This window comes from Papaver somniferum, chromosome 8 (assembly GCF_003573695.1).
Source record: "Papaver somniferum cultivar HN1 chromosome 8, ASM357369v1, whole genome shotgun sequence".
Lineage (NCBI taxonomy): Eukaryota > Viridiplantae > Streptophyta > Magnoliopsida > Ranunculales > Papaveraceae > Papaver > Papaver somniferum.
In genome coordinates, this window is record NC_039365.1 from 153,114,080 (window position 1) to 153,258,258 (window position 144,179).

General features: G+C 36.9%; 4 protein-coding genes and 5 long non-coding RNA genes across 23 annotated transcripts; 2 read left to right on the plus strand and 7 right to left on the minus strand.

The window, feature by feature from the left end:
• Nucleotides 1-11,833: 11,833 nt before the first annotated feature.
• On the minus strand, nucleotides 11,834-14,306 carry LOC113301718. 2 transcript variants are annotated; one of them, XR_003336445.1, is made up of 4 exons: nucleotides 13,952-14,306; nucleotides 13,259-13,361; nucleotides 12,986-13,038; nucleotides 11,834-12,055 (listed from the first exon to the last, which is right to left on the minus strand). It is a non-coding gene; the product is annotated as an uncharacterized LOC113301718 (long non-coding RNA). The 2 variants fall into 2 exon arrangements; XR_003336444.1 differs by lacking the exon at nucleotides 11,834-12,055 and adding an exon at nucleotides 12,405-12,491.
• A 17-nt stretch (nucleotides 14,307-14,323) lies between these two features.
• On the minus strand, nucleotides 14,324-15,246 carry LOC113301719. Of its 2 annotated transcripts, none has more exons than XR_003336446.1 (5): nucleotides 15,135-15,246; nucleotides 14,998-15,044; nucleotides 14,834-14,904; nucleotides 14,609-14,722; nucleotides 14,324-14,435 (listed from the first exon to the last, which is right to left on the minus strand). It is a non-coding gene; the product is annotated as an uncharacterized LOC113301719 (long non-coding RNA). The 2 variants fall into 2 exon arrangements; XR_003336447.1 differs by having other exon boundaries at nucleotides 14,829-14,904.
• A 9,573-nt stretch (nucleotides 15,247-24,819) lies between these two features.
• Nucleotides 24,820-30,173, plus strand: LOC113303560 (protein MLN51 homolog). The gene is made up of 12 exons (XM_026552599.1): nucleotides 24,820-25,522; nucleotides 26,456-26,558; nucleotides 26,675-26,877; nucleotides 26,964-27,733; nucleotides 28,046-28,160; nucleotides 28,448-28,567; nucleotides 28,798-28,853; nucleotides 28,971-29,016; nucleotides 29,138-29,208; nucleotides 29,324-29,400; nucleotides 29,677-29,765; nucleotides 29,854-30,173. The coding sequence occupies exons 1-9, from the start codon at nucleotides 25,023-25,025 to the stop codon at nucleotides 29,163-29,165; spliced, it is 1,941 nt and encodes a 646-aa protein (XP_026408384.1). The 5' UTR covers nucleotides 24,820-25,022; the 3' UTR covers nucleotides 29,166-29,208; nucleotides 29,324-29,400; nucleotides 29,677-29,765; nucleotides 29,854-30,173.
• A 1,454-nt stretch (nucleotides 30,174-31,627) lies between these two features.
• LOC113303561 (protein SODIUM POTASSIUM ROOT DEFECTIVE 2-like) lies at nucleotides 31,628-33,223 on the plus strand. The gene is made up of 3 exons (XM_026552600.1): nucleotides 31,628-32,547; nucleotides 32,637-32,712; nucleotides 32,832-33,223. The coding sequence occupies exons 1-3, from the start codon at nucleotides 32,335-32,337 to the stop codon at nucleotides 32,963-32,965; spliced, it is 423 nt and encodes a 140-aa protein (XP_026408385.1). The 5' UTR covers nucleotides 31,628-32,334; the 3' UTR covers nucleotides 32,966-33,223.
• A 16,993-nt stretch (nucleotides 33,224-50,216) lies between these two features.
• LOC113306232 lies at nucleotides 50,217-51,066 on the minus strand. Its single transcript, XM_026555192.1, has 3 exons — nucleotides 50,833-51,066; nucleotides 50,487-50,719; nucleotides 50,217-50,247 (listed from the first exon to the last, which is right to left on the minus strand). Exons 1-3 carry the CDS (start codon nucleotides 51,064-51,066, stop codon nucleotides 50,217-50,219), a joined length of 498 nt encoding a protein of 165 aa, XP_026410977.1.
• A 1,574-nt stretch (nucleotides 51,067-52,640) lies between these two features.
• Nucleotides 52,641-54,072, minus strand: LOC113304645 (probable E3 ubiquitin-protein ligase RNF217). Its single transcript, XM_026553786.1, has 3 exons — nucleotides 53,844-54,072; nucleotides 53,080-53,760; nucleotides 52,641-52,975 (listed from the first exon to the last, which is right to left on the minus strand). The coding sequence occupies exons 2-3, from the start codon at nucleotides 53,739-53,741 to the stop codon at nucleotides 52,843-52,845; spliced, it is 795 nt and encodes a 264-aa protein (XP_026409571.1). The 5' UTR covers nucleotides 53,742-53,760; nucleotides 53,844-54,072; the 3' UTR covers nucleotides 52,641-52,842.
• A 10,811-nt stretch (nucleotides 54,073-64,883) lies between these two features.
• Nucleotides 64,884-66,640, minus strand: LOC113303901. Its single transcript, XR_003337876.1, has 4 exons — nucleotides 66,572-66,640; nucleotides 66,231-66,329; nucleotides 65,952-66,134; nucleotides 64,884-65,100 (listed from the first exon to the last, which is right to left on the minus strand). It is a non-coding gene; the product is annotated as an uncharacterized LOC113303901 (long non-coding RNA).
• A 4,425-nt stretch (nucleotides 66,641-71,065) lies between these two features.
• LOC113304758 lies at nucleotides 71,066-74,221 on the minus strand. Of its 7 annotated transcripts, none has more exons than XR_003338365.1 (11): nucleotides 74,113-74,200; nucleotides 73,947-73,991; nucleotides 73,505-73,586; nucleotides 73,358-73,405; nucleotides 73,081-73,236; nucleotides 72,784-73,001; nucleotides 72,590-72,691; nucleotides 72,403-72,500; nucleotides 71,773-71,867; nucleotides 71,600-71,695; nucleotides 71,066-71,333 (listed from the first exon to the last, which is right to left on the minus strand). It is a non-coding gene; the product is annotated as an uncharacterized LOC113304758 (long non-coding RNA). The 7 variants fall into 7 exon arrangements; XR_003338364.1 differs by having other exon boundaries at nucleotides 71,773-72,317; XR_003338361.1 differs by having other exon boundaries at nucleotides 71,773-72,500; nucleotides 74,133-74,221.
• A 24,752-nt stretch (nucleotides 74,222-98,973) lies between these two features.
• On the minus strand, nucleotides 98,974-102,449 carry LOC113304806. 7 transcript variants are annotated; one of them, XR_003338419.1, is made up of 9 exons: nucleotides 102,341-102,374; nucleotides 102,188-102,260; nucleotides 101,469-101,574; nucleotides 100,971-101,142; nucleotides 100,345-100,850; nucleotides 99,727-100,012; nucleotides 99,437-99,556; nucleotides 99,302-99,337; nucleotides 98,974-99,207 (listed from the first exon to the last, which is right to left on the minus strand). It is a non-coding gene; the product is annotated as an uncharacterized LOC113304806 (long non-coding RNA). The 7 variants fall into 7 exon arrangements; XR_003338421.1 differs by having other exon boundaries at nucleotides 100,345-100,537; nucleotides 100,774-100,850; nucleotides 100,971-101,574; XR_003338422.1 differs by lacking the exon at nucleotides 100,971-101,142 and having other exon boundaries at nucleotides 100,345-100,537.
• Between the last annotated feature and the right edge of the window lie 41,730 nt (nucleotides 102,450-144,179).

The window sequence follows — 144,179 nt, forward strand, 5'->3', positions numbered from 1 at the left end:
TTTCAAAGTGTTTCAAGTACAAACACAAAATAAGATACGTCAACAAACTTCAACAAAGAGCAAATCGAATAGCAAACAAGCTCAAACTTGTTCAAATATCATCAGAGGTATGTAAACTCATCTCTTCTTCGAAGAAGTTAGTTTCTAAAGAAAAGACTAGATCATTAGAGAAAAAATTATGGTCTAAACATTCTGTGAAACAGAGTTCTATGAATTCCTTTCAAAAGGGTTATGGTGGACAGATTATTGTTCACCCTAACACAACTTGATTGTGTTGGTTGGTGCATCTTATCTCATGTGCCTGATCAAAAGAGACAAGATTATGCACACCTCAGGATTTAAGTAAAGAGAATTGGTTTAGTTTGTTTTTCTCTTGGTAGTTTTGTTGTGCTTTGCAAGTCTCAAATTCGTTCTTCTTATCATATTTAATTGATATTGGAAGGGACTTCCCTGTTTAATCAATATTAGAGGGTTATTCTCGACAATTCTACCTCTTTAGGGTTGAGAGTTGTGCGTGCGTGAACATGTGTGCTTAAAGGTTCCGTAACCCTACGTTCATTTTTCCTCCCCTTGAAACTCTTTTTATCATAAGACTGCTTATTGAGATTATATTGTGATTTCCTCTCACAATTCTGTACGTATGGATACTCCAAGCATTATGTCTTCTGATGGAAAAAATGCTAATATGATTGTTAAGCCATCAATCATGAAGGAAAAAGATAAATCTCTGTTACCTCCAACTTTGAAAAGAAAAAGAAGGAATGTGAGGAAGTCAAGAGTTGTTCATTCAAATTCTCAGAAGTTTTCTGGTGTTCTTGAAGAGTTGAAGGAAACAAGGAATGAGATTCAACAAATAAAGGTTATTGTTTTGAGAACTCTTGAAATTCAGAAGACCCTGGTTCGGCATCAGTTCAAAAGGTTTGTTGGAATTGACTCTTTTCTTCATGAACCTTATGTTCCAGTGGTTGTTGACGACAAGGAGTTCGGGGACGATAAAGAATTTTCCAGAGGTCTCAATCAATTTCTAGGAAACTTCTTATGAGAATTTATTCTTATGTTTTTAAGAAGGATACCTAGGGTTTAGAATATACATTATTGTGAGTACACATAGCTATTGCCAACGTTTTCATCTTGCAATGTTTTTAGATTTATTTACTTAAATTCTAAGTTATTTGAAAGATGATTTTTGCAGTATTAATCTTTATGGTTTTATATATTGTAAATTTTATGGGATATGTTGTTTACGTCCGTGAACCTTGACTGTCCCATATTTGTTCAAAAGTTAACTCTATTATATGTCGGTATGAAAATATTAATAAAAGATAGAATGAACTTTTGACTACAAAGATTAAGTCTATTATATGTCATTGTGTAAATAGTGATGAAAAATAGAATTAATATTTGATTATTCCGCAGTATTGGGCTTTCCCTGATCCACATCTTTGTGTATCTACTGTGTTGCTCCGTAAGTTCTCTTATGTTGAGCATGGACAATTGAATTGATCATTTTCCTTATGGTTAATTCAATTGAGATTTTTGGATACAAATTCATGTTCTCATGTGATTTGATTATGTCCAAAGAAATCCTTATTTTCTTGTAAAAGTAAGGTCGCTCTTGTTGTTCTTTCGGGAATGAAATTTTATGGAGGAGAGTTCTTAATTGAACTTGTGCCTGATTGCCAAATCTTTGTGAGAGGTGCGGGTTTGGAATATTGTAGGAGTTATCTTGTATCTTTATAAACTCCTTGATGAATGCATTTAGTTTCGGCTATATGATTGCATCTAAACAAGTTGGTATGTTGTTCTCTTTTGGTCATGAAGTATCTCTATGAAAATTTCATGAGGATCGCACTATTTTTCATAACTTTGCCAATTTATATTGACAAAAATAGGGAGAATTAATGTGTAGTTCACACTACAAATACATAAGGTTTACGGATCATTATGTAAGGGGGAGTGGTTTTCAGTGTGAGATGAAGTATTGACTAGGGGGAGTGATACATATCACCATAGTATTGTTGTCAAAGTTGTGATACAATTGGATTGTGATGCTGTGTAATAATACTATGACGCTGTATAACAATGATTGAGAGAAACTTTTTTCTCATTGTTATAGCTACGGATCTTCAACAACTATGATGCTGAGTTGAACACATTTAGAATCATTGGAGTACTTGGAAGTGACGAAGATTTCGAGTAATGTTGAAGAACCAAGGAGATCAATCATTTGGACGAGAAGCTACAAAGTTTATTTATTGGGAACATTATTTAAGTACCCCTCAAAATTCGCCTCTTAAATTATACCCTTATTAAAATTTTAAAAATACCCATACCTTCTGAAAAGTGGAAGTAACTAACAAAAGTTTCTTTCAGAAGTGGACGCAACTAACACAAGTTGTTTCCAGAAGTGGACGCAACTTTAAACAAATTTCTTCAAAAAAGTGGAAGCAACTTTCTCAAGTTCACTCTAAAAAAAATATTTTTTACCCCTCGGGGGTATTTGTGCAAGGTCAATAAAAATGGAGGGTATTTATAACATTCACACTTAATTATTTTGTAATCCATATGTATTGATAGTTTTGTCACTAAAATTAACAAAGGGGGAGATTGTCAGAGCACTGCTCGGTCGAACTCGCAAGCGTTGGTATCTCAAGCTTGTTTGTCAATATTAGTGATCAAAACTATAAGTCTTGATTTCTAGTCTACTTATAGTGATGTCTTGGACTAGGATAGATTGTGTAATTGAGCATTAGACTTCACGGCGTTCATCAATTGAAGAAGAAGAACTACTAAGGAGAGCTTGTGGAACTTCATCAACAAAAGGTATGTGGAGACTGAAACTCATCTATCACTTGGAAAGTCTATTTCTACTCTATCTCCTATATTGAGACAAAAGTCGTATTACTATATAGTATCAGATTATACACATTTGAGATTTCGAGCTGAGTTTAACTCTCTTACATATTTCTCGAAATATGTTTTGGTAAACTTTCGTTTCAAACAAGTTCATCTTATATTCTTGACGAAAGTCAAAAAATGATCATGTGAAAATCGCCGGGTAACATCTTACATGGTTTGTGTGGTACAATCATTTGTTGTAGACTTGGAATGTTTCGTTATGATTATTTCAATAACTTGAAAATTTCTTTGATGCTAATAGTGTGTGAAAACGGCTATTGTCATCCTCTAAGAAAGTTTCAATGATTGAAATAGAGTTTAGAACACTTAACCAACATTGGACTATAAACATGTTATGCACTCTTGCATATATATAATCCATGTCCGGGAACCATAGTATGCATACCCATATGTGTACTTGTTGGTTTATGAAGCCCGGGAACCTAAGTACCCGTACGCGTACTGGCGTAAGGTTTAGGTCCGGGAATTTCTGCTGGGTTTGGAGGTATGCGTACCCATTCGCATACTGGCGAAAACCAAACTTGGTCCAGCTACTTAAGTATGCGTACCCATTTGCACACTTGAGTGGTTAAATTTCTAAAATCGATTGTGACATGAACTAATACATTTATATAATAAGGAATATATTATTTGCAAACCGTGGCTATAATTCATGAATTGATTCGAGTGAATCAAACCGATTTTGCTTCAATTGTGTTCTTGTACACTTGTATGAGAAGAACAACTCTATAACTAGTTTCATTGAGTCATTTGAACTAGTTGTGGTTAAGATGAATAAGGTTGATATGAGAGTGTTCATATAGCTAACTTCGGTTAACTACTGTTGAGCCAACATAGTGTACACGTTTATGTACGGTTACTCAAACCTAAATGAAGGTACATTTCATTATGTATAACAAGCTAAGTTCGATCTAACATTTGAAAAATATTAGCTTGAATCTAATCAGGTTTTCATCTAACGGTGAATATTGAATGCTTTGTTACCAAGGTAACTTAGATTGCAAACCCTGATTTGAAAACTATTTAAAGGAGAACTCTAGCAACTGGGAAACCTAATCACCACACCTTCTATGTGATATTAGTTGCGACTAGAGTTGATTCTGCTTTAACCTTAGGTTTTTCATGAAACCTTGTAGGTTAACGACTTGAAGACTTCATTGGGATTGTGAAGCCAGACCCAACTATTTTATCTGTAGTTGTGTGTTCTGATCTTACTTTTACTATCGTGATTAAGTATTATATTTGCTAAGATTTGCTTGAGATTTATCTCCGATAGGTAAGATTAAACGTCGTCACAAACATCCTCGTCTCATCGTTTGTGATTCCACAATATCTTGTTTCGCTACCATACGATTAAGATTATTGTGAGGTGATTGATAATACTAGGCTGTTCTTCCGGAATATAAGTCAGGGTTATCAATTGGTTCTTGTGCACCTTGATTTATCAAAAGACGGAACAAAACTCGTAGGTATTTCTGTGGGAGACAGATTTATTTATTCCAATAGACTTTTCTGTTTGAGACATATTTGTTTATCAAGTCTTCGACTTTGGGTCGTAGCAACTCTTGGTTGTGGGTGAGATCATCTAAGGGAATCAAGTGCGTAGAATCCTGCTAGGGTTCAGAGACATCAGGAGCGCAACTGTACCTTGATCAGTGTGAGATTGATTAGGGCTCAACTACATTCAAGTCCGAAGTTCATTGGTATTAGGCTAGTGTCTTTAGCGGATTAATACAGTGTGGTGTTCAAAGATGGACTAGGTCCCGAGGTTTTTCTGCATTTGCGGTTTTCCTCGTTAACAAAATTCTGGTGTTTGTGTTATTTCTTTTCCGCATTATATTTTTTTATATAATAGAAATATCACAGGCTATGCGTTAAGATCAATCGATTAGATAATCCAACCTTTGGTTGTTGATATAAATTGATGGAGACTTGAACATTGGTCTTTGGTACCGTTCAAGTTATTCCTCTTATTCAATCGGGCTCGCAAATTCCTATTTGCTGATTGCAGATTGAATTGAGGTATTGAGATATAATCTCTTTGATATATTTTTCTCTAGATTGAGTCTGGATGTCTAGTTGATCTCTTGAAAGTATATTGGAGTTTGTCTATTCAGATTTCCGAAAGAAATATTGGGTGTGGTTGTTAGACCCCCGCTTTTTCAAGGCTAAAAGATGAAATGATGATAATTTTGTGATTAATTCAGACGAGATTAATATGTAGATAAAGATAGTTAATGCATATGAGCAGAAATTATATTTTAAAGCAAGACTCTGAGATCAAGATTATCATATATTAATACAATTTTGATTGGTAAATTCGTTTTTCTCCCCAAGAAAGGATAATTATGTATTAGGATTATGATTTTAAAAAGCGACTCAAGATTAGAATCAAAACCTTGATGCATCCTTCATCGGAGCCAATGAAGATGCATATTTTTGTATATTGTCAATATTAATGAAATATGTACCTACTCAAGATATCGATTGGTTTGCTGGATTAATTATATCTCCTGACTTGATTTGATTACTGATACGTGACGTATTGGATGAAGGGTGTCTTTGTTTTCGCTTATTATCTTAAGACTCTTTTATTTCCTGTTTATTAGGTCGTGAGGGTTTTTATAAATCCCTAGACTTCGTCATTTTCTTTTAGCTTGGTTTTAGCTTAACTCATTTAAACATAAAGTTGTCGGCTAACTCTTTCAGAGTGTTAATCATAGATTGGATTATCTATTTTTAGTTTGTTCATCTCCTAGATTGGAGAACTTATCAGTTTTACCGGAGTAGATTCTCTGTGTGGTCAGTTTTTTTTTTCAATTGCTTCCGCTATGCCTTATCAGGTGGTATTCAGAGTAGGCTTTTCCTACGCTATTACTCTGAGGGTTTTTGTTGAAAGTTCGTGAAAGCATAGATCAGAATTTGATAGATGTGAAGACAATCGAGTTTGAGGATCATTGTTGACCCATGCCAGAACCGGCTAAGATTTTTGTTGTTCATCGTTCTTATTTAATTGACAATACTGATGGTGATAAAAGGAAGAAATTGTTTAGAATCCCAGGAGTAGTCAATGAAAAATTATGTCGTATTATTATCGACAGTGTTAGTGAAGAAAATCTAATAACCAAAGGTTTATCGAAAACCCTAGATTTGGAAGAAAAAGAACACCCTAATCCGTATAAGGTCAGATATATCAAATGGGGTGGAGAGATGTGGGTCACCAAAACATGCAAGGTACCTATTTCTATTGGAAACTAAAAATATATTTTCATACAGTGGGTGGTCGCGAGCTACAAGAAAATTTGGGTGAAGTAAACGAAGGCCTTGCGTTGATTCTCAAAGAAAAAGTGGGAGAAAATTCATAATCAACCCATGAAAAGGTGAGACCCTTACTAGATGAATTCCCAGACTTGGCACCAGCTGAATTACCAAGTGGTGTTCCACCTTTGCGAGACGTTCAACATCATATTTATCTTATACCAGGTGCAAGCCTACCCAACCTTGCTCATCACAGGATGAGTCCACAAGAGCATGAAATACTTCATAAACAGGTCGAAGAATTATTGCAGAAAGGGGTTATTAGAGACAACATGAGTCCTTGTGCAGTACCGTCTCTATTAGTTCCTAAAAAGGATAGAAGTTGGAGAGTGTGTATTGATAGCCGAGCCATTAATAAAATTACTATTAAATATGGCTTCCCTATTCATCGACTTTAGAATCTACTAGATCAATTAGCCTAAGCGACGGTGTTTTCTAAAATTGATTTGAAGAACGGTTACCACCAAATTCGAATACGAGAAGGGATGAATGAAAAACTGTGTTTAAGACAAATGAGGGGTTGTATGAATGACTGGTGATGGCATTTGGGATGTCAAATGTGTTAGAAAATCATCCTCTAAACATGCTTACATACGCTTTATTACTTACTAAGCATGCTTTGTCCTTCATACTAGTCACAACATATGCTGATATATATAGATAACTTTATGCTTAGGATTACATGTGCTACATATAGAAACAACTACATGATCATTAAATAGAAAGAACATGTTTTATGCTTAACTTTAACATGTTCAGGTATAACTACTTGATGTAAGACTTGTTGTATGCTTAGTATGAGATATTCTTCAAGGATTACCTGATACAATAGGAGATTATAGGGTAAAGATATACCTAACTTTTCTATGATAACAATAGACAATCAATAACAGTTGGTACCTTAGATAAAATCCTTAAGAGGAAGGTTTTTCATCCACTTCTATGTCCTTAAACTTCTAATGGCAGAAATTACTTTAAATAAGGCTAGAAGGGAGTCCACCTCCAACTGCATAGACATGTATCACCTACTCAGCCATCATGAGATGGAGACACATCCATTAACTTTAAATAAAAAACTTGCATGCCACTTAGTGGATTAACTTGATGTACTTTAGCCTTATGTACAATCCCCACAAAATAATAAAAGTCTTGCCTTTAGTACATGATCTAAACATTAAACAAACACTTGATTAAGATTAGACTAATCCCGATTTATCAAACTAAACATGATTAGTTGCTAAACCATAAAAAAATCTAACAAAATGCACCTAGTACTTTTATGCGGATGATGAACCAGGTTCTCAAGCCATTTCGAGACAAATTTTTTGTTGTCTATTTTGACGACATCCTAGTTTATAGCAAGTCAGAAGTTGAGCACCTAAACATTTGAAGTCCGTCATGGAAGCGTTGCGAGAAAATAAATTATATATGAATAAGAAGTACAGTTTTATGATGAATAGCATCTAAGTTCTGGGGTTTATAGTGGGAGCTGATGGAATACGAGTTGATGAAGAAAAGGTGTGTGCAATCCGTGAGTGGCATACTCCAAAGACACCAACTGATGTCCGTAGCTTTCAAGGTTTAGCAACATTCCATAGAAGGTTCGTTCGCAATTTTAGTGCTATTATGGCTCCTATCACATACTGTCTCAAAAAGGGACGGGTTATTTGGGGTGGGGGGTGGGGAGGGGGGAGTAAGAAAAAAAATTCCAGCTGATCAAAGAAAAACTATGTATCGCATCTGTATTGACGTTACCGGATTTTTCAAAGTTGTTTAAGGTTGACTGTGATGCGTCTATGAGGGGAATTCGTGCAGTACTGTCATAAGAAGGGAGACCAGTAGACAACATGAGTGAGAAGCTGGGGGAGTCACGACAACGGTGGACTGTATACAAATTAGAATTTTATGCAATGGTGAGAGCTTTGAAGCATTGGGAGCATTATTTGATGCATAAAGAGTTTATAGTCTACAGTGATCATCAAGCTCTTAAATATCTAAGCACCCAAAAGATTTTAAATTCCATGCATGCTAGGTGGGTTACTTTTATCCAAAAAATCACCTTCAATTTGAAGCACAAGTCAGGCACTCAAAATAAAGTAGCTGACGCATTGACCAGAAGAGCTACCTTATTAACTGAGCTTAAAATTGAACTAGTTGGGTTTGCAGCGGTTAAGGGGTGTTATGAAGGTGACCCTGACTTTGGAGAAATTTGGGAAGCTTGTGAACAAGGACGTCCAAAACTGGACTAACATATACAAGATGGATATCTATTAAAAGGAAACCAGTTGTGCTTGGCACGGAAATCCCTCCGTGAAGCGGTTATACGAGAGTTACATGGTGGAAATCTTAGTGATCACTTGGGCAGGGAAAACACCATAGATTTGGCCTCTGATCGTTATTCTCCGACGTGATGTGGACAAAAATATACAGAGGTGCTACATATGCCAAACAAGCAAAGGTCGTGCTCAAAATACTGGGTTATATATACCGCTGTCTATTCCAGAAAATATTTGGGAAGATTTACCAATGGATTTCGTTTTGGGACTGTCGCATACACAGCAAAGTAAGGATTTCATACTGGTCGTAGTCGATAGATTTTCCAAGATGTCGCATTTTATTGCTTGTAGGAAAACCGACGATGCTTCGGGCGTAGCCGGATTGTTTTTTTGAGAATTAATTCGTCTACACGGTATGTCAAAGACCATCGTTTCTGATAGGGATACGAAATTTGCCAGCCACTTGGAACAAATCTAAATTTCAGTAGTACATGCACCCACAAACCGACGGTCAGATTGAAGTAAATAACCGAACGTTGGGTAATATGCTAAGGTGTATTGGCAGCCGAAACTATGGGATGTCAATCTTCCTCAAATGGAGTTCGCTTATAATAGCATGAAAAACTAATCTGCTGGAAAGTCACCATTTGAAGTAGTTTATATCCAAGTACCCAAGCTCTCCTTGGACTTAGGCTCCCTTCCTGATGTGCCTAACAAAAATGTTGTTGCTGAACACTTGGCTAAGGGGGTATCGCAGATTCATAAATAGGTGACTGAACATTTACAAAAGGCTAATGAAGTTTATAAATCTAGAGTGGATAAACACCCTAGAATTCAGGAATTTGAAGTGGGTGATCTAGTGATGGTGCACCTTCGAAGGAACCGTTTTCCTGTAGGGACTTATGGCAAGCTCAAGCATAAGAAGTATGGACCAGTTCGCATCACACGAAAGTTCAATATCAATGCATACGTGGTAGAATTGTCGGGTGACATGAACATCTCTAGTACTTATAACGTGTCGGATATTTATCGATAATTTCCAGAGGTACCTGTATACGCTGATACTGACTCGAGGTCGAGTCTTCTAGCAGTCGGGGAGCCTGATATGGGACGTATTGGATGAAAGGCGTGTTTGTTTTAGCTTATTATCTTAAGACTATTTTGTTTCCTTTTTATTAGATCGTGAGGGTTTTATACAGCCCTAGACTTCGTCATTCTCTTTTAGCTTGGTTTTAGCTCGTCTCGTTTAAACAAATATTACAGAAAGTTGTCGCCTAACTCTTTCAGAATGTTATCATAGATTGGATTTTCTATTTTTAGTTTTTTCATCTCCTGGATTGGAGATCTTATCAGTTACTTCCCGGAGGGGATTCTCCTCGTGGTCAGTTGTTTTTCAATTGCTTCCGATGTGCCTTGCCAATTATCGATCTTCATCTGTCGATTATTTAGTTCTAGGTCCAATTGGTGATTATCGAGTTATCTTTAGGTCAGCAATCACAATTGAGTATAAGAGAGAACATAAAAAAGATAATTCTTATTGACCAAGTTAGACTGAAACATACGTCTTAGTTTACAAGGTGAGCCTCAGTGGGCTTATATACAGTTGGTTTAGCGTGTGACTCACGCTAAACACGTTTCTACATAGGGGATACTTATGTCTAAACGCCATGATCCACTTAGAATTTACTTCATTATTAATTTAATCTCTCAACTTGTGATCTTCAGTATTTCTCGATCTTCAAGTCTTGAACTAACATCCTTGGTCTTATCTTCGCTTTTTGCTTCAGAACTCGTGTCTTCCACGGGTCGTGATATTATTTGTCTCATACTGTCCTCTATTAAGTCATTATCTTCAGATTGTGCTTGAGGTGAGGAATTATTACTCGATCTCGATGTGAGTTCATTCTTAGCTCCGAGCTCCATGACACCCTAATTGCCAGTTATTGGTAGATGTTATATTTTGTCATCTACATTACATTCTCCATACATCTACAATTCGGTCTAACTTGCATTTCTAAACGCATCATGCATCCTACCGATGCCTAAATCCCATTTCGCGCATGCTACTGTTGCATATTTGCCATGCTAGTTAACACCTGAATTTTGTCACGATCTTGTGCACCTTTTGAACAACTGGATTAGACTACTTGGTGATTCTGAGCATCACCTTAGATCACATTAAGTCATATTAATCAATAACTATTGTGGATAAATTTCCTCACTTAGATAGTTATAAACAAGGTTAGCAATCCTTGTAAATGAGGCAAAATTGCCTCTGTTCCATGAAGTAAGAATACTACATTCTTCTTCAAACTTAGAATTGACTTTAATGTCCATGCACATCTGGTTTCTTTTGTCTTTCTCCTTCTCCAAAATCAGCTTAGTCGTAATACTGATTTGCAGTCAACAAGAACACCCGCTTGTGATTATGATCGAATGCAGGTCTTTGGATACCCTTGTCCAACCATATAGATCTCACTCTTATAAACCAGCACTACACCATTTCCAGGATTTTGTCACAGGCTATACCTGTTACTTATTTAATTTGTAAAGGTTATAACTGTACTGAATAGGCCGTTATTAATAATTGTGATGGTGTTTTGTAACGGTTTTATCTGTGACAAAAGGCAGATACAGTCACATATGAAAAGAATTACAATAATTAATAGCCACAATTGACCTAATTTTATGAGAGCGACACGTGTCATATTTGTCACATTTATCTTAACGGTTTTAACTGTTACTCTCTATTAACCACAATTCAGAGTATGACACGTGTCTTAAAGAGTCACCTTTACAACAACACTTATAACTGTTACTAAACCTTGCAATGATTGCACCCGAGACCTGTCCTTTTTTGTTACGGTTAAAGTAACACATATTAGTGTTGCCATTAATTTGTAACAGACACGTGTCGTCTCTTTGTCACGGCTTTATAACGATTAAAGTGTCACTCTCAATTGTAACAACAGTAAGATGATGACGCGTGTTATTTTTTCTTCACAATTTGTGTCACAGTTATAACCGTGACAATTCTTTCTGTTACAATCAAAAAAAATGGGTGGCCCAGATCATTTTGATGGACCTGGACTTCCAGCTTACATGCCTGTAATACAGGTCATTATCGTAGACCTGCACTTTCAGTTTACAGGCCTGAAATACAACCACAATTGCAGTTTCTTCTTTTCAATCTGCAACCTATCCACCATCATTCCATCCATACATTCATTACGAAAACAAAAATACAAAGGAATACTTCTATTCATTATCATTATGAAATCTACCCAATTTTTTTTTAATCTTATTCAAGTACTCTCGGACAAAAACAAAATCCTCTCCAGCTGCTTAGCTGGTACAAGAATATAGGTTACAGGCATGACAAATGTATCTATCAACTTAAGCAGCTGGATGCTCAACTCCAAAGCTCAAACACTTAAGATTTGGAGTGGAAATACCCGAAGAGCACAACCAAGATCAAGAACAAAAGCACTTAGTTCTCTTTGGATGCACCAGTTTCAGCATTGGCATCTAGTACTCCTGACCTGTCCAACAATAAAAATTGAGCATAGATATTAGTTAATGACGCAAACAATAGACAGATGTGCTCATGCTGCTTCACTACTACTAGATGTGAAGCAGAATGACCACCACTAGATGTGAAGCTCATATCAGCTACTTCTAATAAATGAATATCAAGAACAATAATATGCTATAGCACCACCAAGAATAAATAATAGGGGTATGTAGATGAACATGATTGGTGTTCATTATTTCTATCCTACATTATGAGTTCAGTAGTCAAGAGTCAAAAAAAAATTATATATATATATATTGCAGGCCGTTTTGAACCTGAATTCCTGTTGCAGGCCGGCACTACAATTGATTCATAAGCAAATGGAAACTCATTCGATTAATATCCAGAGGAAAAGGGGCAAAGAGGTAGGCTCTCGTAGGTATTTCCAAGTGACTGATCCAATACTGAAATCAAATAGATGCGAATTAGCAAAAGGAACAAGGATTACTGCAACTTCTTGTACTTTACAATAACATGAAAAGAGGTCCCTTAAAACTCAAACACACATGGTAACACCTACTTATATATGTACTTGTAAAATTTAATCTTTACTTCTCAAGTATTGTTTCAGCTAACACGAAAAAATATTGGACTCTCAAAACCTTAAATACGACATTCTTGGCAAAAAGTAAACCACAAGGTTTTTGGAAGACATTTACAATTACTCTCTATTATGTATGGCTGCATGCTATGGCACCTTACTTCAACTATGAATTGGGAAAAAATATAAATTAAACTATATTGAACTTTGAAAAGAATAAGTTATGTAACCTAATGAAGCAACCAAACTAATCCTCATATATTCAGTGAATAAACTTAAACAAGAAAACACGTGAGCCATAAAACAACTTCCCTCATAGAATGCATTGTATTCAAAATGAGTAATCTATGTACTTACTATAATTCCTGCCTGCCAAAGTCTCTCATACAAATAAGAGTATCCACTACTTCCTGCAAATAACAATCAATGCATTTAGTTTTAGAGATAACTTATACAAGAAAGAGTAAATAAATTAGTTTCAGAGATAACTTATACAAGCAAGAGTAAATAATATCGAACAATGTCTGACACAATGGAAATCGATACAAGCAACCAAGTTTATCAAGGTTTTTCTGAAAAGATAATTATATAATTTTAAGCGACCAATTACCAAGTCCATGAAATGTTTACCTTCTCAACTGGAGGAGGATCTAATTAACTAGGGCCTCCTATGCTCAAGATCAGAACATCCATCTTGGTCAAAATTGCATACTTGAAGGTGTAGGCAAGATACCTGCAATAGACACAATACATACTTCTCAGTTCTATCAATCTTGCACAATAATAACATACGAAAGCGATAATCTAGGATACCTACTTAACATATTAACTCTATACATTAATATTATGTGAGCGAAAGATAATAATTCTAACACATTCCAGGGTTAACAAGAGATTGCTAGCATCATTCACTAGAGCCATTACCCATCAACTGCCCTACAATTACTAAATTATACCAAGTATCACTATGAAAACCATAAGAACATATTCAGTGTCTCCAATAAATAACGTATCTAACTTTCAAGTATATTCATGATTGACAAATCCAATACCTCAAAAAATAAAGGATGCAGAATGAAGAATTACATGAGCAAAAGAGAATTACAGAACATAAGCAAGAATAATGGTTAACTGCAGACACATGTTAATGCTCTACTCCTCTTACATACTCTCTTACAGACACACAACAGCAGATCCATTGCACTAAACCACAGCATGCCACTGCAAGAGTGCACTATTAGCATATCATTGCACTAAACCACTCTGGGCATTTCTGGTCACCTTGTAAGCACACAAATACGAAGTGAAAGAAAACAAACTTACTTAGTAACATTTATGGTGCAACATCATGTCCTGTTTCATCCACACCCGATTCAAATTACAGAAGCACAAGACGTTAGTTAACATATGCATATTTACAATCCAGATGGACAATAACGATTGGTGTTATCTTTCAAAGGAGACCCGGTAATCATAAACCAAATAAGCGCTCTATCTGTTCTTTCTTTCTTCAACTTACCATCCAGATATTCCCCAAAGTTATGTTCTAACAGTGCAAACTACTCCTTCAGATAAAAGAGTTCATCTACAGTCAATTTCTTGGACAATGCCAAAAAAGCAAGGGTAGTGGACAAACCAAATTATGAGACATGATCAATAATAAATCAAATTTAGAGAATATTAAAGTACTCACTCTTAATGTAACTTTATATAGATATGATGAGCGCATACATGATTTCATGAGCCTGAATATTAGAATATCAGTAGGTACTGTTATATCATTGTAGTTCTGAAATCCAAGGATGACCTGCCAAAAAAAATATAATTAGGAATGCAACTTCTTTCTTAAAACAAATAACCTAATCAAGTTAAAACCAACAAGTCCCAAGACTAAACCACAGCCTGCAAGATTATCATGCAACACCAACATCGCAGCCCTACCATTACTGAAGTAAATAAAGAATGCAATAAGAATTTTACCTTTTTTTCTGTACTTTCAGGCTTTTTCTCTACTTAATGTGCAGTTCTGTTGGTCTTCTGTTCAAGATTGTCTTTTGTTTCCACACCTCAATTTCCTTAAAGTACGAGTCCAAACTGCAGAAGAGAAAACTAACACACAATTAAACCAATCAACAAATAAAAACAATTTTTCAATTGAAAACTAAAACCCAGAAAAATAAAACCCACTTATTAAACTAACCTCACCTCAGATCTTTCAATTAAAACAGATTACTTTTTTTTCTCATCAGCACCACCACACCATCATCACCAGAACCCTGAATGGAATTCAATCACAGTTATCTTAACATGATCTGGTAGCATATATTTTGAGAAAATAAAACGCTAATTAATCAAATGTACCATATCACCTCAAAACCCAAGAGTCATTAGCAGCATTTACTGCCGATTCCAAGAGCTGGATCACCCAAAACAAAAACAAAAAACAAACATTTCATAGGCCAAATACAAATAAATTAGACAGACTTATGCAATAAAAGAAATAAACCTCTAATTGTTCCTGCTTCTCAGCTTTCAACTAATCTACTCAATATCTGAAAAAATCACAAACCAAAATCATTATAAATCCCATAAAGTTCAGATCTGAATGATGAAATACTGTTAAGACAAACACAAATATAATAACCTAACTCAAAACTGAGATTAAAACCAAACCCATGATTTAAACTCCATGAAATCAAATGAAGAAACATAAAAATTGTGAATCCTTGATTTGTTTTCTCAACAAATATGAGAAGATCCAACAAACCTCAGAAGAGATCCTCAGAAGAGATATAGAGAAGAAATTTATCTTGATGGGAGAATCAAACGGAAAATTGAGATACTCTCTGATGACAAAACCAATTACCAGATCCACTCATAAACGCATCGAAATCACTAAATAAAACCTCATCAATAAAGTGATCAGGGACGAAGAAGCGAGAGGAAAGGGAGGTGAGAGGGTGAGATGCAGAGGAGAAAAGAATGAAAAAGAGATAAGGTTGATTGATATTCTCTTTCTTCTAGAGATATGTGGAGTATAAGAAAACCTACCTCGAGTAACTAATCAAGGAGATGTAAGGACGCAATTTCTTATTTGTGCGTTTCGCACAAGTACCTTAACTCAATTATTGTGTGATATAGCCAGACGATAATTCCCTATAACACCGATGTAATTGGTCCAAGAATATCTAATGGTTATCTTCTTGCCATGTGTCAAAAGCAAAATTTATGAACGGTTCTCTGGTTTCAATAATAAGTGGAGCACCATGTGATATCGTTTAAAGCTTTGGGAAGTATAAGAAATGAGTAGTAAGAATGAAAAATATATTTGGAAATCATTAAGACAAACACGAGTTCCGAAATATACAAAAATATATTTAGAAATCATTAGACCTGAGTTTCTCGTTCGGATGAACTGAAGACGAAATATATCAGATTGGAAAATCACAGGTTCAAAGATTGCTAGATTTAGACCTGAGTTTCTCGTTCGGATGAACTGAAGACGAAATATATCAGATTGGAAAATCACAGGTTCTAAGATTGCTAGAGTTAGACCTGAGTTTCTCGTTCGGATGAACTGAAGACGAAATATATCAGATTACTAGAGTTAGACCTGAGTTTCTAGTTCAAATGAACTGAAGACGAAATATATCAGATTGGAAAATCACAGGTTCAAAGATTGATAGAGTTAGACCTGAGTTTCTCGTTCGAAGAACTGAAGACGAAATATATCAAGTTACTAGAGTTAGACCTGAGTTTCTCGTTCGGATGAACTAGAGACGAAATATATCAGAATTGAACATCACAGGTTCAAAGATTACTAGAGTTAGACCTAAGTTTCTCGTTCGGATGAACTGAAGACGAAATATATCAGATTGGAAAATCACAAGTTCAAAGATTGCTAGAGTTAGTCATGAGTTTCTCGTTCGGATGAACTGAAGACGAAATATATCAGATTACTAGAGTTAGACCTGAGTTTCTCGTTCACATGAACTGAAGACAGAATATATCAGATTCGAATATCACAAGTTCAAAGATTAATAGAATTAGACTTGAGTTTCCCGTTCGGATGAACTGAAGACGAAATATATCAGATTACTAGAGTTAGACCTGAGTTTCTCGTTCGGATGAACGGAAGACGAAATATATCAGAAGAAATGACCATATTACCCTTATCAGAAATAAGTAAAGTAAATAGTACGAACAGTGAAAACGACCATATTACCCTTACTAGAAATTAGTGCAATAAATATCATTGAGATAGTGACAATGACCATACTACCCTTATTGGAAATAAGTGCAATAAATATCGCACAGACGGTGAAATTGACTATACTACCCTTACTGGAAATTAGTGAAATAAATATTATGGAGACTGTGAAAATGACCAGACTACCCTTATCAAAAATAAGTAAAGTAAATATTACAGACTGTGAAAATGACTATTTTATCCTTACTAGAAATAAGTGCAATAAATATTATGGAGAGTGTCAAAATGACCAGACTATCCTTATCGGAAATAAGTAAAGTGAATATTATACACAGTGAAAATGACCATACTACCCTTATTGGAAATAAGTGCAACAAATATTATGGAGACTGTGAAAATGCCCAGACCACCCTTATTGGAAATAAGTGCAATAAATATCACACAGACGGTGAAAATGACCATACTACCCTTGTTGGAAATTAATCAAATAAATATTATGGAGACTGTGAAAATGACCGTACTACCCTTGTTGGAAATTAATCAAATAAATATTATGGAGACTGTGAAAATGACCAGACTACCCTTATCAAAAATAAGTAAAGTAAATATTACAGACTGTGAAAATGACTATTTTACCCTTTACTGGAAATAAGTGCAATAGATATTATGGAGACTGTCAAAATGACCAGAGTATTCTTATCGGAAATAAGTAAAGTGAATATTACAGACAGTGAAAATGACCATACTACCCTTACTGGAAATAAGTTCAATAAATATTATGGAGACTGGGAAAATGACCAGACCACCGTTATCGGGTATGAGTAAAGTAAATATTACAGTCTGCTAAAATGACCATTTTACCTGAGGGGAAAGAAATGCAATAAATGTTATGGAGACTGTCAAAATGACCAAACTACCCTTATTGGAAATAAGTGCAATAAATATGACACAGACAGTGAAAATGACCATACTGCCCTTATTGGAAATTAGTGAAATAAATATTATGGAGACTGTGAAAATGACCAGACTACCCTTATCAAAAATAAGTAAAGTAAATATTACAGACTTTGAAAATGACTATTTTACCCTTACTGGAAATAAGTGCAATAAATATTATGGAGACTGTCAAAATGACCAGACTATCCTTATCGGAAATAAGTAAAGTGAATAATATATACAGTGAAAATGACCCTACTACCCTTACTGGAAATAACTGAATAAATATTATGGAGACTGTGAAAATGACCAGACCACCCTTTTCGGATATGAGTAAAGTAAATATTATAGTCTGTGAAAATGGCCATTTTACCCTTAGGGGAAATAAGTGCAATTAATGTCATGGAGAATGTGAAAATGACCAGACTACACTTATCGGAAATAAGTAAAGTAAATATCACTGACGGTGAAAATGACCAAATTATCCTTACTAGAAATTAGTGCAATAAATATCATAGTGACAAAGAAAATGACCAGACTACCCTTATGGGAAATAAGCTAAGTAAATATTATAGACTGTGCAAATGACCATTTTACCCTTACTGGAAAATGACCATTATATCCTTACGGCCGTAAGGGTAAAATGGTCATTTTCACAGTCTCCGTAATATTTACTGCACTAATTTCCAATAAGGGTAATATGGTCATTTTCATAATCTGTAATATTTACTTTACCTATTTACGATAAGGATAGTCTAGTCATTTTCACAGTCTCCATAATATTTATTGCACTAATTTCTATTAAGGGTAATATGGTCATTTTCACAGTTTGTAATATTTACTTTACGTATTTCCGACAAGGGTTGTCTAGTCATTTTCACAGTCTTCATAAAATTTATTGCACTTATTTCCACTAAGGTAAAATAGTCATTTTCACAGACTATAATATTTACTTTATTTATTTTTGATAAGGGGCAGTTCAGTCATTCTTATAGTCTCCATGATATTTGTTGCAATAATTTATAGTAAGGGTAATATGGTCATTTTCACAGTCTGAAATATTAACTTTACTTATTTTTAACAAGGGTAGTCTAGTCATTTTCACAGTTTACACTAATTTCCATTAAGGGTAATATGGTCATTTTCATAGTTTGTAATATTTACTTTACTTATTTCCGATAAGGATAGTCTTGTCATTTCCCCGTCTCCATAATATTTATTTCACTAATTTCTAATAAGGGCAGTATGGTCATTTTCACCGTCTGTGTGATATTTATTGCACTTATTTCCAATAAGGGTAGTTTAGTCATTTTGACAGTCTCCATAACATTTATTGCACTTATTTCCCCAAGGGTAAAATGGTTATTTTAGCAGACTGTAATATTTACTTTACTCATATCTGATAACGGTGGTCTGGTCATTTTCATAGTTTGTAATATTTACTTTACTTATTTTCGATAAGGGTAGTTTGGTCATTTTCACAGTCTCCATAACATTTATTACCTTATTTCCAGTAAGCGTAAAATGGTCATTTTCACAGGCTATAATATTTACTTGACTTATTTTTGATAATGGCAGTTTGGTCATTTTATAGTCTCCATGATGTTTATTGCATTAATTTCTAGTAAGGGTAATATGGTCATTTTCACAGTTTGAAATATTAACTTTACTTAATTTTAACATGGGTAGTCTGGTCATTTTCACACCCCCAATAATATTTATTGCACTAATTTCCAGTAAGGATAATATGGTCATTTTCACAGTATGTAATATTTATTTTATTTATTTCCAATAAGGGTAGTCTGGTCATTTTCACAATCTCCATAATATTATTGCATATGTTTCCAATAAGGGTAAAGTGGTCATTTTCATAGTATATAATATTTACTTTACTTAATTTTGATAAGGGTAGTTTGGTAATTTTTATAGTCTCCATGATATTTATTGCGCTTATTTCCAGTAAGAGTAATATGGTCATTTTCAGTCTGTAATATTTACTTTACTTATTTTTGATAAGGGTAGTTTGGTCATTTTCATAGTCCCCATGATATTTATTGCATTTATTTCCAGTAAGGGTAATATGGTCATTTTCACAGTCTGTAATATTTAGTTTACTTATTTCTGATAAGGGTAGTCTGGTCATTTTCATAGTCTGCAGAATATTTATGACACTTATTTCCAGTAAGGGTAAAATAGTCATTTTCATAGTATGTAATATTTACTTTACTTATTTCCGATAAGGGTAGTTTGGTCATTTTCACAGTCTCCAAGATATTTAATGCACTTATTGCTAGTAAGGGTAATATAGTCATTTTCATAGTCTGCATGATATTTATTACACTTATTTCTAGTAAAGGTAATATGGTTATTTTCACGGTAAGGGTAATATGGTTGTTTTCAAATGTGTAATATTTCCTTTACTTATTTCCAGTAAGGGTACAATGGTCATTTTCACAGACTGTAATATTTTCTTTACTTATTTCTTATATGCGTTGTATGGTTATTTTCACAGTCTGTAATATTTACTTTACTTATATCCGATAAGGATAGTCTGGTCATTTTCACAGTTTCCATAATATTTTTCACACTAATTTCCATTAAGGGTAATATGGTCATTTTCACAGACTGTAATATTTACTTCACTTATTTCTGATAAGGGTAGTCATGCATAATATTTTGTTGCTCTTTTTTTCCTTTAAGGGTAATATGGTCATTTTAACAGTCTGTAATATTTACTTTACTTATTTCCGATAAGGGTAGTCTGGTCATTTTCACAATCTTCAGAATTTTTATTGCATTTATTCTGATAAGGGTAGTCTGGTAATTTTCACCGTCTTCGGAAGAAGCAGATATGTCAAAGTCAAATTTCTATAAAGTCATGACTTGTTGACTTGGTCTTGATCCCGTTTTCTAATATTAAGAAAATTAAAAAGAAAAAGAAAAATGTATTTTGACTTATAAAAATGAAATATAATTGTTAGTTTGTACAAATGTGGGAAAACTAGTGACAAGTAAAATTCAAAGTGTTATAATTTTGGGGCTGTTTTAGATGTGGTGAAATATTTAGGTGGAATCATCACTTTGAATTATAATTGTGATTGTCTGTAAAATTGTCAACAAATATTATTGTGACTAATAAAAGAATTTAATATTCCTAATTATTATCACGAATACAAAATTTAATAACAGTTATAACTGTTGCAGGACTTATCACAAGTGTATCTGTGACTGAAAAATAAACTGTGACAGGTTGCACTGTTACAAAATCCTGGTTTTGGTGTAGTGCAGGTGCAAGCACACTCCTTGTGCACATCTAGCATCAATCGGAAAACATTATGCGAACTTACGTTTTTACCTAACTTACATTTATTTGTTCAACCTTTCCATAAGCTTTATGCTAGACAAGAATCGGCCATCCAATTATTCTTTCATGGTATCACATTTCCACGAAAATGTTGGTTCACAACCAGACTTTGCATTACCGTCAACGTACATGTATTCGAGATAGTTACTTAAATCTTCCACCAAACTGGCTATGATGAGTCATCCTTATTTTATCTCGCATATAAGGTTCTCCATATTCTTTGCCACTACAAATATCAATAACATCTTTGAATTCATGAATTTTCCCAAAATTCCCATTACAACTTGTAATGCACTTGGTACCTGATAACATTATGATGACGTATTTGGTTGGAGAGAATGAAGTCAGTTTTCTGGTAATACAATTCCATTCCCCTGTTTGGTAAATTTGAATATACGACTGCTAGGAATATGATTCCAAAAAGTTAGGAAATCCAAAACCATGGGTGGTGGTGGGTTTAAGATTCCCCCTCTTTAGAAAATAGGATTCCTGGGGATAGATTTCCCTTCCCACTATCCAAACACGCATGAAGATCATCATTCCAAACGCTTAATCTTCACATACTTGTCAGAAATATGGACTTAAACATCTGACTTGCACCATAGAATTCAACATACACTTGAGTTTTGTCGTGCAATCACTTGAAAAACCAGTTTCCAATGATTTTCGCATGTTCATATAACACTTTCGGCAGAAATCCCGACACCTTTGTCAAGAAATTTCATAGCATGTTGCTACCTCAAGCTTCAAAGTCATCCCAATTGATCATCTCACACAAAACCAACTTCTTATAGTCTCCATACTAACCACATCCAAACAATTCTTTACTGAACTCGAAAAATAAATGAAACCAACATGAGTAAAAAAGAGAAAAATCAAGAACCGTGACCCCAAACACAGTTCTGATAACAGCTGTCACACGCCCGATTCGTGGATTTCATTTTCCTTGGGAAACAGACAATACTTTATGGTTCAGTGAATCAACTTCACCCACAAATACTTAGTCTTGCATGCTTGCACCAAAGCATGGGGATGCCTTCACTCTTAAGGCCTTACACAATAAAGATCGTTCTTCTTTTCTCTCTAACTCTTTATGCTCCATAAGCATATGAGGTTTGCCATGCATGAATGTGCTTAAACAAACTCACACAAATCAGCAACTTAATGAACACAAACATATAATGCAACATATTTGTTTTATTTCATTAAAGGAAGATTACAAAAAAAAGTCCCACATGGACTAAACATGTCACTCAACCTCTTTAGTGAATGCCTAACTTTCTTTACAATCAATGATTCTTCTCCAATCGAACAACACCAAACTTATTAATCTGTAGACAATTTATATTGCTAAAGATTAAACTAAAATATTGCGCAACCGTTTGTACAACCAATGTATAGACATTTGCATATAGGTAGTTTCCCTAACCGCCGAAGTGCTTTTCAACTGCTACCTTTTGTGTTGTCATGCCAATTGATGCCACACCCGTACTTGATGGTTAGGCTTTTCCAAACAAGGTTATAAAGCCACTTTATAACCTTTCCAAGCCATTCCCTTATATTGGCATGCGTGTGATGCATGTAACCAACTTGTAACCGCTTGTATAAGTCAATATGGCGCCACCTTGCACCATAACCGTCTTGGCCATGCCTTTTACTCATTTGGAGGTTAACACTTAAGTAAAATCACACCACTGATCACATCCACTGGTGCTTAGCTGTGTTGCATCTTTTATATGCATCACTTGCATTTTTTTGGCCGAGTAACTAACTATAATGGTACGTTTGGCACTGCTGCAGCTGCATTGGTCAGGCCTTAGGCCAATGCATAAGCCATCTCTATCTTGCATTCTTAATACATTCCTTGAGCTGGCTAACTCTGGATTAGAGCTGGCAAACGGGCGGGTCGGGGCTGGCTTGTTACGGGTTACACAGGTTCGGGTTAACACGGGTCAAAACCCGCGGGTTGATATTCTTCACGGGTGGTCATTTCATCAACCCGCACCCGTAACGGGTTAACCTGCGGGTTCACGGGTTAACCCGTTCATGGTGAGTCAACTCACCAGAAGCCGATTTGAGAGAGTTTCCTCTGATTTATGAATCAATTAACAATGCCAAGTTCCTCTCAGGTTTCTTGTTTGATTGAACGCTTAGAACAAAACTGTTGTTTCAGGTGTTCTCTGTAGTAAAACGAAGACCATAGCAAGGTATGCTATTGGTAGGCTCTATTCTTCAAACCCAGAGCACAATCTTTCTGAAGGAAATGGAGATCGTAGTGGTGATGGAATTGGAAGTGCATGCCTAGAAAATAAATTGATAGTCAAAGTTGCTAGATTGGGGCCTATGAACTTATAACTGTTGCAGCACCACATCTTGGTTCAAGAGGGCATATACAGGTAATTAGCATATACCATTTTCTGAAACAGCATTATTTCACTGATCTTAAAAATTTCAGATTGCTTGAAATAACAGATGATATACTAAACCAAACTCATTGATATATTAAAGATAAAAACCACCAACATAGAAACCAACAGAATATTAGCAAACTCCTAGCTCCAACTAAAAACCCATACCACACCAGAAATAGACTTCAATTTCTTAAACTCAGACAACAAACTAAGAAAACAGAAAATGAAATAGAAGTAAAAACATAACAGATCACCGTCAGATGCAGCAAACAGAAGTCCCTAGTTTGAACCTTCACCATCGCCTAAATATCAACGACGAGAAACAAAACTAGGGTTATTTTTTACATAATTTCTAAGCTTGAATCTATAACTTTGAAGTGTCAAATGCAAAATTAAGGTAAAACCAAACAAAATTGGGGTTCTTACCGCACATTTTTTTTCTACTACAGCTAAATAATATTTAGTAAATATGAACTAATCAGGAATGAAACTTCTTCATTTCAATCTTGCTGCCTTAGATATATTCTTCGTGGAGATCGGTATCTTCACTTGAATCTTGAGATCGTGAAAATAAGAAGATGGATCTTAAGATTAAAAGTGTTTATGCTGCAGCCGGAGAAACAATCTAAGAGAGGATAGAAGAGGAGATCCAGAGGTTTTTCTTTTTCCTCTCAACAGGTAAAAGAAAGTCGAAGGAGTGAAAAGAGGGGAGGGGACAGTGGGACACGTAACTGATGGGAGTGGAACACGTGGTGGAGAATGGAACTGCGGGTTAGCGGGTGAACCTGCGGGTTTCACGGTCCGGGGCGGATTAACCCGTTTACTCACAAGCCGACATTTCTCCAACCCTAACCAGGCTTGTTTAGACACCAGCCGAACCGGGTGCGGGTTTTTTACGGACCGGTCCGGATAAACCCGCGGATTTTGGCTTGTTTGCCAGCTCTACTCTGGATCACTGATATACACACTATCAAATAACCTTGTTTGACTTAGCTTCATGCCTGCTTCATGGGAGAATAATGTAGCTTCGTTTGCTAGGCCACCGGCTGCAATGTTGCACCATCACGTCCCGTCACTGACTAGGGAACTTCTGATTTTTGATAAGTCCCGTACCTTAAGGCCTAAATTAAAACCGTTTGTTTTTCTCGCGAGTCACATAAAACTAATCCAAGGGTCAAGATCTGTGAAGGATATGGGTGCAGAAATTCTCAACCGCCCCCAAAATTTAGGGATAAAACTCTTTCCCAAAGGAGCCAGTGACCAACTTCGACTCCACGTCGATTCTGAAACTCGTCTCTCTCTCTCTCTTTCCGTCTTTCTGACTCCCTCTTGTTTGAAAACTAGGGTTTTGAACTCAAAATCGAGAAGAGATCGAGAGATTAAGATTTAATATATTTAGGTTTTTGATTTCATTGGTTGTGATTATTCGATTTGGATTTTGAGAATTTAGGGTTTTATTTAGAAGAAGAAGAGATGGTGGAAAAGGGAGATGAAGAAGAACAAGAGTATGAAAGTGATCCAGAAGAAGCACCGTTACCATTAACGATGAGAAGAAGAGAAGCAAGTGATGATGAAGAAGGAGAAGAAGAAGATTCGAGAATGGATCGAAGAAGAGGAGGAGGAGTTGTTGGTGTTTCAGATGGTGAATCAGATGGTCAAGGAGGTGTTGATGATTATGAGTCTGAGGAAGAGGAATCGGAAATCGAGGAGGAGGAGGAAGAGGAAGAGTATGTAGCTGAGAGGGAAAGAGTTACCAGTGGTAATGATGGGAATGAGGTTTCTGGTGGTGTTTTGGAATCTGGTGGTGGTGGTGGTGGTGATAATGGTGATGGGGAGGGTGAAGAATCAGTGGATAAAGTTGAAGGAGAAGGTGAGAAGAAAGAGAATGAACCATTTGCTGTTCCTACTGCTGGTGCTTTTTATATGCACGATGATCGTTTTCGAGAAAGTAGTGGTGGTGGTGGTCGTCACAGGTAATTATCTGATTTCAGTGTATTTTACTGTCAATTTGAATATTTGCATATTTATTTACTTGAGAAATCGTGAAATTGCTGTTTGTATATGTTTCTAATTGAGTATGTTTTGTAGTTGCTTAATAGGCATGCCACATTTCATGAATGTAGAGTTTCAAAGTATTCTTATAGACATGTTTGTGAAACTGAATGATTTTTTGCTCAAGCTATGGTAAGCACTAGGGGGTAAGCCTGATAACAGGTGGTTGCCACTATAATTACCCTGTTTGCTAGTTTCCCCTCAATACATGAAAACCTAGCACATTCGGAATCTCAACAGTGCCTTTGTAGAAACAAATTGTGTAACCAATCTAATGCCCACTGTACTTTGAGTGTAAGAATTTTGAAACTTGTGATCTGTATCTTTAAACGATACCAATAACGTTAGTATTTTAATTTTCTTCATTGTATTAATTAAGGAATAAATAGGAAACTTAGTTGTTGCAAGCTTTGACAGTTAACTCTTTACCTGGCTGGGAAATATCATGCCATTCTCTTTTTGCTAACACCGCATCATTTATTTACTAAATGTTATATATCTTTCAGTCACATGTGTTGCATTTAAGAAACCATGTCTCTTAAATGACTCTGAAAGGTATACAATACAGACAGTTGCAATTCTTCATCTGGATGAGCCTTTATCTGGGCATTGACAAGTAAATAAGTGGTGTAGGAGTGGTAGATTGTAGGCCTAGTTCCTGGATTTTAGTTGCTTGCTTATTTTCTGAAACTCCTGGTTATGCCACCTGTTCAGTCCCTCAGCGTTTCAGTCTCAATGCTGTCACCATCATCCTTGCATTGTCCCCTGTGATACTTCAGATTTCACAGCCTTTTGTTTTGTTTTGTTTTGTAATAGTACTACCACTTTGCAGTAACTGTTTGAATTTCATTCAGGCGTACTCTTGGTGGGAGGAAATTGTGGGAATCCAAAGATGACAGGAAATGGGGGCATGATAAATTTGAAGAACTGAGTTTGCAAGAACCAAAAAATGACAAGGTAAAACTCAATTGATGCTTGTATATTTAATTGTTAAATTTGCTCATTCGCATCTGTTTGCCAATCAGTGACAGTATACACAGAATCATTCTTACATTTATCTATGTATCTATCAGGAAAGGAAAAGAGGTGCTTATAGGGGGGGTCGTGGAAAGAAACGAGGTACTGATCGTGGGTATGTTAGAACAAACAGGATCAGAAACTATGATGACAATAATGATCAAAATAGTGTCCCGAAGAGTGTGAAAGGAAGAGGTCCCAGAAAATATGAACCTTCTGCGAGGAATAATGGTGATGCTCCACCAAATCAGAACAAACAGTGAGTAGATATTTTGAGTTTATGGATAATTTCCTTTCTTGCTTTTTTAATGTGCCCGTTTGACAAAATTGCATTCTTCCATCCAGTTCTGGAAGGACTTATGAGACAACAATGAGTAATAGTAATTCAGGGAGGACATCCAACCACACACACCAAAATGCTCAGTCTAATCCTGCTGCTCCGCGTAAACATGTTTTTGCGTCAAGCTTAAGCTCTGCTTCTCCTCCATTTTATCCTTCTGGTTCTTCCAATCAAGATGTGATAGTAGCACAGAAAAGAGATGTGCAAGCTGGACCTTCTGAGAAGTTCTCAGTGCCTCATGCCAATTCTTTGGCCAGAGGAAAATCTGTTGTGGATCCTATTGTGAAGGGCAGGCAGTATATCAACGAGCCTGTTCGACCACTTGTTGGGAAATTTTCCAATATGCAGTTACAGTCATCTGGATCTTCGAGAGTGAGTTCAAATCAAACTCCACAATATAGGCCTAAAGTAAAGAGTCCAGAGGTTGTGGCACAACATAACTATCAATCAACCTCTTCTCCCAACCATGGCAACATAGGTTCTATGCAGTATGCTGTTGTTCAACAGAAGCCTGTAAACCCAGTTCAGCCTGGTTCTCAAGCATCCTCTCCACCTAAAGGGTCGTCGACGAACTCATCTGAACCTGGAGAGACAGAATCTCCAACAGGATCCAGTAAATCCAAGACTGCGCTTGTTAGTAAAGGAAAAGGTAGCGCTCAAGGAAGTGGGAGGGGTACTTTTCTCTACAATGGAGCGCAGGTTGTTGGAGCAGCTGGGAACATGGGTGTTGCACATAGTGATCAAAAATATCCTGGCACTCCAGCGCTTTTGCCAGGTAAAGTTATTAGAAACCATGTCAGGATTTTTGACTTACCCAACCAGACATGCTTCTGAGAATTTTTCACCTTAGAAGATAAAAGTGAACTTCTTGGACTTTTTTTTTTCTTTCAATTGTGCTGTTATTTCCTGGTCAATGGGTAACCATAAAATTTGGTTTTTGCCCGTTTTGTTTTGCTAAGAAGGAATTTCTTCTGTTGCATTTTCTTACCATTGTTTTCTCTTAGAGCTGGTTCTCTATAGATTGCATCTACATCAGGGTTTAGAATATAAAACTCTTTTAGACTCATATGTATCAATTGATCTGCAGTTATGCAATTTGCGGGACAGCACAATGGTGGCCTTGGAGTCCCTGCTGTTGGTATGGCACTTCCTGGATATGTTGCCCAACCACAACTCGGATTTGGGAATTCTGAGATGACTTGGTAATTTTCTCTTCCTTCACATGCCATGCTGATGTACTGGCTACTCATTAGTGAAAATAATAAGATATGCAGAACCCTGTTTTGTTTGCTGCCAAAATGTCGATTTGGAAATCTTGGCAACTTATGAATGGTGATTGTTGTCAGATTAGTTGATTTCACTGTATAATATTAGTTTAAGTTTATGGTCTTAAACTGCTTATGCATTGTATGTATACTAGTACGACTTTGTTTTCTTTGTTTTTCTGTTTTTTTATATTCTATTTAATTAATTACAAGTTTATCTACAGGGTACCAGTCCTGGCAAATGCTGCTGGTGCTTTAGGGGCACCGTACTGTTCGCCCTATTTACCTGTTGATGGTACTTATTATGCTCAGCCATCAGGACAAACATCTTCATCTGCCTCAAGGTTAGTAACCATCCTCTTTATGTTGAGCAGTTGTAGTGTTTACTGTCTTAGTTTCTTTTACACTCACTGCTGCCTGGGTAACCATCACTATGCTTTTCTTGCTGGTCTCTTTATATGTTCCGCACCTCCCTGAATATATATAATGCTTATTCTGAAGGACCATTTCTGGGTTTCTCTTGATGCCAAGAAACCGAATAATTGAATAACATTTTGTGTGTTTTCTACTGTAGAGATGTGAGTACGAATAAACAAAATATTGACTGGAAGCCTCCAGCAGAAAGACCTGGTAATAATCTCAACTTTGTTTGCTAATCATAGATTACCTATTTTCAAAGCCTAATATCAAACAATTGCCATATATGGTATTTATTTCACAATAGTTACGAAATTACTTCTTCCACAGAGCTCGCGAACGATGAATTTGGGCAGCGACAGAACAAGTCTCGCAGGCAAGTCTTTAACTCTTTACATTAGTTTCACTGGAGCTGATTTGTGTAACTTTTGTACGAGGAAGACATTCTTAATTACTTTTTATTTTTTTCATACCAAGTCATTACTTGTTCTTTACAGATATTCGGAGATGAGCTTTGGCCAGTGAAGTACATAGTGGTTTGAGTGTATTTCTAATAAGCAGCTAAAAGGTTAGTGTCCTAGTATGCGGCCAATAGTTATTTCTAGCTATGAGAGCAAATTTTTGCTGTGGCACTCTTGCTGGGATTTTTTTTTTAAGAACTGTGTTGTTTGTTGCTGCTGCAGGCCTTTCTCATGGCCCTTCGTGACTCCAGGTTTTGTTCTGAAGCACTTTGGGCAGCTTAAATCCCAAATTATGTTAGGTGAATTCTCCTTTCTTCATCTATTATAATGTCTTGGAGTTTTAGATAGCTCATTCGTCTCACTTTCGCCTTAGAACCTAAGTACTTGTTGTTAGCCCTTCTGGAGACATTTCTCTACGTTTCTTCAAGAATTAAAGGTTCTCCTTGAAAAATAAGGGAGAATGGCTCTCGTATGATACGTGGTACGCTTTTGATGCGTGACCTGACGTGTTGGTCTTATGGTTGCTCAACCTTCTTTTCTTGTAGCTGGAATTTAACCATATTATCATCTTGCAGCTATATATAAGAAACGCCTGGTCATGCTGCAGTTGACGTGAGAAGTTTGTTGCAGTTTGATGGGTAGCAGTTCCTTGTTGAGGTGTACGGTAAGATAGCAGAGAACTCATTAATAGTATGTAATTCCAATGTTCAACAGGGTTTTCAGCATATTTTTATGTTCACTTTCCTTTCCAGGGTTTTCTTTGGCTTGTTGTTCTTTTGTGAAGCTTATGAGAAATGGAAGTAGGCTTCTTCATAAACAAAGAAAAAAAAAGAAAATTTTGAAAACAGAAAAAAGGGGCAGTAAATCAGTTAGTGAAGTTCTGAAGTGGTTTCCTCCATCGGTTTTAGATGAAAAGATGACGGTGTCTCTGTGTACCGACATTTGATCATTATGTTTGTGATATTTGGGTTTCTTTTCGATACATCAGTAATATGTGTTTGGTTCTTTTTAAGGGAATTTGCTAGAATCCCTGAGACAACTATTTATTTAATATATGTGATTATGTTTCATATGGGGTTTTCTCGTCTCTGAACTCTTATGTTAGATGTGCCAAACTGCCCAACAGCTTAGATCCCTTGACTCTATATTAGATTTCCCTCTTTTCTTTTCTGGTTATTTTATGCTGTTTTTCTTAACCAACTCTCATGGCTACATTTTTCTTTAAATCTTTTTGGCTTGATCGTATCACGTGCATTTTGTTTTATTGTATTGGGAAATTCTGTTTCTTCATATTTTGTATTGAGACGAATCTCTATGCTGGTGTAGTTACTGCGGTTCATGTTCATTGTTGCATACAGTGTATGCACCGAATTACTTCATAAAAAATGTTATGAAAGGTGCTTACTGAGCCGTCCGTCATGTGAAATGCTTGAAATGCACACATAAAATCATTTCTGATTGATGATTTGTTTATCTGCTAGATCTTAGATATATATCAAGAAAGCTTGATTGGACTTTGATAAGGAAGAATCACCTTCTTTTAACTACCAATACACTAGATATAGGGTGACCATAAGTTAACCAATGAGTTCAAAACATAGATTAACAAATTAACAGACACATGTATCTAGTAGTTCACAAATTAAATCATGGATTTGCTGTTTTTTCCTTCTCTATAAGCTTACTTGGCACTTGGCAGGTGTTAAAATCTCTTGTAGCCGCTACGTGTGCACTGAACATTTGATGTGTGTAAAGTTCTTCTGACCTTTTTTAGTTCAACAATTCAACCACTTGGGGAGGGAGTGAATATTTCCCACCACTCGCGGACGTAGGGATGTTCCCAAACAAAACTGTTTGGGTGGAAGCAGATATATTTTCTCAAACGTTAATAAAACGTCTAGGTTTGCATAACCATTGTCCATAAGAGCTGGAATCATCCTTTCTGGTTGAGCTAATAATGTCTTGTCTTCCGGTGCAAACTCCAATCCTAAGCAATTTTGACGTACACACATCTATGTTACTGCTAGTTGCCACTCAAGCAACATGAAAAGTTTTAAAACAACCTTTGAGCAAGAAACATGTGATTGACACATCACATGGTATCAACATTTTAGAAAATTGACCCCTCCGACCCCTTCCACAAAAATCCAAAACAAAATGAGGTGTTTTTTCTAATAATTTTCTCAATTAGTGCTCTTCTGTCCAGCTCACTTTGAATGGTAGAATTTCATTATCTTCTCAAACAGTATCAATCATTTTCAACAAGAATACAGTTTCGGCGATCATATAAATTAAAGGGCGTTAACATACTAACATTAACACCTTTTGATTTTTGGAAATTTGTGGTGCACAGTGCATTTGGATTTGGCTAAAAAAATATCACTCAAAAACTATTGATGCTTTTCAAATTTTCGACCTCTTGCAATTTTTTTGTTTCTTTGTTACAGACCGTAGTCAACTTCAAGTCCCAAAGTTAAGCTTTATCTAAAAGGGAAGAGAATTTCTTAAACAACGTCTATCCTACTACAATTTTATCACAGTGGCACATAAAAGAGAGCATAAATTAGACCAGAATGGACAAATAGGAAGCAACTGTGGTTGGACTGTCATTCGACTACCAGAAAGAAACATTTAGTGGCAAAACTGGATTATGGTTATTATTAAAGAGAATCTTACAAGAGTCCGTAGAAATGCCAATAATTTCAGGTTCTATGGTTGTTGTTCCTTGCTACTTACTTTTTCTTACAACCTGTTCATGAACTCCATGAGTTGTACTGGTCACTCTCTCTTTGCTAATATACCTTACCTTTTTGTTTTGTCTCTTTACAGTACTACTGCTTCTATTCCCCTTTTCATTCATTGATCTCCCAGAATATATGGGTCTCTGACTACTTTATTTTCTTCCTTCTTACTGTAACTCTCACAGTGTTTACAAGTAGCTAGTAGTTGCAAGTAGTACTCTCTTGCAAGTTTCATTTGTTTCTTGCCTTCGCTTTAAATCCTTCCCATCTCTCTAGAGTACTACACTTCAGAAGATGTTGTCATTAAGATTTTCTTTTTATAGAGTTGGGTATTAGAAATTTCTTGTCCTTTAAATTTTCTTTTTTTAGATTTTGGGTCTCTATAAAATATTTCATGAGAGGATTGTGGAGTCTAGTCAGAAAGTAGGGTTTTCATTTCTTTTATTTCTCTCGACAAGTCTGAAGTTTTTTTTTTTTGTGGGTGAAGATACAATGGGGAAGCTAACATTTGGCAAAGTGTTGGATTGTTTTTGTGTGTCACCTAAAGGTTCAAGCTCTTGTTTTTGTATAAACTCTTTAGAAGCACTGGAAGATGATGATTTTGATAGAAAGCCGTTGATTGGGAAAGAAAGAAGTCACCAGTTGATGAAATTGGGAGATCTTGTTAATGGAACACAAACTTTAGCTTCTCAACTAAAACCAAAGGTGAGAATAGTTAAGATTCTAACTTCAATTTTTTTTTTCAGTTTGTACTTAAATATTTTTATCCTGAATGTTTGTTGATCATTTTGTAGATGGTGGAGCTAAGGGTTTCAATGCATTGTAATGGTTGTGCAAAAAAAGTTGAAAAACACATCTCAAAGATGGATGGTGAGAATTTTTTATGCTAGTCATATTTTGACTTCAATGTGCACTTGTGTCAGTGATGCTTGAATTGTGGGTGTTTGTTTTTGTTTTCAACTCTTACACCATCTCTCTATACATGACAGGAGTGATATCTTATCAAGTGGACTTGGAAAACAAGAAGGTGGTGGTGATAGGGCATGTTTTTCCATATGAAGTGTTGGAGAGTGTATCCAAGGTGAAGAATGCAAAGATATGGACATCTCCTTATGTCAATTGATTAAGAATTTGGAAAAATTCAGACGAAAAATAAGATAAAACAAGACTACGAGGAGTATAATATTGGGATGGTCATACCATGTCCAAGATGTATGTTTAAGTTGTTTTTCTCTTCTTTTTAGTTAAGCTTAATCAAATATGTGTGCATTAAGATCTCTGTAAGAGCAATATATATGCGTGGAGAAAGAAGCAAATTTATTAGTCTTCTTCTAGGATGTAATCTCTGTACATAGTGCATTTTCATAAAAAACATAATGCATCTTCATTCAAAACATAAAGCTAACAACATATCATCTTTAGCTGGCCAGAGCTCAGCCACATTGTTCTAAAGTCACTTTCTCTGACAGATCAGGAAGAATAGAAGATGAATTAGCCACATTCTTAACAGTTTACATTTCCAAAATCGCAACAACTTTGGCCAGTCTTTCCGGTAGCATTCTGTGGAGTGACAATTCCTCACTTTTTTTTGAATGACGATAATAAAGAGTATCAACATGAAGACTGATAACATAAACAACGGACACCCGCACCAGCTGTTGCATTCACATGTCGTCCTTCCACAGTCGTAGCAAAATTTGGTTCTCTAAAACATTAATGACACAGACTGGCTTAAACAAATGACGGAGCAGCAACAAGGAAAGTAGCTAGAATAAGAAAAAAATAACATGTATACCTGCATCGGACGGAAGCACAACCTCCTCTATGTTCAACATAACGGGAGCAATTCGGACACCGCACCAATCTCTTGCGCTTAACCATCTCCATGAACAAAACATCGCTACTATCAATATCAATTATCGTTTCTTGTCTTCTACACCAATGATTTTCTGTCCATGGAACCATACAGTGAAAGCAGAATAGCTTTTTGCAATTCGGGCAGTTTGATGCAGTAATCTTGGAGGTACAATTATTATTACTCGTTGAGGGTGCAGTTCTAACGCACTCGTTTAAAATCAATTCAGAACAATCTCGATAAGGACAATAAGATCTTCCATACGCTATCCCACCTTTAGATGAACCCAAAAGTACTAGTGATTCACAAAGAACATGGCACCACTTTTCAAAGACTGTTAGGGAGAGCAGATTGGCACAAGGAAGCGTCCAGCATGACATTGCAGTCAGGATTACACTTTATCTCATACATGTTGTGTTCGATCACCTTTTCTCGAATATAATTTGCGACACAATCAGTACAATAAGGATGCAAGCATCCACCCATCTCCATGCTCTTGAATTGCTTGTTCACTGGAACTATTTGCACACAGATTTCACAAGTGAAAAAATTGCGGCCATTACTAGAAGTCGGCCGTTCGAGTTCTTGTTGTTGGATTTTCTCCATTTTGAAGACGACTTTTTTGTCGAGGAAAAGAATTTACTTAATCACAGTACTTAGGGCAGCTCTTTACGTCATGGATACATCCAAATCTCGGGAGAATCCATATAAATAGGTTTTATGGGGATTTATTCTAGTATTGAGATCTAGATAAATATTTACTAATTGGGACCCATATATTTTTTTTTCTTGTTATGAATCTTTTAATACAGTAATAAAGAGAGAAATTTTAATTGTTTAGACAGAGATGATAAGTTGACCGAAAAGATCTCTCGAATTTTTCTACCGCGTTCTAATAAGGATGGGACCCACATCAGCCCCCTTACCAATCCAACTGTAGGGAGTTTGTGTAGGTTTGATAACATCAATGTTAAGCATCAGCACAGGAGCAGCGAAATGATAGGTTTGATAACATCTAAGTTAGGTACTGTTAAGCGGGTTTGTGTAGGCAGTGAACAAACCATGCCTGATTGTGCTCCAAGAGTTTTAGTGTGGGTTGATATAGAGAAACGATTAGTGGACAAACTTCTAGTAAAAATAGGTGGACACCCATTCTCAGAGTTGTTCATCAACTATCTCAACTTACCATCTGAGTTCTGTGATCACTGTCTTAGGTTTGGGCACATGCAAAATAGTTGTGCCATTCTTCGACACAGACCCATTGAGGATATTTACGACATATCTGTCGATTCTCCTTATCCTAGCGACAGTCTTTTCTCTCTCAAAGACATCCATGTTAAAGTTTGGAATCCAAGAGATAATTTCAATCATTGAAGTGAGTCTGAGTTAGTGGAAGCTTATCTTCAACAACCTGGTGTTCTTGAGTCATACCAATCAAGTTTTGGTTGGATTTAGCCTCCGATTCCTAACTTCGGTCCTAAGGAAATGGAGATTATCTCAAATTAAAATCATACAGATTTGGATTCTGATATGCCTCTGCTTACTGAGTCCATTCCTGGCAACCGCACATTCCCATTCAATGTGCCTGAGAATTTTAACCTTTCTTCTCATCTGGCTAGTGAGTCCAATCGGTCCATTAACCCGGACACTAACCGAGTTCTTGAAACGATCCAAGCCAGTGAGTCGGAACCAATTTTGGAATTAAGTCTTCTTCAAGACATAGTTAATCCTCCCAATTCCAGAAGAGGTTCAAATTCACGATCCTTTGAAATTGCATCCTCTATTTCTTCCTACGAAAATGCTAGGAATTCATTTGAATCTCCTATTTCGAACGCATCTGTTTCATCCTTGCTTTGCACGACGAACCCTTTTGTCTCTCCTTCATCTTCTAACAATCAATTCCATGATTTCAAATCGCCTGCTTTAACATCTGAACCTGCTTTCAAAATTTCAATTCCGGATATTGAGTTATCATCTTCTTCTGAAAAATGCATCATTTTAACTGATGTGAAAGGATTAGCAGTGTCAATTGATCAATACATCTGATTTTCAAGAACACCACAAAGGAAAAGGACCATACACTCCCATTACTTTCTCTCTTTCTCCTCTATCGAAGCCAAAGGATGCAATACAGGTGAATTTGTTCAAGGAAGAGTAAGACCATCAAGAACAACATCCCCGGAAGAAGCAGAGGCAGTAGGTCTTCTACATGCAACAAAATGGGCAATGAAGCTTAATCTTTCTAACTACAACATAGAAGGCGACTGCAAGAATCTTTTTGATTACCTCAATGGAATCCAGTCATCCATCTCCCGGACAAACCAAACAATTGTGGAAGAAGCAAAATTGGAAGTCAAATAATTGCCCAAATTTTCTAGGCTTTTCCCTAGACCCTAGTCCATAGAACGACAAATAGTGTAGCAGACATTTTAGTAAAATATTTGTAATTTAAATTGGGATCTTATTCTTCCCTCTTTCATTTCTAATGCTTTAGAAGTAGATAAATGTAATGCAAGGAAGATACCCACTACTTCCATCACACAAAGGTTGCTAACCCCTCTTGCTCAAGGCTGCTAATGGGGGATGGGGGGACCGAATTTCGGGGGTGTTCCAAGTTTCAAATAAAACAAAACAATTAATACTTCTTTATATAAAGGAGAATGTTTTTGCTGATGTGTCCGACCCGCATTGAATTTTGAGTTTTTTCCAATGTAGGAAATACCATATAGTCATAGGAATAATATATTAGAGAGAGTCTAGTCCAGTGGACTCAGTCAACTGTCTGTTTGGTCCTTTTTGAAAATATAAATTATAGTTTGGTCCTAGAAATTATAGTTTGGTCCTAGGGTAACGCCATGGATGATGTAATTGTCACCTTGTAATGGCAAAAATACCCTTTTGGGACCATATATATATACAAAAAAGGAGTAGAAAATATCTTATTTTCAGATTTTCTTTCTCCCTCCACTATAATTCAATTTCAGATCTAGTTTTTTTCTTGCTCCATTTTTTTTCTTTTTTCTTTTCTGCTGCAGACAATGAATCTTGATTTGAAGATTTGATCGACTACTGTTTGAAGACGATGAAAATGATAAAAACTTTCTCGAGATCTACTGCTGTTGGGTGAGCAGGCAAAAAATATAGGCTTGCAGGGAGCCAAGTGGGTTGGGTGAGAAACTGCCTTCCTACCCATGCCATAAGCTGGCCAGGCTACGAACTTGGGATAACATGTGGGAATTGAGATGAAGGAAGTCAGGGGCAAAGAGGATTGCATTACCCATCCCTATAAAGCACGACAAGGTATCAATTTGGTCAAAGTTGCAAATAATATTTACAACCAAGGTTGTTGCATGATTTATATGAAGTTTACATAACACTAATAAGCTTATGTGATTGGATGATTGGTCTTCGAGGAAGAGAATTATTGTGCAAATGTAAGTCGAATATATTGAAGATGATAAGAGTAATGATTTGTGTGATAAAAGTGTAAATGTAATCACAACTTTGGAAATGTAAATGTAAGTGATGCTTGTGTCAGTGATGCTTGAATTGTGGGTGTTTGTTTTTGTTTTCAACTCTTACACCATCTCTCTATACATGACAGGAGTGATATCTTATCAAGCGGACTTGGAAAACAAGAAGGTGGTGGTGATAGGGCATGTTTTTCCATATGAAGTGTTGGAGAGTGTATCCAAGGTGAAGAATGCAGAGATATGAACATATCCTTATGTCAATTGATTAAGAATTTGGAAAAAAAATAAGATAAAACAAGACTACAAGGAGTATAATATTGGGATGGTCATACCATGTCCAAGATGTATGTTTAAGTTGTTTTTCTCTTCTTTTTAGTTAAGCTTAATCAAATATGTGTGCATTAAGATCTCTGTAAGAGCAATATATATGCGTGGAGAAAGAAGCAAATTTATTAGTCTTCTTCTAGGATGTAATCTCTGTACATAGTGCATTTTCATAAAAAACATAATGCATCTTCATTCAAAACATAAAGCTAACAACATATCATCTTTAGCTGGCCAGAGCTCAGCCACATTGTTCTAAAGTCACTTTCTCTGACAGATCAGGAAGAATAGAAGATGAATTAGCCACATTCTTAACAGTTTACATTTCCAAAATCGCAACAACTTTGGCCAGTCTTTCCGGTAGCATTCTGTGGAGTGACAATTCCTCACTTTTTTTTGAATGACCATAATAAAGAGTATCAACATGAAGACTAATAACATAAACAACGGAGGTATCGTCTCATGAAATTTCTAGATGGATCTTTTGAATGTCCTCCTCAATTTACCAACAGACGTAATCAAGAAAATAAAATTGAGAATCCTCTCTATAGTGACTGGATTGATGAAGATGTTTGTATCACAATATGGATCAACTCGACAATATATGAATCTGTAATTGCTTACTTCTTCAGATCTACTACTTCTCATGAACTCTGGCAAAGTATTGAAGATCGGTTTGCTAGATCATCTGCAACTCATTCTCTACAACTGCGTACTCGCTTATTTGCTATCAAACAAGGTGATAAATCCGTTCCTTCTCTAATCAATGAGATTAAACTTCTTTCTGATCAATTGGCTGCTTCTGGTTATGTGGTTTCCGACAAGGATATTGTCGTAATCACTCTTGCTGCTTTAAATTCAGATTATATCCCTTTTATTACCACTATGAGACATAGATGTCCTCCAGTTACTAGTGTTGAACTTCACAACAATTTACTAAGTGAAGAAAGTGTAGTTACTGATAGAAATAAGGCATTAATCAATGAATCTCAAAATCGAGCTTTTGCTGCTCAGATGCACAATTTTAGGCCTTTTGGTGGTGCTAGTCGTGGTCATAATCATAACTTTGCAGAGGTGGTTATAATCCTAACTATGGCAGAGGTGGTTATAATCCAAATTATGGAAGGGGTGGCAGATCATCAGGGCTTTTACCAACACCTAATTCTTTTCCTACATCAGTTAGACCTACTGCTCATCTATCAGTTTCTGACAAAGAACCTTGTCAAATTGTAAGAAATATGGACATGATGCCACTGAATGTTGGAATATGATGAATTTTTCTTATCAGCGCAGACAACCACCTAAGAATATACAAGCTATGTTGTCCTCAGCTAATATCTTAGGGGAAAATCCTTGGTACATGGATTCTGGAGCAACACGTTACATCTGATCCTGCTAATCTTGATTCCTCTACTTCTTATCCTGGTGGTGAAGTAATTATAACTGCTAATGGGGAAGGTATGTCTATTCTAAATATTGTAAATTCTATTATATTTGTTCCTTCTAAATCTTTTGCTCTCAATCATGTTCCTAAAGATTCTCAAAATCTTATATCTGTTCTTAAATTCACTAGGGATAATACTTGCTCTCTAACCTTTGATTCTGAATCATTTATTGTCAAGGATCTGAGGTCAGGGAATATTCTTTTTCACGGTCCCAGTAAGAATGGATTACATCCATTTCTTAGCTCTTTTACATCTAGTATTGCTGCTTACTCTAGTGTCAAAGCTTCTTCAGACATATGGCATAAAAGACTAGCTCACCCTTCTTTTGAGTCTCTCAATAAAGTTTGTAAACTATTAAATCTTTCCAATATTTTTTCAAAACCTTTGTTCTGTGCTGATTGTCAACTTGGCATAAGTCATAAACAACCATTTCAGTTGTCCAGTTCTACATCTAGTTGTCCTTTATAACTTTTACATATGGATGTTTGGGGTCCTGCTTCTACTGTCTCTGTAAATGGTTACAAATATTATATAAATATCATTGATGACTTCACTAAATTTTTTTGGGTATTTCCTATGACCTCTAAATCTGATTTTTGTCAACTTTTTATGCATTTCAAACATCATGTTGAGAATCAATTTTCCTTAATAATACACACCATCATAATTGGTAGTGGTGGTGAATTTATCAACAAAAATTTAGCTTATCTAACTTCTCAGTTTGGTATTGCTCATGAAATCACTTTCCCTCACACACCTGAACATAATGGTGTTGCTGAGAGCAAGCATAAACATTTGTTGGATATAACTAGAACCTTTCTTATCCAAGCCAATCTCCCTCATTCTTTTTGGTATGATGCTTTATCTACTGCAAACTTTCTCATTAACAGACTTCCTACCAAATCTCAAAATTTTGATTATCCATTTCACACACTTTACAAGAAACAACCTGATTATCACTTTCTCAAGTGTTTTGGTTGTCTTTGCTTTCCATGGATTAAACCTTATATTTCCAGTAAGCTTGATCCTAGAAGTGAAAAGTGCATTTTTATAGGTTCGCTTCTAATCATAAGGGTTATAGATGTCTTAATCCTATTACTGGTAGAATTTTTGTCTCAGGGCATGTTGTTTTTCTTGAATCTGTTTTTCCATATGCTTCCATGCTTTCTACCTCTCCATCATCCTCAATCTTTGATATCCCTGAATCTGTCAAGGATTTTGCTCTACCAGTACCTATTCTTTCATCTCCTACCATTTCTTTTCCTGCTATTTCCACTTCCACAACTACTTCCATTCCTGCTCCTGCTATTTCCATTTCTCCTTCTGCTGAGATTCCTTCCACCACTTCTATCTCAGTTCCTCATGTTACTGTGCCTTCATCTCATTCCATGACCACCAGATCTAAACATGGAATCTTTAAACCCAAAACACTGTTTGCCACTAAATATCTAATTCCAAATGCTTACTCCCCTGCTTTGACTTATGTCACTCCCACCTGCTACACTCAAGCTTGTAAGTACTTGGAATGGAGAGATGCTATGGATGCAGAATATAAGGCTCTTTTGAGGCAAATACTTGGACTTTGGTTCCTCAAGATCCTTCCTTCTCAGAATATTATTGGCTGTAAGTGGGTTTTTAAAACTAAACATCATGCAGATGGAACAATAGAGAGACATAAGGCGAGGCTTGTTGCTAAGGGTTACAATTAGCTTGGAGGACTGGATTATAGTGATACTTTTAGTCCTGTTGTAAAACCTACAACAATTAGACTTGTTCTACCTTTAGATGTTAATTATGATTGGAACATCAAGCAAATTGACATCAGTAATGCATTTTTGCATGGGGATCTCAAGGAGACAGTGTACATGAGTTAGCCACCAGGTTATGTTGATAAGGACAGGCCACATTATGTTTGCAAGCTCAACAAGTCTCTCTATGGGTTGAAGCAAGCTCCCAGAGCTTGGTATGAGAAGCTTGCTGATGCATTGATCAGTTTGGATTTCAAGCCATCTCTTGCAGATTCTTCTTTGTTTGTTCAAAATCTAGGCTCCAAATTGACTATTATTCTGGTTTATGTGGATGATATCATCATTACTGGGAATGATTCAGGCCATTGCAATGCAATTATTGATCATTTGAGTCTTCTGTTTCCTGTGAAAGATTTGGGTCCCTTGAATTACTTTCTTGGATTAGAGGTTAAGAGAAATTCTAAAGACCTTTTCCTCTGCCAGACTAAGTATACTTTGGATCTACTTTGCAATACTAACTTAATTGGTGTCAAGCCTTGCTCTTCTCCTTATCCAGATAACTTCAAGCTAAGTGCTACTGATGGTGATTCACTTACTGATGCTACTGAGTACAGGTCTTTGGTTGGCTCTCTGCAGTACTTAACATGGACCATGCCTGAGATTAGCTATGCTGTTAATCAGATTTGTCAACATCTTCAACATCTTACATCTGCTCATCTTCTAGTTGCTAAGAGAATTCTAAAATATATCAAAGGCATTCTTGGCCATGACTTGTTTTTCACTAAGGGCTTAACAGCTATTCAAGGTTACACAAATGCAGATTGGGATGGGAATGTTGATGACAGGAAGAGTACCAATGGCTACTGTGTTTTATTTGGTGATAATCTTATTTCTTGGTCTTCTAAGAAACAAGCCAATATTTCCAGAAGTTCTACTGAAGCTGAGTATCGTTCTTTGGGCTCTACTGCAGCTGAGATAGTTTGGATCTGCAATTTACTTAAAGACTTACACATCATTCTTCCAATTCCTTCTACTGTTGCTTTTGACAACAAGAGCTCCATTGCTCTAGCTTCCAATCTTGTCTTTCATAGCAGGATGAAGCATTTGGCTATGGATATCCATTTTGTTAGGGAGTTGGTGCAGTCCAAACAACTACAAGTGGTCTACATTTCTACCATTCAACATGCAGCTGATATTTTAACTAAGGGCTTGTCAGCTCCTAGATTTGATTTTCTTAAGGACAAACTGAGAGTGATATCCTCTCATCAGTTTGAGGGAGGGTAGTAAGTAACTGTAAAGGTGACACAATGTTTTCACATGTGTGTTTAGTGTGTTCTGTTCTGACTGTTAGTCAGTTTGTATTGACTAACTCTCTTCTTCTTTTTCCGTTTCAATAACTGACCATTTAATATCAGCTGTATTTGTCTGTTTTGATAATGAATAAAACTGTCAGTGTTATCTGTACAACAATCGATTACCTAAATGGAAGATCGGTTATCAATTGTCATTTGAGAAGCACAAGGGTTCTTGGATGAATAAAAGGCCATAGAGTTATGGATCATCCTCAATTATCCTTTGGAGGAGTGGGAACATCATCGTTCGCTCAAATGTGATTAAAAACCCATTCTAATGCTGTTGATGGGAAAATGTGCTAGCTAAAACTAGGGAACACAAATACAAGATAAATTCCGACTTTGTGAACAAATCAAATACTCCTATTAATTCTAAAGCTCTAACTTTCATTTGGGTTAGTAGATTCTATATAATTTGTCCAAGTAATGTATCCCTCTGAGAGAAGAATGCATATATCCCATTCTTAACGATTTAAATTTCCAAAAAATAACAAATTTTGTATATATCCAGTCTTTCCCAGAGTATTCTATGGAGAAAGAAATTCCCTCACTTTCTTTTTAACGAGTTCTTTACACCGAGACTGAATATCCAGATTAAGAATATTATGATAAGCAATAGGAACAAAAGGCACAGATAATTACACCAGGTGTACTTGCGTACGCATTCCGTTCTTCCACATTTGTAGCAAAATTTGGTTTTACACCTGAAATAAAAATTACAAAAGTTAATTACCCGTTTTCTAAAACAGCTCGGACTGGCTTAACCAAATCACGGTAGCTAGAATAATATGTATACCTGCATTTGATGAGAGCGCAACCCCCGTTACGCTCAACATAACGGAAGCAATTTGGACATCGTACCAATCTCCTGCGCTTAACCATCTTCATGAACAAAACATCGCTACTATCAATATCAATTGTCACTTCACGTCTTCTACATCGATGATTTTCCCTCCATGGAACCATACAACGAAAACAGAAAATGTTTTTGCAGTTCGGGCAGTTTGATCTAGTAACCTGGAGCTATTATTATTATTGCTTGAGGGAGAAATTCTAACGCACTCGTTTAAAATCAGTTCAGAACAACCTCGATAAGGACAATAATATCTTCCGTGCGCTATCCCGCTTTTAGATGAATCCAAAAGTACTACTGATTCGCAAAGAACACGGCACCACTTTTCAAAGACTCTCTTAGGGAGTGCAGATTGGCACAAGGAAGCGTCCAACATGACGTTGCAGTCGGGATTAATGCACTTTATCTCAGACATGTTGTGTTCGATCACCTTTTCTCGAATGTATTTTGCGACACAATCGGTACAATAAGGATGAAAGCGTCCACTCATCTCCATGCTCTTAAATTACCTATCCACAGGAACTCTCTGTACACATATTTCGCAAGTGAAAAAATTTCGACCATTAACGGAGGAAGAGCTTTTGAGTTCTTGCAGTTGAATTTCTTCCATTTTAGACAAGTATAATTCTTTTTTTTTTGTTAAAGAGATAAATTAATAGATTGATTTGAATGAATGTCTTACATGATTCTGAGCATGACTATATATAACCTGGCATTTTTAGGGGCGACCCCAAAAAAATTAGGGGCGACTTTTTTATTCCCAACCCATATACAACGTTAAGGGATATAAAAAAACGCGGAGAATACGTTAATGCCCTTACATAATCGGAAGATATTTTGTGTCCGATTAGTATAACAAAATCGGAAGTTTAGTAACGCAAAGATACTACCGATTAATATCGAATTTGTTCCAAACGCGTATCTGGCTTCTATAACAATCGATAGGACCAATAACCTCACGAGACTGCCGATTGTTAAAGTATAGAAATAAGAAATCTTAAGAATTTTGCCATGGTTGAAATTTGAGGCTCCTATATAATCGGACGAAAAATAATTTGTCTAAGCTAACGATTCAGATTTTCAAAATTCATCAAATGAAGGATTTAAGAAAGGGTTATTTGGTTTTTGGTACTCAGGTTTTGACCTAAACCTGAGTTTGGTCTAACATTTGTCCAGCCTTTGCGTTTGGCCTAAAGACCAACGTTGACCGGGGTTGACTACCATGTGTTCCCTTTTTGACAATAGGTGAACGAAACCCGCACTAATTTTTTTACCCACTTTAAAAACAAATATGTGAAAAAAACCCTCCTTGACTTTTACATCCGCATTAATTGATAATCGCAAATCGAGAAGTCCTAGTGGAGATTTATGAAGATTAAAAAGATGAGGTTTGTTCTTGAAGTATTGAGAGGAATTTCGATTCTTCTTCTGCTGGTTAAGATTCAATATGTGGTGACGTAAGATCTCATACAAAGGTTTTGAATTTGATGTTGGAAGAGGGGTTTCTGAGCTCAAGACTAATACATAGTTGTTGATTGAAGTCGATTAAATATTTTGAGCAGAGATGATGAATCAGTGAACAGAAAAATTGAAATCTGTAACGAGTTTGGGTTCGAGATGGGTTGCTGTGTGTAAGCCACAGATGATAACTTTGGTTGCTTTTGATAATTGGTGCATGTAATTGAAGATTGAGATGGAATCGAAGAATGGGTCTGATCTGTTAATTGTTATAAATGGTTGAGATAAGAGTTTGTAAAAATTTAAAGAAGAAATTGCAGATATCATTAATTGATGATCAATACGGTCTCTGATAAAGGTAAAATGTTTTTTCCGCCATTTTCATTGGGTCAATCAAATCCATACCAAAAAATCCGATTACAAAATCCTTTAAATCCAAATTTTTAGGTTTTCTGTTGAACTTTTTATGTGACTCCTTTATATCCTCCTGTTAACATGATGATTATCCTCAAATTCTTCCATCATAAACCCTCAATTGTCATCAACCATCGTCATTAAGGAATACACGGGTGAAAAAATAGATTAAAAACATGATTTGTGGGAGAAATTGGTGTCGCCAGTGATGATAGTGCCGGTGTGGGAGACGGTTGGTTAAGGGTTCTACAATTTGATTGATACGGGTTAAGTTAATCACGTGTACACAGAACCGTTAACGGGTTAACTTAATAATATTTTTTTCTTTAGTAATTACTAAACAGAAGTCAAAGCTTAACCAAGTCAACGTTGGTCTTTAGACCAAACACAAAGGCTGGACAAATGTTAGACCAAACCCTAGTTTTGGTCAAAACATGAGTACCAAAAACCAAATAACCCTTTAAGAAAAATCTCACTTTGGGGCAACCTATAATCGGAAGGTTTTGTAACCTATTTGACTTCCGAATATGGCTGCATCCATAATACAAACCAAATGGTTATGGTTGGCTCTGTACCCTCAAAACCTATGGAATTTGGTAAAGGTTGAATCCGGGGCTACTATATAATCGGTAGGTTTACAAGTTATATTATCTACCGATTATCGCAGATTTCAAAATTCACCAAATGAAGGATTTAAGAAAAATCTCATCTTGGAGCAACCTATAATCGGAAGGTTTTGTAACCTAAGTTTATATATAAAGCTTCCAATTCTGGGGATTTTGCAATTTTTGGTCAGAATCGGGAGCTTTGTATATTATGAATCTACCGATTCTGGAGTTTTTGCAAAATATTTTGTCAGAATCAGAAGATTTCTAATTTAGTTGTTCCTCAGATTATTCTGTGTGAAGAAAACTTTGTTTTCTGTATCCAAACAACACCATAATCGGAAAGTAAATGTACCCCTTGCCTTCCGATTATGGGAATCGGTAGGTCTAATTTATATTGTTTCTCCAATTATTCTGTGTGAAGAAAATTTTGTTTTCTGTATCCAAACAACACCATAATCGGACAATAAATGTACCTCTTGGCTTCCGATTATGGTGTTGTTTGGATACAGAAAACAAAGTTTTCTTCACACAGAATAATCGGAGGAACAACTAAATTAGAAATCTTCTGATTCTGACAAACGTATGCACTTGTTGGTTCAACAATAGTTAACCAAAAGGTTAGCCATATGAGCATTTCATATCAACCATGTTCTTCTTCACCATAACTAGTTCAAATGAACTAGTTAGAGAGTCTCATTGAGTACCGATTACCATAATCGGTAGGTGTAGTTTATATTGTGCCTCCGATTATTCCATGTTAACAAGGTGTTGTTTTCTGTATCAAAACAACACCATAATCGGAAAGAAAGTTAACTCATGAAATAACCGATTATGGTAATCGGTTGCTTGTTTAACCAAATAAACTACCGGTTGTAAATAATCGACAATGTTTTTATATTCATATGCTTCCGATTACATGAATTACATAAAGTTCAAAAAGAAATTAACGTTAAAATCACGTTAAAAGCACCTAAATCCATACTCCTAAATTGACCAATAAAAGTATTTAAAAAGAGCATAACTTCCAGTGACCACAGAAATTGTCCCTCTTGATTTTGTAACATCCTTCATGTTCAAACCATTTCCCGTAGAGGTCCAGATACCAGCGATCAGCAAGATTTCTCTGAAATTACGAATGAGTAACAAGTTAGTACTAACCAATGTTTATGTGAGCCGGAGTTACAAAATACTTACTTGTTTTTCATACGTCCACCAAGGAAAAACGTCCTTAAAAAATCGTTTCTCATCTTCAAGTTTGTCAATCTCCTTATCGAGCGCATTATTTCTCATCTTAATATGATTGGATGATCTTCGAATTCGATTACCATCTAGCGCCTCAAATACCATTAAGATACGGTTCCATAGCTGCTCTTCGGATTCTGATTTGTGGAGCTTGTGAACACGATCATGAGTAGTTACCACAATCTACGCTCTATAAATAGCACAATCTTCTTCTTCAGCAAAAGAAATATCCATGTTTTTGTTTTCAAACTTAGAACTGAAGAGAGGAATGAGTTTGGTGCAAATGGTTTGATAGATTTGAGTTTCTTTATATAGGTTTTGGGAGCAACGACTCTTTTTTCTTTTTCCAAAAAACTGCAACAGCTATTTCATATATTTGGTTTCAACCGTAACAGCTATTTTGACGATAATCGGTAGTATGAAAGTTAGAATATCTACCGATTATAGTAGATTTCTAAATTTGAATCTGGGGCAACCTATAATCGGGAGGTTTTGTAACCTATGTGACTTCCGATTATGGCTACATCCAAAACAGGAACCAATTGGTTATGGTTGGCTCTGTACCCTCATAACCTATGAAATTTGGCAAAGGTTGAATTTGGGGATCCTTATAATCGGTAGGGTTGTAAGTTACATTATCTACTAATTATGACAGATTTCAAAATTCACCAAATGAAGGATTATAGAAAAAACTCATTTTGGGGAAACCTATAATCGTGAGGTTGCGTAACCTATGTGACTTCCGATTATGGCTACATCCAAAACAGGAACCAATTGGTTATGGTTGGATCTGTACCCTCATAACCAATGGAATTTGGCAAAGGTTGAATATGAGGCTCCTTATAATTGGTAGGGTTGTAAGTTACATTATCTACCGCTTATGGAAGATTTCAAAATTCACCAAATGAAGGATTATAAAAAAAACTCATTTTGGGGCAACCTATAATCGGGAGGTTGTGTAACCTATGTGACTTCCGATTATGGCTACATCCAAAACAGGAACCAATTGGTTATGGTTGGCTCTGTACCCTCATAACCTATGGAATTTGGCAAAGGTTGAATCTGGGGCTACTTATAATCGGTAGTGTTGTAAGTTACATTATCTACCGATTATGGCATATTTCAAAATTCACCAAATGAAGGATTATAGTAAAAACTCATTTTGGGGCAACCTATAATCGGGAGGTTTGGTAATCTATTTATCGTCCGATTAAGGCTACATCCAAAACACTAACCAAATGGTTATGGTTGGCGGTGTACTCTCAAAACCTATGGAATTTGGCCAAGATTGAATCTGGGGCTACTTATACTCGGTAAGTTTATAAGTTAGATTATCTACCGATTATAAAAGGGCATATTAGCCGAAATATCCACACTTTAATCGGGAACAACTTACTACATATCTACCTACCGATTATTGTGTAACTACCGATTTTATGTTTGCTACCGATTGTATAAGGGCATATTGGCCATTTCGAAAAATCGAAAATAAAGGGTAGCTTAGATTTACGTTTGGGCGACCTTTTTTGTCTTTTTGTGTCGCCCCTAATTATTTGGGGGTCGCCCCTAAATGCCAGGATATATAACTCTACTGACTTCTAAAACAAATAATAACTCTAAATTGGACAACACTTTAATATGGAAATCACTTAAGAAACTAATATGACTCAGTTAAGGAAATCACTGAAGAAACAAGAGTAACTCAGTAGTAAATGGTGTCGTATCCCAAAATCCCATCCTCCTACAAACACGGCTTTTCCTCAATCCTCAAAATCTGGAAATCAAAGAAGAAAATTATCATCCTCCTCCCAAGTCGCCTTCTCTTGAGAATGATCTTTCCACTTAATGAGCCAGCGAGTTTCTGCTTAGTTGCACTTTTGTACATTTGACGATCTAAAATGGCCTCCGGCTTCAATTCACAATAATCCACAGTAGGTGGAAGGTTCTCATCAACAGCAGCAGTAGAACCCAATTTCAACTGTAATGAAGATACATGAAAGACTGGATGAATTCGACATGTAGATGGAAAGTCTAACTTACATGCAACCGTTCCAGTTTTCTGAAGTATACGAAAAGGTCCGTAATAACGAGGTGAAAGATTGGAAAATGTCTGATTAGCTACCGCGGTCTGACGATACACCAAATTGGTCAATTAACCCAATAACGACAATTCCTGGGTAAAAAAGACATGTAAAATTTGATACTGTTCAAATGGATGAAAATTAAGAAATAACCAAGATGTAAACAGTTTCATCCTACACATTTTCAAATACTTTTTCTTATTTTTAATTTACATCAGGATTCATCCAGTTTCATCCTCGCTCTTTTTTAAGTTTAAGCTAGGATGAATCTAGTTTCATTCTTGCTATTTTTTTGGTGTCCATTTCGCTCAAACTAATTTTTACTCATCCATTAAAACCATGTTTTAAAAATATTTGGACAATTGACCCATTTTCCGCTGACGATACGGCTGCAAGCGGAGATTCGCTCCATGTGATGGGCATCGGTATAATTCTTCATTTGAGTTTGAGCATCTTGTAGATGGATCTTCAAAATTTGGAGAGTGCGGTCTCGAGCTCGTAAACTAGCATCAACATCATGAATACTTGTGGAACCTGGTAGATAAGCAGATATTGTTGGTGGAGGCCGACCATATAAAGCTTGGAAAGGAGTCATTTTGATTGCTGAGTGATAAGTGGTATTATACCGCCACTCAGACGATGACAACCACTGCGACCATTCTCGAGGTTTCAATCCAGCTAAACAACGAAGATAACATTATGCATTGTTACTACTCCCTCCGTCCCAAATTAATTGAACTAGTTGTAGTTTGCACAATTCTTAAGGCAAGGAGGAAAATGTAGTATATTTAAATATTTTTTACAATTATACCCTTGTGGATAATAACTAGTAAAACTTAGAGATGATTTATCTCTTAGACTATACCACGGTTTTTCGTAAACTTTATACCGTTGAAAAACATTTTAAAACATTTACATAACGAAAATAAACATGACTATCAAATTATATATATATTTTATAGTAACAATTAATCAATTAAAATGGTAGTTTTAGAGATATACCCTTGATTAATGAAATAGCTCAATTATTCATGGGACAAAATTTAAAACCAAATAGCTCAATTAATTTGGGACAGAGGGAGTATTTTAAACCCTGAACAAAACCCTTAAACATTCTGAGAGAGGAGAAAGCCTATGTAACAACATTTACTCCCTCCGTTTCTAAAAAATAAGCTTGTTTGGTTTTCACAAAAATTAAGAAGACTAATCATTGAAGCCACTTTTCCATGTTTTTTTCCTAATCTATACTTTGGTTCCCACTCATTTGTTATTAGAGTAAGAGGAGAGAGAAGTGGTCCCCTTTTTGTATTAGGAGAGAAAATGGAAAGAGAGAAATGGTCCCTTTATGAGTATAGTAGTAAAATCATAACATTTGACTTTCCACATATGGAAACAAGCCTACTTTTTTTGACATACCCAAAAAAGAAAACCTGACTATTTTTTAAAACCGAGGGAGCATAAGGATTTGCGTTTCATAAATTGTAACAACTTTGCTATATATATATATACATCCCGTCTCCCTCACGTTTCCCATAAAGGGCCCTTTTTTATACTGCAATAGTAAATCAAAATCATTAGTAATAGCATAAACAAACGACACAGACAATGGAACCAGTTGCACTTGCATACACAACTCGTCCTTCCACGGTAGTAGCAAAATCTGGTTTGACACCTGAAATAAAAATTACAAAGCTCAGTTACCCGTTCTCTAAAACATTAATGGCTCTGACAGGCTTAAACAAATCACGGTGGAGAAAGTAGCTGGAATAAGAAGAAAAAAAAAGTATATACCTGCATTTGACGGAAGAACAACCCCCGTTACGCTCAACATATCGGAAGCAATTTGGACATCGCACCAATCTCTTGTCCTTAACCATCTCCATGAACAAAACATCGTTACTATCAATATCAATTATACTTTCATGTCTTCTACATTGATGATTTTCCGAAACAGAAGAGCTTTTTGCAATTGGGACAGTTTGATTTAGTAATTTTGTTGGAGGTACTATTACTATTCGTTGAGGCTGAAATTCTAACGCACTCGTTTAAAATCAACTCAGAACAATCTCGATAAGGACAATAAGATCTTCCGTGTGCTACCCCGCCTTTAGATGAATCCGGAAGTACTAGTGATTACCAAGAACACGGCACCACTTTTCGAAGACTCCATTAGGGAGAGCAGATTGGCATAAGGAAACGTCCAGCATGATGTTGCAGTACAATACGGATGCAAGCATCTACTCATCTCCATGCTCTTGAATTGCCTGTCCACTGGAACTATTTCCACACAGATTTCACAGGTGAAAATATTGCTACGACCATTAGAGGAAGTAGTAGAGCTTTCGAGTTCTTGCAGTTGAATTTCCTCCATTCTATTTTGAAGACGAAATTTTGTGGAAAAGAACTTGATTAATCACATTACTAAGTAAAAGGAATAGAGGACAAATGTGGAAAAGAACTTGATTAATCATATTACTTATAGTAAAAAGAATAGAAGTAAACTGCAACGTACATTCCATATAAAACGAGAAATTTACCATTGAAAAAACAAAATTATGCTGGGAGCCTGCAAGTCAAATATAACAAAATTATCAGAGTTCGGGTCACATTCTAGCTGTGCTATCAAGGCCTGCATTAATAAGAGTTTTCCGTGGACTATTAGGCATGGATGGCTAGCAGCATGTTCGATTCTTACCCTCCTAACCTTAGGGCAACAAACTGTGTTTTGTTCTATGCAACCTAGAACACTCATAAACAAGTTTTAAAGAAAGAGTAACAACTGATAAAACCAACTGGATGCACAAATTTCTTCCCTTAAGCTACTAAAATTGAAATCGGAATCTATTATTTCGAATTGATAGACAACTTCAAGTAAAAATCAACTTAATTTTTTTACCACAGCAAAACCAAGCAATGACATACACTGGTTGTTCGTAAAAATGCTTTTTCCTTTAAAATTGATCAATTTTTCTGAATCTGACAGAAAAATCAGAAACCCACCATCATAGTAAACCCAAATCTAATCAACTAGTAAGAAAAGATACATAAATTAAGAGTAAGTCTTATGGTGGAATCCAACCTATTCCAAGTGTGGAAAATTCATGGAATGTCAAGTCTATTGGCTTCCAAGTTAGGGTTTTTCACAGAAAATCCAAGCAAGGTTCCATGGTTTGATGGAAGGGTCCGTGGAATCCATCTAAACACCAATAAAAATAGCGTTAAACGCAATTAAGAATTGAGCTAAAAAAAACGCAATTAAGAATTGCGTTTTTTTATCCATAGATTTAAAATGAGTTGTTGAAATCTAACGGCTGAAAAAAAAACTTCATTCTTAATTGCGTTTTTTAGCTCCATTAAGAATTGCGTTTTTTTTTTTATCCGTAGATTTAAAATGAGTTGTTGAAATCTAACGGCTGAAAAAAAAGTTCCATTCTTAATTACGTTTTTTTAGCTTCATTGTTAATTGCGTTTTTTAGCTCCATTAAGAGTAACGTTTCTACTATTCCACCATTACACTTGCGCTTCCATCCACAGTTCCAAATGCTGAGGTGGCGTGGAAGATGGATGAATTCCACCATAAGACTTGCTCTAAGTGATCGAAAAAGAAAAAATTAGAATACCTTTGGAGGTAGAAGTAAAAACCCCTTGCTAGAAACGAAATCTATGCAGACGGAAACTGATTAGACTTTAGCAGTTCACATGAATCATATACAAACCTAATTTCTGGGGTGGGCAAACAAAATATAGGCTTGCAGGAGGCAGCTGGGCTGGGTGGGCAACTGGCTGCCTACCCATGGCACAAGCTGAAGGGAGTCGGGCCTAGGTGCAAAGAGGATTGCGTTAATCTGGTCGAAGTTGCAAAGAATCATTACTACCAAGGTTGTTGCATGATTTACATAACACTGATAAGCTTATGTCTTCCTGATTGGATGATCGGTCTTAAGAGGAAGAGAATTATTATGCGAATGTAAGTCCAATATTGCATATGATAAGAGTAATGATTTGTGCCATACAAGTGTAAATGTAAGCTCTATCATTTCTAGTGTAATTACAAGTGTTTATTTGCCTATTGCTTCTCAGACACTGGATTAGATTTGCCAATAAACATTCTGAACAATTCACATTTCCTAAATTGTAATGACAGAGATCATTTGTAGATTATGAAATAGAGTAACAAGATGACGAGTAATATCTGAAAAATATCCAACAACCACCCGCACCAGTCGCACTTGCATACACATCTCGTCCTTCCACAGTTGTAGCAAAATCTGGTTTGACACCTGAGATAAAAATTACACAAGTTAATTAATTACGCGTTCTCTAAATCATTGACGGCTCCGACAAGCTTAAACAAATCATGGAGCAGCAACAAAAATATGTATACCTGCATTTGATGAGAGCACAACCTCCTTTATGTTCAACAAAACGGAAGCAATTTGGACATCGTACCAATCCCCTGCGCTTAACCATCTCCATGAACAAAACATCGTTACTATCAATATCAATTACCGTTTCATGTCTTCTACATCTATGATTCTCCGTCCATGGAACCATACAATGAAAACAGAAGAGGTTTTTGCAGTTCGGGCAGTTTGATGCAGTAATGTTGTTGGAGCTAGTTGAGGCTGAAGCTCTAACACACTCGTTTAAGATCAACTCAGAACAATCTCGAGAAGGACAATAAGATCGTCCGTACGCTATCCCGCCTTTCGATGAATCCAAAAGTACTGCTGATTCACAAAGAACACGGCACCACTTCTCAAAGACTCCGTTAGGGAGGGCAGATTGGCACAAAGAAGCGTCCAATATAACATTGCAGTCGGGATTAGCGCACTTTATCTCAGACATGTTGTATTCGATTACCTTTTCTTGAATATATATTGCGACACAATCAGTACAGTAAGGATGCAAGCATCCAATCATCTCCATGCTCTTGAATTGCCTGTTCACCGGAACTATCTGTACACAAATTTCGCAAGTGAAACAATTGGGACCATTACCGGAAGTAGTAGAGATTTCGAGTTCTTGCAGTTGAATTTCCTCCATTTTATCTTGAAGAAGATTTCTGTGTGGAAAATAAATTTAATTACTTAATCACATTAAACCAAAGAAATCAAACCAAAATCGTTAATGCAATATTCGACTTACATTTGCACAGTAATTCTCTTCCTCTAAGACCGATCATCCAATCATGGCGACATCAGCTTATCAGTAGTATTTTTTTTTTCTGCAACTTTGGCCTGAAACCATGAAGGTGTACGTTACTTTCAAGTAAACTTGATAATACAGAGAGATAAAATTTGATTGATGATGGTTAGGTGAACATTAATTGTTAACATTATAGTGGAATATCAGGTCATCTTTCTCTTTCAGTTACTAATTTTACTATATGCTTCATCGAGTGTCCAACCTCTATTTATGGGAAGAAAGGAAAGTTACAGGAAGTTTCGAGTTTCAACTCTCTTTTAAAAGAACTTTGTGGGTCATGCGAGTAGGAGTTAGCATCACCTACTCAAAAGAGAAGTGTTTCAAGTTCAGTTGGTTACTTTGTTTGGATCCAATAAATGTTATTGGCTTTCGAAAAATGGTGCCGTGGTTTTATGAATCAGTAGGCGGGTTAGCGTGCGGAAAATCTTATTGTCCTGAATTCTCTCCTTCTTGGTAACTCCTTTTTGGATCGTTACATGAAATGAGTAGGGAATGTGACTAGTAATTTCACTTTAAGAAAATAAATGCACTAAGGGCTGAATTTGGTGCCACGGAAACTAATTGGGGGCCATGATACCCACACCAAAAAATATATGAGGCTTCCCAAAATGAGGGTGAAATATCTATTTTATCCTTCTCTAATAACTAAACCTAAAATCCTAATACTAATCGAGTGAGGCCCCCATTCTCTTTTCAAAACAAAACTATTCTTCTTCTCCCCCTTCCCCTCTCTCTGCACCTTCATCTTCTCCATTAACGATTCGTAGGAGAATTTTTTTTTCAACCGATTCTTCGCGTAATTGTCGATTAATTTTAATCGACGATTAACGATTAACTTCTTCTACAAACATGGATCGTACAAAGAAGACCAATAGAAAGGCAAATCAAACACCTAATCTGGTAGATGCAGTTAATGCAGCGAAGGAGCATCAGAGACTGAGCAAAAAATCAAATCAGTCGGTGAAAGAAATGGTTCCAATCAGAAGGTATGTTAACTAAAACCCCCAACTGTAACTTGGGTTTGTGTTTAATTTGATGTTCTACTAAAAAATTAGGGTTTGAATCGGAAAATAGGATTCTCAAAAATTGAGTCGTTAATCAATAAGTTTTATTTCTTAACGATTTTGCGGATGCATGTAAATTTCATCAAAAATCGTTAACCATTAGGGTGGCGGAGAAAACGATCCTTGCTGTAATTTTTTTTAGAGGTTAGAATCGTTAACAAATATTTTTTTTTCTTAACGATTTTTGATCTGCATGTTAAGTTAATAGAAAGATAAATATGATGGACACAAACAAACAAACTAGTACCTAGTACTAACTTTATTAGAAGAATACTCGGCAATGCCCCTTCCAAACCAGGGCTGAATTGGGGGTCCTGAAATAGTAATTGGGGACCCCTAGCTACAGGACAAAAAGGTCATGAAATAGTAATTGGAAGTTATCCCTTATCCCACTTTTTAAGAAATGGCTAAACTACCCTGGATTATTAGTGTTAATTGAGTGTTGATTAGTTGTTAATTAATTTGGGTAGATTAAAATCAGATTTAGGGATAAAAATTTGATAAAAGAAAAAATGTGTTTTTGTGTTGGGGAGAAGAAGAAGTTGAGTTTTGGGGAAAATTTTAGGGTTATTTGAAATGAGTGATTCTAGTGGAGGAAATGATGTTGGTGAAGCTTCAAACAACAACAATGATTGCGTTGATGGCAAGATTGTCTCAACTAATCATATGGATTGGATGTTTGATGAGGAGATGTTGATAGAGGAAGCTATGAACAATGGTGCAAATGAAGATCTCATTGCTCAAAATGAAGGAACCAACACTCAAAATGAGGAACCCCAAGCTCTAAACAATCAGGTAAACTTCCTATACTCTTCAAATCGCATGAATGGTGCTCCAAGTGGTCGATTCATGGTCACTATGCAACAACTCAGTGTGAGGGTCGTTAGGTCGTGAGTATAATTAACTAACGACCGTTTAGAGTCGTCAATGAATTGGCACCAAAATAAACGAGTCCATTGTTCAGTTATGAAAAATCGTCAATGAGGTTCCTAAAAGATGACGACTCCATCTTTTAGGTCATATAGAGTCGTTAACTCTATATATTTAGAACCGAACGACTAAAAAACCTTTTACTCTCTGTAGCTATCATTCTAAGAGTCGTCAGTTAAGCATCACTATATACGGACGACCCTTTCATATTAAATGAGAGTCGTTTTTTCATACATCTCTAATATTGACGACTTAGACTGTTTTTTTTAATAATTTCTGATTTCATAGGTACATTTCATTGAATTGTAAAAGTCATACATCTTTCATAGGGTTAAATACAATACATGATAACGATACACTTCTACACTTAAACCTGTCGAACCATTTTTGATTTAGAGAAGGGGTAATTAACTTCTATAATTTGCCCCTGCCACCCTTTGGGTATTATATTCGTCATTTTGTTGGCGATGCTCGCCTTTGCTGTCGGAACTCCTCCTTTAAGGCATTCCCTTTCATCTATAGTACGGGCGGGAGACAAGGGATTCGCTTCCCACTAGGGAAGGTTGTAATTTTCATTTTCACCAATTTCCTTTGTGGATAGAGATGAGATTGGATCTTGTTGATGGGGTGGTGGTTGGATTAGCAGTGGGGCTAGTCCACCTTGATAGGTCTGCTCAGGGGTGGGCCTAGCTATGTCGTATCAATAAAATAAAATAAAAAGATTTATATTGTTTAGTTCATTTGTCTCTTTTATCTTCTTATTTCGAGTTTTTGCTATTTGTTTTAATGGATTTTTTTGTTGGATTCTCGGTGCACTACACCAAATCAATAATGTTGAGGCATTTATATCCGTTGTCATGAATCTAAGAGATATATATAAGTGTCTCACATCGTGCGTCACAATGACTTTTGGCGAAAATACTGAGCTTTTTCTATGGCTTTACCTAGCTGTTGTAAGATTCCAAAATTGCCGGTATATAAATTCCCTTGACTACAGCGTATCAGGTGGTTAAAGAGAGGCTGAAATAGATAGGCCATGCTACAAACTGGCTACGCCCCTGGAATTGCATGTTGGATTTGATATGAAGGGAGTCAGGGGCAAAGAGGTTTTCATAAAGCACGACAAGAGATTAATTTGATCATCGTGATTGGATGGTCGGTCTTCAAAGTGGAGAATTATTGTGCAAATGTAAGTCGAATTATCAGGTACATATTTTATTCCTTGTAATAATATATTAAAAAACACTACAACTTAGTGTATATAAATGCTTATAAATAAAATATAACTTAGTCAATCATATAAATACTTATACCATTATATGGTACCCATACTTCTATAATATCAGTAAACACCTAGTACGTCAGTACTAATAGAATCAATTATAGGCACACAAATTCCAACAAAAATATATCTTGAAAAAAATAATTAATTTCTTGATTTAATTTTGTCAATATGTATCCCTGATTAGTTCAACCAGTCATCATTACTGAAGATCGAAATAAAGAAATCAAAAGAACAAATAAGTTCATGTTGGAAACTATAAATTAGTTTAGTTTGGGTTAGTGTCTAATGGTGATAACGATGAGAGAGCAATAAATGAGGTGACTTTTTTCTCTATCTAACATATTTCAATATACTTAATGATATAAAATAAAAACAATTAAATTGGGTCAACTCTATAAATAATTAAATTTTTACGCTTTACTTCGAAAGTACAATGTGGTAGTCTTTTTTTATCAAAACATATGTTATTTACTAATCACGTGATTGTGATCCTAATCTGGTCAAGGTAAGGATCCATTGGAACAATTGGTATATTAGGTGATTGTGATCCTAATCACGTGATTGTGATCATATGTTATTTTCTAAGATCCAATTTAGCTAAAAACAATTGGTATATCATCCTGCTCAATTTGGAACTTCATCAGTATTCCAATGAAGGATCCATACTGGTTTAAATTAGTTGAAATGGAGACGAAGGAGGAGATCTTGAGAGAATTGAAGAAGGCTCACTAGATTCCAAGTTTGAACAGATTTTGGAGATTCGTTTGAAAATTCACTAGAAGATGAAGAAGAAGTGATAGCAAAAGTTGTCTTGACTAGTTCCGACAAAGCATTTCGAGGAGTAAAAACTTTCCATCAGAGAGATTAGAAGAAGATAAATCCATGAAAGTTGCAGGAGCCGAAAAAGAATCTCCCTGATGAAAAGAAATTTTAGGAATGATATTCATCCCTAATCTGAAAATCCCACTCTGAAATTTCACGATAATCCGGTAGGGGAGAAAAAACAGGTGACGAAACCGAATCCGAATAAGGTTTATTACCCAATAAGGTTGGGTCATTCTCCAAATCCATATCCAGCCCATCTAAAGATACATTGAGTCTGACTGACTCGCTGTCTGACTCAATTTCTTCTAACTCAGTTTCTGCTGAATCTGGATTGGATCCATACAGTCTATCTAAAAAGGTATCCGAATCTATCATTTCTTTAGAGTTTAGGAACGAACTAGGAGAGAAAATAAAAGCTGGAGAGCTCATGGATGCATCAGAGTAATATGCCATGTCTATTTGGTCATCTAAAAGTACCTTAAAATCATCTTCCCAACTTTGAGATTCATCACCAAGGTTAACAAAGGGACTACAATCATAAATTCCTTCCAGTATGCGATTTTCAAGTATAGCACAGTTTGAATGCACATGTCTCAATCTATTGCAGTTAAGACAGATACGATGAGGGAGATTCATGTATACAAAGTAAAAAATAGATTCAGGATTTGAACCCACATTGACTCTAACTGAATGAGGGATCTGTCTTTCTATGTTATGTTCGAGTTTGACAAAAAGAGGGTCACTAGGTTCAGGTGTTGCAGAAACGGGGGTAAATTTCAGAGACTTGACCCACTTTCTTGTAAAGTCTTGGTATGATGCAATCATGACAATGAAAGTTTTTAAGGTTGAGAAGCTGAACCCAAACTGAGATTAATTTCAAAGAGTCTCTTTCAATAAGACCATCAGAGAAGATTGCACACATTGGAAATGCATCCCCATATACTTGTCAGGGTCTGAAAGACAGGATCGAAGCTATATGTTCCCTTTAAGAAAATTATATTAAGAACAAATTCTCCTCTATAAGAAAGATTTTGAATTTTATTCTAGGACCCCATCTATATTTTAAAGCTTATTTGATATGATCTTTGTCAAGGATGTATGTTGAGAAAACTCTCCCAACTAGTGAGTTTTCACAGTTGAAATTGTCATTTTCAATGATCAGGGAAAAGACGGGCGGGGGAGTAAGGTCACGAGTGGATGCACGACTAATTATAGATGGAGCATTTACACGTAGTGGTAAGCCTACAGGAATATGCATGGGTAAATTCATTTGAAAAAAAAGCAGGTAAAAAGTGAAATGATACTAAATGATAAGAGACAAAAGAAAAAAACAAACAATCCCTTTCGGAGAAGAGATTGAAGCAGAAAAGGGTGAGATCCAGTACAACGAAAGTTTTGCACAGGAAATGGGATGAAGAAAAAGACATATGAGTGCAGTAAATATAGAAAAAAGAGAGACTTCCTCTAATGTGGAACAAGGTAAAAGAAAGCAATACTAGATTGCTATAAGCAAGAAGAGGAGAGAATTCAAGCAAGAAGAGAAAGATAAGTTTTGTGTTTAATAATTTGATTGAGTAATAGATGGATCTTACAAGACTTAATCTAGCCTTTATATAGGATTGAAGAATAACTAAACTAGGAAACAAAAAACTAAAAGGAAATCTAAAAGAATCTTAAAAATAAGAAAGACTGAAACTAGGAAACCATGGAAGCCAAACCTCTAAGCGGAATCTTCTGGAATTGTAGTATGCCCTGCATCAGTCCCCCCTTCTAGAGTAAAACTCGTCCTCGAGTTGTCCAAACAAACCAGAAGTTCATTGTCACCATGAAACGTAAAAATCTCTTGAACATTAAATGTGTTGGAGATATTCCAATCATTTGGTAGATCAATAACATAAGCATTATCATTGATCTTCTTTAAAACCTTGAAAGGACCATATTTCTTCATCTTGGTTTTGTTATAAGTACCCACTGGAAATCTCTCTTTTCTTAGATGTATCATCACGAGCTCCCCTTCCTTGAAGGTTTTAAACCTCTTGTGTTTATCAGCATCCTCTTTATATTTAGAATTGGACTTCTCCAGTTTAGATTTTACTTCATTATGTAATTCAGTTGCTTTGTCTACAAAAGAGTCGGCTGCAGTGTTTGTACTCTGTGTGGTGGGTAAGGCTACCAAATCAAGAGTATGATTAGGTACTTTAGAGTACACAATCTCAAATGGAGTTTTCCCAGTAGAACGATTCACAGAAGTGTTGAAAGCGAATTCCATATGTGGCAATAACACATCCCACTGCTTACTATTATCCAGGCACTTAGCTCTAATCAAATTCCCAAGTGATCTATTAACAACCTCAGTCTGTCCATCAGTTTGCGGATGTGAAGTTGTGCTGAATTGTAGAACTGTGCCTAAGCGCATCCATAAACTTTTCCAGAAATAACTCAAAAATTTGGTATCTCTGTCAGAAGTGATAGACTTTGGAACCCCATGCAATCTTACTACTTCTTTAAAGAACAAAGAAGCAACATTAGAAGCGTCAGTTGATTTCTTACAAGCCACGAAGTGAGCCATTTTAGAGTAACGATCAACTACGACCATAACAGAATCATTACCTCTAGCAGTACGAGGTAAACCAAGTATAAAATCCATACTTATATCAACCCAAGGTGCATCAGGAACTGGTAAAGGAGTATACAACCCGGTATTTTGAATTGTACCCTTTGCTCTCTGACAGACCATGCATTTTTGTACGAACTTTTGTACATCACGTTTCAAAGATGGCCAGAAATATCTTTCTTCAATCAGGGCAATGGTTTTATCTCTCCCAAAATGACCACCAAGACCACTGCCATGTAATTCTCGCATAAGATGTAAACGTAAAGACCCTTGAGGAATACATAATCGATTCCCTTTAAAAAGAAAACCTTCTTGTATAAGAAAATCATCAACCCCATGAGTTTGAGAACTGCATTGATCCCATAGTTTGCCAAAATCTTCATCTTCTGGATAAATGTCTTTGATATAGTCAAATGCATAACTCTCATTACGAATTGTAGTTAATAGATGACTTCTTCTACTTAAGGCATCAGCAACTTGATTCAATTTGCCACTTTTATGTCTCACGGAGAAAGTGTATTTGTTGAGTGTGGAAAGCCATCGATCATGCATTCTGTTAACTTTAGCAGAAGTATTCAAAAACTTCAAAGCATGGTTGTCAGTGTTGACAACAAATTCCCTATGTATAAGATAAGTATGCCACTGCTTAAGAGATTGAACAAGAGCCAATAACTCTAATTCATATGTAGACCATTTCTTTTGTGCATCTGAATTCTTCTCACTGTAATATGCAATTGGATGACCCTCCTGTGATAATACTGCACCAATACCAACAACAGATGCATCACAATCTATTTCAAAAGGCTTGTTGAAATTCGGAAGTGCAAGAATTGGTGCGTACAAAGCTTTTCTTTAAGAAGAATAAAGCTTTTATCCATTGCTTCCGTCCACTCAAACTTCTCCTTCTTGAGACAGTCAGTCAAAGGTGCAGAAATAGAGCTAAAGTTCTTCACAAATCTTCGATAGAAAGAAGCCAAACCATGAAAACTACGAACATCACGAATAGAAGTAGGAACTGGCCAATCTTCAATTGCTTGAACTTTAGAAGGATCGACATGAATACCATCAGTAGAAATCACATATCCCAAAAATGTTACTGAAGAAGCCATGAAGGTACACTTCTTCAAATTAACATATAAAGAGTTGTCAGCAAGAACTTGAAACACTTGTGAAAGATGTTGGAGGTGTTCTGGCTCACTGCGAAAAATTAGTATGTCATCAAAATAGACAATAACAAATTTACTGAGAAAGGGTTGGAGAACCTGATTCATAAGTCGCATAAAAGTACTAGGTGCATTAGATAACCCAAATGGCATGACCAGCCATTCATATAAACCTTCACGTGTCTTGAATGTTGTTTTCCACTCATCTCCACCTCGAATGCGTATTTGGTGGTAACCACTGCGTAAATCCAACTTAGTAAAAATAATAGAGCCCGACAGTAAATCAATCATATCATCAATACGCGGGATCGGAAATCTATAAGGAATGGTGATGCGATTTAATGCTCTGCAATCGATACACATCCTCCATCCATTGTCTTTTTTACTAACCAAGAAGGCAGGACTGGCACAAGGACTGTTGCTAGGTCGTATCAAACCCTTTGTAAGAAATCATTTACCTGTCCCTGTAATATCTCATGCTCAGCAGGACTCAAGCGATAGTGTGCTTGGTTTGGTAAAGAGGCTCCAGGAATAAAATCGATGCAGTGTTGAATATTCCGTAAAGGAGGTAATGCAGTTGGTAGTTCATCTGGAAATAAAACATTATATTGAAATAATAAGGGCTTCACCTTTGCAGGAACTCAATCATAGGCTTAGAATCTTCATGGGAATGTAAAGAATGTTGTGGGTGCAAAGAACGAATAACAGTGGCTACGACAGCATCAGTCTGCGCACAAAGTTTGAAGTGGAATTGGATGGACTAAGAACCTTGGTTTTCCCATTATGAACAAAAGTGTAAGTATTCTCGAATCCATTGTGAACCGCGTGAAGATCGTATTGCCAAGGTCTGCCAAGAAGAAGATGGGTTGCCGTCATATTAATGACATCACATAGAACTGTGTCTTCATAACCCTCAAAAGAAATGACACATAACACTGAAGAGTAATCTTCTGTGTGCTAGAGGCATTAACCCATCCTACAGTGTAAGGTTCTGGATGAGAAGTTACTGGTAGTTCAAGCTTCTTAACTACGTGATCAGCAATATAATTATCCACACTGCCACTATCAATTATCATCTTGCAGATTTTACCCCCAATATAACATCTGATTTAAAATACTGTGTCTCTGAGACTTGCATTGTTGAGTAAGAAATAATGGACGAATCATCCCAACAAACTCGTCGTCATCACCAGGTGAGTCTTCATCTTCGAACTCATTAAGCGCACCAGTGACTTCATTAATGAACTGAGGTTCACCAATCAAAGCATTGAATTTCCGACAATCACTAGAAGTGTGCCCCGATTGCTGACATTTATTGCACTTATCTCCACGAAATTTTGTATAAGCAATTAGCTCGCTGTTGCGGTGGAAATTGTTGTTGCCTGTTATGAAACCGATTCCCTGTAGTAGGAGGAGTTGGTTGCAGAGAGTGAGACTGCTGACCCGGCTGAAGATCAACTGGATTGGCTAAGATAGGTGTAGCCAGAGGTGGAGTATAAGGCACAATATGGCTAGGTTGTCGATGTGAATGGCTAACATCATCATAAGGAGGCCTGGGAATATTCAAAACAGTATCTGGAGAAAAGTTTTGAGATGAATTGGTACCCCTGTAAGTATTTTGATAACGCCCTTGTCTGGATGGATAAATCCTAGAAGAACGAATAAGACGATTTTCTATCTTAATAGCTTGCTGCACAGTTCGACCATAGTAAAAACTGAATGAGTCATACCATTTTGTATTAATCTATTCAGTCCCTCAATGAATCTTGCAACTAACTGTTCTTCAGATTCTTTGAGTTGATTTCGTGCGACCAAATTATAAAAATCTGACACATATTCTTCAACAGTTCGTGCCCCCTGCTGAATGTTTTGTAATTTGATGAAAAGTTGCTGCATAAAGTCTCTAGGTAAGAACTTATCCCTGATCAAAGTTTTCATACGTTTCCAAGTACGTATTTTCGGTTTGTTAGCGTTTCTACGATCATCACAGATCTTATCCCACCAGCTGCAGCTCCTCCTTTGAGTTTGTATGTCACAAGTTTAACCTTAGAATCTTCAGGGACTTCCATGAATTCGAAAAAAGCTTCTACCTCAAAGAACCAATCAGTTAGTTCTTCAATACGAAAATTTCCAGAGAAGTTGGGAATATCAGCTTTTAGTTTATTCTGGTAAAGAACTGTAAGGGTTGTGACCAGTTTTTAAACGTCGTTCTTCAATCCAACTTCTCTAGATCGTTCTCACGTTCATCTTCATCATCACTGTCAAGTGCAGGAGAAACTATCTTCTTCTTTGAATGACCTATGAAACCTTCATACGGTTTCTTAATGTTTAAAGTACGCAATACATCTTCAGGTACTTCATCATTCTGTAAAAACTGAAGTATATCTTCTTTAGTTTTTCCTTCTAAGTCTACAAGCTCAGGCATATCCAAATCTAGATTTATATGTTTTGCAACCTTCAAAAGTTGATTCTGCATGGTTTCAAGCTTGGTATCTCTTAACCCTAATTTGTCCTCCATGGACTTCTCAAGAGCTTCAGTAATGTTTTTTGCCAAAATCTCGGTATGAGATTTGATGAGAGCTTCGATTGCTGCTAGAGTAACTGGTTGAGCAGTCATTTTTTTTTTTTTTTGTATGAAAAGGAACTAAAAAAAGGACTGAAAGGTGTTGCGGAAGCGATGTAAAGGATCAAGTTATAGGATGAAAACCTAAAACTAAGCGGTTGATACCAACTAATGTGGAACAAGGTAAAAGAAAGCAATACTAGATTGCTATAAGCAAGAAGAGAAGAGAATTCAAGCAAGAAGAGAAAGATAAGTTTTGTGTTTAATAATTTGATTGAGTAATAGATAGTCTCTTCCAAGACTTAATCTAGCCTTTATATATGCTTGAAGAATAACTAAACTAGGAAACAAAAAACTAAAAGGAAATCTAAAAGAATCCTAAAAATAAGAAAGACTGAAATTAGGAAACCATGGAAGCCAAACCTCTAAGCGGAATCTTCTGGAATTGTAGTATGCCCTGCATCATCCTCTCTTAGTTTTTTTTTTTGATGAAGGAGAACAACAAGAGAAAAGAAGAAACAGAAACTAGATAATATTAGAATGCTCAATCTCAAGGATCTGAGCTATACAAGAAGGAGGAGATGAAAGCCACTGTTTAGAAGAGTGCGTGTCAACAACCAGGACTGCTAGAGTATATGTGCCACATTATTGGCAGTCTTTTTGATATATCTGAACTCCGCTGAGTTGAAACTTCCAATAAGATCTTTGATTCTGTTTATCGTGTTCTGAATCCCCTAGTTGGGTTTGTACTGCCTGTACTTAAGCGCATTAATAACAACTAGTGAGTCTCCTTTGATATCACAGACTTCCTCTCTTAGCTAAGTAAAAGTATGCAATAGTAACAAAGGACATGGTCTAGTAACAGGAGCATGGTTTCGTATGATATACTCTTAGCAGTCTATAAAAAATAAATAAACAAGAACTGTTCTCATTAGGAACAAACTGAGAGGTAAGAAAACTTAAAATGGACAATAGGCCAAGAGAGATAGAAAGAGTTTGAAATCAAACTATTTCAGAAAATAAAACTTTCGAGTAAAAACAAAATATGATGTTTTATGAATGGGGTAGGATCTGTTGACATGGTTATAATGACATAATTTTGATATTTTAGCTCCATTTTTTCTATCAAACCCAACGGACAATGAATTTGAGGCTAGTTTTTTGATGACATGTTCTTCTTATAAGTCTCTACACTCCCACCAAAAATGAGAGAATTATGAGATATATAAGACCACCATCTACCATTTTGAATATCAACCGTTGAAAATTAATGGTTGAATTTAAAATTTGTAGATGGTGGTATTATACATCTCGGAATTCTCTCATTTTTGGTGGGAATGTAGAGTTTTATACGAGGAACATGTCGCCAAAATATTAGCAATCTAAGCTGAAAAGGAATTCTACTATATTTATCGAATTATGAATATGGCCCATCCAAAAAAAAAAAAAAAGAATTATGAATATGGTAAAATGGAAATGCAGACAAGATTTGTCTTTATTTTCGCAAAAATTGTAAATAGCGTTACGGCTGTAGAAAAACAAAACTCTAAGAAGCCAAGTCAAGAAATGGATTGGAAAGTACAAATGTGTTCAGAAGTACTCACTCCAGACCATGTTCCAGCATTATCTCGGCCAAGTCAATTTGATCTCTGCCAAGGCATAAGAGCTTTTACCGATATTACAATAGTATGTGCATGGGTTCTTCCCTGGTTTTGGCTCGTCCAGGTTTTGGAGTCCCTCCGACATCTGACACTGAGGTATCTCAGTGACCATGATTACGAATACACCTGCCAAATTAATTGCAATATTATCACAATAACCATGAGCCAAATTAACAAATTGGCAAAGTAGTGAACCAATTAAAAGCTGCGGATTTCATCAACCTGAAATGGGTGAAATATTTTCAAGGCCAGTTTGGGTTGCAGGTGTCAACAAAAATTCCAGACCTCTCAAGCACATCACATTGTGTAAGTTTTGGATAACTAATTTGCCAATTGAAAAAAATCAATTTGAGTTAAATCTAAAAATACAAATATATAACATTTTGATATATAACCTTAAGATCAAAGTGATATATAACCTTAAGATCAAAGTAGAATAGATCATTGGTGATAAATGTGAAAACTATCTAGCATCTCTTCTCTACCTATATCTAAATATATTGAGATGGCAGTATCAATATCTACAATTTATTAAAAAAAAACTCCATATCTGAAAAATATACCTAAGCAGGTACCAACAAAACTACAAACCAAGTAGAGTTTCCAAATCTGTAAGCCACGTACAAATCGACTCCAAAAAACAAAGACTTTTGAACATCCATTAAGATCGAAAACTACCCAAATTGTAAATGAGGGAACAACATTCACTACAATGAAGATCAACCACAATCAAGCTAAAAATGAGAAGTGCATGCACAACTTCTTTCCTAAATCCTCTAAAATTCGGGATTTGTTATAACATATTATAGGCACTGTCACCTTTCACTATGCGTGCCAAAATCCAGACACCCTTCCTTGTTCACTATATACTACATAAATTCCCAAATTAATTAATTACATATCAAACTAAAGAACATAGAATAGATTTATGTTAAAGATGGCAAGTCTACATTTTCTTGCTAATCTACATGCCTCGTTTCCAACCCACTTTTAAGTGCTAGTATGATTGATTATAGGAAAAAATATCGTTTGGTCCTTTTTTAGGTGGGTCCATGTCAGTTTAGTCTTTTGGAAAAATGTCTTTACTGTTTGGTCCATAATTATTTAAAAATATTAAATGGACAAAAGTACCCTTTCGTGTTAGTTTCTATTTATTTTTTGTAGCAGTTCATTCTTCAAAATGAACTCATGTTAATTTTTACTTTTTTTCTTCTTCAGAAATCACGAGTTCATTCCAGAAATGAACTCCATATAAAAACCTAAAAAAACCAGAGTTCATTCCAGAAATGAACTCCATATAAAAACCTAAAAAAACAGAGATCATTCTAGAAATGAACTCCATATAAAAACCTAAAAAAACATATTTTTGATAATTTTTTTTGATGAACTTCATCGTCAAAAGAAGCAGAAACAACAGATCTTTATCTTCTTCATCTTCTTCATCATCATAATCGACAACAGAGACAAAAAACATTCAAAAATCAAGATCAACAACATCGTCTTCACCGTCAACAGCAGCGGCAACAACAAATCTTCATCTTCTTCTTCTTCATCATCATCATCAGAGACAAAAAACATTCAAAAATCAAGATCGTAATCAAGAACAGCAATAACAAACACCGTCTTCATCAACATCATCCTTATCATCTTCAATTACAACACATCATCATCTTCAACGAAATAGCAATAAAAAGAAAACATCATCGTCTTGGTTGCTTTCAACAGCAGCAGAGAAAAAAGATTCGAGAGTAAAGAAAAGAAAAACTAGATCTGGAAAAGAAGAGAGAGAATGTGAATATGAAAAATGAGATCTTTTGCATTGATTTTTGTATATGTGGTCCCCCTGGGACTAAACCATTATTTTTTAGGACCAAACAATAATATAAGGGTATTTCTGCCACTACATGATGACATTTACATCATCCATGACATCACCTTAGGACCAAATCATAATTTCTAGACCAAACTATAATATATTTCCCAAAAAGGACCAAATAGACACATGACTGGGTCAACAGGACTAGACTCTCTCTAATATATTATTCCTAGGACTATATGGTATTTCCTATATGATGGTGTTCTGTAATACCCAATACATGGTATAGTGGTGTTAAGTAATAAGCAAGTTTAATTGATTACTCACACTCTTCTACGCGACCTGTACCGAACAGGCTCGAGCTCTTCAGAATTGTACTATTTATATATGTATAAGAGGTTTGTTTTAGATATATGTTTGTTTTGTTTTTTTTTTTGACTAAAAAGGTTAAAATTTTATTGAAAAAGAAAAAAGAGAATACAAGAGAAGAAGGCACCTAAGCGCAACAAGAGAAGGCTAAAAAGCCGACCCAAACAAACAGCTGCGACAAAGCTAGCAAACTAAAAGAAAAGTTCAAGAGTATCACGAGAATTCTACAGCTTCTTCTCGGCAGAAGCTCTTTTTCCTCTACCTAATTTCTGACTGCTCGGACCCAAATCCTGGTCTGCTTTCAAGGATTTGTATCTATCTACGATGCCACCAAAGATGTTTTTCGCCTCAGCTTCTTTATCTCCAATAGGAGCTCCTAGCAAGGAACTTGGATTCATCAGAGTACCTATATGTTGCTCTCTCGACATTGTTTTTATTCGAGAGACATCCTCTAAAGGCTTCAACTTTTCAACACACAACTCTTCCACATCAGTTCCATGCTCTGACTCCTCGCTTGCATCTTCACAAGTAACCACATCCTCATGGTTATTCTCAACTTCGCAAGATGTATCAACTGACTTGTCTTCTTCTTCTCGACTCTTAGGAAGCGCTTCCACCGTTCCAGCATTAACAATATCGGAACTTGTTCCTAAAACGCCAAAAGGATTCAAATGACAAATTGGAGTTTGCTTTGGTTTGACACACCTCTTACTTGAGTCTTTATTCCTTATAGTATAAGTCTTGCTTTCAATAAACGGTCCTTCATTCATATCACCACTCTCTGCCATTTTCTCAAAATCTCTAACACCATATGCTACCATTTGCTGGTTGGGTTGTACATCAATGGGTGGGATGAGCACCTCTACATTCTCAATATTCACACCTCCATCATTTTCGTTCTCAATTGACATCTCTTTAGAAAATGACTGGCTCTTCTCTAGAATCACAGAGGTTTGCTTCTTCCAAGGAGTCCTGCGGGTTTTACTCTTAGCCCCAGTTAACGAACATACGTTGCTAGAGTGGCCAAAGGATGAACAAAGAACACACTTCTGAGGTTTCCATTGATATTCCACAGGGAGGTTCATAACAAATTTTCCATCAATCCACAGTGAAATTGAGTTGGGAATCATAGAATCGATGCTAATATCTACAAGCATTCTAGCATAGATAAGCCTAGTTTTATTCCGAGTGCACTCATCCATCAACAATGGTTTACCTACAAAGCTAGCAATTGGACTCAAACCTATATTGTTCCAGAGATGAAGAGGAACATTATAAATCATAATCCACACAGGAATAGACTTCAATTGTGCGATGGAACTTTCAATTCATGGACTCCAGGGTCTGACAATAAACAAACTCTTACCAATGTAGAAAGCCCCCTTATCTAGGCTAAATTCCTATCATCTACATTCATAAATTTGAAAACAAATGAATTGCTACTGTGTAAAGTAATTGATACCTCTGATTTCGTCTTCCACAGATCATCTGTTGCTTTTTTCACTATCGAGAATGGAAGTTTTCGACCTAGACAGTACCCAATCACTAATTCCTCACAAGCTTTAACTTCCTCTTGGAGAATTTCAGAAGAAATCGACACCCCTTCTTTATCACCCATCATCACTGCAGGATGATAAATCATAAGACTGACTTCATTACTCTTCCCATTCTCATTCTCATTCTCATTCAGTAAAAATAAGGACCAAACACCATTCAGACCCAATTTCGAAACAGACCAAGGGTTTTCCTTTTCACCTCCATTTTCACCCAAAGAATTACTCAACGGAGGAAAATTAGTTAATCCGAAGTTTAAATTCTCTTCAATCGGTGATATTTGCTCTTTGTTTTGCGGCGAATCACTCGAAGATGTTAAAGAACCAACCTCCATCACGGTTACAAAGACTTTATTTACCATTTGCACAACTGCCCGTCCCTCCTCTAACTAAAGCTTCATGAGGCTTCATGACGATATCAGTGAGTGTAAATAGTAACCTCGAATAAGAAAGGGAGAGCTTAAAAAAATTATCTTTTATATGATCATAATACCTTTTGCGAAGATAAATATTGAAAAGAAAAAAAAAACAACCTGAAGAGATAAAGAAAAATTATTAGTAGGACGCTCATACCATCACATACCACTTCTGTCCTTGGAGATTTGTATCTGCATTTGCAGCACCATCCTTGCCAACATCCTTCAATCGGTATCGATATCAACCTAAGGCATTTGAGTCCATGTCAGAATGCATATGTGGGACTCCTTGATTGTCAGCAAATTATCAATAAACTCAGAAATAAGAAAGCAGTAAAACATATAGTGTTAGTCTTAAGTATGAAGTATCAGTTCAATTATTTCATAAACTCAATGTCATCCGTTAAGCTCAGACTAATAAATATAATTGTATTTACATTCTAAGATGACATGACTGTTATAGATATCCTATTGCTCCTAAAACAGTGCATTGACGAATCGACAAATACACTACAAAACAGAAGGCCTCTTGGGACGGCCAAAAAACGTCCCAAAAAGCCAAAAGCCGTCCCAAAAGGTATTTAGGGACGGTTTTCTCACCGTCCCCTGTTCCACCGTCGCTAATACTTATAGGGACGGCTTTGCCTTCTAGGGACGGTTTAACTTTACCGTCAGCAATACTCTTAGGGACGGCTTTATGATGTGGGGACGGTTTTGGAATCCGTCCCAAATACTTTTCTCGACAGCTATAAAACCTTCCCTAGGGGCTAACTTCAACGGTCGCACAGACAATAGAAACGCCATTAAAGCGTTGCTAAATTTTAATAATGGGAAATGAGCTTTCTTAGTTTCTTTGGCAGGATACCTTTCTCTTTACCCTTTTGAACATTCATTCACACAGTATTTTGTCCCAAAAAACATTCTCATTCATGAAATCAAGTTGTTCACAAAAATGATTCAAACATTTGGAATAATAAATCTCATCCGACAAAAGAAAAAACTCTCGCAAAAACAATCAAAAGGTGATGTTCTCAGACTACCAAAGTTGTACACAACTTGGACGTAAACCGTGCACTATCTGCACTAGAAATGTATTTGATTGCTCCTTCTCCAGAACGACCCTTTATAACTCCTTACCATTTGATTCATACCATCTATCATCGTCGAAATTCTGCAATAAACCAAAGTTAATAAAGAACGTCATCGATCGATGTACACGGAGAACGATACCAAAGCATCTAACCTAGATAAGTTCACCTCACTGTAGAGTGAAAGTTGAACAAAAGAAAATTCCTAGAACCATATTATCAGCATCTCAGGTTGTAACAGGAATTATTTACTGACAACAACTAATCAAATGGTATCTTAACTTGCATACTATTTATGGGTGTTTGCATTTCCAATTTGTGTTATGCCTTGGGAGAAGTTCTAACTCACCTCAATTAGAACATTTGGGATAAGGCCCATATCGTTGGCACATGGCATCAAAATTTCCATCGAACTGCCAGTATGCTGCCACATTTCCATTCGACCCTACAAGTAAATCAATTTCAAAAGTTAGGCCAATTCGTATTACAACTGCGAAAAACAGACATGACTCGAAGCTTTACCAATTTTGCGTATTCCATGTGGCTTGGAGCCACCAGTGTGTCACTGTGTTGAACAGTTTTTTGGCACTATTTTCTCTATTCTTAGACCCTAACTCCTGTTTCAAAACAAAATAAATTAGTGGACTTAAATGCCTAAAAAGTGTACAAATAAAGAATCCACATCTCTTAGATGACGTTTAGCTATGTTCAGAGGAGATGTTAGTGTCTTCGAGGTTCGAGCTGCTTAAGGAAATAGATACAGAAATGATACTTGCAGTTTTCAGGGAGATTGACAATGTTCTCACGGAGATATGATTGGGGTACAAAAAGAGTTGTAAAATCACCCTCCATTACAAAACAACGAACTAATATCTCCAATCAAAAGTAAAATAGCATCCTTTTGTAATTAGCACTCACCTGAAAAGTGACTGAAACTTATATAAAACAAATGCTGGCAGCAAAAACTCATCAAGTATTATGAATGTAACATAACAAACACAAATAATGGTTCAAAACAGATGATTATATCTAAGTGGAAATATCTTTAACCGGTTAAGAACATGAATCTGCAAGTAAAATGAAAAACCAGGAGAAGCCTATTCGTGTATAGAATGAGAAGAACAAATGCTGGAACTAACATAGTTCACTGACCTATCCAGATCATATCCTCCCACACCAAGAACAAAGTCCATATCAAGATCATATGCTGGTACAAAATGTTTCAATCGCAGGGGATGGCTTTGCAAGACCTGCAGAAATACAATAGCAATGCTATATTAACTGCACAGTGTCACAAAAAACTAGAGATATAATGTGCATGATCCTGGAAGAAGCTCACTGTTAGAACTCAAAACGAATGGATTAACTACAACATCATCCTCTTCTTATAGCGCAGCAACCAGAAGTCACGAGCAGGAGCCAATGTTGTTGGGCAATACAGCTAGAGAAGTTATCAAACATTCAAAAATCTATTAGGCAAGTCAATATTTATGTCCTTAGAAGAAGTATATGTGTCAAACGAGTAGGACCAACCTACATGTATAGCAGTTCCATGGTTCCCCCTTTCGGAGTGGGCAGCATGTTCACAACATCCACAACTCGGCAATCACGAAATCACGAAGGTTGATCTTGAGGATTTCTGCGACTTAGAGAATTACAGTGTGAGTGAATTAAACCTTCTTGCAACCAATCACCGAGACTCCAATTCCAACAGCTACAACATCTTTCAATGCCTTCCCCGTGGCTCCAATCTGTCAAACTTTCCTATCAATATCTATAAGTGTAAGATTAAAATCAAGACGTATCAATACAAATTTAAACTAGCATTACCCAAGATCCACCGCAATTTTTTTCACTGAATTCGTTGATCTTGTCGAAAACCTTCCAAACCTATGGAACTACATTTATCCCATCACTAGACATAACATCATCTCTTGGAGCACGTAGAGCCACATGGAGAACAGATCTATCCTCAGTGCTGTTTATCTGTTGGCACCATGCAACAATCAGAACTGAAATAGCATTACGAGCTTGAGGTTGCCAGTAATCTAACTAAACTTCAATATTCTCAAATGGATTTGAATAGTCAATATGGATGTCAACTTACATGTTTTCCGCTATACATTTTGCCAACTTTTTCTTTGAGATGTGCTGCCTACAGTGTAAACATGGAGTAGTGCCATCAAAACTACTGAAAACTATCAATCTGTCTCCTCCAAAAGAAAAAATCGGTAAGAAGATGAGCTAAACCCACCTCAGCCAGCTCCAACAGTTTTTCCATGGTGTCCTGATTACCACATTGCCATGAGTAATCCAAAAACAACCCATCAAACTCACTACAATACCCAACCATTAACCTCAGTGTTAACCCAAACAATCCAAACATGTAAATGTGCCAATAATATATGTAAATATACATCCCAACACGAGAACTGAAGTCATACCATCATGCATGTGCCTAAATCATGTAATAATACGTAAATTAACAAAAAAAAAAAATTGCCCTAAGGTTACCTGAGGAATGGTTTTGGGAAACATTTTTAGAGCACTAACACAAATCAATGTAAATAAGCTTATTTGTAAACATTTTTAGGGAAATAAAAGAGAGATTTCCATATTAGTATTAGTCATTTGTTGAACAAATCACTAATTGCTCATGTCGTGTCTTATAATTGAGATTTGATATAAGAATTTACCTGAATTCAAATCCAAAATCGATGGAGGTTCTGATTTTGCAATCCCTAAAATCAAAAACCACATACAACAAAAGTGAGATTTTTCACTAAAACCAATCTTGACCAATTTGCAAACCCTAAAAACAAATCTACGTGATATTCAAAAAGAAGGAGAAAGAGATTTAACTGAGAAATGCTAACACGAACCAATTTGAGACCTAGATCGAGAGACCGCTCACAGGGGAAGTTTTTACAGCAGAAGAGGAAGAAGATGAAGACAGATAATTGGAAAAAAAAAATTTATCGAAGAAGAACAAAGAAAAGATTGGGATTCTTTTAAAAAAAAAAAAAAAAGAAAAAAAAAGGAAAATGTTTCATTGTGGTTTCGGGGGTAAGATGGTTAAATTACCAACGATATAACCACAATCGTCGGATGAACCTGTTTATTTGCGACGGCTAGAATATTCATCCCGACTAGTAGACCAGTAGTGAGGCTCAGATGCATATCGTCCCTACTAATAGAGTAACAGGGATGGTTCTGTGACTGGCGTCCCAAATATACATCACTAGGGCCGGCTAGAATTGGACTGTCCCTGTTATTACTTTTTAGGGATTTTTTTTTAAGAAATGCCGTCCCTAGAAGCACTTAGTTTTATAGTGATATATAACATGAACTTGATAAGTCTCATGAGTCAGCGACTTGGCATAGTGTTGCCATTGGGCAAAACTAACCTTAATTTTGGTTCTGGTTGCAATAGCCGTAGTCTTCCTACACTCTTAAAGCAAAACATATCCTACAGCACAAAAGCAACCCAAAACATCACTCGCAGAAATTCAAACACATACAATTATACGATTAATGATTGATTATTACCCCATATCTCCGAGCATCTTAGCAGCAAGGGCTGCTGCAAAATCGACAATACAACTATTAGGATACATAACACATTTATCACCAATGACCAATGCGTACAATTTCTGTTGCGACTGAGATGTTAATATGTGTTTTTTTTTTTTAAAAAATTTGAGAACTAATCAATGCCTAATAGCTTCAGTACGTGGCATTGCATGAGTAATTAGTATAAGTTGGCACATATATTTTCATTAAAAATAAAATACAACAGGTTGACACTTATATGCACAGTTTATTGACTCAAGCATTCAATTGTTACAACAGCCTCACATCCAACAAAGTTCTCTGTTTCATAATATCCACATTACTCGCATGTTCGCTATGAAACTGGAAAAGAATAAGTAATGAGCGACAAAAAGAACTTAAAGACTCTACAAATTCAGGGATGTGATCTGGGAACTTGTATTTACTTCTAAAAAGAAAAATAACAAAATCTACTCAGTATTGCAGTAGAATTTTCAAGTTCTTTTGATTGACGTATCATCCTACACAGTCATTGCTGCAGCCCCAGTTGAAAGATATATAAACAACGCTAATGGAAGGATAACCATAAAAATTACCTCAAGAGAAGAAAGAGGTGTAACCTTCAATCCTTTTTTAAAATTGATCACTGCATATTAGGGGCAGTGTTAATCGATGTAAAAATAATCCTTTTTGAATGCATACTTAATCCCTTTCGAGTATTTCAAGTTTGCCTACACATCTCACAAATGCGTTACTGAAAATCAAAAATTGAGGAGTGAATGAATCACGAAACCATGCAGAGAAAAAAGCACACCCCAAAACAAACTGATATGAGTAAAAGATTAGATTAGGTTTTTGGTCTTACCTATAACCGATATCATCACGATTGTTCTAAAAACCACTAAAGTTGTCTCGCCGCAAGAAATAGGAAGAAGGATTTTCTTGGCTGTGTAGGGTTTCATGAGAACAGAAGAGAGTTGAGAGAAGGAGGCGGAAACGCGCGAGTGCAGATTAGATTAGGTTTTTGTATGATTTTTAGGAAGGTACTCATCATTTACCCAAAAACGTGTGCGGCAAAAAATACCGAAAAGATCTAAAAACCCACTAATTCTATTGGCCTATATTCTCTCAAGTGGGCCAGAAGCTCTAAAATTGGAGCTTTGTTCAGCTTTCAACCACAACTCTTTAAATTTGACTCAAATTATTTATACAATATCCCTCTTTCGTAACAGATTTTCCATTAAACATTTGGAGTGAGCAGAAATCCTACGTGCCATTCTTAACATGTTACATTTCCTAAATTGTAACAACTTTGTTATGTATCCAGGTTTTCCCATAGTATATTCTGTCGACAAAGAAATCCCTCAATTGATTTTTGAACAGATTAAATGGAGTACGGAGATGATGAGTACTGATATAACCAAACGGAACAGCCACCCACGCCAGTCGCACTTGCATACACATCCCGTACTTCCACAGTTGTAGCAAAATTTGGTTTTACACCTGAAATAAAATAACAAAAGTTAATGGCTCGGACAGGCGTAGATATATAGTATTGTATATACCTGCAATGAATGTACAAACAACCCCCGTTACTCTCAACATAACGGAAGCAATTCGGACACCATACCAATCTCTTGCGCTTAACCATCTCCATGAATAAAACATCACCACAGTCAATATCAATTACCGTTTCATGTCTTCTACATCGATGATTTTCCCTCCATGGAACCATACAATGAAAACAGAAGAGCTTTTTGCAGTTCGGGCAGTTTGATGCAGTAATGTTGTTGGAGCTAGTTGAGGGTGAAGTTCTAACGCACTCGTTTAAGATCAACTCAGAACAATCTCGATAAGGGCAATAAGATCTTCCGTATGCTACCCCGCCTTTAGCTGAATCCAAGAGTACTAGTGATTCACAATGAACACGGCACCACTTTTCGAAGACTCCATTAGGGAGAGCAGATTGGCATAAGGAAACGTCCAATATAACATTGCAGTCGGGACTAGCGCACTTTATCTCGGACATGTATTCGATCACCTTTTCTTGATATATATTTGGCAACGCAATCAGTACAATAAGCATGCAAGCATCCACTCATCTCCATGCTCTTGAATTGCCTGTTCACTGGAACTATCTGTACACATATTTCGCAAGTGAAACCATTACTGGAAGTAGAGCTTTCGAGTTCTTGCAGTTGAATTTCCTCCATTTTATTTTGAATACGATTTTTTTCTGTGTGGAAATGAATTTAATTAATAATCACATATAAGAAACAGTTTTTGTAAACCAAATAGAAAAAAGGAAATCAAACCAAGATCATATTCATTACTCTATCCTATGCAATGTTCGACTTACATTTGCACAATAATTCTCTTCCTCTAAGACCGATCATCCATCCAATCAGGACGGCATAATAAGCTTATCACTTCAGTAGTAAAATTCCTTAGCAACTTTAAAAACTGCAGCTTCAAAACCATGAAGATGTATGTTATTTTCAGGTGAACTTAATAATACCGAGATGTAAAGTTTGATTGACGATCGTTACGAAGTGGACATTTTGACTTTGCTACCGCATAGTTGACCAACATGGTGGAATATCGGGTCATCTTTCTCTTTCAATAACTAATTACACTGCATGCTTCATCGAGTCTCCAACCTCTATTAATAGGAAGAAGGAATTTTGATGTCTCTCCGACCTTTGAAAATTGAACCCAAGACCTCCTTTTTTTACTAAGAGTAGTGAATCTCCTAATAATGTCCAGTCGGTGCATTCTTCTTGGTAACTTCTTTTTGGAACGTTACATGAAATGAGTAGGGAATGTGACTTGTAATTTCACTTTAAAAAAAATAATGCACTAAGTGTTGGTTTATTTGGAAGGGGCATTGCCGGATTTGGTTTGATGTTACCAAACATGGCAAAGGTCCCCTAGGAGCGACAGGAGGAAACATATTATTCATTTGAAGGAAACTGGAATGTACAAATCCATATAAAACGAAAATTTATTTACCATTGGAACAAAATAATGTTGAGACTTGAGAGCGTGCATAATACAAAATCAGTTTTCTAATGACCATACCCGTCCATGGAGTTCACATCAAGGAAAAAAAAGATGGTTGCATTCCGTATAAAGCATGACAAGGGAAGGGATAAATCGGTCGAAGTTGCGAAGATCCTTGCTACCAAGGTTGTCGTATGATTTATAACAAGTTTATAAAACTGATAAGCTTATGTCGTCCTGATTGGATCGGTATTAGAAGAAGAGAATTATTGTGCAAATATAAGTCGAATATGATAGACTAGTAATTTTCGCGATAAAAGCATTATCTCGCAAAAAAGAGAGCCAATAACGACTACGGAAGAGATTATATACTGTGAAGTGAAAATTGCAATATTTATGTTTGCGCAAAATAATGTTGATTGTACTTCTGGCATGAATATTTAGGAAAACGACAAACTTTGTTTTTATGTGCTACTATTTTACTCACTTTTCTTCTCCTATTTATTGGTTTGATTTTCTTTTTTCTATTTGGTTTAGGATTTGCAGAAACTATACCCTGTTGATTTTCTTTTTGTACTTGGTTTGGGATTTACAGAAACTATACCCTATAAGTAATGTGATTACTCCAATTATTTTTGTGAACACGTAAATCACGAAGATATCTATATGTTCACAAACAATGTTCGCACTTTATATACATACTCGTACTGATGAGTTGATTGCATTGATTCCTTGGCTCAAAACCTTCGGGTTTATCATAGCCTCATCTAATATCATCACTAGAGGCGTTCACATAGAGGAAGATAAAGAAAACGTAGTATAAAAGTAAAACTCGTGGAGTATCAAATAAACGTAAAGTGCTGAAATGTAAATAAGACTGGGATTTACGTGGTTCAGCACTAAGGCCTACATCCACGGGGTTGTCGTTTCATTATGTATTAGATGATTACAGAGGTAGTCGAATGATTTTGGAGTTTCCATAGGTCAGTGAATTGTACAAAGATAAACTTACACTCACAATCCTTCCCTCTCTCCTCCTCTCTCTGTTTTCCGATCCCCTCTCTCTTGGTGGAGAGGGGGTATTTTTAGAGTGTGGGACCCGTTTCTGTGGGACGTTGGAACCTTATCTTCTCGTACTTTGTGTCCATCACGCGGAGGTCTTCGTTCATTGCTTGATCACGCAGAGCCATCTTCGTTCGTTCCACGAGTTGATCGACACGTACTGCTCAGAGTGTTTAATGCGGGTAGTTGAGACGCATGCTCATGTCAGACAAGTGTCTTCTGCCCCTGTCACGTCCATGTCAGTCAACCTTCTCTTCACCGTTGATCTTGGCTTCTTTTGGGGATGAGATAAAGTAACTCTTCGGGAGTTATTTAGTGCTCCGCAGTACATCGTGTTCTTGGTACATCTTTTAACTTCTGCCCTTGGATTTGTTCGGGCAAAGATCCGACGTCGACGGGATGGGATTCTTGGATGTGGGCGTGTGTCATCATGTTTTGATGACTTGGTCCGCATGCTCTCCACGTGTCTTCCTACATACACGTGTTTGATGATGAAATATGTACACACAATTTGCTCCTTTTCTTCGGGCTTGAGTGTTTAGTGGGAGCATTGAAGAAAACAGACGTTACATATTCTTCCTCTCTCCTAATAACTTCTCCTAGATACTTGGGCACGTTTCTTACTCGTGCATTAACTGCTCATTTAATGGGCACGTTTCTCATTCCTCCATTAACTTCCTTCTCTTTCTTTCGAGTATATTAAGGAGAGGAGAAAAATTAATTTCATTCTCCTTGAAAATTAATTTCATTCTCCCTGTCAGTCTTCATTCTTTGTTCTTCAAGCATTAAATTCTCTCTGCCCTAGCATTAATCACGCTCGTTTGTTCTTTGTTTCTGGTTTGTTGTCTTCTTTTGGGATTTTGTTTGTGGTGGTAAGGTTTCTTTTCTTCGTTTTTGTTGTTTTAAGTTGTGTTGATTGTGTTGATTGTAAATTTCCTGCTGCTGTCGTACCTTGTTTGTGATGAAGAACATCTTTTGATGCATGTATGCTAGTTTTCCCCTGTTCTTCTTCTCAAGTCGAGGAGGCCATTGTTTCAATTGTATTGATTGAGATTTTAAGAGTATGGGTTTTAGGGTTTTAGGGTATACATGCATGTATGCTAGTTTTAGGGTTTCTGGGCTATGTTGAGATGAACTGCTAATTTTGTGGTTTTTTGATCTTTGGTGATGCCCTCGTGTTTGCTTCTAACTTGTTTTTGTTGTACCTCCTCGCGACCATGTCTGACCGTCTGCGGCTTCCTTATCAAACTCCGGCTTCCAGTCTACCGAGATCCCCTCCACGTAGGGGTCTGATACATATCCACCTGGGGGAGATCTCTCTAAATTGTCGCAAATGGATCCCCGTGGTAGTAAAGTTTCGTCTTCTTCTGGGACGAAGGCCTCTCCTCCCAGGAAAGGGGATCCATTGAAGGGTCCTTCCGGGTCTCGATACGCTGCCGGCCGTGCTGCTTCTCATCCTCGTGATGACTCTAGGTGTACGCAGACACCTCCTCGTGGTGGCGCCTTCGATATTCCCCCTCTTCGTTCTATAGTGCCCGTGCAGAACCCTCTGCCGTCGCCTCCAGTACTTTCTTTCAAAGGGAAGAACTTCAAAGGTGGTGTGCCGAGAGCTGAATCGTCTAAGAATCCTCCTTTGAAAAGAAAAGCTTCCGAAGATTTTGTTGGTTCGTCCGATCCCGCGGAAGAGGATGAGGCTGCCCCGGTGATACACAGCGTTTCGGTCAGCCAGAAGAAAGTCACGTTTAAGCATATTGACCTTGAAGTTTTCAAGGAAAAGCATGAGATTCAAGCCTTCGAGGTTCGTTTATATGCCCCTAAGGATGATATTACTTACGAGCTCATCTCGAAGTATCGGTTTGATGAGTTTCACCTGTTGACTACGGTTGGAGCCTTCGAGGCGGGCCTTATGCTGCCGTTGTATAAGTCTGGTGATTCCTTTTATTATGATGTGCTGGCTGGTCGTGAAGGCTCTTCCACCAATACTCACAGTCGTTCCGTGTCACAATTATCGGGGAACTATCTCCGTGCACTGAGGGAATGTTATCTGCGTAGTAAGGGGGAGACGACGATGACATGTTACGTTCCAAATCTCGCTGAGAGGGAATGGTATACTCCTGAAAACTTCAACAACTCCTTTGGGGATTATGTCAATAGTAGGAACCGTAAATCGTGGAGTGTTAGCCTTCGTAACCTTGCTGCTCCTCGGGGCGAAATTCGTCTCTTAAGTGAGGTGAGCGATGCCAAACTGAAATACGTTCCAGGCACCGAGGGGTCGGGTCAGCAGAAACTTTTTCCCGCTCGCGAAAGGATCAAGCGTGACCATGATTATGAGTGGCACGCCACTGTTATTGAAATTGTTGGTCCTTGGGAGTATGGTTGGATTCCCGGTCATCGCGGTTGGCGTCCTTCTGAGAGTAGCAGGCCTCGTGAATCTCCTCCTGCTCGTTATGGAGATTTCTGTCCCTGGCGTTTAAATTTCGAAGGAATGAACTTTCCTTATGCTCTCGACGTTGTTGAAGGAGACGAGGAGGAAGGTTCTGGTGATATGCTTCCACCGAAGAGTGCCGCTACTGCCAAGGTATGGTTATTGCAGATTTTGGCCGCGCCCCTCCTTTTTTTTGAAAATCAAACTGTGTATGAGGAAATAAATTTTTTTGTGGAACCTGTATTGGTTTGTAGGTGTAGAAAAAGAAAAAGATTTGGCCCAAGCAGTCTTCTACCATTGTGACGGGTGAGGCCGAGGTTCATGAAGAAGTTACCAGTCCAGTGAACGAAGAGTTTTCCGAGGATGAGGAAATGTCTGATGGGGAAGAACGCACTGATACTTCCCCTCCTGATGTCGAGGAAGAGGTTGGTGCGGGTTGTGATGGTGTTGAAGGGAGAAATAATACCGCGGTGGCTGACGGAAGTGTTATCGCGGACATGTCTGCTCCTGCTGGTGAGGCTGCGGAAACTCTCCCCACCATTTCTCAAGAGTTCTCCTTTGACAGGATATATTCCGCAGGGGAACTCTTTGACGATGCCCTCGATTTTCCCGAAGACTTTCTTTGCTTTCCCCCAATGATGATTGGGATGTGCTTGGGAATTCTGGTAAGGAAGATGCTGCTGATCAGAATGAGGGCGCGGATGATCACAATGCATGTGGTGATGCCGAAACTTGTGCTGATGGGGCAATGTCAGCAAAGGGGAAATCTGTGGTTGACTCGCCTTCCGAGGATTTCCCTCATTCGCTGATGTTTGAGGGTGAGGATGCCATACTGTATTGGCTCAAGAAAATGAGTCTGTTGTTTGTTCCTCATCCTGCCCCGGTGGTTGCTGGTGAGAAAGATTCCGATTCTTATACCCGTCGGATGATGGAACTATATTCCGAGGCGCGTGTTGCTGAGATGTGTGGGAAAAGCTTGAGTGTTCCAGAGGCTACCCTCGTATCGGACCATCCCTCTTCTGTTGCTGAAATGATGGCCATAGCCGATGGGTACCAATATGGTTTTCCCCAGCAGCGTGTCTTGGAGGTAAGTCCTCGTACATATCTCTTCGTTACAATTGAATCCTTCGGTGTAATAATGTTTGCCGTTTGATGTGCAGATGATGAGGAGTGAGCATTGTAACCATGTGTTGTATCAATTCTTTAAAGCGAAATCTTTGAAGCTGGAGGCTAAGCTCCGTCACAGAGAAAAGGCATTATCTGCGGCTGAGGTGAAGATAGAAGAACTGAAGAATAGCCTTAAAGAGAAAGAAAGGCTGGGTGAAGCGGAGGCTGGTCTTTGTTCAGAGCTTGCCGCCGTTCGCGCTGAGTTAGAGCAAACTCGCGGCAAAGTTTCAGCTTTCACAGGTTTGGTTCTTCTTCATCTTTTATCCCTCGTAATTCCTCTCTACTACTTTGTTGTTCTGTCTGAGTCTCCCCACCCTATCTTCAGTGGGTGGCGTCCCCGAGCTGATATGGCTTCGAAACGAAAGGGCACGGCAAAAATCTCGTATCAAAGAGCTAGTCGAAAAAATTAAGAGCGAAGCCAAAAAGTGGGACGCTCGAGCTGAGGGATGGCGCACAAGGCATGTTCAGATGGTTGATATGCAGAATCTGTATAACCATGACTGTACTTTGTTCAATGGTACGCTGCTGTGGACACGTGAGAATCTGCGGGAATACCGTGAGCGTACTTCGTTGTTAGAGTCTAGAATACATCTTCTGGAAGAGGAATTACAAAAAGCTCGCTCCCTTCCTTTTCCGGGAATTAAGGAGAGTATTCTGTGTCTTACCAGAGAAAGGGACGATGCCAGAGCCGAAGTTGGGGCTCTCAGCAAAGCCCTTGCTGCGTCTCGCGCTGAAATAGCCCGCCAGGCTCAGTCTAAGAGGAATCTTGAAGTATGTATGTACAGACTTAGCAAAGGGGTAACAGAGATAAACAACGAAGTCAACCACCTTCGTCACATGGATTCGATGAAGCAGGTAGAATTATATGCCAGTCAATTTACTCTCACCAACCTTCAACTAGATTATAAGAAATTATCCGAGGAATATGACTATCTTGACGAAGCGCGATATGCGGTTGTTAATGAGTATGAAGAGGCTTCGGCTTGTGTCGAAGGTATAACCTTATTTCGTCGAGTGTGATTGTGTCTTTTCTGTGCTAACTCCCTTGTGTTGTCTTTTTCAGAGCTCGAGGGACAACTCCGCGCTGCAAATGAAAATTTTGAAAAGGCTCAATCTTCCTTAGCGCAGCAGGAAGGACAGACTAATTATTTTAAGAGTCTGGCGGCATCCCGCGAGGAGGCCGTTGGTGCTGCTTCTAAAGAAGTGAGTCGTCTATCGTCGTTGTTATCTCAAGCCCACCAGCGGACGACAGTTATTATGCATAAGGCTCGGTGTCAATTGGCGGAGGAGACAAACAAGATGCTGGAGAAGATTGAGCTTGGCCTTAAGACCGAGCATGGCCTCGTCAAGAGCTATCCACGTCGTCCTGTATCTGCCTCCTTGCCTGGCTCCTCGGGACCCTCTTCTGGTAGGAGCGTCCCTTCAACTCTTCGGAACAACCCTGCTGATGGGGCGTCATCTTCTAAGTAGAGACCACGGCATTAGCCTTAGATTTTCTTAGTATTTTGTAAAAAGAATATTTTTGATGTGTGTTTTTCCTTGAATTGGCCTTGCCGCTTTTTGTAACCAACCTTTATGAAATGGATCCTTCTTTTGATATATCTGCAATATCAGTTTGTTGTTTATTTTAAGCATTGTGAGGAAGGACACTAAAAACAAAAGAAGAGTGTTTTAAGTGTTTGGGTGCGATACCGAAGGGAGGTACCTTCGTGATCGTCTTGAGACCTGTCACCCCGCTGGCGAACCCTGGGCCAGAGGATTCCCAGACGATGGGGGCCGAGGCAACGTTCTAGGATATGGGGTTAAAATATTTACATACACCCATTCCGTCGACCCGTTTCCTTAAGATTGGTTGGGTATCTCTTTCTGCTGGGTGCCTTCCCCCTGGTCTTACACTCCTGGACACTGATGGGGGAGCCCTGAGAGATTGTAGATTAACTAATTTCCCCAATATTGTTGATAAGTTTTGTTTACTTGAATTTCAGAAATCTTGTTTGATTGATAGGTTGAGGCCTGCTACTCCTCGTCCAGAGATAGAAACATGTAGAGCGGTTACGATGCCTTCCTCTTCTGGTATTCTTCACGCAGATGCAAGGCTGCGTTGCTCCTATGGGTAGTACGGTTTGAGCCACTTAGCATTCCAAGGATGCCGGAGGACCTCGCCTTTCAGATTGCGAAGATAGTAGGAACCGTTTCCCGCAATGTCGTGTATTATAAAAGGTCCTCCCCATGTAGGTGCTAACTTTCCCCATTTATTTTCTCGTTGATATTGTGGGATTGTTCTTAGCACATACTGCCCCTCTACAAAATTTCGAAGCTTTACCTTTTTGTTGTACTCCCTTGCTAGTCTTCGTTGATAATTTTCCATCTTCTGCAATGCTGCTTCCCTTCTTCCTTCCAGGTCGTCCAATCTCTCTAACATCATGTCTGTTGTGAGATTTTTCTCCCATGCTTCGGTCTTTGTGGTTGGCATGAGTATCTCTGTTGGGATGACTGCTTCAGCTCCATAAGTGAGGAGAAACGGGGATTCCCCAGTGGCAGATCTTCGTGTTGTCCTGTATGCGCATAACACATTGTGCAACTGTTCACACCATCGCCCCTTATGTTCGTCTAATTTCTTTTTGAGGATAAGGGCGAGGGTCTTGTTAGTGGCTTCCGCTTGTCCGTTTCTTTGAGGGTATATGGGGGTGGATTTGTTCTTCCTTATTTTGAAAGTATCGAAGAGCATGTCTATATTTTTCCCCTGTAATTGCTTACCATTATCGGACACAATTTCCGCTGGTATGTCGAACCTGCAAATGATGTTCTGGAATATGAAAGTAAACACATCCACGTCTCTGATCCTGGCTAAGGCTTTAGCTTCTACCCATTTATTGAAGTAGTCCGTGGCTACTATCAAAAATCGTCTTTTCCCTGATCCTTCGACGAAAGGCCCGACGATATCTATGCCCCATTTTACAAATGGCCACGGGCTATCTACAGAATTTAACGTTGTTGCCGGCGCGTGTATCTTTTTGGGGAAATGCTGACATTCTTCACATCGTCGGGACATTCTTGCGACATCCTGTATCATTGTGGGCCAGTAATATCCTTGCATTTTTTCTTTGTCGGCTAGTGATCTCATGCCGCTATGATTCCATGCGTCACCATAATGGATGTCGTTTAGAATTTGATGCCCCTCTTTCCTGGACAAGCAACGTAGTAACGGTCCGAGGAAGGATTTCTTGTACATGACCCCATCCCGAAGATCATATCTTCCTACTTTGGAGAGTATTTTCCTGGCTTGTTTATGATCCGCGGGTAAGGTTCCTTCTTCGAGAAACGCATGGATCACCATTCTCCAATCATCTTCGTTGCTGAAATCTTCGTCTTGACTTGCTCTTGACAGGATATCTTCTTCGTCAAAATCGTTATGGATGTCTTCTCCTACCTGGTCTTCGATATTTTCTTCCACTGTATCTTGATTGGTAGCGAAGGAGAATTGCGATGCAATCGAAGGCTCGTATACCCTTGTTATTTTAATAGCTTCGGCACTTTTGTCCTTCAGCATGGATGATATATATGCTAGGGCATCCGCGTGCCTGAGATCCCTTCTGCATAAGTGTCGGAACTTGATGTTCGGAATTTGTGATGCCAATGTTTGGACCAAGGCCATGTAAGCTGAGAGTGTGTCGTCGTACACATTGTACTCGAGCCCTATTTTCCGTATGACAAGCTGCGAATCACTTGTCAGTCTTACATCGGTTACCCCCATATCTATTATTAAACGGAGGGCATGCACGACTGCCTCGTATTCGACGATGTTGTTAGTATGCTCTTTGAATTCTAACCTGAGTGCATGTACGATCCTTTCTCCGGTTGGGGTGGTGATGACGATGCCTATTCTTGCTCCTTCCTTATTTTTGGAACCATCGACGAAGACTTCCCATTGTCTCTGACTCGCGGGTTCGAGGATATCCATTGGATCCTTGCTTTCTTCCTCAGCTTCTGGTATTCCCTTAATCTCTTCGTCGTTTTCCAGGGGGAGGTCTGCTAAGAAATCCGCCAAAACTTGGGATTTTCGGGAATGTTGAATTTCATGAATGATGTTGAATTGGTCCAGGTGGGTGTTCCACTTGGCTATTCTGCCCACTTTTCCTGCGCTTTTGAGGACTGCTTCCAGTGGTGCTTTGCATGGGACCTGGATGAAGTGAGTTAGGAAGTAGGTTCTCAGCTTTTGAGTAGCCCATACCAATGCTAGGATAAGTTGTTCGATATTCGTGTAGTTCCTTTCCGCAGAATTGAGGGTCTTACTGACATAATAGATAGGTTGTTCTATCTTCGTATTGGTTTTGACCAACACTGCGCTAATTGCGTCTTCCGTCGCTTCTATGTACAATGCCAAAACCTCATCAGGATCAGGCTTCTGCAGGATTGGAATTGAAGCCAGGTGTTCTTTTATTTTCTGGAAGGCTTCTTCGCATTCTGCGATCCATTCAAACTTACTCCCTTTTTTGAGAATATTGAAAAAATGTTTGCATTTGTCCGAGGATCGGGCAATAAATCTTCCCAAGGCTGCTATGGACCCATTGAGCTTCTGCACCTCTTTTAAATTCTTCGGGGATGGCATTTCTACTATGGCTTGAATCTTCGCTGGGTCTACCTCAATGCCCCTTTTTGTTACCAGATATCCGAGGAATTTCCCTGAAGTGACACCGAAGGTGCATTTCTCTGGGTTTACTTTCATGTGATGCTTCCTCATTGCTTCGAAGATATCTCTCAGATCCTGATGGTGATCTTTGAACAGCTTACTTTTGACGAGCATGTCATCAACGTAGAATTCTAAGGTACTACCAATCCATGGCCTGAAGATAGCATCGACCATTCTTTGGTATGTTTCCCCTGCGTTTCGAAGTCCAAAGGGCATTCTAGTGTAGCAATAAAGTCCATGTGGGGTGTAGAATGCTGTGTGTAGTTGATCTTCTTCTGCCAGGGCTACTTGGTTGTAACCAGAATATCCATCCATGAAAGACAGCTCTTCGTATCCTTCTACTGCTTCAACCAGCTGATCTATGCTTGGCAGGGGATAGCTGTCCTTTGGACATGCCTTGTTGAGGTTAGTAAAATCGATGCATATCCTAACCCCTCCATTTTTCTTAGGAACGACGAACATGTTGGAGATCCATGTAGGGTACTTGACTTCTTTGATGAACCCCGCTTCTAGTAGTTTCCGAAGTTCTTTTTCCACTGCCTTATGGTACTCCGGTGCAACTTTTCTTATTTTCTGCCTGAAAGGTGGCGTTCCTGGTTTGATGCGCAGCTCGTGTTGGATTATTTTCGGGTCAATCCCCGGCATATCTCCTAGCTTCCAGGCGAATACATCCGCGTATTCTTTAAGTAATTTGGTTAAGGAATCTTCTCTTCTTTCGTCCATTATGGTCCCTATTTTGATCATCTTCGGGTTTTCTTCCGTTCTCATGTTGATTTCTTTCACGGGCTCTACTGGTGTGAACACCGGCTTCGGATCCCCGAGGACTGTGACGTTCTTTGATTGCTATTTGGTATGTTTCTGTCCTTTGTTGGATGCTGAAGTACCTGTTTCTGTGTTTAGGACATTATCATCCTTTGCCGAACCCCTCCCTGTGGTTTCCTTGAGGAACAGGTCTATGGCATTTTCTTTCGCGGCTTCGGGTTTTTCGCTGCTCTTCTTGTTCGTTGTTGATACGATCCTGAGTGGCTTGGCACTCTCTTGCAGAGACCCGATCTCCCTTGATTTCCATCACTCCCTCAGGTGTAGGGAATCTGAGATATTGGTAGTAAGTTGCCGCCACTCCCTTGAGTTTATGTAACCACTTTCGTTCAATAATGCGTTGTAGGGGGATGGGGCGTCAACCACGCTGAATCGTGTTTCTACTTTCATGGGTCCGGCGTTAACCTGCAACACGATGTCTCCCAATGTCTTCGTGGGTGCTCAATTGAATCCGTATATGGTGTAATAAGAGGTCATTAGTTGTTCTTCAGGGAGTTTCATTCATTTGAATGCGTCGTAGAATATAACGTTTACTGATCTTCCCCCGTCTATGAGGATCTTTTTGAGGTTACATCCAGCCACTGGTAGTGTTAGGACCAGGGAATCGTTATGGTCTTCCATATCTTCTTAGATATCTTCAGCGTCGAAGATAATAGGTGAGTCCATCCACTCTTCGTGCTCGTCCACTTCTACACCATCAATCTTATACAATTCGCAGCGGTCCTCGAACTGTTTCTGTAGCCTCTTTCCTATTTGTGGTGTAAGTGAGGGTCGTGCGGCTTCAGAACACGAGATGGTGTTGATTGTGCGGTTCCCCTCTGGAAGTTGGACTGGATTGGTCCGTTTGGATCTATCCTCGGCGACCTCCTTTCGTATGTAATGTTGGAGTTCGCCAACATCAATCAGTTTTTGGATCATCATTTTGAGGTTTTTACATTTCTCGGTCTGGTATCCGTTGAAGCAGTGATATTCACAGTAATCTTTAGACTTCTCGGTTCTTTGGGGCTGTTTTCCCTTAGACCATGGCCACTCCAAATTTTCCCTTCCTTTGATCTCTCGCAAGATCCGGGCATAGCTAGCATTGAGCTTCGTGTAAACTTGATCTTCGAATTTTTGATCGTCTTTTCGTCGTTCATCCCTTCGTTCCTTCCTATCTTCGTGAGGCCGTTCCACTGAGCTATTCCTTTTGACCCCATTGGTTTGTTCTGCGGAATTGGTACAGTGAGACCTCTGCGGGTACGCCCTCGGGTTTTCACGCTGGATTTCTTCAAGACGAGCGTGCTTTTCAATAATTATTCGAATATCTCCTTCTGTCTTAGGCACGCTCCCATGAATCTCGACAAATAGTGGACTCATTCGGTCTAGTCCCCACTTGTAGCAGTTGATACTTACCACTGGGTCCACACTTCCTATGGCTTGGCAGTTCTTGTGCCATCTGTTAGTGTATTCCCTCGTGTTTTCCTTGTAGCCAATTGCCAGCGAAAAGAGCTTATTCATTCCGGTGTTAACAGCCTTGTTGTACATGTAAGTTCTTAAGAACTTTTCTGCTAGTTGATCGTAGGAGTGGATGGAGTCCGGCGGCAAATTGTCAAACCAAGACAATGTCGATCCCTTCAGGCTTGATGGGAAGTATCTACAGAGTACGGCGTCGTTCTGACTCCATCTGGATAAAACACGGTTATAATACCGAATATGTGCGGCGGGATCATTGGATCCGTCATAGCATTCGAAGGTCGGGATAGGGCACTTCAGCGGAATAGGGGTGTTGGCCAGGCGATGAGTTAGGGGCGTGGAGTTAGCCTCTCTCATGACCTCCTCTAACCTTCCCCCGCCTTGTCTAGTTCTTAACTGCCTGATCTCGGCCATCATTTCATCACGCAGCTCTTCCATCGCGCGGTGGTGCCCTACGCTCTTCTACTCGTGATAGTCTGACTCCGCGTCATTATCCCCTAGCCGCATCTCCATTAGCTTCTACGATGACTCTTCGGTCTCGATTAAGTTCTGGTGCCTTTGAATTGTCTTCATCAAGTTGTTGGATGGTCTTTATGCTTAGGGCAATCCGGTCTTTTAAATCTTGGTTTTCTCTGGCCAGCAGAGCTACAACATCTGCGTAAACCTGCTGTCTCTTCTTCAATTCTTCAAGCTCAGCCATCAGTTGATGTGATTGGTTTGACCCCTGATTGGGAGTCTCAGCTCGTGCTACTACGGCCATGGTGCCGCCTTCTTCTACGGTCTGCACTAAAGGTGGTAGAGGTTCAGCTTCGATTGTTGGCATTTCCAAATCGGGTTGAGTGCCCATCTGCGGTGTTAGAGCCGCCGGCACAGTTTGATTTTGATCATTTGTTGATGGCATTCCGAAGGTTGGCGGGTGCGCGGGTTGATGTGTTCTGGATTCATCCACCCTTTCTTTTGGTTGATGAAATTGATTCGTAGAAAAAGTTTTGTTGGCTTCTGCAGCCTTCGGGGCTGCCGCAGCCGTACTGTACTTTGTCACCGCTGCTCTGAGAGCCGCGGCTGCAACGGAGTTAGCGTTCATAGGAGAAGTGATTTCCGCAGTATCCTGCCTCTGACTAGTCATTTTGGATTTGTCTCCTTTCTGCTTGCTTCGGGTGATGACCGGGGTTGTCCTTGGTGCTTCCTTTGACGAGGCTTTGGATTTTACTGCTTCCTGCATCTTTTCCATCGTGGGTCCTTTTGTCGCTTTCTTTCTGCACAAGGGAATTTCAAACAGCGAGAAATAGAAATGTCCGTGCGGATCGGGTTAGTTTGCGAAATACCTTACTCTAAGACAGGGAAAAACTGCCCGAGGGCCACAGAGGAAACTCTTAGGGAGTCTCATTTGATTAAAACATATGAGTTAAAATACATGGGTTAAAGTCTTATTAAAAGTGTGGATTCATTGAAAGTACATGGAAACGCGAGAAGATCCCTTTAAAAATGCATGTAGATCCTTTGAAAATTTACGAAAACCCACCGGAAAGACAGGTTCGTACGAGATCTAAAAAATGTAAATCCATGGATCTAAGCAATAAATCTTTTAACCAGTTTAAACTGCTTCGATAGATACTGCCGGAGCTATCGAAGATAACGGGTGCGTTTTTGAATATGGTAAAGTTAACAAAAGATAAATATTGTCAGAGCTAATGAAGCAGAGCAATCATATGCTAGTTTAAGATGAAATCACAGGATAACATAAATCTTTTACCGGGACGAAGTCCCTGTTTCTAGCGCCAAATTGTGAACACGTAAATCACGAAGGCATCTATATGTTCACAAACAATGTTCGCACTCTATATATATACTCGTACTGATGAGATGATTGCATTGATTCCTTGGCTCAAAACCTTCGGGTTTATCATAGCCTCATCTAATATCATCACTAGAGGCGTTCACATAGAGGAAGATAAAGAAAACGTAGTATAAAAGTAAAAATCGTGGAGTATCAAATGAACTTAAAGTGCTGAAATGTAAATAAGACTGGGATTTACGTGGTTCAGCACTAAGGCCTACATCCACGGGGTTGTCGTTTCACTATGCATTAGATGATTACAGAGGTAGTCGAATGACTTTGGAGTTTCCATAGGTCAGTGAATTGTACAAAGATAAACTTACACTCACAATCCTTCCCTCTCTCCTCCTCTCTCTGTTTTCTGATCCCCTCTCTCTTGGTGGAGAGGGGGTATTTTTAGAGTGTGGGACCCGTTTCTGTGGGACGTTGGAACATTATCTTCTCGTACTTTGTGTCCATCACGCGGAGGTCTTCGTTCATTGCTTGATCACGCAGAGCCATCTTCGTTCGTTCCACGAGTTGATCGACACGTACTGCTCAGAGTGTTTAATGCGGGTAGTTGAGACGCATGCTCATGTCAGACAAGTGTCTTCTGCCCCTGTCACGTCCATGTCAGTCAACCTTCTCTTCACCGTTGATCTTGGCTTCTTTTGGGGATGAGATAAAGTAACTCTTCGGGAGTTATTTAGTGCTCCGCAGTACATCGTGTTCTTGGTACATCTTTTAACTTCTGCCCTTGGATTTGTTCGGGCAAAGATCCGACGTCGACGGGATGGGCTTCTTGGCTGTGGGCGTGTGTCATCATGTTTTGATGACTTGGTACGCATGCTCTCCACGTGTCTTCCTACATACACGTGTTTGATGATGAAATATGTACACACAATTTTCAACGAGAAATCGGCTTCAAAATAAAATGGAGAAAATCCAACCACAAGAACTCCAATTATTTTTGATTTTCTTTTTTCTATTAGATTGCAAGATACTTTTGAAATTGTCTTCACTTTCGGTATTGCGTGGATTATTCTCAACATGATTGAATGTCCATCACTAGATATACAAACATTAAAAATCTCCATTTTCTCTCTCATTTTCCTATCTACTCTAGGTGATTTTCATCTATTTTTTCTACCAGAATCAGGCGAAGTCTGGCGAGCTCATATTTGTTCCTCGGATCTTTTAGATCCTTCTTTTACTAGCATTCTAGATTTATGTTTTTTTAGTTTGCTGTTGATGGTGGATTTTCGACAAGGGCTAAAATTGTAAAATGCCAAGCTTTGTATATTTTTGACCCGATTTCTGATGACTATATGAAATTCACATTTTATAATTTGGACATGAAAGCTCGTGTTACAACGAATCCGACTGATCATGTAACCTCATCAGAACATAAATACATGACGGCAATATTGGGACCCCCTCGTCTGAGCTCTCGATATTCCATATATTTTTATATACTGCCAGACCCATTATTCACTTCTATATAGAATCGAAAATGATTGGACGGCTCCTAGACAGATTGCATATTAGTATAAAACGATAACGTCTTCAGGATGTCGCAATGTTCCCTGACTATATATAGAATACATATGTATAGAATCTTAATGATATGATGGCTCCTAGACAGATTTTGCCTGCTAGTATAGAGTGATAACGTCTTCAGGATGCGCAACGTTCCCTGACTATACATAATTAATGTTCAGAACGAGTAGGATGCTTCCACCATCTCATACCTCGATTCTCCAATGAATATAATGCTCCTAGACAGATTGCCTGCTAGTATAGAGAAATCAGTTAATTAATTCTACTGCATAATTCATAAAGAATTCCTAGAAAGTATTCTATTTCCATTGCAATATTTTATTACTTCAATTCACAACTTTTCTCAGCTGAATTCCATGCATTAGTGATAAATATGTATCTTTTGGGCATATGAGGGAGTCAAGAATTATGCAAAAAAAAGAGAGGCACGGGACAGGTCTCACCAGTCGTCCGTGGCCGGTCCCACACCTCTCCACTTTTTTTATTTTATATTATTATTTCATAATTCTTGTCTCCCTCATTCGAACAAACCTAGGGTTCTCCTTTTTTGGGTAAGTTAAGTGATCATTCAAAAGAACTAACTAAGGGGAGTTAGCAACCCTTACAACAGGAAGAGTATAGCTACCGGATGATAGGGTTACAGGTTCTTCCATAACATTTGATTTATCTACTGCTTAAGCTTGTACAATACAAAGCGGGGGGTTATTAACCCAATCAAAAGGAGTTCTAAAGGACATAACTTCCTTGGATAAAAGATCAGCCACATTGTTTCTTGTTCTGGGAACAAAGAAAAAACCTAAAAAAATCGAACAAAAGCTAATTTCTTGTTTTACTTCCTCCATAATTTTCTGATTTTTCCAAGTTATATCGGGAGATGAACCATTCAAATAATCAAAAAGGTTCTTGCAGTCTCCTTCAATGCTGAAATTTGAAAAACCGCCTTCTCTCGCCTATTTAGCTGCTTGTAAGAGTCCTAAAACCTCTGCTTCTTCTGGAGTTATTGATGAGACGGGTCCTTCTCTCCCTTGTCCAAAGATACCTGCATCATTTATGAGAATCAAGGAAAAACCTAATAATTCATTTTTTGAAATCCAAGTTGCATCTAACTTAATTTTGTTTTGAGAAATCATAGGAGCTTTCCAAATTTCTTTTGGTTTTCTAAAGGGTTGACCGAAGTATTTGGGTCATTATATTTCTCCTTATGCCAGAAATTCAAGTGTCTCTGTATTTCTAATGCTAGTTGAAGATAAGATTGTTGCTTCTTTTCAAATGCTCTATTACATCTTTCCTTCCATATAAACCATATTTTTGTCATTATAATTTCTATAGACAAAATTGGGTTATTGTTTTCTAACCAATTTTTACAGATATCCTAAAAAGTTGTAGACACACTAAAATTTAGCTCTACTGGATATGGTCATGTAGCCATACTGATTTTGCATATTGACATTGAAAGAACAAATGTTCTATAAATTATTTTTCTTCACAACCAAAGGAACACTTAGGGGATACATCTGTCATTAACCTTAATAACTTAAGGTTTGTAGATACTGCATTTTGAAGACACTTATGAGAATACATGGTCCATGATCAATCCGGCAATCTCATTAGACCGACGTTCATCAATCCAAAATATTTTGAGTATCATTGAATCACAGAGCGTAACACATTCGACAGTTATGCTCGACTCAACAAGGCTAAACTCACGATTTAGACAGGTCAACAATTGACCAACTAAATACACATATGCCTTGCCGATTCCACATACATGAGACATCTGAAAACGTAGGGGATACTAAATTCCCTCAACTTTTTCGTTTGGCAACCTGTATAGACAAAACTTAATACAATTGCAAGCAGACCAACTTAATGATCCTTGACAATATGTATATAGAGTTAATATCTCAACCTCTACTCAATCAGTATGTATATAAACACACGGTCCGTGAACCTGATTGTTAAGCAAAGTACTTGGACTATCTCAAAAATTAATACCCAAATATCTATCTCATCGTATCCAAACAATTCAATCGGAATCTGCCAAGTAATTAAACTTGTTATCTATCTTTCAAGATATGAATTTTATAAGAAACTAGTGTCGTAATCGATTAAAATTAAGTGGATGTATCTACTTAGATTGAATAGGTAAAAACCTATGCAAATCCAATTATAGAGATAAACAATATAATACGGAAAAGGAAAAACACAAGACACCAGAAATTTTGTTAACGAGGAAACGACAATAGAAGAAAAAATCAGAGACCTCGTTCAGATTGAATACCACATTGTATTAAGCCGCTACAGACACTAGCTTACTATCAGACTTTGGACTAGAATGTAGTTGATACCGAATCCACTCTCCAAGCGGTTCAGTTATAGTCGCGATCATTACGTCTCTTAAACCTTGCAAGGTTCTAAGCACCGGATTCCCTTAGCTGAAATCCTTTACAACCTAAAAGTTGCTTCAGCCGAAGTCAAGACTTTTGATACTGAAGCGGGGGTCTAGCAACCACACCCAGTATTTCAATTAGCAATCCGTACGGACTAACTCAAATATACTTTCAAGAAAATCAACTAGACAGTCAGACTCAATCTTAAGAAAAGTATATCAAAGAGTTATATCTCAATTTCTCAATTCAATCCGCAATCAAGCAAATAGGAATTTCTCAATTCAAACCGCCTTCTCTCTCCTATTTAGCTACTTGTAAGAGTCCTAAAGCCTCTGCTTCTTCTAGAGTTATTTCTGAGATGGGTCCTGCTCTCCCTTGTTCAAAGCTACCTGAATCATTTGTGAGAATCAAGGAAAAACCTGCTAGTTCATTTTTTGAAATCCAAGTTGCATCTAAGTTAATTTTGTTTTGAGAAATCATAGGAGCTTTCCAAATTTCCTTTGGTTTTCTAAAGGGTTCACCGAAGTATTTGGATCATTATATTTCTCCTTATGCCAGAAATTCAAGTGTCTCTGTATTTCTAATGCTAGTTGAAGATAAGATTGTTTATTCTTTTCAAATGCTCTATTACATTTTTCCTTCCATATAAACCATATTTTTGTCATTATATTTCTATAGATATAATTGGGTTATTGTTTTCTAACCAATTTTTACAGATATCCTAAAAGGTTGTAGACACACTAAAATTTAGCTCTACTGGATATGGTCATGTAGCCATACTGATTTTGCATATTGACAGTGAAAGAACAAATGTTCTATAAATTATTTTTCTTCACAACCAAAGGAACACTTAGGGGATACATCTGTCATTAACCTTAATAACTTAAGGTTTGTAGATACTGCATTTTGAAGACACTTATGATGTGATTTCAAGTTGAGTTGTAGTAATAAGTTCGTTGAGACTTGTGAAAGCAATAGATTTTAGATTTAATTTTTAAGACTAAAAATATAGCAAACTTAAATAAAAGTGATATGAAAAATATGGAGAAGACTGGGGCTATGGAATCCACTATTTACCAATATCAAAATGATTTATATTCTCTAATTATAATATTTCAAATCATGCATTCAAATTGATTCTTAATATTGCAATAGTTGATTTTTTAGAAATAACAATTGTAGATCGAAAGTATGGGACAACAAGACCCTAGGCTAGGATGATCCATCAATTGAAATGACAATTGTTTAACAAGAACCATTTTATCAATTTATTTATCTAGGCAAATAATCATATAATAATTGCATAAGTTAGAGATTACCACTTTTCATTGGTTAAATAGCTTCCTCCTTCGCCCCAGAGGATGGGTTTAGCTCATCATTGTGTAAACACACTCAAAATATTTGTTCATTGCTTCAAAAATTGTTTACAAAGAGAGAAAATAATGAAAATTGGGTGTTTGCAACGTTTTTAATTGTTGCAAAACACTGTTACAGAGAACGATAAAAGGAAACTGTCGTTGTCACTATAGCTTGTACGACTGTCAAATATGTGTTGCAATCACTGTAGCAATTACGACTGCTCCTTGTGGTCTTATGTTCTTCACATCTTCTTCAATGCAGCAACAGCAATTCTCTCAAACTCACGTTTCTTTGCTCTGGTCTCTCCCCCGATCACTCCATCCTCTTCTATGAACCACGAACACCCTTTATATACACCACTGCACCAAGAATCTCCCGTAATAAATTCGAAAATCTCTGTAATATCTCTCATGCAGTCGCGGAAATAATTTCCCAAACTAACTCCTTCACGCGTTTTCCAGCTGACTCCACGCTCCAAGCATGCAATAATCTTGTCTAGAATTGAGTCAAACTTTCTCCAGCAAACAAAATCTTCTAGAAATATCTTTACTGACTTACGAAAGTGAAAGGAATACCCGTGACCTCTGTTTTTCTTCAACTCGTGAATTCTCCCTTTTTATTCGAACCATTCTACGTAGCTTTCATGTTTTAAGGAAACATGATCATTATAACCAAATCCAATGAAAATATCTCCCAAAATCTCGATCGAAATCAAGTCAAAAAATTTCCGTAGTGAATAATCAACTTTCCCGCCATATTTTATGTTTGAACGGTGAAGAAGGGTGTGCCCCTAACCAAAGTAGGGGTGCCCTTAGCAGGTGGGTGCTGAGAATGAAATTGGGTGCTGAGGATGAATTTGGGCTACGCATAACCTTGGGTTCCCCTCAGCTAAGTCTGGGGTCCGTATAGCAAATGTCCTCCGGGGGTCCAAATAGAGCTTTTTGAGCAACTTTTTCCACACAAGTGTATTTCTCCAAAAATACCTACACAAACATAAAAACACCATAATAAGTACAAAATCAAGCACTAGCAATAGAGACACTGAGGACAATTCATACACAAAAATGTGTCTATCAACTTACAAGTGAAGATTTTTATTCTTTAATTGTGACAGATCTAATGCCTATAAACCTTTCCAAAAAGAGTATGACAAACCTAAGTTAATTAATTTTTCTTTCATTTAACTTTGAGTACATAGATTTAACTGTGAAGTTTCCAGAAGCTGTTAGTAACCATATAAGTTTATCTGGTTTAGTCTCTAAATTCCTATCTAAAGCTATTTTGATCTCATAAATTTTTCTTGCTGTAGAGCTTGGGAATAGAGAGTGAATTAAAGTTTCATTCCACTTTGAGGTGATTGGATCAATAAGATCTATAACAAGTGTTAATGGCGATTGGATCAATAAGATCTATCACAAGTGTTAAAAAGAGTTAGTTGCATTCCCAAATTGACTCAGATTTCCATCTAAATATGGTACCCAGTTATCTTCCCATATATTAATACTATGTCCATTCCTAACTTACCATATACTATTTTGTTCCACTAGCTTAATCCCTTAATGCATACATTTCCAAATCCGAACTCGTGGATGAGGGTTTAGATCTAAAGTCAGAGGTATTCCTAAAATATTTAGGTTTGAGTTGAGAAAGCCAAAGAGCATTTGGTTCTGTTAATAGCCTCCAAGCTAATTTTGCTATAAGGGCTAGGTTATATTTATGGGCATTTCTGAAACCTAGACCTCCTTTACTGACAGGTCACTACACCATTTTTAGGGATTCGCAACGGAGCCTAGCCGTTGCTGACTGGGGTCGCAACGGCTGATCCCTGTTGCAGAACACGGTGTTGCATTTTTCGCAACGGGATAAGCTCCGTTCCGACTCTTGGTCTGCAATGGGGATTCCCAACGTCCGCTGCCGTTGCGACTTTGTTTATTCGCAACCAAGTCTGTCGTTACTAAGATGTTTCTAATTACAGGAATACCCCTGCCCGAAACTAAAATGTTATTGGTTCTGGTTCTAATTTACTAGTTCTGGTTCTAATTTAGCAACAGATAAAAGACGTTGCTAATGTTTTGCAACATAAAAAAAAAGGTCAAGTCTTCTTTGACCTGGTCAAAACACATTTTCCCCCTGCAATTACCCTGATCATCCAGTTCTTGTGATTCAATCTAATAATTCTCATATTTTACATTTCCACAGATCTAATAACTTACTACAATGTTGTGCACCTGACATAAAAAGATTCAACATTTACACATGTTTTGAAAATCTGATGCAGTTATACGTTCTATGTTACAGGTTTAAATATCCAAGGCATTCTATAAACTATAAAGGAAGGATCTCGAAAAAAATAAAGCAGGGATGGGTGTTGAGTTGCAATAAGAGACCAGATGTAAACTAAAATGGTGAAAATTGTATTGAAACAGAGTAAAACTGAAGGAATCAAGAGTTAGAATAAAGCCATAATTTCAGTACTGTTTGTTACATTGTACTTGGTGCAATTATGTTTGTATTAGCTTCTATGGGTTTCATACAGAAATGGAATGTTACAAGTTCTTACAGTGAGAAATCAGAATGCTGCAAATAATTGTGGCTTTGAGAGGATGATCACACGATGGCGCCCAATTCTCTTCTCGTAAATGCGACCAAGATGATGAAGAACCTGCCACAAAGGATTGTGAAGCTAAACTCAGTAGTGAGGAAACTGAAAAATGTCAAGTAAAGAATTTTCAGTATGATCTTATCAAAGTGCTTACCCATGTCAGAGTAATGAATGACAACTGGAAATATTTCTGCAAAAGCCAACTGATATTTGTAAGGAAACTGATGATAAACCCTTAAAACAACCTAAGGGTTTGCATTTCAATCACTGAAGTTACAATCTTCATTACCTGAAATAGATTGAAATGTATAAGATAAACAACTGCAGGTTGAAGCGAACCAACATATCCATCATTCCCTAGCTGAACCTCCTCATCAACTTGCATCCATCTCTCACCTTAAGCCTATTTCTGGATTCAATCCATATCATTGGACAATCAGAAAGATAATTAACATTGCAGTAAACTTAAATATGATCAGGCATGCACTAAGCATTAATTGCATTGTTTTGTCAGTGAGAAGTAACTACGAAAAGAAGAATCTCATATAGTTACTAATTCTTAGTGTTAGTAATCAAAACCTTCTGCGCGGAACTATTTTAAAACCTTAAGAGCTTGACGTTTAGGCTTCTTAAAACAGGTCCACTGACTTACAAACTTTGCAGCGCATATGTATGGTCCCTATTTTACAGCACACAGTAAAACCCACGAATGAGAATCATATTTACAGAGAGCATACATGTATAAGAGATTGGTTTATTTATTGAATAGCCATATGGTAATAGTTTTGCCTATATTTCTTCCCTAACTCCAGGTAAAGGTCATGCACATGCTGAAGTGCTCCATTGTTAACCCGGATAGACAAAACTGCAAAAAAAAATCATAAATACAAGGTTAGAAGCTTCAACACCTAGTAGCTGGTTTACCAGATCACAAATAAGTCAAAATCACGTACTTGTTCAGAAGTTCAGGGCCCTAGTTGGTGATCATAGTTAATTTGTAATCTTAAGCAGACAAGCTGCTAACAAGTTTCAATTCTGAGGAACTTATTGTGTGAAATTTTCCCCAACCTCATTTGTTATAGCCTTGGAAATTATAGTTTTACCACAACCAGGAGGAATTTACTAATGTTGATAAGTTCAACGACATCAACATTAGTAACTCAATACCAATAAAAATTCAAGCATTGGCAGACTTACCCATCTTCTGCCATGCTTATCTCCTCTGGCCAGGTATCAAGTTCTTAAGTCTGCCATGCTTATCCTCCTCTGGCCAGGTATCAAGTTCTTAAGTCACTTCTAATGCAAACATGTAACCCCTGCAAAATCCTTCCATACTGCAGCTATTCTGTCTGCTGTTACTTCTGAATTCCCACATTCCCAAGGGACTTTCCTGTGCAGAAGAGTAAAAAAAACATCAAGAGTGAGAAGACATAATCTAGAAGAAATAATCTTTGATAAATTGTACACGAAAAATAGAGCTTTAAGTTGGTGATTGGGCAAAATGAACATAAGTCACTTCTCATAATTGATTTATATCTTTACTATAGTAACTATGGGAGAGTCTGAACAAAACAGGTCGTCCATAATCAAGCCTAAGAAAAGTAATGAATTTCCCCAAATCAGTACGTCTTCTTTAGTCATAATTTCTCCAAGGCTTCACGACATGCGGCTTCGGCTATAGTCTCATCATCCTCCCATCCACCCTGAGACCAAATTATGAAAGAATGTCAACACTCCAGATACAGCAAGTGTTGTTATCCTTAATACGGTCTCAATAATTAACAAAATGAAGATAACATAGAGAAACACATGCAAGTACATACCTTTGGGAAAACAATGTCTTCTTGATCAGGAGATGACACCATAAGAAGTTCCAACCTACTCTCGCAATCAACCGCGTCACCCTCACCATCTTTCTTGATTCCGTATAGAATACACCTCTTCGTGTTTTATGATAAGAGAATCAGCAAGGATTCCCCATAGATGCAGTAATAACTACAGACATAGCTGTAATTAACACAAGATGGCTAGGTAGGAAATTAGACAAGAATACATCATCATCAAAATATTCTTGTATGTCGATATAACATAGATAATTCTAAAAAAAACGATTCAGATGAAAGTCAACAACATTTTTTTAAAAAGAAGGAAGTATTTTCCTCTTTTTGTCCTACCCCTTGTTGTTTATTGCAACTAATTAGTACAAACAAGTGAAGAATCCTAATTACGCGCAAAAAATGAGTCGATATTGCCAGATAAATGATGAAACAAGTCAAAGTGAAAGAGAAAAGTTAGAAACGGAAAAGGACTTGATAATTTACCCAGCTACAAAGCGAAAATCATTCTCATATCATTGCCTATGTCGCCTGCTTCGTGCTATAAAAGTAGACATTGATGACATTGATGATGATATTCTGGAACTGCAATCTTCAAAGCGCACAAAAAATAAGCAAATTAGAACAAAAAACAATTTTCTTCAAACCAAGGGATATGGTAGGTAAATAAACATGTATCAAACTCTGATATAATGCATGAGGAACTCAGCAAAATGATGGACTTTCATAATACTACTGGTTGAAGCACATAAGTGCGGCAGAGGAAAAGAGCTAAATGAATCCAAATCTGTCAAAGGACATAAGAATCACGAGCAACCATGGTATTCAATTGTGAAGTCTCCGTCTACTGTATCCAACTTAAAGAATTGTTTTCACCATTTCCAGTTACTCCAGTAAACATCCACAATCACATGATATTCTTTTTATTAGGTAAACAAGTTAGCCCCAAAAAGGACATTGCTACTACTGTAACAGAACTATTCTTAAAAATTCTATCTGAAATTCCCAAAATTAAAAGTGAAAACTTCAATTCAACATTAAATTCAGATATATAATCTTACATAAAAACATCAAATCAATCTTCAGTTCTTTTCATCTCTGTTATCTTCAATTCAACATAACAGAGAACCCAAATGAATCCAAATCTCACAGACAACCAAACCTAAAATTGAACACAAATCATAAAACTAGAATAAAAAGATGACCTTATTGCCTGATTATCATATCGATGCTTCCAAATCTAACAAATGACCTAACATCTCAGATCGATGCTTGCAACTGAATAAAAATTCCAACTGAAATCCATTAGCAAACACAAACCTAAAACAAACATATACAAAGAACAAAACGATTATTACCTGCAGATCAAACTAGAGTTGATGTGGTTCAATCGATTCTGTGAAAGGGGATCTGAAGTTGATTCTGATGACTTTGTGCTCTTTGATAGACACATTTTTGTGACCGAATTGTCCTCAATTTTCAGTATTGTTGGTACTCGATTTTCTACTTATTATGGTGTTTTATGTGTTTGTAGTTATTTTTGGAAAATTCGGTTCGAAAAGTTGGTATAGGCACCCGGAGGACACATGTTATTCGTACTCTCAGTTTTGGATAAGGGGCACCTAAATGATAAGGGGCACCCCAGGAAGCCAACTACTAATCGCACCCGATTACTGGTTAAGGGGGCTCCATCGTCTTCCTTGAATTGAAAAGAAAAATTGGCGGGAAATTTGGTTTCAACGTTAAAGGATTTATTATCTTTAAGATAAGAATATCTTCTTGCCTTACAAACATGAAGTTTTGAAGAAAAAGGAAGTTATCTTGTATTAAACAAGAAAGATATCCTTAGAAGATTTTATCTTGGATTTTATTCTGCGAATTAAAGAAGATATGGGTTTAGTAAAGAAATATATAGAATAAAGAGAAGGAAAAATTCTGAAGATATTTTTAATTAAAAAGAAGAAGATATTCTTAATTAAAAAGAAGAAGATTTTGGAGTTATGAAAGAATATATTTGAGTAATGTGTATTTGTGTGTATAAATAGAGAGCTAGAGAGCACATTTGGGGAGGCGGGTAGTCCGGAGCCAAGAACATTATTTCATTTGGAGTTTAATATTTTCAATTCTATTTTCTATTGTTTCCGATTATTATTATTTTATAAAAAGGATTGTACGGTTTATTGTGAGAACTCCAATGGTGATTAATAAAATAAATTTATTTAATCATATTATCGTCTCTGGTATTATCGTGAGGAGCTAGACCCCATTTATGGGACGACGGAGGAAACCAAATCTCATGAATGCGGTAATTATATTAATTTTATTATGACTATTGGCACTGTTATTTAATTGATTTATGATTTTCGTTGAATGGTTTTCATTTCAATTGATGGGTTATGCTTTCTTAAATGTTTTGATATCCCATGCTTTAGATTTACGTCCATTATTTTCGAAATCTATTTTAGGAAATGAATTAGAGTTAATGAATTTTTATGAGCTATTACTGTTTAGAATTGATATTTGAACCGTATAAAATTGTTGTTTGGTGAAATCCTGAGTCCCAGTGTCCCTCCATCTTGTTACTCATATTTTTTATATTTTTGCTAGTTTTATTATTTTCTTTAATTCAACGTTAAAAATCAATCTCATCAAGTCCGAGTGAACGACAACTCTATTTACCACTATATAAAATTCCATCAATTTTTGGCGCCGCCGACGTGGACTTGTGTATAGATTTGTTTTTAGGTTTTATTTTTATTATTTTTGTTCTTTTTTACGCGTATTGGTATTTCTTGTTTGTTTTCAGGTTTGGAGCTGAGCTAAAGAAAAAGAGAGAAAAGTGCTTAAAAGAAAAGCGAAGCCAAAGAAGGAAAGAAAAGAGAAATCCAAAAGGAGTGAAGAAGAAGATTTTGTATATATTTATTTGATTTTATATTTAGAAATTGTAAATAGGGTATTATTTTTTGTAATATTTTTTTTATTACTTTTAGACTTTATTTTTGGAACATTGGACATTAATATTTTTAAAACCCTAAGGAAGGGTGAATTAAATAAAACTGCTGCAGGGAAGGACGACGATTACGATATCGCCTCGGCCCCTCAGGTTCGTACATGACATAGGAGTCGTGGCCCGAGTCGACTTCAACGGTTCATCGTCAATCTGGTACGGGAGGTAAGACTCTATCCACCCACAAATCCCCTGTCAGTGGGTTTTATTTTGTTTTGAGAATGCCAAACTGGTACAATAGCCAATACAACGAATATCCAACTGAATAAAATGGACATTACTACTTTGACCATGGTGTGAATAGTGGTTGGGAACATCAACCTTTTGAAGGTTACGAGTCATACCATGGTGACCCAATTACTATTCATATGCGCACAGGTCATACGAGCAAAACGATCCTCTTATTTCTCTAGAAGAGTCTCTCAAGAGTTTCAATGAATCAACACAGAAGTTTCACTTATTTATGAAGGATACTTATAATATTCCGCTTCCAGAAGAGTCCGTAGAGCAAACAATTAAGATGTCTCTAGAAGATTCCCTCATCCAATTTACTGAAAGTACAAATAGGATTGTGGAAAGATTTGCTCAAGATAGTCTTAAATTCCAATATAGTGTTCCCAATACCACCCTTGAAAATAAGATAGTTTTTATTCACATAATCAAGATGACGAGGTTATAATTGGTAACACTACTTGTTTAGATGAGGTTCGGTCATTTTCATGTTATTATATTGGTGACTGTGATGAGGATAGTATTGATGAAGAATCTGAAATATATAGGCATAGTGATGAGGAATCTGTTACCCCCAATGAGCTTTATAATGATAATGTTAATTCCAGTACAAATCCAAATAATTTTAATTATTCACCTATTCAAAAGGATGAGGATTTGACTATAAAAAAATATCCCTGTTTTAGACGATGTAGTATTTCCTTTTCACGAAGCCAACGAAGGTTTAGAAGAACGAGTTTATTTTGAGTCTAGCGATTTAGAAACAATAGTCTTAGACAAAGAACTCGTAGAAATGAGTGAGGATGAACCTAACTTAGAAGAATCAATTGACCATTTCCAGGAATCTGATGACCTGGAAATTAGGGAAGTTGTGACTAGTCTTTCTAGAGACACTGAAAACTCTAAGGGGTGATTATCATTCTCCATATGCTTTAACTCTTAGAAAGGTCCCTCACTTGGGACTTGATATATGTGATAGACACATTTATGTGTCTAATATATCTCATTTGTATATATTATTAGTGCTCGATTTTGTACTTATTATGGTCTTTTATGCTTTTGTAGGTGTTTTTGGATAAATAAGGCTTTGCGGCAAAATTGGCTAAAAATGTGGCCCTTGGATTGCCGTTGATAGTGTACCGGAAATACCCCGGAGGAACCCTGAAAAAGTGCAGAAAACATCCCATAAGAATTGCTAAAGGCACCCCTAATTTGGATAAGGGGCACCCCATTTCAGGGCATGTACTAAAGGGACGCCGGAACTGGATAGGGGGAGGTCATCTTCAAAATTCAATACAGAAATTGGCGGGAAGAATTGGCTGCAGCGACAACAGTTTTGGAGTTGAATTCTTAGCGAGTTCTGAGGAGATTAAACGGGTGTATTTGGTACCTACGGACTCTGGAAGACATAACAGGCCTAATGCAATCGTCTAGACCCATCCAATTGGGCTGGATAAGTCGGAATAATTGATCAAAGTCCCAACAGGATACGGCTTCTCTGTTTAGGGTTTGGGATTGGTCAGAGAGATTTATGGGATATTCTTGTGTGGATATATACCAATTCAGTTCATTCCAAGTTAGAGAATAGTTTGGATACGAGAGAATAGCCAACAGAACCACGTGAATCAACAGGAAAGTGATTTTTCTCCAAACTGCCCGAGAAGAATAATGAGATTATTCTCGGATTCGATCGAGTTTCTAGGGAGTTGGATAGCTATAAATAGCTGTGTTTTCATCATAGAAGGGTTAGAAAACCTTAAGAGAGAGTTTAGGGTCCAGGAGAGCCCAGGAGAAGCGATTACAGAGAAGACAGTGCTGTTGCTGCCATTGAAGAGCTTCAAGAACACGAAGAACAGACTCACATAGTCAGTCGTTCTTTAGCAGTCTTAAATAACAATACCAGTGTCGTTCTTTTACAGCAGTAAAGGCTTATCGTTTACAGCAATCTTCAATAGCACTTACCCCTTTGTAACAGTGACGCTGTAACACTTCTACAGCGTTGCTAATTCCTGTTTCATCTTATATGCATCAATAAAAACACCTATTTTAGCCATGAATTTATCTTGTGAGTGTGTTTTTGGGATGAGGAGCTAAAACCAATCCCAGGGGTGATGGAGGAAGCCATTCTTCCAAAAGTTATGTGGTAAAATTCATTTAAATGTATTTATGCAATCCTTTTATGATTGATTGCACCGAATGAAAATCGAATAAATGATTTTTATTAATTAATTGTGTTTTCTCTTGATGAAATATGCTTGGTTTATTGCTTTTGATATTTCATGCTTGCGATTAACAATGGATGTTTTGAAAATCTGATTTAGGCAATGATTAGAATCACAATTGTTTTTGATTTGAATTATAATTTCTAAAATTGCATGATAATAATTATTATTGAATCACATGAATTTTGGTGAATGGTGAAATCCTAAACCCCGGTCTTTCCATAATATTTACATAATTTTGAATTTGTTTTATCTTTTATTTTTAATTTAAATCTAAAAAATTATTTTCTTCACAAGTCTGAAAAGACCCAGTTTTACCACTATTACTACAATCATTTTGAAAAAGCATCAAACTTTTGGCGCCGCCGACGCGGATTTGTGTTTAAGTAACATTTTTTTAGATTTATTTTATTTTTATTTTTATTTTTGTTCTTCTTTACGTTTTTGGGTTTTTTTGGTTTCCTTGCAGATTTTTGAAGATTGGAGCGAAAGAAAATTTTGCCAAAGCTTGTGGTGATTTACTTAAAGTCTGGGAGTGAAAAGCAAAGCTAAAGGAGCGAAAGAAGAAGATTTTCTTTATTTTGTAAAAAAGAGAAAAAAAAAGAAGAGAGATTTCTGTTTTATTATTTTTTTTAGGCTTTCATTTTTATTTTTGCACTTTATTTATTTTTGTACATTGGGACTGTATTTATTTATTTTTTAAAACCCTACGGAAGGGTTAATTAATTAATAAAAAATAATATTTAAACTGTGTGCAGGGAAGGACGGTGATTACAATATCACCTCGGCCCCTCGGGTTCGCACATGACATAGGAGTCGTGGCCCGAATCGACTGCAACGGTTCATCCCCCGTCTGGTACGGTAGGTAAGTCCAATCGAAAGACTCGCGAATCTCCTGCAAGCGGGTTACTGTATTCCTTATGGTGATAATTGTTTGAGGACGAACCAGACTGTTTTTTTTATATATTCCTAGTAAAGGGCAAGGCCTGACCTAGACAAGATAATGGTGTGGATTTCATCACCGCTCCCTTCTTGCCAGCCTTAGGAAAACAAAACCTAACGCGAACCCAAGCTTTAAAATCTGATTAGAAAGATACCTATAGGGTATCGAGCTTGTTAGGAAATTTTTTTGAAAGATATTGGTCACCTTTTAAGCATACTTCGAAGTTATTCATGGTTTGTGTGAGTTGAATGCGTGACTGCGCCGCCTTATATCGGTGAGGCCTTGGGTATCAAAGCTCCACCGAGCTTCCCTCGCCTTGATTCAACTTACTTTAACTCGGATTGATTCCAGAGGGGTTTGCTTAAACTGTAACGAATTCCCCTTCGAAAGATAGAAGCTAGTCTAGAAACAATCTAAGTGAAGCCATCATGCTTGCTGTTTGCTAGAAATCTTTAGTTTTGTTGTGGTAGAGTCGAGTCAGCCTGCTGTGTGATTGATAGAACCTTCCTGTTAGGATTTTTATTTCTTTTTGATATTTTTAGTGTATGCCCGATTTTGTTAGGGCTTGGAAAAGATATACTCTAGGTAGATTGATTAGCGAAAATCCTAGTAGTTCTTCTAATATAAGCAGGGAGCTCGAAGATTATTCTTTTGAGAGCCGTGTTTTTGGAAACTTAAGTTTTGAGAATCTGTCTCTTTGTGAGGAAAGTACCCCTAGTACTTCTGTTGTGCCAGCGATGGTAACTTTGAAAGATTACATGTTCCCAACTAGGATCAACCGAGCTTCGTGCATTAAATTTCCAGCCACTACGGCTAATTTCGAGATAAAACCTAGTATTCTTAAGATGATTCCTATATTCTTAGGAAAAGATGATGAGAACCCTTATTTCCATATTAGGGACTTTGAGGAAATCTGTGGGACAATTAGAATAAAAGACCTTACTGATGAAGTCTTGAAACTTAAGATGTTTCCCTTTTCCTTGAGAGATAGAGCCAAGACCTGGCTGAACAACCTACCATCTGAATCCATTGAAACATGGCAGGAACTTATTGCTGCTTTCTATATGAAATTCTACCCTAAGCATAAAACTGCAGCTGTTAGGAAGAAAATTAGTGCTAGTGTGCAACAAGAGGGAGAATCTCTTTATAGGTTTTTAGAGCGATTCAATGATCTCCTATCTCAGTGTCCTCACCATGGATTTGATAATATGAAACTCGTACAGATTATTTATGATGGTTTAGACTATTCGACCAAAGCCATGGTTGAGTCTATGTGCGCTGGTGAGTTCACTAGTAAAAATGTTGATGATGCTTTTACCTTCTTAGGAGCTATCGCTGAAAAATCCCAACAGTGGGAGTCTTGTGTTGAACCCCCTAAAAGACTCTTGGTCAATAGAAGTAGCACCAATGTGGTAGATACGAGTTTTGCGTCAGATGATAAGTTTGCTGCTTTGTCCAGAAGGTTAGAAGCTTTGGAAATGGGTCAGTCTAAAAATAGGTCCCTTGTTGAACCTAATAGAGCCTCTCAAGTCTCTAGTTGTGGAATAGAGCCCGATAATTCATTTTGGGAAGGTCGGGTAAGTGAAGAACAAGCCCATGCTGTCTATAACAACGCTAGGTTTGAGAACCGTCAGAAGTTTGACCCATACTCAGAAACCTACAACCATGGTTGGAGAAACCATCCTAATTTCTCTTGGTCTAAGGGCCAGAATCAAGGCCAGTCTAGTAATTCTCAGCCTCCCCCAGGTTTTGGTTATACTAAGAACTCTTCAGGTCAGACCCAGAACCATCTGAGAATAGAATAACCATCTTAGAGGAAACCCTTAGTATATTAAGGAAGAGCCAGGAGATGCTATCACAAAACCAGGAAATGTTAGTAAAAAGCCAGGGTAATTTTCAAGAGGAAACCAAACAGAATTTTAAGAATAGTGCCCAGTCTTTTGCTAAATTAGAGCTTCAAGTCGGCCAAATAGCTAAGTTTATCAATGAGAGAGAAGAAGGAAGGTTCCCTAGTCATACTGGTCCTAACCCTAGAGGAGAGAAATCGTACAATCATGTGAACTCTGTTACAACCCTTAGGAGTGGAAAGAAAGTTGATAATAAGGTCGACATACCTGAAAGTGAATATGCTGTAGTTCACCCTTATGAGCCGGAAAATGAGGAGACTGATAGAGTCTCCAAAGAGACCAATGAGGGTCCTGATGAGCCCGGCTTTGTTCCCAGAGCCCCGTTTCCCCATCTTCTAGTTCCGACTAAGAGGGAGTCCAACTTTAATGATATATTGGAGGTTTTTAGGCAGGTTAATATCAACCTTCCATTATTAGATGCAATTAGGCAGATTCCCTCTTATGCCAAATTCCTTAAGGACTTGTGTACGCGAAAGCGTAATCTCAGTTTCCAGAAGAAAGCCTTCATAGCTAGTCATGTGAGTTCTATTATTCAGAATACCACTACTCCTAAGTATAAAGACCCAAGGTCCCCTACCATTGCTTGTACAATAGGTAAGTACCGTGTTGAGAAAGCTTTGGTTGGCTTAGGAGCCAGTGTGAATTTACTTCCATATCATGTGTACCTTAAGCTAGGACTTGGTGAGATGAAACCTACCCAGATGACACTTTAGTTAGCTGATAGGTCCGTTAAAATTCCTCGTGGTGTGATCGAGGATGTTCTCATAAAGGTTGACAAGTTTATTTATCCAGTGGATTTTGTTATCCTAGATACCCAACCTATCCCTGACCCAGAGAACCAAATACCAGTGATTTTAGGTCGCCCGTTTTTATCTACATCCAATGCGATCATTAACTGTCAAAATGGTATTATGAATTTGTCTTTTGGTAATATGACTATTGAGCTGAACATTTTTAATATTAGTAAGCTACCCTCTGAACTAGATGACTCGAATATAGAAGAGGTGAACATGATAGGAACATTAGTCGAGGAGTCATTACCAAACACTTTGTTAGAAGATCCATTAGAGAAATGCCTAGCTCACTTTGGGATTGATTTTAATGATGATAAGGTGATTAATGAGGTGAATGTTTTGTTAGATTCAACCCCTTTGTTAGATACTAGTAATGGATGGAAACCTAAGTTCGAACCACTACCAGTTTCTAAGTCTACCCTAGTTCCTTCTTTATAAGAGCCTCCTAAGTTGGACCTAAAACCATTGCCAGATACCCTGAAGTATGTGTTTTTAGGCCCGTTTGAGACTTTAACTGTGATTGTTTCTTCCAACTTGGATAGAGATCAGGAAAGTAGGCTAGTAACCGTCCTTCAAAACAACAAGGAAGCTTTAGGGTGGACCATAGCAGACATTAAGGGTATAAGTCCTACTGTTTGTATGCATCAGATCTATTTAGAGGAAGATACCAAACCTTCTAGGTAGATGCAACGTCGACTAAACCCCAATATGAAAGAAGTAGTTCGAACTGAGGTTCTTAAGCTGTTAGATGCAGGCATTATCTACCCCATTTCAGACAGTAAGTGGGTCAGTCCCGTTCAGGTTGTCCCCAAGAAATCCGGTATTAATGTAGTCCAGAATGATGACAATGAATTAATCCCAACCCGAGTGATCACGGGTTGGCGTGTGTGTATTGACTATAGGAAATTGAACAAGGTCACTAGGAAGGACCACTTTCCCCTTCCTTTCATCGACCAAATGCTAGAGAGATTAGCTGGACATAGTCACTATTGCTTCTTAGATGGCTACTCGGGCTATAATCAGATCGTTATTTCCCCAGAAGACCAAGAGAAAACCACTTTTACCTGTCCCTTTGGTACCTTTGCGTATAGACGCATGCCTTTTGGACTTTGTAATGCCCCTGCAACTTTTCAACGTTGCATGATGAGCATATTTTCTGATATGGTAGAACGGTTCTTAGAGGTCTTTATGGATGACTTTTCTGTGTTTGGTTCGTCTTTTGATGAGTGCTTGCATCATTTGTCATTAGTTTTGACTAGGTGTAAGGAGAAAAACTGAGTGCTTAATTGGGAGAAATGTCACTTCATGGTTCGTTCAGGAATTGTTTTAGGGCATATCGTATCTTCTAAGGGTATAGAGGTAGATAAAGCCAAAGTTTATCTTATTAAGACTTTACAGGTCCCAAAAACCGTAAGAGATATTAGGTCATTCTTAGGGCATGCAGGTTTTTATCGTCGATTCATTAAGGATTTTAGCTTAATTTCTAGACTTCTTTGCAATTTGCTTGCAAAAGACGTTAAGTTTGTCTTTGATGATGCTTGTTTAGAGGATTTTGAGAAGCTTAAGACTTTACTCACTACTGCCTCCATAGTCCAGGCACCCAACTGGAACCTACCATTTGAGATCATGTGTGATGCTTCAGATTATGCTATTGGTGTTGTGTTAGGTCAACGAGAAAACAAATTACTTCATGTGATTTACTATGCTAGCAAAACTCTGAATGAAGCCCAGTTGAACTATACCACTACTGAGAAAGAACATTTAGCCATCGTGTTTGCTCTAGACAAGTTTAGACCCTATCTCTTAGGTTCTAAGATCGTAATATATACTGATCATGCTGCTTTGAAATACCTTTTGTCTAAGAAGGATACTAAACCTAGATTGATTAGATGGATCTTATTGCTGCAAGAATTTTCTCCAGACATTAGAGACAAAAAGGGCGCAGAAAATGTAGTAGCAGATCACTTGTCTAGGCTAGTTGTTAGTTCCCCAAGTGATTCCCTTCCTATAATGGATAGCTTTCCTAATGAACAACTGTTCCTTGTCACCCAATCACCTTGGTATGCGAATATAGTGAACTATCTTGTTACTGGTCGAATGCCCCAACATTGGGGTAAACAAGATCGTTCTAGGTTTTTAGTCGAGGTTAAGCACTTCTTTTGGGATGATCCTTATTTGTTTAAGTATTGACCAGATCAGATTATTAGGAGATGTATACCGGAGAGTGACCAGTCCAGTATTATTTCCTTTTGTCATCATGCTTGTGGGGGTCACTTTAGTGCTAAGAAGACTGCTGCTAAGATATTGCAGTGTGGATTCTATTGGACGTCATTGTTTAAAGACTCCCACAATTATTGTGCCACTTGTGCACGTTGCCATAAATTATGAACCATTTCCCGCAGGAACATGATGCCCTTGAACCCGATTTTAATAGTTGAGGTCTTTGATATGTGGGGTATTAACTTTATGGGTCCGTTCCCTAATTCTTTTGGTAATCTATACATCCTTGTCGCTGTAGACTATGTCTCTAAGTGGATTGAGGCGTTTGCGTGTAAAAATAATGACCATAGGGTTGTGATAGAGTTCTTGAAAGAAAACATACTTACACGTTTTGGTACACCGCGAGCTATAATTAGTGATGGAGGGTCGCACTTTTGTAATGGACCTTTTAGGCTCTTGATGAAGAAATATGGTATTACACATAAGGTAGCTACCCCGTATCATCCACAAACTAGTGGTCAGGTAGAGGTTTCCAATAGGTAAATTAAACATATTTTAGAGAAAACAGTTAATCCTAATAGGAAAGACTGGTCCTCGAGGCTTACTGATGCCTTATGGGATTACCGTACTGCGTTTAAAACACCCATTGGAATGTCACCTTATCGTTTAGTACTTGGAAAGGCATGTCACCTGCCTGTTGAGTTAGAGCATAGAGCCTATTGGGCTATTAAGCAGTTAAATTTTTCACTTGACAAGGCAGGAGCCCATAGGAAACTCCAGCTCAATGAGTTGGAAGAGATTCGTAGAGATGCGTATGATAGTGCGAAGGAGTATAAGAACAAAATGAAACTTGTGCATGATAGGAGTATCCTAACAAAGACATTTTCTCCAGGTCAAAAAGTTCTTCTGTATGATACCCGCTTACATCTTTTCCCTGGGAAGTTGCGTTCTCGGTGGACGGGTCCTTTTATTGTTCGCACTGTTTTTCCTCATGGAGCTGTGGAAATTGAGTCACCGGATGGTAGTAGTTCTTCGAAGGTTAACGGTCAGAGATTGAAACCCTTTTTGGAGCCCTTGCCTACAGGTGATGTTGTGGAGGTCCCTCTAGAGGACCTTGTTTACCCTTGATTGACCATCGAGGCGGTTTGTATGTTGTTTATTACTTTCTTCCTTAGTCTCTGTAGAAGGATTGTTACGCTTTACCCAGGTACTATCTTTCCAACTTCACTCTTTACCTTTGCCTCGTGTTATTATTCTTTTGGTATTGCTCTTTCATTAGAAACATTGAGGACAATGTTAGATTTAAGTTTGGGGGTGGGGAAGAAACTTTTTGTTAGTTTTAAGTTGTAATAAATAAACTCCAGAGCCTAGAAATTTATCGTTATTAAGGAGGGCACTATCCAATCTAAGTGGATGGAAGCATTTTGGTTTTAGGAGTTGAGGAACCAATCTGACTAGATGGAAACATCTATAGAGTCTATTCATAAAAGCACAGAGCTCAGGTGTTAGAAAAAAAACATGGTAGTTTCGCCATATCCTCGTGATGGAAACATCGAAAGAATCCTGATCACTTCTTTTTGTTTTACTTTTACCATTACTAGGGTGAAATAGAGTGACCGAGATTCCAAAAAAAAAAAAAAAAAAATGAAAAATTGAGGCCAGACCACCATACCAACCGGAATAAATACAATAAAGTCGACCACTGGTACCCTTGTATATGCCAGCTGAGTTGACCTAGAGTTAGGATTATCGACCACTGGTTCCCTTGTATATGCCAGTGTGTTGATATTAGTCAAGACCAATATCTCAGTCCATTAGGATAGGTTCACCTTAGTCAACATCATCCATGTACATCCACCTTCTTAATCTATCCATCTGATTGGTTGACTCCGGTTTCTGAGGTCCAGAAACTATCTGAGTAGAGCTATGTCACTTTATATGAATTTTAGTATGCTTGAGTGCAAACTCGTGTACAACAATTGGAATTTCGCTTCAGGGTACTTCCTCCAATAATCAATAAGTATGCCAACCAAGGAGGTTCTTTAGTACTTTCCGAGGTTCTGCGTAGATAGCTAGGGTCTGGAGTAAATATTTTGTGGGTATATCTCTGGTAAGCCCTCCCGAGACTATAACTAGGCCACTAGGGCCACCTAGGGGTTTAAAGGCTTATTTCATACGCTAAATGCAATCGACGATGCCTGCGACAGTGAGTTAGGATTTTATTTTGTAGTTTGATTTGCTCGGGACTAGCAAATAATAAGTTTGGAGGTATTTGATAGACACATTTATGTGTCTAATATATCTCATTTGTATATATTATTAGTGCTCGATTTTGTACTTATTATGGTCTTTTATGCTTTTGTAGGTGTTTTTGGATAAATAAGGCTTTGCGGCAAAATTGGCTAAAAATGTGGCCCTTGGATTGCCGTTGATAGTGTACCGGAAATACCCCGGAGGAACCCTGAAAAAGTGAAGAAAACATCCCATAAGAATTGCTAAAGGCACCCCTAATTTGGATAAGGGGCACCCCATTTCAGGGCATGTACTAAAGGGACACCGGAACTGGATAGGGGGAGGTCATCTTCAAAATTCAAAACAGAAATTGGCGGGAAGAATTGGCTGCAGCGACAACAGTTTTGGAGTTGAATTCTTAGCGAGTTCTGAGGAGATTAAACGGGTGTATTTGGTACCTACGGACTCTAGAAGACATAACAGGCCTAATGCAATTGTCTAGACCCATCCAATTGGGCTGGATAAGTCGGAATAATTGATCAAAGTCCCAACAGGATACGGCTTCTCTGTTTAGGGTTTGGGATTGGTCAGAGAGATTTATGGGATATTCTTGCGTGGATATATACCAATTCAGTTCATTCCAAGTCAGAGAATAGTTTGGATACGAGAGAATAGCCAACAGAACCACGTGAATCAACAGGAAAGTGATTTTTCTCCAAACTGCCCGAGAAGAATAATGAGATTATTCTCGGATTTGATCGAGTTTCTAGGGAGTTGGATAGCTATAAATAGCTGTGTTTTCATCATAGAAGGGTTAGAAAACCTTAAGAGAGAGTTTAGAGTCCAGGAGAGCCGAGGAGAAGCGATTAGAGAGAAGACAGTGCTGCTGCTGCTGCCATTGAAGAGCTTCAAGAACACGAAGAACAGACTCACATAGTCAGTCGTTCTTTAGCAGTCTTAAATAACAATACCAGTGTCGTTCTTTTACAGCAGTAAAGGCTTATCGTTTACAGCAATCTTCAATAGCACTTACCCCTTTGTAACACTGACGCTGTAACACTTCTACAGCGTTCCTAATTCCTGTTTCATCTTATATGCATCAATAAAAACACCTATTTTAGCCATGAATTTATCTTGTGAGTGTGTTTTTGGGATGATGAGCTAAACCCAATCCCAGGGGTGATGGAGGAAGCCATTCTTCCAAAAGTTATGTGGTAAAATTCATTTAAATTTATTTATGCAATCCTTTTATGATTGATTGCACCGAATGAAAATCGAATAAATGATTTTTATTAATTAATTTTGTTTTCTCTTGATGAAATATGCTTGGTTTATTGCTTTTGATATTTCATGCTTGCGATTAACAATGGATGTTTTGAAAATCTGATTTAGGCTATGATTAGAATCACAATTGTTTTTGATTTGAATTATAATGTCTAGAATTGCATGATAATAATTATTATTGAATCACATGAATTTTGGTGAATGGTGAAATCCTAAACCCCGGTCCTTCCATAATATTTACATAATTTTGAATTTTGAATTTGTTTTATCTTTTATTTTTAATTTAAATCTAAAAAATTATTTTCTTCACAAGTCTGAAAAGACCCAGTTTTACCACTATTACTACAACCATTTTGAAAAACCATCAATATGTGCCTCAACCATTGTGCCAGATTACCTTCATGCTAGCTCTCCCTAACCTAATAATGTCCAGGAAGAAGTTCAGTTGTTAGAAATCCATCCTCTGGTTGATGTGGTTTACCTAGGCGATAATATCCAGTTTGACTTTGTTTTCCCACCAAATATTTTTCAACCAATTGTGGGAACGTATAAGTTTCAGATGTGTTAATTATTAAGTTTTGAGACTAAACCTAATTACTTTAGGAGATTAGGGTCGACACATTTTCTTAAGAATGACCACTACTGTGGTCAAATGTGTTAGTCAAATCTGATTGACTTAGAGGATCCCTAATTATTCAGGTTGTTGTTATGTGCTTCTGAGTCCTTAGTTAAGTATTTCCAGACTCTTCAACCTGACCTTCAGGATCTTACCTTTAAGGAAATCCGTCCCTTGAAAATATTTTATCTAGACCCTTTTATAGAACCTGAACCTGAACCACAACTAGATATAGTTTTCTTAATTAAAAAATTAGATAAGGGTATGTTCGGTATCTTCATGGTCTGCTGTAATTTCCTTTTCCTTTGGGTAACACTTTTTGATTTAGATGACCCGCAATTGTTCAAGTTACTTCTATATGATTCTATGAGGTGACTAATTCTTTCTAAAGTCTGGTTGAAGACTTTAAACTTAGCACTTCTTGGGAGGTAACCCATGCTCATGCAACACGGTAATATCTTTCCTTAACTCTTTTGCTTCAAGCGGTAACAGTTTCTCCTTGTTCATGCTTTTAATTTTATCTTTAGAGCATTGAGGACAATGTTAGATTTAAGTTTGGGGCATGGGAAAAACTTCTTAGTTGCAATAAATAAACTCCAGAGCCTAGAAATTTATGTTTATTAAGGATGGCACTAACCAATCTAAGTGGATGGAAGAATCTTGGTTATAGGAGTTGAGGAACCAATCTGATTAGATGGAAACATCTAAAGAGTCTATTCATAAAAGCACAGAGCTCAGGTGTTAGAATTTAAAAAAAAAACATGGTAGTTTCGCCATATCTATTGAATCCTTTTCACCTTCTGTTTTTATTTTCTTATAAGTGATTGGGTGAAATAGAGTGATTGAGATACAAAAAAAAAAAAAAAAAAAAAAAAAAAAGACCAGACCATCAGACCAACCGGAATAAATTAAATAAAGTCGACCACTGGAGCCCTTGTATATGCCAGTTGTGTTGACCTAGAGTTAGGATTATCACCCGTTGGTTCCCTTATATATGCCAGATGTGTTGATATTAGTCAGACCGGTATCTCAGTCCATTAGGATAGGTTCACCTTAGTCAACATCAAAACCATCTATGTTTTTCTCTACATCCATCTTCTTAATCTTTCCATATGGTTGGTTGACTCCAGTTATGATGTACAGAAACTATCTGAGTAGAGCTCTGTCACTTATATGAATTTTAGTATGCTTGAGTGCAAACTCATGTACAACAATTGGAATTTCGCATCAGGGTACTTCCTCCTGCAGTTAATGAGAGTATGCCAACCAAGGAGATTCTTTAGTGCCTTCCAAGGTTTTACGTAGATAGCTAGGGTCCGGAGAAAAGGTTTTGTGGGTACACCTCTGGTAAACCCTCCGGAGACAACACTCCGCCGCTAGGGCCACCTAGCGGTTTAACGACTTGTTGCACGTGATAAGTGTAGTCATTTTTATTTTTCTAGATTAGATTTTCTCAATGACTAGCAAATAATAAGTTTGGGGGTATTTGATAGACACATTTTTGTGACCGAATTGTCCTCAATTTTCAGTATTTTTGGTACTCGATTTTCTACTTATTATGATGTTATATGTCTTTGTAGGTATTTTTGGAAAATTCTGCACGAAAAGTTGGTATAGGCACCCGGAGGACACATGTTATTCGGACTCTCAGTTTTGGATAAGGGGCACCCCAGGGAGCCAACTGCTAATCGCACCCCATTACTGGTTAAGGGGGCTCCATCTTCTTCCTTGATTTGAAAAGAAAAATTGGCGGGAAATTTGGTTTCAACGGTAAAGGATTTATTATCTTTAAGATAAGAATATCTTCTTGCCTTACAAACATGAAGTTTTGAAGAAAAATGAAGTTATCTTGTATTAAACAAGAAAGATATCCTTAGAAGATTTTATCTTGGATTTTATTCTGCGGATTAAAGAAGATATGGGTTTAGTAAAGAAATATGTAGAATAAAGAGAAGGAAAAATTCTGACGATATTTTTAATTAAAAAGAAGAAGATTTTGGAGTTATGGAAGAATATATTTGAGTAATGTGTATTTGTGTGTATAAATAGAGAGCAAGAGAGCACATTTGGGTAGCGGGTAGTCCGGAGCCAGGAACGTTATTTCATTTGGAGTTTAATATTTTCAATTCTATTTTCTACTATTTCTGATTATTATTATTTTAGAAAAAAGATTGTACGGTTTATTGTGAGAACTCCAATGGTGATTAATAAAATAAATTTATTTAATCATATTATCGTCTCTGGTATTATCATGAGGAGCTAGACCCCATTTCTGGGACGACGGAGGAAACCAAATCTCATGAATGCGGTAATTATATTAATTTTATTATGACTATTTGCACTGTTATTTAATTGATTTATGATTTTCTTTGAATGGTTGTCATTTCAATTGATGGGTTATGCTTTCTTAAATGTTTAGATATCCCATGCTTTAGATTTACATCCATTATTTTCGAAATCTACTTTAGGCAATGAATTCGAGTTATTGAATTTTATGAGCTATTACTGTTTAGAATTGATATTTGAACCGCATAAAATTGTTGTTTCGTGAAATCCTGAGTCCCAGTGTCCCTCCATCTTGTTACTCATATTTTTTATATTTTTGCTAGTTTTATTATTTTCATTAATTGAACCTTAAAAATCAATCTCATCAAGTCTGAGTGAACGACAACTCTATTCAACACTATATAAAATTCGATCACTCTTGATTAAGAAGAAGTGAAAAAGAGACTAGGGTTTTCTTTTGAATCTGAGATGGGGTCTTGAGAAGTGAAGAGATTGATGGTGGTCCTGTGATCGATCTGGTGATAAGGGTTTGAAGATTATGCTGAATTAGGGTTCTTCAGAGCTGACTATTTGCACTGTTATTTAATTGATTTATGATTTTCGTTGAATGGTTGTCATTTCAATTGATGGGTTATGCTTTCTTAAATGTTTTGATATCCCATGCTTTAGATTTACATCCATTATTTTCGAAATCTACTTTAGGCAATTAATTAGAGTTAATGAATTTTTATGAGCTATTACTGTTTAGAATTGATATTTGAACCGCATAAAATTGTTGTTTGGTGAAATCCTGAGTCCCAGTGTCCTTCCATCTTGTTACTCATATTTTTTATCTTTTTGATAGTTTTATTATTTTCTTTAATTCAACCTTAAAAATCAATCTCATCAAGTCCGAGTGAACGACAACTCTATTTACCACTATATAAAATTCGATCACTCTTGATTAAGAAGAAGTGAAAAAGAGACTAGGGTTTTCTTTTGAATCTGAGATAGGGTCTTGAGAAGTGAAGAGATTGATGGTGGTCCTGTGATCGATCTGGTGATAAGGGTTTGAAGATTATGCTAAACTAGGGTTCTTCAGAGCTGCAGCTCGAAGAAGAAAGAGAATGAAAAAAAATGTGGCTGAGAAACTCTAGGGAAGGAAAGATAAGGCGAATAAGGCTGAAGGGTGGAAAAAAGAAGAAGAGGACTTGACTAAACTTTGACTTGGGCGTAAAAACAAGTCAAAGTGTTCTCGACCATACGCGCGCTTCGCATGCATGAAAAACTAGCAGTTGCTATTCGCAATCGAAAACCCGCCATTGCGAAATTAGCAACAACAACCTGCCATTGCAAAATATTAGCAACGGAAATTTCGCAACGCCACTAATGTCGTTGCAACTCTGGGTTGCTAAAACCTTAAAATGGTGTAGTGGGTTTACAAAGACAAAAGTAGGATTTAGGATAATATCCCTTAGCGTTAGATTTTTTTCCCCACCAAAAATCTATTTATAAAGCATCTATTTTGTTGGTGATGCCTTTTGGGATGATAAAACAACCCATCTGGTAATTATCCATACCGGCTAACATTGCTTTATTAAGAATCACTTTACTTTTCCTTTCCATCCCTAAACTATATGTTCCATTTTTTCAATTATGCCCTCAAATAATTTTATTTTGGATTTATCTATAAAAAGTGGTGTACCTAGGTATGAGTCTTTTAAGTCTTTTTTTTTTTAAAGTATCTTGGACATCATTCTCTGATGCTTGGGATGGACTTTCTTATTAAAGAACACCCCTGATTTATTAAAATTGATAAGTTGTCCAGAGGCTTTACTAAAATTTTATATGATTTGAAATATAGAATTGTATTCCTTAAGATCATCTATAATGAAAAGCAGGCAATCATCAGCAAAACATAGGTGAGAGATTGCGCTGTTCTTTGGGGTCAGCTTGACTTCATGAATGATTTTCTCATTCTCCTTAGACAAAAGCAGTCTGGAGAAAATCTCCATATAAATAATAAAAGGATAAGGAGATAATGTGTCTCCTTGCCTTAAACCTCTAGAAGGTTTAAAATAAGAACCAAATCTACTTGAGTAGTACTTCAATGGAAGAAGTTGAGATACATTGGTATATAAGGTTACAAAAGAATTGATCAAAACCAAAAGCTTTTAGTGTTGTGATTAGGAAATCACAATTAACCCTGTCAAAATCTTTTAACATATCGATTTTAATTCCTAGCTTTGTTTTTTTAACCTTTCTTTTTTTTAGGAATGAATTATTTCATGAGGAATAACTATTATTGCTCAATTCTTCAAAATCCTTTTCACCAATAAATACTAAAATATCATTGTTTTTAATATTCTCAAATATTGGTCGCTTGAGCAATACCCCAAACGTGATCATTCAAGCAAAAATTGAGAGTTTCAGTCCATATCAAACTCTTCTGAAAATACAAAATGTTGCACAAACGCCCAACCAAAACACCAAATATTCTCAGGAATGGACAAACGTCGACATGGTGACCCTGCATCACCTTAGCATGTCGGTCCACTTGGGCACCATGGACGGCCGATCCCACCATTCCTTAATCCATATTTTGGATGATCCTCCATATTTTTGTTAATCCTCCATATTTTGGTGAATCATCTTTCCACTAGTTTGACAATCCTCCATACACCGCTCAGCAGGTCTCTCCACCAAAAATCCTCACACTCATTGGTTGGTCGGTATATTTACCCATATTGGACAGTCTTCCATCACCTGGATCCAAGACTTCCTAAAATTAGGGTTTCAGACTTGATGATAATTTTGATGGAACATCAATAATTTTCATATTGACCCAACAATCAATATTTTAACCAATATCTAATGTCCGGTCATGCTACCAACATTTTTATTGCTCGACTGTCCAAGAAGCAACATGTCACTGGACGGCCATCCGCCTAGCCGATCGTCCAATATTTCGTTGGATGGTCGTCTGCTTGGACAATCATCCAATATTTTACCAATACTTTAATTTCTACTTTGTCGTTCGACGACTCATGAAATAGTGGGTCAGAAATAAGTATTCTACTTTATCTTTAATTGTTCAAAGTTATTCCTTAATAGCTAAAGGAATAAAATCCCAGGATCGAAACATAAATAAGTTAAGAATATTTTAATTAAGGTCTTAATTTTATAGTAATGTGCATTTACTAGTTAAAGATTTTCCAAAGAGATTTTCGGTCATTATTTTGGACAGAGTATTTCCAAGAATTATGGAAACCGAATTTGGAATTATATTGCATATCTTAAGAATATTTTCGGTTTTGTAAATTCCTTGGTGTCCAAACTTCCTTGTATATAAATACTTGAAGTTTTCATTTCTAGCAAACTAATCCTTCGTGACAGCACACTTCCTCGGTTGTGTTGGTACTGGTGAAGCCGCCTATTCGGAGAGGAGAGTAACCTAATTAGGCGAAATCTCTTACGGCCGCTCAGTTTAAAGTCTTCTTTGGGATTGTAAAGCTCTATTAGTACCGTTGGTGGGAAATTAGATAATTGTGGTTTATCTTGTGTTTTCGATTGATTTGATTGAATAACATTGGTTGAACTTTGATTGCACCTAGTTTGTTTATGCTTGAGAATCTTCTCTTCTGATATAAGATTTACTCAAACTAGATCGAAGTTTTGACAGGGATCTTTAGAATTTTGTTAGTGCTAAAGACGATCTTGTGATAATCCATTGTTAACAGACTCCGTTATGTGCGTGATTGATCATAAGAGATTCAAGTTGTTGAGTGCAGGTGTTTATTGAAGATCTAAGAATATTTGAAGGAAAAGAATATATTTAAGATTTCTGATTTGAGGTTCATAATCTTTGGTGTGCACAATACTTGTTTCAGTATAAGAGGATCCAACTATAATCGATTTATCCTTGTGGTAGATTGGATTGATTAGTTGTGTAGATCGGCATCAATACAATTCTTTGTGATTAAAAGTATTGATTGCAAAATCTTAACAATTACCTTTGGTAGTTGAACATAATATAGATCTAAGAACCTGACGAAGGAGTTTATTGAGATAAACATAAGAGCCTTTGTCGAATTCACATCACTTGGTTGAAGAGAGTTGATACCAAACATATTTGTTCTTCCTTTATTGTTTGGAATACGAACCAAAGGAATTGTTCCAAGTATGTGACTTATTCATAAGTTGGATGCGTGGGAATACAGACGGAACTAAGTGAACTATAGGTTTAGTTTCTTGGTCTCAACTATACGAAGTTGGTGTAATTTTGTGTAGCAGCTTAATCCTGAGAGTATTCAATTATGGACAAGTTCCCGGGGTTTTTCTGCATTTGTGGTTTCCTCGTTAACAAAATCTTGCTGTGTCATTTACTTTATATTTCCGCATTATAATTGTTTTATTATTACTAAAGTAAATTACACAAACTTTAATTCATATTTACTTGATAAGCAATCCTATTGTGTTTGGTTAAGTCCGAAACTTTTTATCAAGTAAACATACTTCGTTGTTGTATTGTCTCGATCTCGTATCCATAGACGATCACACGAAGTGTGAACCGATTACTTGCACTGTCTCGACTCAGTCCATAGACAATCACTTTCGGAGAAAGGAATTATAGGTAGGAAAAGTTTTAGCTTGAGGTATATTTGGGTACCCACGCCTTTTCAATTGGTATCAGAGCAGGCAAACACGAAAATATCTAACAATCTATGTTTAGTGCGATCCATCCTATAAGATATGGGCCAAAAAAAAGTTAAGCGAGAGCGCAAACTAAAGAAAGGATCAATCAACGTATCACAAGATATGTGCTCACAAGGAGATTGTTCTTCAATCTCGGGTTGCTCAATTGATGAGATCTCTAATGAGACATTTTTGAGTTCTATTCTTGAGATTTCTAATGAAAGATCAAGTGTGAAAACTTCTGAACTAAAGGAATTAAGTAAACAATTTCTTTTCTGCTCTAATGAACTTCTTTCAACTCTTGAAAGATAAACGAGATTTAACTTTAAAATTTGAACATCTCTATGAGGAGCATAAATTGCTAAAAGAAGAAATCACACAACAAGTTTGTGACTACAAGAAAAAAATGAATATTGAACGTCATCATATAGAGACTTGTGAAAAAGGTCTGGAAAAATCACTAGAAAAAATTTGTCTTCTGGAAAAAGAGCTTGATGACTCTAAACTAAAAATGAACTCTCAACAAGAGTGCTTCAAGGAAAAAGAAAAAAGTATTCTTTCAAACATAAAATGTTTAGAAGAAACTCTTAACTCTCCTCTTGATGAAAATACTTCATTAAAAGAGGAAATATCTATGCTGAGAAAACTTAATGAAAGCTCAGCCAACTTATCTTCCTTGTTGGAAATAGGCAGAAGTCATGGTGACACACGTGGTTTAGGATATGAAGGTAGTAGTACTGATGTTCCCAACTGTGAAATAAAGTTTGTCAAATCTGTGTGTACCCAAACACAGGATTCTCTAAAAGAAAATGTTGAATATAGCAGTAGAGAAACTAGTAAGGACAAACAAATAATTGATGTTCTTTCAAACCAGAAGAAGAAAGCTCATGAAGAAAGGAAGAAATCGAAGCCACGAAGAGTAGAGAAAAACAAAGGAGTTCTTAACAATCTTGCACAAACAGGTAACAACCAACATTGTAACTCTTATAATACAAAATGATGTTATTCTTGTGGTAGTAAACAACATGTTCAGAAGATGTGCAAGATTCGTAAAATGCAAAATGCACTCCGTTTTGTTTCAAGATAGCTGGGAAAAATAAACCTTATTCCTCGACTCTTAATCAACAGAGTAAAGGACTATCATACTGAGTCCTGGTCTACCCAGTACATACCAATATCGTTTAGAAATGAGCATAAGAGAAATGTTTTTAAACGAGCAAGGTTTGGCTCTCATCCTTTTAAAGTTATAGACTCTGAACCATTCCTTGATTATGATAACTTATCATATCTCAAGATGTGGAAAAGGAAAAATAGTCAAAAATAATGCACTGTTTCTTAAGAACAAATTTCTCTGTACCCAAGCACTTCGGTATTGTAGAGATTTGTTTAAAATGGATAATTCCAGTTATTTTCTTTTGAGAAGGATTACCGAAAATCTTTGTATAAAAAGTTTCTTTTATAAGAGGTTAAAACCTTTCAATAATGAAAGACCTAAAGAATGATATATCTGATTTGATATACTCCTGTAGATTTCATGATCTATTAACTAGAAAAATTCATATAATCCTTTTCACTGAGAATAAGAGATCATACAGTGAATTTGTGGGAGAATATTGTATCCAAGAAGTGGAAAGCATTTTGGATTCCTCTAATAAAGGAAGATTCGAAATCTATTCTAATTTGTGCTCATATCAGATCATGCCATCACTTACTGATGTAAGGGCTACAAGCATGTGTGAAGGAGTACTTGAACTGATAGGAAGAAAGGAACTTCTAAAGGAATTAATTTTTGTTGCCCGAAAGGAAATTATTTTCCATGATGTTTGTTGGGCATCTTATAGAGACTTTCGTGATCTTCAAATGATTAGTTTTCACTCTACCAATCTTGAAATGTTTGAAGAAAACCTTGATGAAATCATGAAAACAGAGGATAACAAGGATGAATGAGTTTAAACTCTTGTTCAGGAAAATAGACATCAATTTTTGATTTCTTTCAATGATTGTATTAGGTCTATTATGAATAAAATTATTTGATTTATAATTTTTCTTGTGATGGTTTTTGATTTACATAGCCTGTGCTTGAATGCTTTATTATTGCTATGGATATTTATGGGATGTTTGAATTCGGTTTTATTACCTTGATATTCGATCTCATAATGTTGTGAACCCTTATGGTTTGGGTGACTTTTTGATTAGCAGGATTAAGTTCTAGCCCATGTTGGTAGGCTTTATCAAAGGATCATGAGGGGTTCTGGTAGAAACAATATGTGAAAAAGTCACAATATGTTGAATCGGTTTTGGTTTAGCATAAAAGCATATGTGTTTTGGTGGTTTTCAACTTTTGCTTGTAATAGTGATTAAATTTTTTGAGAGTCGTTGTTGTAGTAAATAGGATTCGAACTCAAAGATTTGTGAAGATTAAATTTAAAGGTTTAGTAAAATTATATACAAAAAAAAATATTAACAATGGTGAGAGGTACTGGGACTAAGAATTTCACCAAATTCCATTCATGTGATTCAAATAATAATTCCATGCAATTATAGCTCAAATATTAAAAATATGGACTCTTATTCTTTGCCAATATAGATTCTCAAAATATTAGTTATAAATCGTAAGCATGGAACATCAAACATTTAAGCAAGCATGACCCATCAAATAAAATGATAACTAATTAATTTGAACCATAAATCAATTAAAAACAAGTGCACAAGTCATAAAAAGAATTATTAAAATTACCACATGTGTGAAATAGGCTCCATCCGTCGTCCCAGTGTTGGGATTTAGCTTCTCATATTAATCACTTGCTAAAAATACATGTTTGTTGCTCAAAAGTTTATTAAAATGATAAAAATGAGTAAAACAGTGAATGTACGACCCACAAAAGGCGTCACAAAAAGAACGATAAGAGACAGGTGCTGCTGATGTTGAGACTGCATTGCGACCCTCCAGTGTGCGTCTTAGACACTGTTGATTAACGACCGTCTACGCCAGTCTGTTCTTCGTGTTCTTGGTGTTCTTCATCAGCAGCAACAACAGAAACAGAGTTTGATCAACTCGTGATTTCTTGCTCCTGAGCTATCCTCTCGACCTCCAACTCTCGACACCCCCTCTAGGACTCCCAGGGAACCTATTTAAACCAAAAACACGCGTTGAATTTCCTCCATTAATCCCAAATAATCTTCTTTTACTCGGGATATTTTCTTTCCTTTTTCAAAGAAATACGGGATTTTCTTTCCTTTAATTCCTCTTCCGCGCTTCTGTTGATGTGGAACACACTCCAAACAAGTTTCTACAGCATTCCAACTCCATCCAAACACGTACAAACACGCTGAATCCCGTGAACAACTCTTCCCTGCACGTATTCCCCTTTTTCCAGCTCGTGGATTGCCTAGCCAATTCAAGCCAATTATGGTCGAACCAAACACCCATACCATCTTTATTATGATATATCACATCTTTCCACAAAGTTTCAGCGATTGAATCGCACAAAATCAAGTCCAAATGCAATCGAGAAAATCTGCCAGTGAAGAGCAAATATTTTCCCGCCAAAATATTCTTTTGAATTTGTGAAGAAGGTCACCCCTTATCCAGTGGTCACCCCCTTATCCGTTGCTGGAGTCCGAATAACACATTCCCTTGGGGTGCCTTTAGTAATTTTTCTTGGTTCCTCCGGTGCATTTCTGGGGTGTCTTTAGTACTCTATCCTAGGGTGTAAAACACCACTTTTCGAGCCAATTTCGCCGCAAGAGCTTATTTTTCCAAAAACATCTACAAAAACATAAAATAACACAATAAGTATTTAATCGAGTCTAACAATACAGAACATTGAGAACAAAATAGACACATAAATGCGTCTATCAAATACCCCCAAACTTATTATTTGCTAGTCCTCGAGCAAAACTAATAAAAAATAAATAAAACTGAGTTAATCTCGGGAGGGTTTACTAGAGGTGTGCCCACAAAATCATTATTCCAGACCCTAGCTATCTATGCAGAACCTTGGAAGGCACTAAATAATCTCCTTGGTTGGCATACTTATTGACTACAGGAGGAAGTACCCTGATGCGAAATTCCAATTGTTGTATACGAGTTTGCACTCAAGCATACTAAAATTCATATAAAGTGACAGAGCTCTACTCAGATAGTTTATGGACATCATAAACCGGAGTCAACCAATCACATAGATAGATTAAGAATATGGATGCAGAGAAAAATGTGGATGATGTTGACTAAGGTGAACCTATCCTAATGGACTGAGATACTGGTTTGGACTAATATCAACACACTGGCAAATACAAGGGAACCAGTGGTCGATAATCCTAACTCTAGGTCAACTCAGCTGGCATATACAAGGGTACCAGTGGTCGACTTATTGTATTTATTCCGGTTGGTCTGGTGGTCTGGTCTCAATTATTTTTTTCCATCTCAGTCACTCTATTTCACCCTAGTAATGGTAAAAAGAAAAAAAAAAGTGATCAGGATTCTTTCGATGTTTCCATCACGAGGATATGAAACTACCATGTTTTCTTTTTCTAACACTTGAGCTTTGTGCTTTTATGAATAGACTCTTTAGATGTTTCCATCTAATCAGATTGGTTCCTCAAATCCTACAACCAAAATGCTTCCATCCACTTAGATTAGTTAGTGCCAACCTTAATAAGCATAAATTTCTAGTCTCTGGAGCTTATTTATTGCAACTAAGAACTTTCTCCCATACCCCCAAACTTAAATCTAACATTGTCCTCAATGTTCGAAATATGAAATTAAAAGCATGAACAAGGAGAAACTGTTACCAATGAAGCAAAAGAGATAAGGAAAGATATTACCGCGTCGCATGAATATTGCGTTACCTCCCAAGAAGTGCTAAGTTTAAAGTCTTCAGCCATACTAAGCAAGGATTAGTCACCACGTAGAATCATATAGTAGTAGCCGGAATAACTGTGGGTCATCTGGATCAAAAAGTGTTACCCACAAGAAGAGGAAACTGCAACATACCAAGAAGATACCGAACATACCCTTGCTTAAGACAACTACATCTAGTTGTGGTTCAGATTTAGGATCTATAAAAGGGTCTAAATAAAAGGTTTTCATCGGTTGGATTTCCTCAAAGCTAAGATCCGGTTCAGGTATTAGAGTCTGGAAAAACTCAATTAAGAACTTAGAAGCACATAACAACAACCTGAATAATTGGGGATCCTCTAAGTCAATTAGATTTAACTCACAAAGTTGACCATAATGAGAGTAGTGGTCATTCTTAAGCAAATGTGTCGATTCTAATTTCCTAAAGCATTTAGGTTTAGTATCACAACTTAATATTCGACACATTTGGAATATAAACGTTCCCACAGTTGGAAGAAAACTATTTGGTGGAAAAACAAAGTCAATCTGGGGATCATAGCCTGGGCAAACCACATCAACCAGAGGATGGGTTTCTAACGACTGAACTTCTTCCTGGACATCATTAGGTTCGGGAAAACGAGTATGAAGGTAATTTTGTAAAATTGTCGAGGCAGAGATATCAAGTCCTAAGTGAAGGTACTTTCTGAGAGTTAAAGGTAAGGCACTAGGAAGGTGATAATCACCCCCAAACTTAGAGTTTTCAGTGTCTCTAGATAGACTAGTTACAATCTCCCTAATTTCTGGATCATTAGATTCTTGAAAATGGTCAATTGATTCTTCTAATTTATTATCAGGTAGTGCATCTTTAATCATATCTACGTGTATATATTCTTCATCTAATACTATTGTTTCTAAGTCGCTAGACTCTAAAACAACATTTACGGAATAAACTCGTTCCTCTAAACCACTATCGGCTTCGTAATCAAAAGGAAAAACTACATCATCTAAAACGGTGGTATCCCTAATCAAATCCTCTTCCTTTTGAATAGGTGAATAATCATAAAAATTATTTGGATTTGAACTAGAAATAATATAATCATTATAAAGCTCAATTGGATTAATAGATTCCTGATCACTATGCCTACATATTTCAGATTCTTCATTACTACTATCCTCATCATCATAATGGTACAAAGATGATTGAACCTTATATAAATAAGTAGTGTCTTTTATTCTAGCCTCGTCCTCTAAATTAGGCAAATATTCACTATTGATATCAAGGGTAGAATTAGAAACCCTATCTTGGAAATTTAGATTATTTCGATCAGCATTAGCCAACTGTTCATTTTCTGCCTCTAAACGTGCCTGAATTTCACTGAGCATAACACTTATACATTCACCACTCTCGTTTATCATCTGAGAATATCGTGTACACTCTTCTTTTGAACTATTCATTGCAACTAAACGTTTATACGTCATTTCAATCCATTATTGGGTCTCTTCTAGAGATGGAACAGGTTCAGAAATATCATAATCAGGACTAGTTTCCAAAAACGAGTAACCAGTACTACAGTGTTCCTGATTTTCTTGCTCGTAAGACCAATTCGCGTGTGGATAGTAATTGGGCTCACCATGGTATGAACCATAACCTTGAAAAGGTTGGCGTTCCCAACTACTATTCCCACCATGGTCATAAAAATGATGATGTCCATATTCAAATTCAGATCGATACTCATTGTATTGGCTTTTGTCATACCAGTTCGACATTCTTAATTACAAGGGAAATCTATACAATCACAAACAAGGATGACTCGACCAAATCAAACCTACTGATTTCTAGCAAACAAAAAGCATGATGGCTCCACTTAGATTGTTTTCTAGACCAGCTTCTATTCCTTCGAAAAGGAATTCGTTACAATTTGAGCACACCCCTCTGGAATCAATCCTAGCTAATGTAAGTTGAATCGAGGCGAGGGAAGCTCAGTGGAGCTTTGATACCCAAAGCCTGACCGGTATTACAAGGCGGCGCAGTCACACATTCAACTTACAGAAACCATCAAGAACTTTGAAGTATGCTTAAAATAGTAACCAATATTTTTCGAAATATTTTCCTACCAAGCTCGTTACCCTATCGGTCTCGTTATAATCAAATTTTAAGCTTGGGTTCGCGTTAGGTTTCGTTTTCCTAAGGCGGGAAAGAAGGGAACGGTGATGAAATCGGAACCCTTATCTTATATGGCCAGTTCTTGCCCTTTACTAGGAAATTAAAGCAGCCGGTTCAGTCCTCAACATATAATCACCTTAAGGCAGACAGTAAACCCGCTGACAGGGGATTCGCGGGTGTTTAGAAGTTTACCCCCCGTACCAGACGGGCGAAGAACCGTTGTAGTCGACTCGCGCCACTGACTTCAGTGTCAGTGTGCGAACCCGAGGGGCCGAGACGATATTGTAATCGTCGTCCTTCCCTGCAAACAATTTATATTTTTAATTTTTTTTTATATATAACCCTTCCGTAGGGTTTAAAATTAAAAAAAAATTGTCCAAATTCCAGTCCAATGAAAAGATATACAAAAAATAATAATAATAATTACAAAAATAAAATAAAATGGAAAGTCTCTTAAAAAAAATAAAAAAAATAAATCTCTCTCTTTTCTTTATTTTTTTTTTGCTTTGTTTTTTTTCCTTCTTTTTTAGCTTTAAGCTTTGATTCCAAGGTCTTTAGTATCCAACTTCAAACCTGTAATACAAAGACACAACCAAAGAGACGTAAAAAGAACAAATGGAATAATAATAAAATAATAAAAACCTAAAAATTCTACCTAAGCACAAATCCGCGTCGGCGGCGCCAAAATGATTAAAGTTTTTGAGAGTCGTTGTTGTAGTAAATAGGATTCGAACTCAAAGATTTGTGAAGATTAAATTTAAAGGTTTAATAAAATTATATACAAAAAAAAATATTAACAATGGTGAGAGGTACTGGGACTAAGAATTTCACCAAATTCCATTCATGTGATTCAAATAATAATTCCATGCAATTATAGCTCAAATATTAAAAATATGGACTCTTACTCTTTGCCAATATAGATTCTCAAAATATTAGTTATAAATCGTAAGCATGGAACATCAAACATTTAAGAAAGCATGACCCATCAAATAAAATGATAACTAATTAATTCGAACCATAAATCAATTAAAAACAAGTGAAAAAGTCATAAAAAGAATTATTAAAATTACCACATGCGCGAAATAGGGCTCCATCCGTCGTCCCAGTGTTGGGATTTAGCTTCTCATATTAATCACTTGCTCAAAATACATGTTTGTTGCTCAAAAGTTTATTAAAATGATAAAAATGAGTAAAACAGTGAATGTACGACCCACAGAAGGCGTCACAAAAAGAACGATAAGAGACAGGTGCTGCTGATGTTGAGACTGCATTGCGACCCTCCAGTGTGCGTCTTAGACACTGTTGATTAACGACCGTCTACGCCAGTCTGTTCTTGGTGTTCTTCATCAGCAGCAACAACAGAAACAGAGTTTGATCAACTCGTGATTTCTTGCTCCTGAGTTATCCTCTCGACCTCCAACTCTCGACACCCCCTCTAGGACTCCCAGGGAACCTATTTAAACCAAAAACACGTGTTGAATCTCCTCCATTAATCCCAAATAATCTTCTTTTACTCGGGATATTTTCTTTCCTTTTTCAAAGAAATACGGGATTTTCTTTCCTTTAATTCCTCTTCCGCGCTTCTGTTGATGTGGAACACACTCCAAACAAGTTTCTACAGCATCCCAACTCCATCCAAACACGTACAAACATGCTGAATCCCGTGAACAACTCTTCCCTGCACGTATTCCCCTTTTTCCAGCTCGTGGATTGCCTAGACAATTCAAGCCAATTATGGTCGAACCAAACACCGATACCATCTTTATTATGATCTATCACATCTTTCCACAAAGTTTCAGCGATTGAAATCGCACAAAATCACGTCCAAATGCAATCGAGAAAATCTGCCAGTGAAGAGCAAATATTTTCCCGCCAAAATATTCTTTTGAATTTGTGAAGAAGGTCACCCCTTATCCAGTGGTCGCCCCCTTATCCGTTGCTGGAGTCCGAACAACACATGTCCCTTGGGGTGCCTTTAGTAATTTTTCTGGGTTCCTCCGGTGCATTTCTGGGGTGTCTTTAGTACTCTATCCTAGGGTGTAAAACACCACTTTTCGAGCCAATTTCGCCGCAAGAGCTTATTTTTCCAAAAACATCTACAAAAACATAAAATAACACAATAAGTATTTAATCGAGTCTAACAATACAGAACATTGAGAGAAAAAATAGACACATAAATGCGTCTATCAAATAGTTAAAACCCGGTTTTCAACCTTTCTCTAGTAAAGGTTGGTTGTTGTTATTCTTTTGTTTTGCATAAGGATGACAACATAAGGATATTTCGATATCAATTCACCCTGGAAGAGGATGCAAACATATTGGAGAAGCGGATGCGAAATTTGAGGTAACAATGTTGTTAGTTAATTGTTTTCCTGTTTAAGAAAAGCCTGATTTTATTTCATATATATTTTGCTTTTGCTTAACAAAATTTCGGTACAATTGATGATTTATTCTATTATGTGTGTATAGATGTGTGTTTGATTCAATTGGTTCCGATTAAGAAAAACTATTGTTATCTTGCTTTATTATGTGGTATCAATCGTTTAGGCTTACGAAATTTCGGTGCAATTGTGGTGCTATAATGTCTATGTTATTTCAATTGCTTCCAGTTGAGGTGAATAATTATGCAAGTTGATTTATTTTGGTTTGTATGAATTATTTATGGCCTAACGAAAGAAAAAAGTCTACGGGATGGATTGTCTAGTGCAACTCGATTCCGGATAAGAGAACTAAGTTTATTTTGATCTTAGTTAGACTTATTAAAGTGGAGGTTTCGGTTATTCAAGTCTAATCGAATGCCTTAACAAGAAATGCTAGTTAACTAACCTAGTACTTGTATTGTTTAAAATTTAAAGGTCTAAGTTATATGGATAATTATAACCTGATGAGAAAAATAGAGTTATCTTTATTTTGGTCTTATCGAATGAAGCGATTGTATTTGTACAATCGGTTTAGCAAAGGAACTAAAGTGCTTAATTGATTTTTGGTTTGCTAAACTAAATTGGGAAAAATTGCTTCGGGGAATTATTTCCTTGCTAACATATCAAAACAAATTACTTTGTAGTTTCGGTTTTGATATTGGTTATCAAAAATGGTGTGTGGAACGCTCGTGCTTAACTCTATAGGTTGCAAGTCTATTTTGAGATTTGTAAGATTTTTTTCGGTTTATCCTTTATTTTTTTGTTTCTTTGTCATTTTGTGACAAAAAGGGGGAGAAATATATGGAGTAAACAAGTGATACTGGCATTGATTTTATATTGATTGGTATCACTAAGGAAAAGGAAAATTGTGCTTAAACGTTTATCTAACGAAAGAGTGAAAGCATAGACTAAGGGGGAGTAATATATCATATTAATTGGTATAACAAAAGACGTACGGATTGATAAAATATACCTATCTCACCTTTAGGGGGAGTATTGGCTTTGTTATTATAATGTCAACATCGGCATTTAAGGATTGAATGTATACAAGTTATTGTGTTGTTGAATTCTGGAATCAAGTGTATGTGTAATGAATTCTTGTAATTTGTTTATCCATATGATTGTAAGAGTTTTGTCACTAAAATTGAGGAAGGGGGAGATTGTTAGAGCATAGCTCGGTTGAACCCACCAAGCGTTGGTATGTCAAGTTTGGTTGTCATATTTTAGTGAAACAAAACTCATTTTAAAAGTCGCTCGATTATGTATTAGAGTCAACTTCGTATAGGTTAGCTTGAAAGTATTAGGATATGAGATATTACAAGTATTGCGAAGACTTGAAGAAGTAAGAAGCTACAACGACAACATCATCCTTCCACTTGAGGTTAGTGATATTTGACTTGAACTGTTTCATTCCCTATCGTATCTTTCAAGTCGTGCATATTGAGAACAAAACTGCGAAGAATTAACACTCTAGATAGACATGGTATTAAGGAATACAATACGAGGTTTATTGCTTAACCATTAAACTTTGTAGATAAGACATCGATATAATCTTTTAAATGCTATTGTGATTATGTATGGGGATGAGGTGAGGATTTCATCCTAGGAAACAATGTTTTACATGTGTTTTAAGGAAATAAGTTCATAAACTTGTTTATGAATCGAAAAGGAAATTGCCAGGAGTTATTGGTACTGTTATTCATTGCATATCTTGTGAACAACCAATATGTGTGATTTAGTATAACCGCTCATGACTTGTTTGTGTTCTTGGTAAAACTATTCACAAAGGCCCGACTTATGTATTGGTATGACTTTTATTAGTGAAACCGATCTTAAATAATCAACTGAGATGGTATGATCGAGTTTGTGATTTGTGTATGACCGAATCTGGGTAAAGGGGAACCGATCCTAGTAAGAGGTGCAACACATCACAAAGGGGAATTGATCCTTGTATGAGGTGCATCAAGTTTGTAGCAGAAAGGGGAACCGATCCTATGGACATGTGCAACACGTTTTTAGGCAAAGGGGAACCGATCCTATAGACATGTGCAACACATATAAGTTAGATACCATATGTATGTGAGGAACCGATCCTAGTACCTAGTCAACCGAATTTTGGAAAGCTAGTGTGACTATGCAAAGTACTCACATGGAGGTTGAACCGAAACTTGTTTTGGTAGAACCGTTAAACCCATGATTTGTGATTGAGTGCTCTTGATCAATCACATAGTTCTTGAAAGTCAGATGAACCAATTCTAAACTTGTTTGAAAGTGTGGCAAATCGGTTTCAAGGTTGTAAGTATGAAAGAGGACTTACAAAGTAAGGATGTCGACACACTTTGAACACAGGCAGTAATGTTTATCTTTAATTGTTCAAAGTTATTCCTTAATAGCTAAAGGAATAAAATCCCAGGATCGAAACATAAATAAGTTAAGAATCTTTTAATTAAGGTCTTAATTTTATTTTAGGAAATTAAGAATTAGTAATGTGCATTTACTAGTTAAAGATTTTCCAAAGATATTTTCGGTGATTATTTTGGACAGAGCATTTCCAGGAATTATGGAAACCGAATTTGGAATTATATTGCATATCTTGAGAATATTTTCGGTTTTGGAAATTCCTCGGTGTCCAAACTTCCTTGTCTATAAATACTTGAAGTTTGCTTTTCTAGAAAACTAATCCTTCGTGACAGCAAACTTCCTCGGTTGTGTTGTTACTGGTGAAGCCGCCTATTCGGAGAGGAGAGTAACCTAATTAGGAGAAATCTCTTACGACCGCTCAATTTAAAGTCTTCTTTGGGATTGAGAAGCTCTAATATCGTTGGTAGGAAACTAGATAATTTCGGTTTATCTTGTGTTGTCGATTGATTTGATTGACTAATATTGGTTGAACTTTGATTGCACCTAGTTTGTTTATGATTGAGAATCTTATCTTCTGATATAAGATTCACTAAAACTAGATCGAAGTTTCGACAAGGATCTTTAGATTGTTGTTAGTGTTATAGACGATCTTGTGATAATCCATTGTTAACAGAATCCGTTCTGTGCGTGATTGATCACAAGAGATTCAAGTTGTTGTGTGCAGGTGTTTATTGAAGATCTAAGAAGATTTGAAGACAAATAAGATATTGAAGATTTATGATTTGAGGTTCATAATCTTTGGTGTGCATAATACTTGTTTCGGTATAAGAGGATCCAACTATAATCGGTTTATACTTGTGGTAGATTGGATTGATTAGTTGTGTAGATCGACATGCATCAATACAATTCTTTATGATTAAAAGTATTGATTGCAAAATCTTAAAAATTACCTTTGGTAGTTGAACATAAAATAGATCTAAGAACCCGACGAAGGAGTTTATTGAGATAAACAGAAGAGCCTTTGTCAAACTCACATCACTTGGTTGAAGAGAGTTGATACCAAACAGATTTTTTGTTCATTTACTGTTTGGAATACGAACCAACGGAATTTTTCCAAGTACGTGACTTATTCATAAGTTGGAGGCGTGGGAATACAGACGGAACTAGGTGAACTATAGGTTTAGTTGTTTGGTATCAAATATACGAAGTTGGTGTAATTTTGTGTAGCGGCTTAATCCTGAGAGTATTCAATTCTGGACAAGGTCCCGGGGTTTTTCTGCATTTGCAGTTTACTCGTTAACAAAATCTTGTTGTGTCATTTACTTTATATTTCTGCATTATAATTTTTTTATTATAATTAAAGTAAATTACAGAAACGTTAATTCCTATTTACTTGATAAGCAATCCTATTATGTTTGGTTAAGTCCGAACCTTTTTATCAAGTAAACATACTTCGTTGTTGTATTGTCTCAATCTCGTATCCATAGATGATCACACAAAGTGTGAACCGGTTAGTTGCATTGTGTCGACTCAGTCCATAGACAATCACTTTCGGAGAAAGGACTTATAGATAGGAAAAGTTTTATCTTGAGGTATATTTGGGTAACCTTGCCTTTTCAATAACATCCAATCGCTAAGTCGTATTTCGAGATTTTTCACAAGACAAGGTTGACTCGAAACATCTTCTTTATTAATATACTATAAGTTATATGACATAGTCTCAATATATAGCATGATAGTACAATGAGTAAAATAAAATGGTTCGGTATTCACATACCTGAAACAAAAGTTCTCCAAATTCCTTCGTCGAGCTTCAGTCTTCAAGGGCGATCTCTGATGCTCAACTACATTCTAACCTATCTGAAACTTGACTTAGTAGATTAGAAATCAAGATATAGTTTTGATCACCTAACATAGACAACAAGCTTGAGATAGCCAAACTTGTGGGTTCAACCGAGCAATGCTCTAACAAAACCCGTTGAAGTCGATCGAATATGCGCCAAAAGTGATTCTGAGTTATTTTTTTTAATGGTGCAATCCAATTTCCACTAATTGCGGTTATTAATTTATTTTTATGTCTTTAAACCATTTTTATATTTTTTAAATCAAAGTTGGAATTTACTCAAAACCATATTTTGATCATGACTGTATTTTCTAATCGGTATCCTCTAAATTCGTATACAAAAACATAATTTTGTAAAAAAGATAATTCTTGGTTTAGGTATGTCTAGATATCAATATATCTTATCTTTTCGTTTTAATATTAAAATTAAATTAGAGCGAAACAAGAAAAAAAATGTTTATTATGTAGGTTTGATTAGTCCAACCAGTAGGATTCTTTTTATTTTGTGCACATGTACACAAAGTTGGACCAGATTGCATGCACATTTCCAAATATAACCATAAAACCACATTCTCTCTCATTTTCCTCTCTACTTTAGGTAATTTTCATCTTCTTTTCCGATCAAATTCAGGCAAAGTTCGGTGAGCTCAAATTTTCTCCTCATAGTAGATCTAAGCTCCTCCTTTCAGTAGCCCAACATTCCGCATCACAACATCGCCGATTTGATCGTCGTACTATAAAACTTGCCTTTGATCTTTTACGAGACTCTTAATTTTGTCACACAGAATTCCAGTTTTTTGCTTCTATTTCGCCCACTCGCTCGAACCGTATGGCTAACATCCTCATCAATTTCACCATCGCGTTGAAGCATCGATCCAAACTGTCAAAATGAGTTTAGCCTAGGCATTAATTTCCTGGCTGAATAGATATCCCCATCATCAGACCTAACATCGCTGAATTCGCATAGTTTTACTCATATTGAGTCTAACTCCCTACGATTCGAGAGTCCTTTCATTTCATGGAGATATGGTTGAGTTTTACATTGGCTCGTCGAGCATATCACTACCTTTTCCTTTATCCTGTGTAGGGACATGTTGTGAAGTAAGAAGCTACACATGGGAGTTAATCTTTGACACTTTTCACGCACTGAGTTCGTCTCTTTTTCGGCATGAAGAGGGGGCATTAGCCAACATCATGGACGAGCAACGAGACAAAATAAACATCTTCCCATTTATCACATGAGCTTGGATTCACTTGTTGGCGGGTTTGAGCCATCTCGATAAGTAAGTAACACAGGGTCTTACACAAAGAAAAATAAGGGACGAGACTAAAAAAGAGCACCAGGCTTGTCGATCGCCAGGTAGAGCCAAAAACCAACCAGCACACACGAATAGTCATCTCTGATAAGACAAGCAACACAAGCCAATTAAGGCAACCTCTCACCTTAGGATAATAAAAAGGGGAAATTATCATTTAGTCCTTTTTTAGGTGGTCCCAAGACTGTTTGGTCTTGCAGGATAAGACGTTTCATGTTCCATAGTTATTTCAAAAACATAAAATGTACAAAAAATACCTTTCTTTACTATTTTAGCATTATTTTTAGTAACTTTTTCTATTTCCATAATTACTTGAGTTCATTTTCTCTGGTGAACTCTAAAGGTCCTACTTATTTTCTTGTAGGAGTTCATACTGTTTGATGAACTATCAGGTGTTTGGTAGTGATTTTTGTAGATTCGAGTTCATTCTTAAAAATGAACACACAACACACAATTCTTTATTATGAACAAAAAACATAGTTCATTATTTCGAATGAACAACTAATCAAAACCAAACTAAATCAAATATGAAATCATAGTTCATTCTTTCAAATGAACATCCAATCAAAGTTCATTACTATGGACAAAATTAGAGTTCATTCGTCAAATAACACCTATCAAAGACAAACTATTTCAAGCCTAGAACAGAGTTCATTCTTTCGAATGAACACCTAACAATTCAAGATCTAAAATAGAGTTCATTATTTAACATGAACACACAACAGAAATCCATAAATATTAAAAATTCATTTGAAACCGAAGAACAAAATATCAGAATAACGTAAATATTCATCGTTTTCAACAACAACAACAAAAGAAAAAAAAAGAGAAAATCTTCATCATCTTCAACTACAACAACAATATAAAAACGTAAAAATATTCATCATTTTCAACAACCCAGTGTTAGGGGAACAATGATTTCTTCGGCTGGGAAGAGGTTGGAAACCTCCGTAAGACAAAGTCTCAGGGAGCAATGGTTTTAACTTTACAAAATCAATAATTCTGTTCATCCCCCACCATTTTATCCCACCGTCAAAACCACCGCTGATGTGGTGTTGACGTGGCCTGACTTCTATCATCAGATTCATGGAATAAATTTGTTTCGTACATGAACAGATCAATGCAACATCAAGGTGTTGGAACTATTACACAAGGTAAACCCTAGTCTCAATTTTAACACTTATTTTTACAATTTTGTACTCTCATTCTTCGTTTCATCCAATTTCAGGCTAAAAATAGCTTATAAATCTGAAACTGGTCTGATTCGTGGGTATGAACTTTCCTTTGAGGATGTACCGTTCTTGATTTTCTGAGTGGGGTTCAACAAGTGAGGGCTCTTACCCTCTTCTCTTGATTTTTTCCTACATGCGTCTTAGTTGTTTTACAAATTAGTCTGTGCAAGGTAACAAATACTATGAGTTTTCTCTCTTGAGACATACCAAGTATTCAATTAATATGTAACACAATTTTCGTAAACCAATCTGATGCATTGGTTGCAGGAAAAAACCTGCCGATGCACATCCGAGTTTCACTCAGCAATGAGTGGTATCTTTCGGATCCTGATGAATTATATTGTGGCATCGGTAAAATGTGAATTTGAATTTCTGGAAGTTATATGTTAAAATTATGGTGTCTTTGGATACTTTGACTTTACAATGCGACTGCATTGAAGCAAGATAGCATACAGTTGCTCTTCATTTCAGGTAACTTCATTGATCTCTCTGTTAATTTTGAATTAACTCTTTTGTAATGGGTACAAGGTTGTTATTATTATCGACTTGGCAACGTTATGTAAACTGTTTTTTGAGGTCCACGAACAAGGTTTTATTTTGATCACGCAGCCATGAAGGTAAAGTCTTGTAGTGTATCCTTGTGAAACAAAATTTGCGGACCTGTACACTTAATCAAGTACTCGCACTAGCTTCTAGTGTACCTGGATCTAGACGAGAGCACAACATGCTCTTGCATTTCACTGCTGATTATTCTAGAGTTGAATTATATTATCAGTTTTGTTAATTAATCTATGAAGGCGGTGAGATTTATGGTTGCCCTTTCTCCTTTTGTATGATCCCATTTCAGGTTGTTAGGTTCATCCATTTCTTATTTAATTAAGAACTATTTTGAATATCCTTTAAGGTGGTCGTGAATCTTTGTTAAGGAATAGTTTAGTGTCACTATTGCTTCTGGTTATCAAACAATATTACGAACAAGCACAACTGTAGGCGTCGACCAAAATAAATTTTCAGTATTATATTAATTTTAGGATTCGGGTGCATTTGTCTTCAAATGATTCAGATTCGGCCTCTCTAAAGAAGGCGCTGAAAAAGCGGGGGTACAACAACCACACCCAATATTTCGCAGAACAATATGCATGGACTAACTCCAATATACTTTCAAGAAAATCAACCAGACTCAATCTTAATAAAGTATATCAAAGAGTTACATCTCTCTTGCTTGATTGAACTCTTACTCAAGCAAATAGAAATCTGCGAATCTAATTGAATACAAGAGAAATCACTTGAGCGGTACCAAATATCAATGTTCAAGTATCAATCAATTTCAATCAACAACCAAAGGTCGGATTTCCAATTGATTGATTCTAACGCACAACCTGTGATATTACAATTATATAACAAAATATGATACGGAAAAGAAATAACATAGACACCATAATTTTGTTAACGAGGAAACAGCAAATGCAGAAAAACCCCGGGACCTAGTCCAGATTGAACACACACTGTATTAAGCCGCTACAGACACTAGCCTACTACAAACTAACTTCGATCTGGACTGTAGTTGAACCCCAATCAATCTCACACTGATCCAAGGTACAGTTGCGCTCCTTACATCTCTGATCCCAGCAGGATACTACACACTTGATTCCCTTAGATGATCTCACACACAACTAAGAGTTGCTACGACACAAAGTCGAAGACTTTAATAAACAAATCTGTGTCACACAGAAAAGTCTACGATAATAGATAAATCTGTCTCCCACAGAAATACATACAAGTTTTTGTTCCGTCTTTTGATAAATCAAGGTGAACAAGAACCAATTGGTAACCCAGACTTATATTCCCGAAGAACAGCCTAGTATTATCAATCACCTCACAATAATCTTAATCGACACGGCGAAAGAAGATATTGTGGAACCACAAACGATGAGACGAAGATGTTTGTGACTACTTTTATATCTTTCATATTGAAGATATTAATCTCAAGCCAATCGTTACGATTGTACTCAACACGATAGAATCAGCAAGATCAGATCACACAACTACGAGAAAGTAGTATCGGACTGGATTCACAATCCCAATGAAGTCTTCAAGTCGTTAACCTGGTTTACAAGAAGAAACCTAAGGTTAAAGGAGAATCGACTCTAGCTAATACAACTAGTATGACACAGGAGGTGTGGGGATTAGGTTTCCTAGTTGTTAGAGTTCTCCCTTATATAGTCATTCAAATCAGGGTTTGCAATCAATGTTAGCTTAGTAACAAAGCATTCAGTATTCACCTTTAGATGAAAACCTGATTAGATTAAAGATAATATCTTTCAACCGTTAGATCGAAAACCTAGCTTGTTACACACAAATGAAATGCACGATTTTTGGTTTGTGTAACCGTACCCAAACATGTACATTTGTTGATTCAACATTAGTTAACCAAATGGTTAGCCATATGAGCACTTTCATATCAACCATATTCTTCTTCACATTAACTAGTTCAAATGACTCAAATGAACTAGCTAGAGAGTTTTTCAATTGTATAATTCTTATATAACTGTACAAGACAAAATCGAAGCAAAAACGATTTGATTCACTCGAATCGATTCATGAACTTTATAGCCATGGTTTGCAATTTGCGTTCCTTAGTTAATATAAATAAAAGTTCACAAATAATCGTCTTTAGATATAACCAACTCAAGTTTGCGTACTTAGTTCGCGGACTTAAGTTCCCAGAAGGAGTTCACAAACACCAATAGATATTCTCGGGATGAGAACCTCCGCCAGTTCGCGGACTGGGTTTGCGGACTGAGCTCACAACTCTTGTTCCAGTTTCCTGATCAACAAAGTACGCATACTTTGGTTCAAGGAATAAGGACTTATACATATATGTTTTGCCACACAATGGTTATATAATATAAACTCTCATTTCAATCATTGAAACATTCTTAGAGGAAGTTATATAGTTGTTATTCACTAACCATTTATCGTCAAATCCATTTTCAAAGTGATTGAAACATAACATGACTTTCGTCACTAGGTAAAGATGAAATTGGCCAAAGCGAAAGCTTACCAATACATATTTCGAGAAATATATAGGCGAGATAAACTCGGCTCGAAATAACAAATGTGTATAATCAAAGTCTATATAGCAAAACGACTTTTGTCTCAAGATATGAGATAAAGTAGATAAAAATTTTAGTGATAGATAAGTTCAAGTCTCCACATACCTTTTAGTCGATAAAGTTACACCAGTTCCTTGAGTAGTTCTTCGTCTTGTATGATGATCGCCATGGAGTTCTTGAGCTCAACTACACTGTCTATCCTATTCCCAGACTTAGCTATAGTACACTAGAAATCAAGAATTAAAATTTTGATCACTAACATTGGCAAACATGCTTGATATAGCAATGCATGCGAGTTCGACCGAAAAATGCTCTAACAGGCGCCATAACAAATACAAAACTTCATACCAGGAATTGAGTTCTTTATATTTTGTTTTTAATACCCCGAGTCTTTTGTACTATTCATTTAGGTGTAATGACATAATTACCAGTGGAAAAATCAACAAAATGAAGCGTGAATTATTTCGAAGAACCATAGAAATACCTTGACGAGTTTATGCAGTAATGACGGAAATGCAGCAAATATCATGGTGAAGGTTCTCGGTCGGGTTAGAGAAAATGCAAGTTTCTGAAATTAAGCAAGCTGGTTGAGAAGGATGACTGTTCTCCTCCGATAAGACTAAATAAGCTTTGAATCTTTTCCGTGTTCGTGTTTTTTTCCAACCACAAAATAGTATGTTCCTCTCAGTCAGAGCTCGAGATTCTTAAATGTGTTAGAAATATGTTATCATCGTGAAGGATAAAGTTCACTATATAAAATAAGTGTCGCTACTCTGAAATTTTATACCCTGCAACGCCATTTATATTTTTTGTAAGAGGCCATTGTCAGATACGTAATATAATTTATTGGTTTTGGTAACTGCAATTTCTATGTTCACTATCTACTTTTATGTTCTGTTCTTTTACTTTTTCAGTCTATAGTTATGTTAAAGTGGCATTCTGAAAGATGCAGTAACATAATATACCAAACAAGAGACCATGAAGAACAGAGTAGTTATATTCCTTCAAAATCGAGTCACACCGGGAACAATATTCATGAAATTAAAATAAAGAATTACAAGGTTAAGCAAGACATCAACATTATCATAACATTTCCGATTACAAAAAAGGAAGAGAGGCCTTTGATTTGAAAATTAACATTCCCACCAGAAAGAAGAAAATTAATGTTGCATAGTAACAACTCTGTCTTGGCTTCTCCCTTGAAGTTAGAACAGTTCCACTAGCTCAACCCATATGCAGAACACATCTACAAAACACATCTAACCATTGCGTTGTTGATATATATTTGAGGTTGCATCTTCTTGAAGTTAATAGGCAAGCAAGCATACTGATGGCATTTTATCGGCGTGCAGATTATGCCACACCAACACTGCTAATAACCTTTTCATTTTTCTGGTGGGAAACTACAACTAAGGTGTATTATACTTAAAATTTCAATTTAGAACCCAACCAAACAGCAGTCCCAAGGTCAAATTTTGTATAAAATCTC

Coding starts and splice junctions, on each gene's coding strand:
- LOC113303561 (XM_026552600.1), top strand. CDS start 32,335: ATGGGGAAGCTAACATTTGGCAAAGTGTTGGATTGTTTTTGTGTGTCA. Junction 32,548..32,636: donor CTTCTCAACTAAAACCAAAG/GTGAGAATAGTT, acceptor ATCATTTTGTAG/ATGGTGGAGCTAAGGGTTTC. Junction 32,713..32,831: donor ACACATCTCAAAGATGGATG/GTGAGAATTTTT, acceptor TATACATGACAG/GAGTGATATCTTATCAAGTG.
- LOC113304645 (XM_026553786.1), bottom strand. CDS start 53,741: ATGGAGGAAATTCAACTGCAAGAACTCGAAATCTCTACTACTTCCGGT. Junction 52,976..53,079: donor TGTGCTCTCATCAAATGCAG/GTATACATATTT, acceptor TTTTTATCTCAG/GTGTCAAACCAGATTTTGCT.
- LOC113306232 (XM_026555192.1), bottom strand. CDS start 51,066: ATGGAGGAAATTCAACTGCAAGAACTCGAAAGCTCTACTACTTCCTCT. Junction 50,720..50,832: donor AAAGTGGTGCCGTGTTCTTG/GTAATCACTAGT, acceptor TTAGAATTTCAG/CCTCAACGAATAGTAATAGT. Junction 50,248..50,486: donor TGTTCTTCCGTCAAATGCAG/GTATATACTTTT, acceptor TTACTATTGCAG/TATAAAAAAGGGCCCTTTAT.
- LOC113303560 (XM_026552599.1), top strand. CDS start 25,023: ATGGTGGAAAAGGGAGATGAAGAAGAACAAGAGTATGAAAGTGATCCA. Junction 27,734..28,045: donor CACTCCAGCGCTTTTGCCAG/GTAAAGTTATTA, acceptor ATTGATCTGCAG/TTATGCAATTTGCGGGACAG. Junction 28,161..28,447: donor GGGAATTCTGAGATGACTTG/GTAATTTTCTCT, acceptor GTTTATCTACAG/GGTACCAGTCCTGGCAAATG.